Consider the following 144,179-nt stretch of genomic DNA (forward strand, 5'->3'; position numbering starts at 1 on the left):
TTTATGTGCATTATAGTTATTTATAAGATATAATAAATTAATAATGAAAATAAGCGTCAAAAATAAAATAATAGATAGACCTAATATCTATGAAGAAATTTTTAGTGGTCGTAACAAGGATTCCAGAGATATAAAGAACACTGAAATCCCACTTATAGCAAAGGAGTTATGACCTGTCGAAGTTTCACGACAAAACCAGCACAGATTACGATAAAATACTTTTTAGCCTTAGGAATCTAAATGAAAGTCGTAGTATACGTTACACTGAGAGTGTGCATAAAAATAACGCCCAAATCTGACTTCATATGAGGAAGTTATGATTTTTCTAAGATTTGACATAGCAGTATCCTGCCCGGAATTCGAATATTAGATCGACCGATTTTTAGCTGACACAACCTGTTGAGAGAAAAACTTTGAAGAACACTTGAACAAACTTTAGTACAAGATAATAAGTTGTGGAATAAGTTAATCTCAAGGATCTTTATAGCTTAACAATAATAAGTTAAAAATGTTAGATTGCAGAAATATAAAAGAAATATAAATGACAACAAGTTATATCAAGTAGACACCAAGTTGATTCATTACAAGGATTGCATGCAAACACAAGTTAATAAATGTGATCAAATTAAATTGAAGAGGACCTCGGACTATCAGTTAAGATAGAATAGAGATGAATGATCTTTGTATTTCGATAATAGTTCTGGAAGAGATAAGATTGGTTTTGATACATGAAGAGGGAGTCTCTATTTATAGAGTCCCAAAAAGCTGCATTGGAAATAAACAAATACCATTCTACTAACTTTAGTGACCATCCAAGTTTCACTAGACAAAACAAGCAAACACGTTAAGTCAGTAAAGTAACATGAAAGTCTTCATTCATCATTCATCTCTACGGTAGTTGTTGCGGTTGCAGTTCACAAAAGATCTTGTCCAACTTTGATAGTTAACTTCTTATACGGTAGCAGCGGCAATCCAAACTGTGGTTCCTTAGCTAAAGAGGGTCACTTTTTGTATCAAAAATTTCCCTAATGTGACCTCTTAGCTATGTTTCTTCACTTGTTCAACTTGAGGAACCAGATGAGAATCTACCAATATTTTCTAACTTTGAACAACCATTGGATTCTCCTTGATATTTCAAATTTGACTTCATTCGTAGTGTGCTTTGATTTTTGTACTGAAGCCAAAGTGATGTCTAGTTGTTTCTTGGTGATTCAATGGATTGCGGTCACCGTAATGACGTATTTAGGACCACCTTGAGCTCTTTTGTATACAATCCCTAGCTTCGGGAAGTTAGTTGCACCGAGTGACATGTCTTGGATTCCGTCAGTGAGGCTTGGCATAGGTTCGAATTTAGGAAAATCAAACTTCTTGGCAAGAACTGGATGAATTTATGCATCAATCTTTCCAAAATCGCAAAATAATGCCATGAGGAAATCACAAGCTCTTTCATAAGCAACTTTCATCTTCGGATGCTTTTCAGCTTTGAACTGAAATACCCGAGCTATTAAGAATATTATTTTAGGTTCATACTCACAAAGTCTGCTTGGATTCGGACATATTCATCTCTTCTTCTGGTTAGGGTGTATTTATATAACTCAGCCTTCACGAATTTTCTTACTTTGTAGTTTTTGAACCCGTCTGGTCTATCATTAGACTAGATTTTCTCGAACTCTAAACCATGCTTAGGATGAAAGAGGTTCAGACGTCCAAACTCCATAGGGAGTCTCTTGTCATCTGGATGGCTTGGATCAAAAGATTGGAAGACTGGAAAAAAAAACTTGGAGTTTGGGGAGATGGGAATGTCCCAGTAACCATCTAAGGTAGGTTCAGCGTAATTTAGAATTAGCTTGTAATCATCGTCCAGTAACCTGCTGGTAGGGTTTACCCAAGAATTGACAAAGGATTCATACATCATTATATCGAGCCCATGAGCTCTCCAAATCTGTTCAGCAAACGTTTCTACCCTCCAGTCACCTTCTCTTTGAGTTATGGCCAGATAGTCATCAGATTGTTCAGATGGCATTTCAAGTGCTAAGATTTTGAAATGCGGGGGAGCTTGTTGCGGAGAGTCTTGAGAGATTGACTTTTGAGGAGATTTTTGTGGAGACTTCAGTGAAGACCGTGGAGTTGGTTGTTTGTTGAGTTTTGCGGTAGGAGGATGTTGAATTCATGGAGGAGTTTGTTATTGATGAACTGAGGGAGTCTTGGATTGTGAAGGGTCTTGTTCTCGTTCTCTTTCACTTCCCCCTTTTTGAGGAAGCAAGCACCTGTTGCTCCTCAAACCATTGCTTTAACCCATCAATTTTTTGAAAAGTCTCATTGAGTTGGGTCTTCATCTGGTCACAAACTTGTTAATTGTTTGGAATCTTCGTGTTGAAAAGTAGTTGATAAATTTCCTTTGTAAGACAGAGGATTTCATCAACACTCGAGTTGGCAGTGAATGATTGCCTTGACCCATTGATTGTGTTTTATAGAACCACAAGCCCTAATTCTTATGTGGTATGGGTCTGTTCAAAAAGTTTCTTGGAATGACTTTCTTGTTTTTCAAGAGTTTGATTGAAGTCATTCTTCAGTTCAGCTACCTCCTTGATGATTTTTTTAGCTGTTGACACAAACTCCTTGTGATATGTGGTTCTGCAGTTATCAAGATCCCTGATTCCTTTTTCAATTCTCAAAAGGATTCTTTAAGCACTCATCCTTTCTCTTGTCTCCAAAACTTCAATTCTCAAAGGGACTGGGTGTAGGAGTTTTAGTGTTCTACGGTGCTTGGGTGGTTACAGCTTCAAGAGTATGATCGAACTTAGCTTGTAAGCTGAGAAATTCTTTTCTAGATACTACAATATTCTTCTTCTTTTGCTTTAGCTTCGAGGTGGAGTGTTGAGATCCACTCGATTATTCATTGTCAAGCACCATTATGAAGTCATCTGAAGGAAGGGGTTGTTGAACATCATCATAGTTATCATCGTCAAGCCCGAACATAGGTGATGAGCTTATTTCAATTGTGGTTCCATCTTCATTTGAATCATAAGCTTCTTCATTTGGAGGAGGCTTTGAAGGACCAGCAACATCCTCCATGTTGTGAACTTGTTGAACCGTTTCTTCCATTGTAGTCATCCATTGTTGGATTGCAAAGATATCGTGGATCGTTTTGGCATTGTTGATAATCGAATCCCAGTATTTTGCCACAAGTTGAATGGCTTCCTCCTTCTGATGTTGTTTTTGCACTTGTTGAGCTTTTCGAGCTTGCACTGCCCTCTTGAATGCCTCAAACTTCCTCATTCCAGACTCAGTAGTTGGACGATAGCGAGTCTAAGAGTCATTCGTTGCGTAACCATCAAATCATTAATTCTCCCAGGTGTCCCTCGGGTTCATGGTTCCTTGCATATTTATGCTCCCCGTGCCTAAGCCACTTGTAAGTAATGATGTTAGAATAGGATTTCCAGAGCTTCCTCGCCTCCTTGACCAAGAATCAAGTTTGGCCTCCACTTGGTTCTGGCAAGGGCTAAAAAAAGAAATGCTTTGCGGTGCAATTGGTGTATTAAGTGTTTGTGTGACTCGAAGCAAAATGGAGTTCAACTCCTTAGGATCAAATATGTGCAATCTTGATGCTCTAGAGACCATAGGGCAACTCGAAACAATTGGATCCACTTGGGTTCCAACTGGGGGCATGTCTCCATTGTGAGATGAAACAGATACACTTGTTGTACCTGAGTGGTGAGATTGGGTCATAGAGGGTGAGTCTGTGGTGACTTGAACAGCTACTGGAGTCTGTTGAGAGCCTCTGGTATGAGCCATGGTACACATTTGGCTATAACTAGGGTTCAACTTCAGTTTCTTCCTCCTAAAAACATCTTGGGAAGCTGAAGATTCATCATGAGTTTCATCAAGAATATTGACTCGGATGTCATGAATCGGAGCTGAAGGAATAGGCTCTGTGGTTAGAACTTTTTTTTGAGGGAGTGACTCCCTTTTTCATGATGTTCTTGGGAGTTTTTCTTTTGAAAACAAGAGATTTGACACTTTTGGGTTTCGGTTGAGGATCTTGGTCTGCGGTAGTCTAGGGATCCTGTGTTGCAGTGGGCAGACTGGGTCTAGGCGGGGAAGAGTGATATGAGTCAATATCACTAGTAGCCGTGATATGGTCATCCACCTCTACCGTAGTGAGTCCAATGGACTCTAAGATATACATGGACCATCTACGAATAGGATCAAAAATAGTTTGATCTTTGAAAGCAGTATACGTTTTGAGATCGTAGGCTGTAAATAGGTAGGTGTCGTTGCCCATGCGAAGGTTAACCTCCTTGTGAAGATCGAAAATGCACAAAGACTAAGACTGAGCAAAGGTAAGCTCTGTCATACCCTCTTTTGGAGCATATTTGGAGATGTATTGTAGGAAATCATCCCACAGTATCTTCCCATAATTGATTGGATTGTCGGTGTAGATACTCCAGATGATCTCTAATATCTTGATTCACATATTATCAGTCCCTATAGCCTTCCTGGTAGACTCCTAATCACCAAATGGCACACAAATTGTCAGACATATGGTAATTGTCTCTTCTTGAATTCACCGACACCTTTGAGCTTCTTTCGGTACCCCATTTGATAAAGGGTAGACAACATATCATTTGAGCTTGGGGAGTAAAAACCCGTTGATGGAAGAACCCTAATAATGATTGCATTGAGAAACTTTTCCTTTGTCAACACCACCAGAGAATCATCTACAAAATTAAGATGAACTTCTTAGAGATTGTGGCTAGGACGGAACGCCAAAAACACACATTCGAAAGCAAAGACAAAGGAACACCCTCTGTGAATGAATCGAAAGCGCCAAATAGTGTGTGAGAAGGGAGGAACTTGATCATTAGTGTTACAGGTTTGTTGTAAGACAGATGATCTTTGAAGATTGCTCTGGAATTTCTTGAAGTGATAGATGGTGTTTGATCCTTGATGGTGGATTCGGAACCTGTGGGATGCGTTGAGCCGGATGCTTTTGATTTTTTTCTTCGAGATACCATGCTTCACCATTGTTACAGAAAATATTTAAGAACTTTCAGAAGAAGGTTTTAGCAAGAAGATGAAGTTCGTCGAGAGAGTTCAGATAGCGTATAGGATATCTTGGGAAGAATTGGGGATTTTTATACCTACAGATTTCAAAAGTTATTGATATCACTTTAATTGCAGTTGTTAAAGTTAAAAACCCTTGGGTGTTACCATTATCAGCTAGAATTACAAAAAATCAAAATTAAATTATTCCAGGAAAAGATGAACATTTAATACGTTGCATGACCATGATCACACGCCAACTGATCGTGGGGTGAGGGGTGGTTTATAGGTTGTGAAAAATGGGGAAGTGGAAACAGATTCAACAAACACCTATGTGACATGACTGGTTATGGAAAAACAATTCATTTGTTTTTTATCCGAAAAAAGAAGATGACTAAGGAGAGTTATTTAAAAAGGATTGAAATATCATGTGCGAGAAAATGGATGTTTGAAGATTGTTTTTATTAAATTCCATTAAGTAGCACACAATATTATTTAAGGTGTTTATGAAGTGATGACAACAGGCTCATTCAATTCAACTGCGGTAGAATGCAAAGTGATTGTGGTAGCAGTAGCTAAAAACAAACTTGATCATGAAGGTTAGAAATAAAAGAAATAAAGACTCGAAGAATATATTTATCATATGTGATTTCAATATACAAAGTGTACTAAAAAATAAATATGAACAATATATTATTCTATTGAGAAGAACCGCGGTGAAGGAAGTTCTTCAAGAGTTTTTTTTTTGAAAAGAAAAGAAGCAGTTCATTCACCCTTGGAGATCTGAAGCGGTCTGTGGTACTTATCCTTTCAAATAGAACTGCGGGTCTGAGTTCATCATTCCTAGCATTTCCAAAAATCCATTTAACTTTGTAGCATCGAGTGCCTTAGTAAAAACATCAGCTATTTCTTCGTGATTAGGCACAAAAATGAGTTCGATATTACCTTTGAGGATGTGGTCTTTGTTGAAGTCGTACCGTAGTTCAATGTGCTTCGTCTTCTAGTGATGAATAGGATTATGAGAAATCACTATTTCACTCTCTGAATCACGGTAGATGGGCACCCGCAGCATCCTGTAGCCGTAGTCCATAAGTTGAGTCTTCATCCAAAGGAGTTGGGAACAACAGTTGGCTACGGCCACATATTCCGCCTCTGCGGTAGACAAAGAAACACAGTTTTGTTTCCATGAAGACCAGCTAAATAATCTTCCTCCTAAGAACTGACATCCACCCGAAGTGCTTTTACGATCTAATTTGCACCCAACATGATCTGCAACTGTGAACGCTTGAAGACTAAAGTCATTGCTTGAAGGGTACCAAATACCCATGGCTTTGCTCCCTTTTAGATATCTGAATACTTGTTTAACTGCGCTCAAGTGTGATATTTTAGGATCAGCCTGGTACCTAGCACATAAACCCATTGCAAATACAATATTTGGTCAGCTGGCAGTGAGGTACATCAATGATCCAATCATTCCTCGGTATGTTTTGTGATCAACTGACTCTCCGGTAGGGTCAGTTAAGATTTTCTTTCCAAAGGCCAACGGGACCTTAGTTGAGGATCAATTGTCCATCGAAAATTTCTTCAACAACTCAGTGGTATATTTTTCTTGATTAATGAATATCCCTTGAGGGATCTATTTAGCCTGAATTCCTAGAAAGAAGTTGATCTCTCTATTCATGCTCATTTGAAACTTGCTTATCATGAGCCTTGCAAGATCATCCATCATACCCTGATCCGTTGATCCGAAAATGATATCATCCACATATATTTAAACAAGCATCAAGTGATTATCATTTGCTTGTCTATATAGCGTGGGATCAATCACACCTCTTTTGTATCCTGAGGTGACAACAAAATCAATGAGAGTCTCATACCACGCTCGAGGTGCCTGCTTAAGACCGTATACTACTTTCTCCAGCTTGTAGCAGTGATTTGGAAATTATAGACTTTCAAAGCCTAGAGGTTGTTCTAGGTAAACTTTCTCTATCATTTCTCCATTCAGAAATGCACTTTTTACATCCATTTGATGAACTTTGATGTTTTTGTTAGCAACATAAGCCAAGAAGATGTGTATGGCTTCCATTATTTCTACAAGGGCATATGTTTCATCGTAGTCAACACCCTCAAGTTGACTATACCCCTCGGCGACTAATCGAACCACACCGGATTCATCTAACTTGCTCTTATACACCCATCTTGTACCGACAATTGTGTGACCTTTTAGTTTCAATACCAATTTCCAAAATTTATTTTGTTCAAAATCGGCCAGCTCCTCTTACATTGCAATGATCCAATTCGGCTCCATAAGCGCTTCTTTTGTTGTTCTAGGCTCGACCGAAGACATGAATGCTGCATAGTTACAATGGTTATTTAAATCATTAGAAGATCGAGTTTGAATACCTGAGGATGGGTTGCTGATGATTTGACCAGGTGGGTGATCTCTTGTCCAAACATGTAGTTGGGATTGCTGATGGTTTGTGACTGCGGTTGAGGTAATGTCCTCTTCTTATGAGGACTCTACGGTAGGAGAAGGTAGTTCCCCCTCGATTTGAGGAAAGTCGGTAGATGAGTCTTGATTTGTTGAAATGGGTTGCGAAGTAGGTAATGGAAGTTCCCCCTGGATTGAAGAAGGGAGTTAAACCTGAACCTGGAGTGTGGATGGTTCCACCTAAATTGATGAGTGATGAACAATCCTTGGATCATTTTTTGTATCAATGTTTTCAATTTCTTCTTCAAAGTCTTCAGAAATGGTATATTGATTGGTCGGTCTACGGTTGGGCACTGGAGCAATGTCTTTAAGTATTGGAACCTCATCGGTTGTTACTTCCAAAGAAAATGGTCTTTCCCCCTCAACCAAAGAGGTGGAAGTATTGAATGATGTTCCTTTAGACAAAATAGGTCCAAATACTACTGCATGTTGTTGTTGTGCTACCGGAGACACCAAAATTTCTGAAAGGTGTGCTGTTTCTACAGGATCAAAAAGGTTATCATAGTTAACTTCAACTATGTTCAATGGACCCAAGGAGATGGGGATATCAGTTTCCATAATGTACTTTGTTTTCGTGGAAGGAGCAGTGATGCGAACGTAATAGTCAACAAACTTAACATCAAAGCTTTCGACTATCAGTCTGGTACGCAGTATGAGAACCCTGTACGCAACCTTGTTGGTGGAGTAACCCAGGAATATGCCTTCATCAGACTTTGGTGCAAATTTGTTAAGATTATCCTTGTTGTTGATCACAAAGCATCTGTAGCCAAAAAATATGAAACACGCAGATGTTGGGTTTGATGTTGTTGAGACCTTCATAGGGAGTTTTGTTGAGGCGTTTGCAAATGATGCTTCTATTTTAAACAAAACATGCAGTTTCCACTACTTCCGCCCAGAAGTAGAGAGGAGGGTTGGAAAGTTCAACATCGATCTAGCTACTTCGACCAATGTGCGACTTCTTCGCTCTACTACTCCATTTTGTTGTGGTGTGTAGGGTGCCAAGAAGTTCTGACTAATGCCCTTTGAAACCAAAAAGCTATTTAATATATGATTAGTGAATTCAGTCTCGTTATCACTTCTTATCCTTATGACTGGTAGCCTGATTTGGAGCTCTATTTCCTTGATGAAGTTGATCATGATCTACGGTGTGTCTAATTTGAGTCTCAAGAAAAAGAACCAAGTGAAGCGAGTAAAGTCATCAACTATAGCCAGAATATATTTCTTGTGATGAAGATTGGCTATAGTAGATGGACCGTAGAGATCAATGTGAAGTAGCTCTAAGGGTTCAACGATTGAAGAATCTACTATCAAAGGATGGTTACCCTTTATTTGTTTTCCACATTCACAGACTGGACATCTATCATTGTTGTACTTCAGGATTGGTAAACCTTGGACTAACTCTTTAGTTACCAGGATGTTGATATATTTGAAGTTGAGGTGAGATAGTTTGTAGTGTCATATCCAACTTACTTCGGATACTGATTTGGACAGAAAACACAACTACGGTTTGCCAATGACCAAAGAGACATCCAGTGGGTACATTTTCCCTTCAGCTTTGGACTTGATCAAGCATGTGTTCCTATCACTCGTCATGATATAGCAGTATTCATTGTCGAACTCAACTTGATGCCCAACTTTGCATTACTGACCCACACTAATCAGATTAAGATTTAGTCCCTCTACATAAGCAAATCTTTGAATAGAGAAGCTTCATGTAGTCAATACTCCATAACCCTTGATAATTCCATTTGCATTGTTTCCAAAGGTAACGGGACCACCATTACAGATTGGCCTAAAATCGCGATGGTATCCCAACCTTCTAGTCATGTGCAAGGAGCAGGTACTATCGATTAACCATTCTTCTTCTTGTTCCTCCTTGCACAATTCCTACAAAATTAGAGGGTTAGTTTGGGCACCCAAATAATTTTGGAGCCTTGGGTAACGTGTGACACTTTCCTAACAGATGTATACACATGAGATTTATGAACATATGTTTCTTTTCTTGTTTCAGTCCAAGTCCAAGACGTTTTACTCTTTTTGGAAAGTCACAAGTTGGGATATGACATAACTCTCTAAGTGGATAAAAACCAAACATAAGATTCTTCTCATTTAACCAAAAACCATATTTTATCAAAGGTTTGGAAGGTGAAGTTTCTTTCTTGTGTTCGGTCCTTGAATGGTGTTTTACTGGAGTATTCTTAGGATTTGAAAAAGATTTGTCATGTAACGTAAACTTAGGCTTTGACTTGGTGACTGACTAATGTGATTTTGAAAGATTTGGAGTTGGCAAAATACCCTTAAAATTTGGATCTATTAAGGTATTTTGTGAAAATGACTTTACCTTATTTTGATGTTTTGCAGAAATGTTTTGAAAGGGTTTTGTTACTGATTGATCCTTTTTGCATGCTCCATCAACTGTAGTAGTTTTTGAAAAAAAAATTGTAGTAACGGGTTTTTTGAAGTTCTTTTTGTTTCAAGCTTTGACTGTATTTTTGAAAATTTTGTTCTTGTAATCAGCTTCCCACTTTTTACGTCGGGATCTGATGTCCTTTTGTAAAGCTAATTTTGCTTGAACTTTTGGTGAGACCATATCAGTGACATTCAACTGAGGTTTTTTGGAATTTTGAGGTAAAATTTGAGGACTTGACTCATCAGAACTTAACATCTCATGATTTTGAGAGCATTCGCCAAATTCAAAATTATTGATTAGTAATTCACGCAAGATAGTCTCAAGAGTGGTTGTGCAATGGACTGGGGTATGCGGTAGGGAAGATTGAACTACCACAGAGTAACTCAAGGGTGACTTTTCATTGGGACATGTTTTGGAAGATAAGGATGGACTATTTTCAACTACTCTAGGTCCTTCTGAAACAATTTCTTCATCCACGTCAGAACTTCATTGAGAGCCAGAACAAATTGTGCCAACAATGGGTATGGCTTCATCTAAAATACCTATGGATTCAGGAAGAATTTCCTTTATGACACAATTGTTACCGAGTTCACGAAATCTACCAAAGTGACACTGGATGTCTTCAGGATATGTCTTACTGTTGACTGGAAATTGAAAAGGTCTATTAGTTGGGACATATGGAGGATCAACATTGAATCGGGGAGAGGATGTCACATTTTTTGAGTACCCATTGAACCATCCCCAATTATAAGTGTTGTCTACGGTCCTATTGTTAACAAGATTCTCAATAGCTTCACTTTCATTAAAGAGTTTTTCAATTAAAAGATTTAAAAATACAATCTCTTTTTGGGCTAGATCCTGTTGATTTAAAGCAATATCTAACTGAGTTTCAATTAACATCCTAGAATCTTTTTCTAACAATAAGTCTTTTTCTAGCATGGCAACCTTAAGCCTTTTGTCTTCTAGTCTTCCTCTCACATGGTACATCTCTTGGGAAGCTATATTCTTTTCATTTAAGGATTTGTTGTCGTATGAAAGGACGACAACACAAGTTTCATTAATTCTTTCCAAGTACGATTCACAATCATGCATGCTGTAATTATTATACTGAATCATAAATTTTACCTGTTTAACGATGCTAAGCGTTCCATCTTTTTCCATGTAGCAATAACTCTTCTTCATGCTTGTTGATCCATCTTCTTCACTAGTTGCCACCATTAGGGATGAAAGTGGGTCCAAACCCGGACCGGATGGACCCGGTCCCGAAAAACCCGGAACCGGTTAATGGGATTTTGAAGAACCAGAAACCGGACCGGTATGTAGGAATCGGTTCAGGTTCGGTTCCGGGTATGGTACCGGGTAAAATGGGTCTAGAACCGGAAAACCCGGAAACATCAAAGTGGGTAGCTTGGAACCGGATAAAATGGGTTTAAAACCGGAAACCCAAAAAAACCGAATTTTTTGGTTATTACTTACTACTTAGTGCGTTGAACTTTGAAAATTTTCATATTGATATTCCGACTTTGGGGGACTGTAACTTATTGAATATGAAACCAAAATTAACAAAATTATAGTCTAAAATCATGTCTATACTCTAAAATACATTCTGGAAAAAACTCATGTCAATCCGACTTTAAATGAATGAGATATGCATGTGTTAACATTTTCACAAAATACAAACAACAAAAACAAATAGCTAAAAAGTTGAAAATTTTCAATTTTGATATCCTGAATTCGGAGGATTGTAATCATTAAATATTAAACCAAAAATGACAAAATTATAGTCTAAACTCATGTACAAACTGTAAACTACAAGTTGGAAAAACCACATGTCAATCCGACTTCAAACGAATTAGATATGCATGTTTTAAAACTTTCACCGAATACAGAAAAGCTAAAATACTAAAAACTTTCAGCTTTGATATCTCGACTTTAGGGGACTATAAGTCAATGAATATAAAACTAAAAATGGCAAATTTATAGTCTAAAATCTTGTACAAACTCTAAACTACAAGTTGGAAAAAAACCGCATGTCAATCGGAGTTGAAACAAATGAGATATTCATCTTTTCCGGTTCCAAACACCGGTTCTGGTTTTTAGACCCGATTTACCCAGACCCGATGGCCCCAAACCCAGATTACCCGAAACCCAGATAAAGCCAATTTTTAAACCCGTAACCGGAACCGGTTTTATATATTCCGGTTCTAACGGTTCTGGTTCCGGTCCGGTTTTCCGGTTCTAAATCTCATCCCTAGCCACCATGCAGATTTTCCATTTCTTCTTGTTGTTGTCTATTTCTTCATTTTCATCACCCAAGGACCAAACTTGATGATCCATTTTGACTTGAGCAACATAAGCTCTTGCTTTTTCTTTTTCCTCCATTTCTTGAGCCATTCGGAGATAAAATGCCTTGTCTTTCTCCACATTTGCTTTTCAGTCTTTGGCAAAGTGATTTTCCTTGTGGTGCTTATGGAAAATAACAACTCCATCTTTGTCTTTAGTAGAGGTACCGAAGTCTGAAGGTTTGTTGTTCTGCGGTGACTCCTTTTGAGAAGTGTTCTGTGCTTGTGAAGGATGGTGAGGGTTTCCCGTATATCATGGATGGTTATTCTGTGGGTTGAAGTTGCGATTGAAAGGTGGTTTGGTGAACTGTTGGTTTTTACAAAAGGATGGTGGTGGGAGTCTATTGAACTATTGGATGACCAAGGAAATGGCATTTTGAAACTCTTCTTCGTCGTCAAGTTTTGCATCAGCTTCATACGTCTGCGGTGGGTTGTCATATGAGTGTTGGTATGATGACTATGCGGTATATGTGTATTGAGGAGCTTTGAACTGTAGGGTTTGAGCCATCAAATCAAGTGGTCCTCCTAGATCTGCACAATCCTTTAACACGGTTGATTCTTGTGCTTGGAGTTCACCATAAGTTTGAACAGTGAGAGAGTGTGGATCTTTCTTTCTCCTTGGACTATCATTTTTGCTATGGTCTAATGTCTACCCAAACCATGTAGTAATTGTATATTTGTCTTGTGATTGCTTCAAACTGTACAAGCATTTGATAGCTTTGTGATGATGAGGTTAAACCTTTTGAATGAGTCTTCATGACTTTCACTGGGAAGAGCTTTAAAGTTGTCGAACTCACTGAGTGCAGTGGTGAGTTTCTTGTCTTGAGCTTGTTCAAACCCTTGGTAAAGATTTTTTAGTACATCCCAAATCTACTTGGTAGATTTGAAGTTGATGATGATGTCGAAGTTGTTTGGAGCAACACCACACGAGATTTCATAGAAGGCTATGGCATCTTTCTCCATTTTTTCAAGATCATCATTCGTTGATCAATTCATAGCTGCTTGAGCTCCACTAAGTCGTGCATGGGCACCATCTGCTTGAACGGGAGTGAGAACAGGGACATCAGGTCCTTTTTCCACAGATCTCCACACATCTCTTTCGAGCCCCTTAAGATACCTTTCCATTCTTTGAGACCAATGGTGGTATTCACTTGCCACAAGTATCGAAGCTTTGTTAGAGCCACCAACACTATTAGAAACGTTCAATGATAAAGCTTGTGCCATATTTCCATGTTTTTTTTTTGTTTTTTTTAAGAATGAGCTTCAGTGGTATAGAAGTCTTTCCAAAATCAGAGTTTTTTTTGGAAAGCGACCACTATGGCTCTGATGCCAACTGTTGATAGAAAAACTTTGAAGAGCACTTGAACAAACGCTAGTACAAATAATAAGTTACGGAGTAAGTTGATCTCAAGGATCTTTTTAGCTCAACAAAAATAAGTTAGAAATATTAGATTGCGGAAATATAAATGACAGCAAGTTATATTAAGTAGACACCAAGTTGATTCATAACAAGGATTGCATGCAAACACAAGTTAATAAATGTGATCAACTTAAAGTGAAGAGGAACTTGTATTATCAGTTAAGATAGAATAGATATGAATGGTCTTTGTATTTCGATAATAGTTCTGGAAGAGAAAAGAGTGGTTTTGATACATGAATACGTAGTCTCTATTTACAGAGTCCTGAAAAGTTACATTGGAAATAAACAAGTACTATTCTACTGACTTCAGTAACCATGCAAGGTTCACTGGACAAAACAAAGTAAACACACTAAGTTAGTAAAGTAACATGAAAATCTTCATTCATCATTCATCTCTGTGGTAGTTGTTGCGGTTGCGGTTCACAAAAGATCTTCTCCAACTTCGGTAGTCAACTTCTTCTACGATAGCAGTTGCAATCCATACTGCGGTTCCTTAGCTAAAGAATGTGACTTTTTGAATTGTTGAGAGAAAAACTTTGAAGAACACTTGAACAAATGTTAGTATAAGATAATAATTTGCAGAATAATTTAATATCAAGGATCTTGTTAGCTCCACAATAATAAGTTAGAAATGTTAGATTGTGCAAATTTTAAAGTAAATATAAATGACAGCAAGTTATATCAAGTAGACACCAATTTCATTCATAACATGGATTGCATGCAAGCACAAGTTAATAAATGTGATAAACTAAAAGTGAAGAGGAACTCAGATTATCAGATAAGATAGAATAGAGATTAATGATCTTTGTATTTCGATAATAGTTCTAGAAGAGAAAAGAGTGGTTTTGATACATGAAAAGAGAGTCTCTATTTATAGAGTCCCGAAAAGTTACACTGGAATAAATAAATATTATTCTACTGACTTCAGTGACCATCCAAGGTTCACTGGACAAAACAAATCAAACATGAAAAGTCAGTAAAGTAACATGAAAGTCTTCATTAATCACTCATCTTTGCAGTAGTTGTTGCAGTTGCGGTTCACAAAAGATCTTCTCCAACTTCGATAGTCAACTTCTTCTATGGTAGCAGCAGCAATCCAGACTGTGGTTCCTTAGCTAAAGAGGGTCACTTTTTGTATCAACACAACCTAAACAAGAATTGAATATCTTGTTAATAGGAGCTCAACAATAAAAAGACAGACAAAAATGGACGTCTTGAGAAAAAGTTATGAATTTTTAATGGACTTTACCTGTCCTGGCCTGTTAATATATAACTTTAAAAATAAAGTCAAAATTAGCCGACGGATATAAAGAACATCAAAAACGGAGCTCGTATGCGAAAGTTACGAAATTTAGAAGTTGGAAGAGACTGTTGCGAGGGTACATGTGTACACCTCGTGTACACAACATGTACACACCGCGCTCTCGCATACTTGGCTCAGAAGTGTCCACGTCACCCCATCTGAAATTCGCCATCTGTCCCTCGTACATGCAGCGTACCCTCGTACGCCCTGCGTATCGAAGTACGCCCAATGTAGAACGAGGTTGGCGCCTATAAATAGCCTGCGAGGGCTGCCACCAAAACTCACACCTTAACCCATTTGTCTCTCTCTCTCTCTCTCTCTCTCTCTAAGTTCTCTCTAAACCTCCCCCAAGCTCTGGTACTTCCCGAGTGCAAAGAGGCGAGTCCCAGAGCGCCAGAAGGCTCCAAAAAGAAGAGTTTTTCGACTTGAAAATTCTACCCCCACAAAGTCTGGTTCCTAGCCACCCTCTTATGAGTAAGTTATGCTTACCCTACTATAAGTATAGCTTATGTTTAAGTTTATTATCATTATTATGAACTTATAAACTATATATATATATATATATATATATATATATATATATATATATATATATATATATAATGTTATTATAATATCTTTTAATTACTCGCGGTACGGGGAATCTGGTTTGAAGGGTCGCATAGGGTTGTTGGATTTCAGAAGTGCTATAATGCCAAAATGGTCCTGCCCTCCGATGTTTCATGTCTAGCCCATGTTTGTACATAGTGGTTGAAAAGTAATGATTAATGCTTATAAAATAATAACGCTCGTAATTAGTCGCAATAAATATTAGACTAAAATCTAGTGGTAATAATACTAGGTTTCGTCGAAGGAAAATAGAATTGTTAGAAGCGAAGCGCTGCTCGAGTTGGGAATCATCACTTTAACAAGTGAGTGCACAGTTACTTTCATCTTACACATAGATCTGAAGTATTTAATATAAACTATGTGCTATGTGTGCATATTATTTGTGTTCCTGATATATATATATATATATATATATATATATATATATATATATATATATATATGCTGGATGAACGATTTATACATGTTTTAAATGATTTAAACAATATATGTATTTTATATCTACGAATATGTTGGGTAGAACATGAGTAGTTGAAATAGCTGATGTATGATGAAATAAAATGATGAGAGGCCTCGATGTTTACAATGATCCAGTCATCTAGCGGAGGATAGATGACGACCATGGACTATTCTAGACAATCTAGTGGAACGCTAGCAGGCTCGCAACCTGTAGGTGTTTGTGAACGATGTGTTCATCGGTATACTGCATTCCCTTCATGATTGCCTTGAGGGAATATATTGGTGAGGAACCCCCTTAGTAGTAGTATCCATCTCGATGAAAATCCTTAGGCTAGTTCCCTTACTTTAGTTGCTTTAGGGATAGAAATTGAGGATAACGAGAATGGGTAATTGGGTTGGTTGATTTGATGAAATTAATAAACTTAATTATTGTGGGTTGAAAACCCTATGTGCTCACCAGGCTCCCAAGCCTAACCCACTCAGTTTCTTGTATACAAGTAGTGGCAAGAGAGCATAAGAGTGGTGATCTGAAGAGAGATTAATGGATTATAGGCCACTAGAATAAGTAGATATTGTAAGGCCTGTGTTTTTTCTGTTTATGCTTTTGATCTGTATAGACAATGACATCCCGAGGTTTTTAATATAATGAAAATACATTTCTTCAAAAATGCTTTGATAAAGTCCTTATCATATTTTTGGGAACAAATACCGCAACATTTTTCTTCAAAAGGTACTCTAATTTTTTAATAAAGCATAATCAAAATCGGTCTTTTCTAGCCGTGAAAATGGGAATGTCACAATGGCAAACGCTTAAGAGAAGTGTTAGAAGTTCTGAAGAAAGAGAAGTTGTATGTAAAATTCTCCAAGTGTGATTTTTTGATTCCGGAAGTCCAATTCTTGGGTCATGTGGTTAACCAAGAAGGAATAATGATTGACCCAACAAAGATCAAATTTGTAATGAAGTGGGAACAACCAAAAATTCCCACTAAGATTCATAGCTTTCTAGGATTAATTGGATATTACAGAAGGTTTATCCAAGGCTTTTCTTCAATAACTACTCCCTTAACAGCTTTGACCCATAAAGGGGCAACATATACGTGGAGCGAGGAGCACGAAGAAGCTTTCGAGAAGTTAAAGAAGAATTTGTGTGAAGCACCGATTCTTTCTTTACCTGACGGAATTGAAGAATTCGCAGTATATAGTGATGCGTTTGAAGTTGGGTTAGGTTGTGTTCTGACCCAGAGAGAAAAAGTAATTGCATATGCATCTCAACAACTAAAGGAGCACGAGAAGAACCACCCCACTCATGATCTAGAGTTGGCAGTGGTAATATTTGCATTAAAGATATGGAGGCATTATCTTTATGCCACGAAGTGTAAGCTTTACATTGATCATAAGAGTCTCTAGCATCTCCATGATTAAATGAAATTGAATATAAGACAGTGACACTGCTTGGAGTTACTTAAGGATTATGATTATGAGATACTTTACCACCCTGGTAAAGCGAATGTCATAGCATATGCTTTGAGTAGGAAGATAAATTTGGAAAGAAAGAAGACAAGAGCATTGAGAATAGAGATTGACTCAAAAATTGTAAAAATCATCAGGAAAGCTCAGGAGGAAGCTTTGGAAGGAGATAAACGAAAGGAAGAACATTTAGGCAAAACGTTGGAATTTGGTACGAACAATCAAAGGTTGAAGGTATTCCAAAACATGATTTGGGTACCTAAGGGAGGAGGAATGAGATATCTTCTCATGGAAGAACCCCACAAGACCATGTACTCAATTCATCCTGGAAGTACCAAGATGTATAGGGATCTAAAACATTACTATTGGTGGCCGACGATGAAGCTTGATGTTGCAAAGTATGTGACGGACTGTGTGACTTGTGTAAGAGTTAAAGTGCAGCACCATAATCCTTATGGGAATTTGGAACTTTTACCAGTTCCCATGGGTAAATGGGAAGACATCACCATGGATTTTTTGACTAAGTTGTCTAGGACGAATAAAGTTCACGATATGATTTGGCTAATCATAGATCGATTGATAAAGAGTGCATATTTCATAGCAGCCAATGAGAAGTAGCCTATGGATAAGCTTGTAGATGTCTATGTAAAGGAGATAGTAAGACTTCACGGTGTTCCTTTAACAGTTGTGTCAGATCGTGACAGTCATTTCACTTCTAGGTTTTGGAAAAGCCTACAATAAGAAATGGGTACGAAGTTGCGTTTGAGTACATCCTACCAGCCACAGACTGATGGTCATAGTGAAAGGACGATTCAAACACTAAGAAATGCTAAGAGCATGTACCCTTAAATTCCAAGGTAACTGGAATAAAAACATATACCCCTAGTAGAATTTTCCTATGACAATAGTTATCATTCAAGCATTAAGATAGCACCTTATAAATCCTTGTACGGATAGAAGTGTGGAACACCATCTTGTTGGCTTGAAGCTAGAGAAAAGCAGTTTATGGGACTAGAGATAGTCCATCAGACTGCTGAGAAGCTAAAGGTGATTATAGAAAGGATGTTAGCAGCTCAAGATCGTCATAAGAGCTATACCGATAAGAAGCAACGACCAATGACATTCAAAGTTGGAGATTTGGTGTTGCTTAAAGTCTCGTCATGGAACGGACTTATAAGATTTTGTAAGAGAGGGAAGCTAAGTCCAAGGTTTATTGGACCATTTAAAATTCTTCGGAGAGTTGGAAATCAAGCTTACAAGTTGGAACTGCTAGCAGAGCTTGCTGGAATTCATAACACCTTCCAATTGTGTTATTTGAGGAAGTTCCCAATATAATTCCACTCTTATAGTTAAGGATTGATGAGACTAAGAGGCTGATTGAAGATCCTGAGGAGATTGCTGACCATAAGACAAAGAAGTTATGGTGGAAGATGGTTAAATTAGTGCTAGCATGATGGAAACATTCGGATGGGCCGAATTTCACATGGGAGAGTGAGGACGACATGAAGAGTCGTTATCCTCATATGTTTGATGATTCCGGGATGAAATCATCCTAAGGGGGGAGAGAATTGTAACGCCTTCTTTTCCAACTAGACATTAATAAAGATTATGAATTGGATGGGGTCAATAATTATAATCTTTTCAGATTAATAAAAGAGGGTTATTTTATTATTACATGGTATTTGCATGTATATACATACATACATACATATATATATATATATATACATTGTGTCTTTATAGCTACATAATAAATTAGGGATAAAATTTCTGTCTAAATCGATTAAAGATTAGGACGAATACCCTATGAGTGAGACGAAGTAATCATAATAAGGATTCTAGAGGTATAAGGAGCACTCAAAAAAGATTTATAATGGATGAGTTATGACCCATTGAAATTTTACGTTCAAACCGGCACGACTACGATATCGTAAATAGCAAATCAAAGTTAGGATGATTATTAGCATTAGTAATTAAAAAAAATTGTAGTAGTCAAACCGAGAGCGTATATATAGAGAACGCCCTAATCTTACTTCGTAAGAGGAACTTATGATTTTTAGAAGTTTCGACGTAGCGGTATACGACTTAGAAAACGAAGTAAAAATCAGTTCATTGTTAGTAAAAGCAATGTAAACGAGGGTTGAAGATCTCGTCCATATGGTCCATCGATATAAATACAGTCGGGAACGGATATCGTATGAGGAATTTATGAATTTTTAAAGGACTTTAGGATAAACTTGTTACCCGAAACCACACCGATAGCCAAAGCACCTAACCGACTAGCACCAGCGGAGATAAAGGAGCTTATGATGTAGCTTTAGGAGTTGTTGAAGAAAGGTTTCATTAAACCTAGTTCTTCATCCTAGGGAGCTCCGTTGTTATTCGTAAAGAAGAAAGACGGAAGCATGAGGACGTTGATTGACTACACAGAGTTGAATAAGGCAAAGGTAAAGAATAAGTACCCTTTGCCTAGGATAGATGACCTACTTGATCAGTTGCAGGGTGCGAGCTATTTCTCGAAGGTTGATCTTAGGTCAGGATAACATCAGCTGAAGGTGAGAGAGCGGGATATAGAGAAGACTGCTTTTAAAACGAGATATGGACACTATGCGTTGTTTGGTTATGTCGTTTGGACTGACCAACAATCCAACAACATTTATGGATTTGATGAATAGTGTTTGTAAACCTTTCCTCGACAAATTTTTAATAGTACTCATTGATGATATTCTCGTATATTCCATGTTCCACTAGGATCATGGAAAACACTGAAGAGATGTGCTAAAAGTTCTGAAGAAAGAGGAGTTGTATGCAAAGTTCTCCAAGTGTGATTTTTAGATTCGGGAAGTCCAATTCTTGTGTCATGTGGTTAACCAAGAAGGAATAATGGTTGACCTAGAAAAGAACAAAGTTGTAATGAAGTGGAAATGACTAGAAAATCTCAGTGAGATTCATAGCTTTCTAGGATTAGTTGGATATTACAGAAGGTTTATCCAAGGATTTTCTTCGATAGTTGCTCCCTTAACAGATTTGACCCATAAAGGAGCTACATATGATGCATCTGGAGGTGGGTTAGGTTGTGTTCTGACCCAAGAGAGAAAAAGTAATTGCATATGCATCTCGGTAACTAAAGGAGCACAAAAAGAACTACCCCACTCTTAATCTAGAGTTGGCAGCGATAGTATTTGCATTGAAGATATGGAGGCATTATCTTTATGGCACAAACTGTGAGATTTACACTGATCATAAGAGTCTCTAGTATCTATTTGATCAAAAGGAATTGAATATGTGATAGCAATGTTGGTTGGAGTTACTCAAGGAATATGACTGTGAGATACTTTACCACCCTAGTAAAGAGAACGTCATAGCTAATGCTTTGAGTAGGTTGGTAAATTTGGAAAGAAAGAAGCCAAGAGCGTTGAGAATAGAGATTGTCTCAAAATTTATAGAAAACATCAGGAAAGCTCAGGATGAAGCTTTGGAAGGAGATAACCGAAAGGAAGAACAATTAGGCAAAACATTGGAATTCAATACGAATAGTCAAGGGTTAAAGGTAATCCAAAACAGGATTTGGGTAACTAAGGGATGAGGAATGAGAGATCTTCTCATGGAAGATGCCCACAAGACCATGTACTTGATTCATCCTGGCAGTACCAAGATGTATAACGATTTGAAACCTTACTATTGGTGGCTAACGATGAAGCTCGATGTTGCAAAGGATGTGACTAACTGTGTGACTTGCACAAGAGTTAGAGTGCAACACAAGAAACCTTATAGGAATCAGGAGCCTTTACCAGTTCCTACGGGAAAATGGGAAGACGTCACCATGGATTTTATGACTAAGTTGCCTAGGATGAAGAAATGTCATTATATGATTTAGGTAATCATAGATCAATTGACAAAGATTGCATATTTCATAGTAGCCAATGATAAGTGGCCTATGGATAAGCTTGCAGATGTCTATGTGAAGGAGATAGTAAGACATCATGGTGTTCCTTTAACAATTGTGTCGGATCGTGACAGTCATTTCACTTCTAGGTTTTGGAAAATCCTACAAGAAGAAATGTGTACGAAGTTGTGTTTGAGTATAGCCTACCATCCACAGACTAATGGTCGGAGTGAAAGGACGATTTAAAAACTAGAAGATATGCTAAGAGAATGTACCCTAGAATTTCAAGATAATTAGGATGAACATCTACCCCTACTAGAGTTTTCCTATAACACTAGTTACCATTAAAGCATTAAGATGGCACCTTATAAAGCCTTGTATGGACAGAAGTGTCGTATGTCGTCTTGTTGGCTTGAAGCTGGAGAAAAGCAATTTATAGGACCAGAGATAGACCATCAGACTGTTGAGAAGCTAAAGGTGATTAGAGAAAGGATGTTAGCAGCTCAAGATTGTAAGAATAGCTATACTGATAAGAAGCAATGACCAATAAAATTCGAAGATGGAGATTTGGTGTTACTTAAAGTCTCTCCATGGAAGGGACTTATAAGATTCAGTAAGAGAGGGAAGTTAAGTCCAAGGTTTATCATACCATTTAAAGTGCTTCGGAGAGTTGGAAATCAAGCTTACAAGTTGGAATTGCCAGCAGAGCTGGATGGAATTCACAACACCTCCCATGTGTGTTATTTGAGGAAGTTATCGTGAGACATTCCCGATATAATTACACTCTCAGAGTTAAGGATTGATGAGACTAAGAAGAAGATTGAAGATCCCAAGGAGATTGGTGACCATAAGACATAGAAGTTACAGCAGAAGATGGTAAAATTAGTGCTAGTACGATGGAAACATTCGGATGGGTCGAATCTTACCTAAGAGATAGAGGACGACATGAAGAGTCGTTATCCTCATATGTTTGATGATTCCAGGAAAAAATCATCCTTAGAGGGAGAGAATTGTAATGTCCGTGTTTCCTAATCGACATTAATAAAGATGATGAAGTGGTTAGTGTCAATAATTATAATCTTTTGATATTAATAAAAGAGGGTTATTTCATTATTGCGTGGTATTTGTATGTGTGTGTGTGTGTGTGTGTATATATATATATATAATGTGTGTTTATAACTACGTAACAAATTAGTAATAAAATCCGCATCTAAATAGATTAAAGATTAGGACGAATAGCCTATGAGTGAGACAAAGTAGTCGTAATAAGGATTTTGCAGGTATATTGAGCGCTTAAAACGGACTTATAATAGATGAGTTATGACCCATTGAAGTTTCACGTTCAAACTAGCAAGGCTACGGTATCGTAAATAGCAAATCAGAGTTAGGAAGATTATTAGCCTTAGTAATCTAAAGGAAAGTAGTAGTAGTAGTAGTAGTAGCAGCAGCAGCAGTAGTAGTAGTAGTAGTAGTAGTAGTAGTAGTAGTAGTAGTAGTAGTAGTCAAAATGAGAGCGTATATATAGAAAATGCCCCAGTCTGACTTCGTAAGAGGAAGTTAGGATTTTTAGGAGTTTCAGTGTAGTAGTATAAGGCTCAGAAGCCGAAGAAGAGATCGGTAGATTGTTAGGAAAAACAATCTAAACGAGGGTTAAAGATCTTTTCCATATGGTTATGTCGATATAAAGACAGTCGAGAACAAATACCATATGAGGAAGTTATGAATACAGACTTTAACAGTCTAAGCCTGTTAAAAATATAACTTTAAAAATAAAGTCAAATTTAGCCGGCGGAGCCTAAATGAAAGTTGTAGATCTCGTCGAGAGTTTTCTGGGGATATAAAGAACGTCGAAATGGAGCTCATATGAAGAATATACGATTTTTTGAATTTTTCCGAGAAGCGTCATGCACAGGTGGGTTGCACGGCTCGCGCCTTCTAGAAGGTGGGGCGTGTACCACCATATTTGTGACACATTGAAGAAAATGGGAGGAACGACATCTCAAATGTGCACAGCACGCACACTAGGCGCAGCGCGTAATTGTGCTATAAATAGGCTTCGGATGATCATTAGTTTCCTCACTCCCTATCCTCCTTTTTCTCGAAATTCTCTCGATTTTAGCCCATTTCGCTTAGTTTTAGCCTTCGGTGAAGCCTTGTAATCCATGAAGAAGTATTAGCTAGTGAGTAAAAGCTCTGCCATTTCAATTTCCAAACTTATGTCAGGAAGAACCTCTGTAAGTTAAGCTACACTCTAGTATTTTCTATGTAACTTATATTTATAGTCATAGGTCATCATTATAAACCTATATATAAGATTTATCAATAATTCATCTTACACATAGATATAAAGTATTTAAGATAATTACATGTTATATGTGTCTATTATCTATGTTCCTGATATCTATCGTAGATGAACGATTTATACATGTTTTACTCGGTTTTAAATTGTATATGTATTTTATGACCTATCAATATGTTGGGTAAAGATGGGTAGATATATAAAATGACATAGATGATGAGAGATGAAAGGTGATATAGATGATGAGATATGAAAGATTATATAGATGATTAGAGGCCTTGACTTTAAAGATGATCTAGTTGTCTAGCGGAATATAGATAACGACCACAGACTATTCTAGACATCCCAGTGGAAAGCTAGCAGGCTCACAACCAGTAGTTGTTTTTGAACTAAGTGTTCAACAGGTGTAATCCATCCCCCCCCCTCTATGGTTTCCTTACTGACATATATTGATATGGACACCCCTAAGCATTGTTGTCTATCTCGAAGATGATCCTTAGGATAGGTCCCTTGAAATTAGATGTTAGGTATAGAGAGTGAGGATAGCGGGAAGGAGTAATCAGGTTGTTGATTTGATAATAATAAATAAAAATTTAATTATTGTGTGTTTAAAACCCTATGTGCTCACCAGGCCCCCAAGTCTGACCCACTCAATTCCTTATATTACAAGTAGTGGCACAAGAGCACAAGTGTGATTATATGATGAGAGATTTATGGACGCCTATAGGCCGGTAGTTTAGATAAACTAGCGTAAGGAATGTATTATTTCTTTTATGCTTATATACTATGTCGACAATGATGTCCTAAGGTTTTTAATATAAATAAAATATGTTTCTTCGAAAATGTTTTGATAATATCATTATCATGTTTTTGGGAACAAATTCTGCAATATTATTCTTGTAAGGATACTTTGATTTCAAAATAAGCATAAATAAATCGGTCTTTTCTGGCCCTGAAATTGGGGATTTCACATTGTACACATCACATCTTCTTCTAAAAACCAAGCTCGAGTTAGAGATCCACGTTCACGATCCTAAGCCAACAATCAAAAAAGAAGATGACAAGAGACCGAGCCCGTGTCTCCAACCCAACCGTTTTATTAAAAAAATTGAAAACAATTTGTGAAAATTCTTGGCTCCTAGTTTGAGTTTGGATTCACACAAGTATTCCTCCAAACCCCTCAAACCATGGCTATGATATCGACTTGTAACGTCCCATTTTCACAAGCAAAAAAATCAATTTTAAATTAGGTAAAATCACCATTTACATAAAACCCAAGTTACGAAATCCCATTTGTTCCAAAATATAGTTGTTTGAAAATCAGAGTAATATAAATAATGTCAAATCTCCATTGTTGTTGATGAGTGTTTACAATCACTCCTTCGCCTTCTCACGATCATCAATGGTACCTGAAAAACATTTAATCCACAACTATAAGCCAAAGATGAAAGAGTTACCCAAAAAAAAGAACACTCCACAATACATATACAATGCATGCACACATGAGCCTTCAGTCTGTCTGTCCCGCCTCGCAAGGCCAACAACATGCCTGGACCACTCTCATGAGCCTACAGTCTGACTGGACTGCCTCACTAGGCCTATAGTACACCTATACCGCTCTCCTGATCCTACAGTCTTATTGGACCGCCTTGCAAGGCCTATAGTCACTTGGACCACTCTCGCTCAACATATCGTTGATCCATATGTGGCCTACAACACACCGCTAGCCCGCCCGGATATCTTGGCCTACAACACAAAGCAGGACCACCTCAACCCACCACCCAAAATATTGACATTTGTAACAGACAAGCAATAAATTAACCATATAGACACATGCAACTATATACACTAGTTTACCTGTCTAACAGCTCATTACCACATACTATGCCTCATACAGTACACTACGCTACTACCGGTAGATCTCCAAGGAATGCATAGCTATATGTAACCAGAGGTGAGATAGACATTCGAACATGTGATCTTATTCTAGAGCCACAACCAAACAAGGAACATGAAAAAAAAAATCCTAGATCAAGAGTTCTCAGGTTAACCTACGTGACTACCTGCAACCCCTAGGGCACTCCACTAGACGATTAACAAACTATTAGTACTCTAACTAGCGTACCACTACTCATATACCCTAATATACAAGGATATATGATGTAACATATAGTATAATGAGGACGCTCACCAAAAATGCAGACTCGGAAACACAACAACGCCCTCACTCCCTGCATTGATCACCCCCACGAACTGACTGGCACCAAACACAGATAAATCCCTAATCAATAACCCAAGTCCTTTAAGTTTGACCCAAATCAAACTGGTCATAAGTCAATGGTCAACGATTAACAAAAGTCAACGGTCGACCAAGTCAATGCTCACCACGACGTGGGGACCTCTTGGCCACATGGTAGGAATACTAGGAAAAGATAGTCATGAAGCAGAGAACCACCATGTTGTGGCAAGCCCATTGCCACGTCGTGGGAACTGACAGATTGTCATAGTCTTCATTAAGTGCTTAATCCTTACAATCTAAGCCTAAAACTTCAAATCTATATCTTTTCAATGCTAGATCTATAACCCTAAGTCCAATAGGTCCTTAATAGGGCCAAAACTTGTGTATGGGACCAAGAATCATCCAAACTACCCAAAAATGACATCAAACTCGAATCGAGAAGAAGATGTGTCAATATGAGAAGTTTATACCCTAAATAGCTTAGAAAACTGAAGCAGAATGATGGATCTAAACCAACTCCTTGTTTCCTTGTGAACTTCCTTCTTTTCAATCTTGACCAAAAATCCATGGAATAAGCTTCAAATCAAGAGAACGAGCTTTCTAATCATAACAGAGACTAGGATTTCATTGATGAGGGGTTGGAGGCTGAAGAGGATGCCCTAATCCTTGAGATTAGGTGCTTAAATATGGAGAAAACCCTAAAAATCTTGGGATTAGGTTACATTAGTTGCCACTTCATATGGCCTTCCTCTTGCCACGTCGTGGTGACCATCCAAACGTTCATTCCTGCATTAGACATGCCACGTTGTGATGCTCCATTCACCACGTCGTGGCACTAGATTTTTCGCAAAAATCTTACATCTGACCCCTCTAAGCCGTCATCTGGTCCATTTTGGAAAACAGGTGTTAAAGTATCCCTTATAATTTCCAAATTTGTGGAAACCAATTTAAGTATTTTAAGGTTGGTTTACCTAATATGAATGAAAAATACCGCCCTTTAAGAAAAGCATATCATTTCTTTTACATATTTAAGTTTAAAATGACATTATATTATCTAAAAATAAAGTAAATTTCCAGGATAATTGTCGTATATCTTCAGACATTGTAATGGGGAACATTTGCATATTATACAATGCTACTTTTCTATGCTCCTTGGTCGCAAAAGGGGGTAATGGGTTTTACAGTTTTACCATTCGTTCTTTCGTACGTTGAAAATCACAAATCATTTCTAACGCAGTCATATCAACAATACCACATTGCTCGTCGACAAGGCGTAGCAGATTATATTCTTTTGGTAACGCATCCTCATAACTCGACTCATTGGATATCCAGGACTATGATTAAAAAATATATACAAAGGTATTATAAAAGTCAATTGGTTCAAAGATAAAACCAAACAATATAAAACGTACCCATAGCAAAATTTATAAAATGGCAACTACTCTAAAATAACAGGTTTTTCAAAATTTGATATGGTTTCATCGTTCGAAGTTCTATCTATTTTCAATTTAAGCTTTAACATCCTCTTAGATTTCTTTCTTACTTTTATGGATGCATTTGGTGGTTTATTGTGTGATTTTTTTTTTCTATTTTTCACATCAGGTTTTTTTATCTGCAAAAACAATCCATCCAAAAATTAATTTTAAATTATAGTATAATAAAACACGAATGTTTATAACAATATATTTTAATTAAATGTCACCTTTATCGGGACAATTTATGAAAACTCTTGTAGATGATATACAATTTTTTCGTCTGTAAAACCCATTTTTTAGCAGCATCTACGCAAATTGATTAGTTGCATCTACGACAACATTGGTTTTGATTTCAGACTAATTTGTACGTATTTGTTTAATGCAAATCAATATTAGTTCTTAATTATCACAAAATAGAAATAAAAATTGTAGACACACATTCCTCATTCCGAACACTTATTCCTTATTTCAGAATAATATTCACCACGTAATCTACTAACAGATTTTTAAGCTACTTATGTATATCGAGTGCTACTAATAGATTTTTAAGCTACTTATGTGATCAAAATGACTAAAATGAACAATATATCTACATGCACTATGCCATTCCGGATACGTTCTACCAATTTCAGACATGTTCTATGCATTCCGGAGTACATTGAATCGAATAAAAACTCAAATGCAAGTACATAAATCAACAGAACTAACCTAATTTGATGAATCGATTATATCAAATGCAAAAGAAAAAAAAAATACTTCGATCTTTTGGTTGCTAAAAACTCGGAATGAGAACAATCTGAAACGATATCTCCAATATGTGAATGTGTTGGCCTCATATTTATATAATCAGACTACAGTATTGGAGTTGGTCGGTTTATACCTCCTATGGAATGTCCACTCCAAAAAAAAGTGGTTAGTTTTAAAATAAATAAATAAATAAATAAAATTGACTATTTATATAAACCCCTTTCACTTTTAGTCAAATTATTCGATGTCCCTTTATTTTATAGTAGAGTAAATTAATGAAATCGTCCTTATGGTTGATTGGATCAAGGGATTTAGAGATGCCTTAAATGCATGCATTCCCAAGATAATTAACCGAAAATTCTACATTCCCAATGTTACCGACTACAGAATTGTAGAAATTGAGGTGATGGGGGGTCGAGGCAGATTGGGGTTTTAATGGTCGGAATATGGATGATATACTGTATGCCCTATCTTGACATAAATGGGATGATGTACTGTATACCCTGTCTTGACATAAATTGCAGATATTTTCTTGTAATCACCAGGAAAAAAGTCAAAAAGATTGCTATTTAATTTTTATTTCAAACTTAATGATACAATATTGTCGGTGTCAGTTATGTTACAATTAATGCATTCGTTAAGATTTAACATGGTTGATTGGTTGTGAAACTCCTTATCAAGAAGATTTAGAATAGTATTCTGACCAACTTCATATTTTATGGCTTTATGCCATGAATGCATGATAATCCCACCCCATTTGCATACAATACAAGTTAGTGCATGTTCAATATTTTAAAGAGCATTTGCATACAATATAGTTTATAGTTTATTGTTAAACAAAACACAACTAATGTAATGAAAACCAAGTTTTCACAAAAAAAAAAAAAAAATGATTTTGGCATTGTTTTTTTTCATCCAAAATGTGATATCACCAAATAATGTAATGTCATGTCTCGTTATCAAAATTGATGTATCAATTAACCTGGTTGACCGGTTAATTGATTTGAATGTTCAATTTGAAAAAACAAACAAACAAAAAAGAAACATTATCAAAATTCAATTTTTATATAAATTTAGTGATTTTGTGAAATTTGTTCTTTAATAAATGTCTCAAATATCCCATTAATAATAATAACTTATTGTCCCAACATGAATACATGATAATTATAGTAGTTGACTGGCAAAATTCTTTAAAATAAGATTCAAGGTTTAAATCGCTTAAAATATTATTAATTTTTTTATGATTTATCATTGGCATGATACACTTTAACATACATATTTTTATTGTACAAGGCAAACTAATATCACAAGTGAATAGTGATTGTAACAATATGAAACATAATGTGCCACTCCTTTTGATCACAAAATAAATAAATAAATAATTGCAAAGTTTAATGTGACTTGTAGTACAATTAACATTTTAATTGTTAATTATGAAAATGTTTCATTTCCTTACAATATTAAGTGCCCCATACGAGTTAAAATCATTATTATGGAAATACGAAAATTTTAAGCTCGCTCGCAAGATAGATATCCCAACTATTTACTTGAACTTGGTGCCCCTCAAAGTTATCTATTTTATTTGAAGAGCGTGTATGGATTGCATTCCTTCTGCTACCACCCTCATTCACTGTGGTGTCTCTATTCCTTCTACTTCATGCAATCTCTGTCACAATGGCATTGACTCTAGTGATCACATTCTTGTTAGGTGACCTTACGCACTTGAGTTCATGTGGTGGATTTTTAGATGGTGTGACTGCTCAAAACTTCAATTCGGTTAAGGAGGTCATTGATTTTGTTGCAAATTGGGGATATTGTCCAAAGAAAATGAAACTCCTTATTGTGATTATTTATGGTGCCCTTTGTAATGTCTGGAAAGCAAGAAACGATAGGCTCTTTAAACAACGCGTTCTCCATCCCTTACGAAGATGGTGGATCACATAATCACCATGGTGTTTAATTGGGTTAAGTGTTTGGATAATTTTGGCTATGTAACTGGTCTGATCGTATCTGCTGCCCGTTTAAAATTGTGTAATCTTTTGTTTGTTTGACTTACCTTGCCTTTTTCTCTTTGGCAGGGGGCTCGTTTATCTTCTTTATAAAACCACGGTTTCAAAAATAAAATAAAATAAAAATCTTATATAATGAAAACTTTTAGTAAACGGTATGTAAATAATGTAAATGAAGTCACTTGTCTTGTAATTACAATAAATTTTAATGGCATTTAAGAACAACATATTTTCATAAATGTTTCATGATATAGAACACATTTTTAAGTACAACATAGGTGACCTTCGAGAATATCGTACATGAATTTTTTTATTTTTACTTTTTGTTAAAAAAGCACTATAATCTCTTAGAACGTAAGGTTTGAACTTTGAACGATACAGCCGTTGTCCATAGAAAATTCTTTTCTTGCCACCTATAGGCTATAGGGCGGTTTTTTTTTTCTTTTTTTGTTCCTTTCACAAGAGTAATAGTTGCTTCTTGATGATAAGTCATATACAAAAGTTAATAGTTTCAAGACGTATATGACTATATAAAATATGCGTCGACAATTTACATGCATGTCATGTATAATTATTGTATAAAGTTTATCACGTCTTAAAAAGTACAATTACACTTGGACTTAAATCTTGTTACTAAAAATGGAGAAACACCCAACTTCATTATACAGCTTCTTGGAATAGCAAGCCAACATTGGTGCTTTTTTTAGCAACACACAGACACTTCCACACTATATATATGCATGCCCAACACTTAATCTTAAAAACCACATTCAAATCTAACTTTGGTTTTTTAAAACCTTCACCATGACACTTAGTATGAAATCGGTTCAACCATTCGCACCCATGGCTAAGCCACCACCCGAACCACTATGTCAAAGGCGGTCTACACTGTCCATGAAGACAGCTCAACCAACACGCGTCACTCGAGCTCCAAGTAAATGGGTTATTGACTCGGAAGGTCATCAGACGCAACCACCACTGAGTCGACTCGGTAAGAGATGGAAAGAGTATCACGGGTCGAAAAACTGGGAGGGATTATTGGACCCACTTGATGACGGTTTACGTGACGAGATTATACGGTATGGGAGTTTTATCGAGGCGGCATACAAATGTTTCGATTCCAACCCTCCTTCACCAAGTTACTCTACACGCCATGTCACCGACTCAAAAGTTGACGATAGTGGATACCGTGTGACGAAAAACTTATACGCCACGTCATCGATTCCAATGCCATCTTGGGTAAGAGGGATTGGAGAGCGGTCTAGTTGGATCGGTTATGTCGCAGTTTGCGAGGACCAGAATGAGATCACTAGACTCGGTAGACGAGACATAGTGATCTCATTGCGTGGGACTGGGACCTGTCTAGAGTGGCTCGAGAATCTGCGAGCCACTCTGACTCGTTGTCCGTTCAACAATAAGTTGTCGAACGGACAACACGACACTCCGATGGTGGAAAGCGGAGTTTTAAGTTTATACACGTCGAGCACGTCGGTATGCCAAAGTTTACAGCAATCAGTAACAGACGAAATTTTAAGAATAGTTGATACGTACGGTGACGAGCCGTTAAGTGTCACCATCACAGGACATTCTTTAGGTGCTTCTTTAGCTATTTTAGCGGCTTACGATATTAAAAATACAATCAAACACGCGTTACATCTCTCGGTTATCTCGTTTGGTGGGCCCCGGGTTGGGAACCGGAGTTTCCGGCATAATCTAGAACTACAAGGGACAAAGATTCTACGGATTGTGAATTCGGATGACCTTATTACGAGAGTACCAGGTTTTTTCGTGGAAGACCATGATGACGTGGCGAAAAAACAGAAACCTCGCATGGAACATTTGCCAAGTTGGATACAGAAATGTGTAAATGATAAACGATGGGTTTATGCTAACATTGGACATGAGCTACGACTAAGCAGTCGCGCATCATTAAAGTTGAACAGTATTGATGTTGCCACGTGTCATGATTTAAAGACATATCTACATCTAGTAAATGGATTTGTGAGCTCATCTTGCCCTTTTAGGGCAAGTGCAAGAATGATGCTCAATAAAGCTTCTACTGTTCCTCCCACATAACAGTTTTTAAATAAAATCATTTTTTATTTTTTTATTTGAAAAAGATTCTTTGGGAATGTGACATTTTATAACATTACCCTTGCATAAGTTTGACTCACTTAGTCTCATACTTACGTTTCATTTCCAATCATGGGAATTAATTAGTATTCTGTGCAAGATTTAGTCAACTGTCAAGTAAATGGTGTATATTTAAATACATACACATTTTGCTCATTTTAGTCATCTTACATCTAATTGATAGTGTTAAATGCAAGAAATAGCAATGCATTTTCATTTATTTGTTTATTATAATTTATAAAATCATATCTTCATCATTTCCTATTTCAGTATTGTACTTGAAAAAACGACCTAATTATAGCAATCATCCAAATACAATGATATTTTTACTGCTATAATAGAGCCAGGTATTTTATAGTACAATTTCTTAATAAGGAAAAATTGCAAATACAATGCTATAATTGGGTGACTTTATCAAAGTACAAAGTCTTAATAAGAAAAAAAAAATGAAACTAAATTGTTGTGATAATAATAAAATATAAGTAAGATGCTATAATAAACAAATAAATAAAAGTACATTGCCATATCTTGCATTTATCATTATTTCATATTGTTTAAAAACATTTATACTTGAGAAAACTGGTTTAGCCAAACCAGAACATGTTCGAATTCAAGTGTAATCAAATAATTTAACTAACATTGACCCAAAGAATTGACAAATCATTCTTTTGTGTTGAATTCTACTCTTAAATCATCACTTCTTTTTACCAGTTATACCTGCAACCACCTGCAATGATTTTACAACTATCATTTAAAATCAAAAGCTAAAAATGAAAGTCATTATAAAACCAATTTTTAGTACTCACATCGTTTAAAGCAGGTTGACGAACTTGCTTGGAAGATTCAAATGAATCCAGCATAGGCTTCACCACGGCTGGAAGGAATAGACCTGAAAGTTCACAATTCACAAAGGTTTCACTTATGGTGTGGTTTCCACTTTCCAGGTAATCTACAAAGGTAACACATTTTGAAACTAAAAACCTAAGAATATAGGTATCAATTCTAATTTCCAAAATCAAATGTGAAAATTATCTTTCAGGGCAGAGGTGATACGAATCAACATGCTTTCCGTTTTTTTAACAATGCAAGGTTACTAGATCGATATCAGATATCAGATCATAGAAACAGGATGGTGAAACAGATGAATCGTGCACTGCAATATATCGCTGGAATTACATCCAAATTGAATTTGATCGAGAAAAGGAACATAAATTAGGGTTCAATAAAAAGAAGAGGAAAGGTACCAACGCCACCGAGGAGACATGAAGCAGCAACAATTGGCTCTTGAGCAACGAACATCTTTAGTTTATCCATCACTGCCATATCGCTTCCTCCTCTTTGCTCGATCTCTGTGAAAATTTCTCGCTTTCTCTGTGTTCGTTGGCACTGTTGTTTTTTTTTTTGTTCGTGCGCAATCAGAATCGGGTGGGGTCGGAAGTTGAATGGAATATAATATTTTTGTTACGTTGATATTCAATATATTGCCACATAATTAATTATTAAAGAATTAAAATAAATAGCTTACTTTTCGTATTTACCAATTTTTTCATATACTTAAAAAAATGCGACATTTCTCAAGAATTATAAGTTTAGTATCTTAAATATACGAGCAGTTCAGACTACATATAAGATATTAATGCATGCATGAACTGAATAATTTTATCAATGGTCACAAAGTCATATAGGCATATCCCTAAGCACTGATACACTTCATTCTTAAATAATTTAATGTAAATTTATATTAAAAAATCAAGTGTACAATCGTATATCAAACATGCATTTAATCAACATAAAAGAAGATGAACCTAGAGTAGAGTCAATCCATTGGATTCATCAGAGTTTACAACATCATAATATCGTTGTCTATTCTCCCTCAGTGTCGTAGTCCAACATCGGTGAGAGTCCAACATCGGTGAGACAAACATAGGGGAAGAATAATACATAGTACCAAGATCAATACCAATAGGAAAAATCGATCAATAAAAAAAGGTAAAACAAACCAACTCAAAGGATAGTACCTCAATTTCCGATTCAAATGGGGACGACACTGGAGATGGTATTGGACCACGCAATCAATGGTGATTGCTCCGACGGGAAGCATGTCAATAACTTTCTTTTTCTACTTTCGGCACAGACGAAGAAACGGGAAGATAAAAAGAGAATAGAAGAAAGAGAACAGACAGAAAATCAATGATGATGGTAAATTGTTCTAACCTTGGTTCCTAGATTTGGAGCATGGTGTGTGGTCTTCCTCTCCATTCCGATTGACGGAGATAAACTGAGACTTTGTTGTTGGTATTGAACTGTGAGAAGAGTGAGAAGGCGAGAGTAAATCGGAAAATGTGACATCCCTACTTTCACGGGTCAAAAAGACATTTTCTTTATGCTTATTTTAAAACAAAGTATTCTTTATAAGACGGAATTTGTCACATAAAAAGTTTTCTCGAAAAACTGTTTTCATTGATTATTAAAAATTTGTGAGGTCATAACTTATACAAGAACTATATGCATAAAGATAATCATCACACCCCTTACAGCATCTTTTGTACTAATGGCCTACATCTCATTGAATCTCTCATTAGATCCAAACATCACTATCCAAGTACCTTGGTATTGCTTCCTGTGATACAAAGAAACTAAGTAGGTCGGGCTTGAGAGTCTGGTGAGCACATAGGGTTTTCAACCCATAATAATATAATTGATTTGTTTTTATTATATATTTTGCATCAAACAAATAACCCAGTTACTCATTCTCATTATTCTCACTCCTTGATCCTAAATTGATGACTTCAAGGGATCTATCCTAAAGGACCTATGAGTGAACAATACTTCCTCGGGGATTCCTTAGTAATATGTGTTAATAAGACAACCATGGGGTGAACAAAGTACCCTCATGAATGGTTCATCCATGCCTACAAGTCGTAGTCATGTTCGTATGCAACTCCTTAACATCTACAGGTTGGAGACCTGCCCATGTACAGTTTAGTAACACCTATAGATCGTAGACCTATTCGCATACGATTCATTAATGCCTACATGTTGTAAGCCTGTCCGCACACAATTTATTAACACTTACAAGTTATGTACCTGCCCATGTATGGCTTATAAACATCTACAGGTTGCAAGTATGTCCATGTTTGACCATACTTGTCTAGAATAGTCTATGGTCATCATCGATACCCTACTAGGTGGCTATAATGCTAGTACAATAGTACTATGAAATGCATGAACTCTCATTATCATTTTCATCTCTTAACATCCTTCACTACCCAATATATTATAAGTATGAAAATACATATATGGTTAAATAAAATCATCTCATATAGTTTCATCTAACACATAAGGTCATAATCACAGATAATGGGCACATATAGCACTTAATTATCTAAATAATTCATATCTATACGTAAGATGAAAGTAATTATGCACCTACTTCTTAAAGTGGATGAATCTAAATTTGGCCAGTGCTTTGCCTAACACCTTAGCTTTTCCTTTGATGTGACCTAGGTATGATTATCACTAAGTCTTACTCTTATATTCCTTATGACTAATGATAGTCTAGATTCCTCAACAATCCCAATGTCTACTGAGCTATAGCTGATAAGGAGCAACCAGGTAAGATCATATCGAAGGTAGGGTCTGTTTGGTATACAAAGTATACTGTTTGAAAACCTTACTTTAAACACCTCACTAATCTAGCCTGGACATCAACCCTATAAGTAGATCAATCAGTATTTTGACATGGAATCAATGATAAATCTTATACATAGATTTATAAGAAAGAATATGAATATAAATATAAGTTACACTGACAACAACATAAGTACGACTTAACTTACATAGATTTCCCTGAAAAAAGTCTGGAAATTACATTGGCATAACTCACACCCGATAACTTCTAATTGTTGGGCTCTCAGAGACCTTCGATCTAGTCAGAATATCCTAAATACTAGAAAATTTTCGGACCAAAGGAGTAGAAATTCAAGACAGAGAGGGGGTGGGATTGGATAGTATGAGGACTAAAATGGAGCTAAAGGGGCTTATATAGGCGTAATTTTTTATTGGCGCATCGCGCCCTAGATTTGGTCAGCTTCCCTGCTCACGACATGTGGCATGCTTCTACTGGTTCTACGTCGGCGACTTCTAAAAGTGTGCCCCGCGCCTCGGGCGCGCATGCGATTTTCTAAATTTTTGAAAATTCATATTTTCTTCATACGAGCTATGTTTTCGACGTTCTTTACATCCACGCATAGCTATCGACGAGTACTGCAACTTTCATTTAGACTGTGTAGGCCATTTCTCACTTTATTTTTTAATTTATATTTTTTAGATGTTTGGACTGTTAAAGTTTGTACAAAAATCATAACTCTTTCATACAAATCCCGTTCTTGACTGTCTTTTGTCGTCATAATCCTATTTACTATATCTTCAATTCTCGTTTAGACTGTTTTGCAAAACAATCAACCGATCTCTATGATAACGATTGCAACATCCTGATTTTCAAACCAAAATTTTCATTTTTATTTATCAGGGTATTATTAAATTGTACGGAAACATGATTGTGAATGCACATGTGTACAGTTGAACCTTGCCGTTCTAACGAACTAATGGAGTGCCTGAAAAACATTTGTAACAACTGGTTAAGCATGAGGCTTAGTGAGTTCCCCAAAATACCGTATAAAACAATACATATACATGCATATATCGAGTATCAAGACTCACAATCACTTAAGTTGATGTTGCCATTTTCTAGGCTCACAATCTCTTAAGTTTCTATTGTCATGACCTCGCCTTTTAAGTATCTAGGCTCACAATCGCTTAAGTTGTTATTGCCCTTTTCTAGGCTCACAATCGCTTAAGTTGCTATAGCCCTTTTCTAGGCTCATAATCTCTTAAATTGCTATTGTCATCAACTCACCCCTTTGCCTTCAGCATAAATTTGGTATGCTACCTCAACTCTCCAAATAACATATCAATACATATATAGCAAACAGATCAACAGTCTAAAAACAAGCAACTAACTAAACTAATCTAATTGCCTAATAACATATTGCAACCACCTCCAACTAACTTAAGCATAATCACATTTGGCCCAAAGATACTATACTACCAGCCTATCCTACAATTTCTTATATCCAAACATACATGGATATATATTGCAGTACACATGATAGTGAGGTAACTCACTAGACAATTGCTTAGATGATTGACGGATATCCCTCCAACATGAAGGGTGACGTGCCAAACAAGTATTAACATATAATACTTTAACTTATTAGTTTTTATGACGATCTGGTAATGAAAACTAGTTCCTTCACTAATCCCAATGAATACTGAAATTTATATCAAATAAGGATCAACCGGGTTGGACAGTCAAGAGGAAGGATCATTACGGCATATAGTCTTTCTGAACTCCAACAACCAAGCCAACGTGACCATTCTGGACACCTCTCCCGTAAGTCGATCAATCAACATTATAACTGGAATTACTAATAACTCTTATTTATAAATAAATCCATAACAATGTCTATGAATATAAATATAAGTTACACTAAATCGTAGCTTAACTTACAGGGATCCTAGCGGAAACCAAAAATTATGCGGGAAGAACCTTGATCTAAAAAGCTTTGTATCTCAGCCGCTCCAGGGCCTCGCTAAAGTAGTCGGAAACTAGAAAGTAAAGGGACTGAGAATACGAGAGAGTTCCAGAGAGGTTTTGGAGGAAAAGAGATGTGAGAAATGAATGAAAATTGTCGCCTATTTATAGCTGATTTTGGGGTTCACGTCGTGCACATGCTTGGGTTCGTGCCATGCAATTGGGCGGGGGTGCTAACATGGCTCCATGCAGAAAATGACACATGGAAAAATCTAGCTGGTGTGTTAGTGCATGCCATGCATCTAGTCTGTGCGGGTGGTTGCGCTTAAAGATTTCTGATTTCATAGAAATTTCATATCTTCTCCGTATGAGCTCTATTTTCGATGGGTTTTATATCCACGCATAAATATCGATGAGATCTACAACTTTCATTTAGACTCCGTCAGCTAATTCTTACTTTATTTTTAAAAGCTATATTCTTAACAGGTTAGACTGTTAAATCTCATATAAAAATCATAACTCTCTCATATGAATTCCATTCTTGACTGTATTTATATCAACAGAATCGTATGGACGAGATCTTCAAGTCTCGTTTAGAGTATTTTTCCTAACAATCAACCGATCTGTATTTCGTTTTCTATGCCATGCATTGATTCACTGAAACTTCTAAAAATCATAACTTCCTCTTATGAAGTAAGATTTTGACGTTCTCTATACACACACTCTTAGTTTTGTGATTGGTACGACTTTTGTTAGGATTATTCATCCTAAATAGTCCTCTATCACAACCGTTTATTTACATGATTGGTCGATCATACTGTAAAGCGAAAATGGGGTTTTACAACTCTCCCCCATTTATATAGATTTAGTCCCCGAAATCCTACTCCTAGTGCACCTTAATATAATTCATATACTATCATATTGGGGTTTCATGAGATCAACTCATGATCAAGCCGATGTTGCTGCATCGAATTCGTCCCTCCATACTTATTTGGCCGTAAAACTCCCTTTTCTACATTAGGTGTACTCCCAAACTCCTCGTGAAGTTTTCAAGAACCGGGAGCTCGTAGATTTGGACTTTCTAGAATCTATACCCTACGACCAACGGTCTCCTTCAGATGTGAAATATTAGTTTGTTCTTTTAATCAGGAACATAGTCGACTCGATACAAGACGATTAATTAAAGAAATTTATCTATGACATCCTAACGGAATGTAATTTTCGTAATATACCTTAAAAAGGCTTACATTATATTGATAAAATACACACGAATTTAGATTACAAATGGTATTCCAACCTAGTTCAGGTGTTCCATCATCCTGAATCTTAACCAAAACTTAGTACAACGAGTTTTGTGAGTTGAAAAGTCTGGAACCAATATTCTAATATTGGCAACAGACTCATAACAAGGCTTGATTATAAACACTAGGTCTCTTGTTATCCCTCTCACAAGGCTCTAACTACGTTATTTATATCAAGGTACAACTGTTGTTTGAGCAATTCTTTTACGATACGTCGTGACGCTTATCTAACTATTGGGATTTTGATGCCAGATTGCTTTTGTTATCATCCCCCCGGTCCTGAAGAATCACGACCAACCACTTCGGTGGTCTTAAAGACTCACAACCATTATCTGACTATCCTAGTCATCATCCTTTCTTGATATCTGCTTATTACCATTGATCTTTGTTTTCTAAATTTTTGTAAGATCCCATTTTCTCAATTAGATTTGTGCGGAAATATAATATCAAGAAGATAACATGTATGAATAATGATGAACAAAATATGTGTGTAAACTATCATGAATAGATAGAGAGAAACAACATATTACATGAAGAACACTCATGGATGCGGAGAGACCCCATCCAAACTCTCTCTAGTCTAAAGTCTACATATGTGCACTCTTACATAAATGACCACTCACCTCCACTTTATATACTAGTGGATGGAATATGCTTTCCATAAAAGGGAATATTCAAACATAATAAATCACTCATCATTGTAGAGAATTTTCATGCTCTAACAATCTCCCCATAAATGCTCAGAAATGGTGAGGGCAATAAGCAGTGATAAAAGGCAGAACATCCGACAGGCATGTTTTGGTGCTGAAGTGTCTCAGAAAAGTTGAAGTTTTTGTGATCTTGGAATCTGGAATTAGAATCTCTGGCATTAAAGAACATACATAGGAACCAACTCTAAATAAAAATATGAAATCCCAATCTTCGAAACTGATCAGTCCCCAACAATCGATCATGTTCACAATTTCCCCCTCGACTGTAGAACTGAAGATCTCAATATCGGATCACACAACATCTTCAACATTCCGAACTCAAGTGATAATGCACCAAATAATCTCAGAAAAATAACCTGCTGAAAATGTGAAGCATCACAAAGTAAAGTCTGAATAATAAATAATATGAGTTTGAAAACAGGATCTAGCAATGCCAAAATTTTGATTGGAAGATCAAAATAAGTGTTATGTCACATCACCAAGATAATCTTCGTCTTCAAAATATCGCAAATCCCAACTTGAAATCATGAAGGGTGTGTTAGGAAAAATTAGTTGGTAGCAGATAGCTTGTAGTGGGTAGCTTGTAGCTTGTAGCTTGTAGCATTTTGTTAAATGCTACATGAAGTAGCATTTAGATTTAGATCATTTTGTTTAAACTAAATGCTATAAGTTTGTCGTGTCAAACAAGGCTTTCTGTTCAAAATGGAGCGGTTTGACAAATGATAGAAGCTAGAAGCTCCCAAACTCTACGTGTCGAACACGCCCGAAATCTGGATGCAAACACAAATGAGAAATCCAATAGATTCATGTAACAAGTCAAAGTAATGAATATCAAATAAATCTGAATCCGCAACTGAAGTCTTGCCCAAGATTTCCACCGAGGATTTTTCAACTCATAAAATGAAAATCACACTTCAATCAGCACAACTACTACCATATAGATATTAGGCCAATACCAATTAGATACCTCCATTACTAACCGATCTTCTTCCCTAGATGTCTTCAAGAATCTAAACTCTAAAAGTCACAACAAATGCTTAAATGCTCATGATTTTCCCCCTATTTTTGATCAACAATGCAATAATGATAAAAAAAAATAATCATGAAATCAGGCAAGATAATATGTCGGATATGATGGAGAATACCCGTAAAATAAGGATAGTATTTTCTGTTCATGGGTAGACTTGATGATGTATTTCCGAACTGAACAAATAATGTAGAATATATGTGATAAAATTTTCTACTGAAGAACCATAATGTTAAACCGAAGTGATGTTGATAACCAAAATGCAAACCTGAACTCCTAAAGCACAACCAATGACTCTTCAATCAAAGTTGAAAATTGAAATGAACCGGTCTAAACCTATAATTGGTATGAATGATGGTCTGAGACCATATGTAACCAATCTGAAGGAAGTAAAAGTGCAAAACTCGAAAAGATCCAAACATCAAAAGTCATTACTGGTCAGACAAGTTTCTGAATGATAATTTGTAGATCCAAATCTATGAAGCATATAAATCGTAGGTTGAAAAATCAAATGCTCAAATGCCCAAGACATCCTTAGAGCTTCTTTCCATGACATTATATCTGCCAACAACTTCCACCAACTTAAAACTCCGGTCTTTAGTTCTTTGACTGCAAAGACAGTTTTCTACTTGTTGTTGCAGTTTCAGCTTTCAAATACCATCTCCATTTCGGAGATCTAGTCTATAATCTCTACTCGTTTTGCGCTTCCAGAAAGACTTGGTGTTTTGGTACCCAAGAAGTTCTTATACATACGCCCATCCCTATTAATCCCTCTATCCGGTTCGTTCCTCCTTACCACTCGGGGTTCAACTTGACTCACAGTACGGTTGTAATTTCCTTCATCTGACTGTTCAATGTTCAGATCAGGTTGCACAAATGGTACAATAGGCTCATCCCTATTAAGCAAAATTTGTCTCATCTCTTCCCCGAATCATTGCATGGACTCCTTCCATCATGATTGCTCTGGTGCAGCTACTACCTCCGGTGCACGCTCAGTCACTCATGGCTCAGGCTGCAGGATTCCATTAGCGTTTCCTAATCTGCTGCAAGTTCTCACCATGATGATCTATACACCAAATCAGGTGAATTAAGACCTTTATTTACGATAGACGTTTAAATCCTCTTTATCTCTCCAAAAAGTTACATGTTATATATAATATCGTAGATAAACGTTTAGAAATCTGAACACATAAAGTTTCCATATCCGGTCGGCATTAGACCATAGATCCGAGAAAATAATAGCATCATAAGGCATATAATACATTTTATATAAATCATTTAGCACATAAAAACAATTTAGGCATCTTTTCTAAAATATGCTAGTGCTCGTGTCTATATATTTCCTAAATATAGCAGACACTCATCTCACTATCATCGCTTAACATTCTAAGTTTAATTCTAGAAATCCTACAAATTTCTAGTTCGCTTAAACTAATGCTCTGATACCAATTGTGACATCCCCAATTTCACGGCCAGAAAAGACTGATTTGTTTATGCTTTATTTAAAATCGGAGTATGCTTTTGAAGAATAAGATTGCGGAATTTGTTCCAAAAAATATGATAAAGATGTTATCAAAGCATTTCCGAAGAAAAGTATTTTAATTATATTAAAAAAAAACATTGGGATGTCATCGTCAATACAGTACATAAGCATAAATGGAAAACAACATAGGCCTTACAACATCTATTATTCTACTGGCCAATAATCCATAATTCTCTCATCTGTTCATCACACCGGTGCTCTTGTGCCACTACTTGTAATACAAGAAACTGAGTGGTCCAAGCTTGGGATCTTGGTGAGTACATAGGGTTTTCAACCCAAAATAATTAAGTTCTTTAATTTCATCAAATCATTCAACCCGATTACCCGTTTATGTTATCCTTATTTTCTGTCCCTAAAGCATCTAATTTAAGGGACCTAGCCTAAGCATTATATTCAAGATTGACAATAGTGTTGTGGGGATACCTCAGCAATATATGTCAGTAAGGCAACCATGAGGGGGGTGAAGTACACCTGGTGAACACATAGTTCAAAAATACCTACAAGTTGCGAGCTTGCCAATGTTCCACAGGACCGTCTAGAATAATATGTGGTCGTCATGTATACTGTGCTAGATGACTAGATCAACTTTAACATCAAGTCATCTCATCATTTATTTCATCTTACATCATCTATATCATCTACCAATCTTTACCCAACATAATTATATGTATAAACTACATATACATTTTAAATCAAATAAAACATGTATAAATCGTTCATCCAACATAGATATCAGGAACATAGATAATAGAAACATATAGCATGTAATTTATATTAAATATTTCATATCTATGTATAAGATGAAAGTAACTATGCACTCACTTGTTAAAGTGACGACTCAAAATTCGGGCAGCACTTCGCTTCTAAGAATTATCTTTCCTTTGACGAAACCCAGTATTATTATCACTAAGTTTTAGTATAATATTTATTGTGACTAATTATAAAGTCTAGATTCATTGTTAACTCAAAATTTACTTTCATGATCTATCAAGTAAGGATCAGCCAGGTAGGACAGTTGGGAGTCACGACCATTTCGGCGTATAGTCTTTCTGAAATCCAACAACCAAGCCAACATGACCATTTTAAACACCTCTCCTATAAGTAGATCAATCAGTATAACGACTTGGAATCACTTATAAATCTTGTTTATAGGTTCATAATAATGATAATGAATTTAAACATAAGTTACAAGGTTTCTAGCGAAAACTTAGAACTCCATGGTCAGAACTTCATCGTTGAATCTTTTTCTAAAAAGATTCATGTAGCGCTTCAGTGTTCACCTTACTGTACTAAAACTACAGAAAAAGAAGTCGAATCACAAGGGACCAAAATGCTCGGGGATAAGAAGATAAAGACTCTTGAATCAAGCGAATGGTGTAAGAAATATGAGAGGTAGAGCCTCTTATTTATAGTAATTAAATTTTCAAAAACCACCCTCTGTAGTTACTTAAATGACTTTATAGTTATTTAAACCACTAAACACCTACTATTTTAAATAGATTTAACGATATCTGTACTAAACTAATGTCGAAAGTACTTAACACTAGTCTTATAACGATCGCATCATCGATACATTTCTAATGATATATACATATGTATAAGTATATATGATATATACTTTATTTTAATACATAAATATGCTATTATAAATTATAACTCGTTCATACGAACTCCGTTTTTGATGTTCTTTATATCCACGCATAGCTATCGACGAGATCTAAAACTTTCTTTTAGACTCCATCGGCTATTTTTGACTTTATTTTTCGTCCATATTTTTAGAAAATTAAATGATTTTGATAAAAATCATAACTCTCTCGTACAGACTCTGTTTTTAGCATTATTTTTCTCAAATTTCATGTTTTAAGGAGTACTACGATTTTCTTTTTGGTGACATTATCTAAAAGTCAACTATTCTCTTCGTAGCTTTTTACATCATACATTCATTGTGCGCGGTTTATATCTTATAAAAATTATATCTAATTCATACGGATTTGGATTTCGACGAAATTTATATTTTCGGGATCGGGACGATGTGTTCTCTCTCTCTCTCTCTCTCTCTCTCTCTCTATATATATATATATATATATATATATATATATATATATATATATATATATATATATATATATGTGTGTGTGTTTTGGCGTACTTATTTTTACAACTTACAGGCGATTCAACTGCTTTTTTCTATTTTTTTTATATTATAATAATCATGAAACATATAATATTCACATAATTCTTATTTATTACATCAAATAGGTTACAATTGTTGAACCTAACTATTACATCATCATAATAATGCTTAGCCAGAAACGCAGACGTTACAATTCTCTCCCCCTTAGGATGATTGATTCCGTCTCAGAATCATGCATCAACAAACAAATGTGGATAGCGACTCATCATGTCACTCTCTGTCTCCCAGGTGAGGTTCGGCCCATTCGAATGTTTCCATTTCACTAGCACTAATTCGACCATCTTGTGTTGCAATTTCTTCATCTGACGGTCAACAATCATTTCAGGTTCTTTGATTTAACTTCTTATCTTCATCAATCCTTAACTCTAAAAGTGGAATTATATCGGGAACTTCTCATATAAACTTCCTCAAATAATACACATATAAAGTGTTATGAATACCATCCAATTCTTCTGGCAGTTACAGCTTGTAAGATTGGTTCCCAATCCTCTAAAGAAGCTTGAATGGCCTAATAAATATTGGACGCAACTGTCCTCTCTTTCGAAATCATATAAGTCCCTTCCACGGTGAAAGTATGAGCAACACCAAATCTCCAACTTCGAAATCATTGGTCTTTGCTTCTTGTAAGCATAGCTTTTTTGGCGATCTTGAGCTGCTAACATCCTTTCTCTAATCACTTTTAGCTTTTCAGTAGTCTGATGGACTATTTTGGGACCCATAAACGGCTTTTCTCCAGCCTCAATCCAACAAGACAGCGTACGACACTTCTTTCCATACAAGGCTTTATAAGGTGTCATCTGAATGATTGAATGGTAACTATTATTATAGGAAAACTTGACCATGGGTAAATTTTCATCCCAGTTACCTTGAAATTCTAGGGTACATACTCTTAACATATCTTCTGGTGTTTTAATTGTCCTTTCACTCTGACCATCAGTCTGTGGATGGTAGGTTGTACTTAAACACAACTTCGTACCCATTTCCTCTTGTAGACTCTTCCAAATCCTGATGTGAAACGACTATCATGATTCAACGCAATCGTTAAGGGAACACCATGAAGTCTTACTATTTCTTTCACGTAGGCATTTGCAAGAAATATGTGTTCCTTTTATTAACCTATGCAACTGATAGGAAACGTCTTCTCCTTCATGGCCGCCACCACCCACCCCTCTTCCCTCCTCCATTCTCACCACCCACTTGTATCTCTAATTCTCCCATTTCTACCTTCCCACCGGAAACTTCATCAAGACAAACACAAACATGCATCGATTTCTACAAACCGGTTAAGAAAGGGGTTGGGGAAACCGATTCCGACATACTAACGTTGGTCACAACACCTGAAATCGATTCCGATATATTGTCTTCGACCACCACCACACTTGTTTGTTGGATTAGTGTCTAAGTCCATAACTATTTTGGTATGTACTTGACCCGATGGTGCATGGTCCTTTTGGGTTGCCTTCACCAAAGCAACTTGATAGGATGAATTATGGAGAGAAAGGATTAAATATAATTTATTAATATATTATGGGAATAATATATTAAAGGAGAAATCATATTGTTTAATTAATATTAGTCAAGAATTAATAAGAATTAAGTTTGTGACTAAAAGAGATTAATTAAACTTAAGGGACTGGAATTGTAATTATAAGATAATTACAATTTGGGCTATGGATTGCCTTATATTAAGGAGTGGACGAATTCTATGGGGAAACCCATTAGAAATCGTCCAAGGCCTTTAAGGAAAGGAGTCCATGGGTTGCTTAGGGCTTAAGCATCCAAATTAGGGTTTCCTTGTTAGATAACCCTAATAGTCTCACTATATATAGAACCCTTATGCCCCAAAAACGTGGACAAGCTTTCTTCTAGGGTTTCCACACGTTTTGGGCAGCCTCCTTCTCTCCTCCTCTTCATCCTCTAGCTCTTGGTGTTTGTGAACCATTAGAGGAGTGACATTTGTGACTCTAAGCTTTCTAAAGTCAATACAAGAAGGATTTGAGATTGTTATTGCTACATAACAATCAAGGTATGATCTAAACCCTAATTATATGTTATATTGATTATCATATGCTAGATCTAGGGTTTATAGTCTTGGATGAATTGCATGTACAATAGAGAAACCTAGATCCAAGCATTAGGGTTTGTATGAGCAGATAGGATGTTCTTATAGCTAAAACCCATCACTATTAAGATCTCGAACTTGATAGCCTCCTTATCGTCTCTTCATGTGCTCATCAACAACCTATTTCTTCTTCTTCCCTCATCATTGGATTTGAAACAAAATTTTTCATCATTGAAATCAAAATACTAATATACATATGAAACCAAATCAATGGACATGAGTGAAAAACCCTTCTTCACCTGTGAGTTTAGTTTTTCTAGTTTCGTGATTGGGTATTTCATATATTCTGCGATTACAGTTTTGCTAGAGTTGTGTGGGTGAATCACCTTGTTCTTTTGGGTTTCCTTGGTATTCTTACATTTAGGTTGTTTGAATAGAGAATTAGCTATCAAATGTAGAAGATTCTGATGGAATTTGACTAATAGGCGATACTCTGCTTCTCATACATAAGTACATAGAAAGTGAATTAAATTGGTTATCTCATGAAGTTGTGTTTGCTCATCAAAAGTCAAATATTGGTATTTTCTTAGTTCACAGTGAAAGATAAGGTTGGTATTAAAGACGATACTTTGTTTCACACACATGAAATTCAAGTAGTAGGGTCGGTATTTTGGTTTTTTCGTCAAATCATTTTTAAGAAGTGTGTCGCTAAAATCAAATTCACTACAACCTATTTCGATGAATCGATGAACCCTTTCACCTTCAAAATACAAGTTAAAGCCTAGTTTGAGGATGGACCGATACAGATGGATTTGGAGTTTCATTCGCCGGAAATAGCCAAGGCGGTGTTGGTCAAGAAAGGAGGAGACGATGTGAGATTAACAGCAGGTCGGAGGTTGAGAAATAGGGGATGTCTTATGCATTTTATCCGACGATTCAGTGTATAAAGGGAAAGGATTGTTGATTTTTTCTTTTTTTAAAAATTTAAGACGATTACTAAATAACAATAAAATTAAAACAGATATATATAAGGGCATAATAGTCTTTTTATATCAATCAGGTACCGACAACGTAACAAAATTAAACTATAAGGATGGTCCAAGTTAGAAAAAATAAGTTAGGGACCAAACAAGCAAATTACCCTAAACCACAGGAACCATTCGTGTAATTTTCTCTTAAAAAAATATAACAAAATCAAAGTTATGTTCGACATAGTATTATGTAACACTCGTTTCCTATAAGGGATCATTAGATGGTATAAGGGAGTCAAATGCATCGTTTTTGGTGGAAAAACCATGTGTCATGGCGTGGCGCATAGAGTGCCACGACATGGCATGCAAGATGGAGAATGTGTGTTTTGGGTAGGCCTCACGATGTGGCAATGAAATAGCCACAGTGTGGCGAGCGTTGCAGCCCATGCCCATGGATTTTTAGGGTTTTCTCCATATTTACGCACCTTAACTTCAAGTTAGGGCATTCTTTTCAACTTCCGATCTCTCCATTTAAAAAACCCTAGCCCCTTCAAGTGTTCTTCTTGTTCTTGGCCATTTGAAGTGTAACGACGTCAATTTGAAAACAAGTTTTCAAATTTAAATTATCAACATCACATATAAAAATTCCCAAAATCTCAAGTGTCGTTTTCATAACATATTTCAAAATAGTTTTCAAAAATAATTATCAAAATCCAGGATCCACATTCATGACTACTTTCTCTTGTGTGTATGTGTACAATCGAGTTGTCACCTTCTCTCAATCCTAATAAAAACCTGAAACACATAACACATAACACGGTAAGCACGAAGCTTAGTGAGTTCCCCAAAATACCACATACAACATACTAGTCACTCGAGGCTATAACTCAATGATGCCTTCCTGCCAATGTGTCTCAGTGGACCTTCCGGCTCCACAGCTCTTGTAGACCTTCCGGTCCTACCATGATTTGCCTTCCGACCCATAACTCTGTTTGCCTTCCGGCCATAGCTCTGATTGCCTTCCGGCCTCATATGTCGTTGGACCATGCGGTCCGGTCTGAATAACTCATAGCATAATATCACATAGACAAGATGCATAACTCAAACAAGCACATAAGACCTTCCGATCACACATAAATACCACTCTAGGTAACGTATAGTGAGGAGACTCACCTCGGATGATAAACAACCCCTATAAACGATGCTGCTACGCACCGGCCACTAACTCTGTGCCAAACCCACAATTATCTCAATTAGAACTAAGTTCAAACTCTCACTCATTGGGTCTAGAGGTTGATCAATAACCAGCCCATCAATGTCCTAAACCCATTGGGCCCACCAAGGCTCAATAATAAATGGGCCCTCGCAAGGCCCAATTCTCAAACTAAATGGCAGACCCAACATTAGATACACTCCCCCAAGCCCACTAAAGGCCCACTTTGCTAAACTAGGCCAACTCCTTCCAATGGGCTTCACCCCAAGCCCAAATATATCCTTGGCCCATAACTTCAGACTATTGATAGCCCAATATCCCAAGGCATGGCCCAAAACACAAAGTCCAACACAGACGAGTTACGTGGGGCGTACACCTATGTACGCTAAGCGTACTGACTCGCTGGGAAGTACGTTGGGCGTACCTGCACATTCGCTCAGCGTAACCTTCCTGATAATCCCTTTTTCCATTAAGTGATTATTTCTTCATTTCAGAGGCTACAAATTCAGATCCAGGTCCTTATCATCCTCTTAATCCTTAAAGTCATAATCTTGGTGACTTGCAATCCACCAAATAAGCTCAAACTCAAAAGGCAACATCATACTTTTATAACAAGGGCTAGACATCATGCATGAATACAAATGGGGCATCAAGATGGCAACTTTACTACATAAGGGATCCTTTTAGCCCTAAGGGGGGCAACCCTAAGCTCAAAAACGAGATTCCAACATAAAGGTCCAAACTTGGGACCAAAACAACTCCAAAACTTCACTACACAAGATCTATGCATTCTTGAGAAAAGTTATGAACTTTATACCTCAGAAGAGCTCCAAATGATGAAGGTATTCTAGATCTATGAGCTCCAAGCTCCCAATTTCTGCCTTGCCAACTTCTTCTTTTGAAAACCCAAGCTTACATCACCAAGATAAACCTCTTGAAGACCAAATCACTCAAGGTTGAAAATATGGGACGTTCCAGGGCTTCTCTGAGGTTAGGGAACAAACATGGAGGCTAGGATTTGCTCTATAATGTTCTATAAATAGTAACACACCCTAAATTTAGGGTTTCTGGACTCTGGACGTACGTTGGGCGTACCTCCTGTACGTTAGGCGTATGCCAAAGAGCACCCGCGACCATTTCCCTTATACGTTGGGCGTAAGTGCGTAACCCAGCCTTACGTTGGGCGTATCCACACGCTTCCGTTTCACATGCATGGCCTTCCATGCCAACTTTTCTCCTTAAGGGACCATTTATGTCAAAAACCTCCAAGTGTCATATCTTCCTCATCTGATATTTGTTTTCGGCGAACTTTATATCCACGAAAAGGTAACGAGAAGCTATACACTTCTATCAACTTTATATATCCCAGAGCTCACCCGACCTTGGATCCAAAATTTATGAAAAGCCCAAACCAACACCTGCTGATACCCTTGGGACCTAAAGCACAACCCGAACCCTTTTCTCACACAATACACCCTATCCATATCCAAGAAGGCCTAAACATTTCTCTTTCAAAATCTTGAAACCTTCTCATATTCAGATTACGGCCCATGAGCCTTAAATCACAAAACAACCCTTCTGCATCATGCTCTGACTAGTGAGTACTACGGCTCCCCGTAGCATCACAACATCCCTTCACTGAATAATGAGTACTACGGCTCCCCGTAGCATCACCACAACCTCTCACTAAATAGTGAGTACTATGGCTCCCCGTAGCATCACCACAACCATTCACTAAATAGTGAGTACTACGGTTCCCCGTAGCATCACCACAACCTCTCACTAACTCATTGAGACTGCAGCTCTCGCAGTCTTACCGCACATGCTCTTACCACTTCACAATCCCATCCTCGGGTCGACGCCTCACTGCGATCATTAACTCATGCCCTGCAGACCAACCATAGATAGGTGTAAACACGTACCTAAATTATGCATTGCTATTTCTTACGACATCCACCATAACAAAACACCTTTCCCTGCTGCAATCCACATTCTCGAATAATCTCGCTTGATGTCAATTGGCCGAGGGGCTCCCACTGGAACCATAGATACTTGATACACCACTTGCCATTTCAAACTCAAAACTCAAAATAATCTGAGATTTAGGATAGTATACTCGGATACCCCGGTGCACCATTATCACACCTCGCAATGTCATGCCTCTACCACTGATCTCATTCCCGTGGCATCATACTCAGATACCGTGTTGCTTCCTCGGAATCTCACAACCGATCCTCCTTTTGTGCAACTTGTAACCCCGGAATACTCCATTTCCCAATTTGAAACACAGAGAAATCGCCAACGACTCAGAATACGAAGTTGACCCTCCGACACTTGTTCCGCTATTGCTCAAAAATCAAGCAAGATAACGCATGCCGACCCAAAAATTGGTTGCCCAACCATCTCTTACCTTTCCAAAGAGCATCAAATACTCCATTCATCAAACCAAAATTTCTCAACTGTCGAAGTATCCCTACAAACCAACAACCCCGAAAAATTCTTATCTACCACAAGGCCTCTGCCCAATGGCCACCTGTCGTGCAGACACTCATCCCTTCGTGAACGCAACATGCATTAACTCCCTCGGCAACTCACCTTGACCACCAATAACCCTGGTCTCATGAATCTATAGTGCATGTCTCTATATCCATCTCCTTAACCGTTCTTGATCAAGTCTCTGAACCTCTCAAATAAAATACCCGGTTCTCCCACACTTAGGGTTCGAACTGTCACCAATTGGCACATCAATAATCTATTCCATAGACTGTTTCCACCAGGAACATCACACTTACTCTTGGAAGGTACTACTCAATGCTCGATGGTCTCCCCGATAGAGACCCCGCAACTCCATGTATCCCGAATTTCAGATGACATCCTCAGAAACTTCTCATTATGATTGCCCCTAAGCATACAGAATCTCATTTCATCCCATTACTGGACATCTCATTTGTCTAGTAGTAACCCTGACTCATAATCTGACAATGTTGAGCTATCATGCCCCTCATCCTCAACTCCTCAACCAATGTTCCATCACGCGATTTATCATAAGAGAGGAGTCCTCATTACCACATTTGATACCCATCATAGGCAATAAGAGCCACCGCCCCAATATAGTCCTCTTGATCTTCTGACGCTGCAGCTGGCACATGCCCTACTATACTCAAATTGAGTGCACCCTGGTCCTTGACTATCTCAGTCCCCACTGACAGCCTGCTCATGCTATATCATTTCCTTGCGGCAGACATACTGCCCAGAATCTCTGGGGGAAGATTGCCATCAATGCTAACCTGCAAGGTTTACCCCCAGGCTCAAAACCGAAATCTCAACACCTCTTATGTTTCCCACAGGAAACAGAAATAGCCCAACTCAGGTCGCAATCCTCCATAAACTCCGTCTCTACTCATCCTTGTGTCTTGCCACTTCATCTGACATATCACTAAAAATACCTTGGAATTATCTCAACTTCCCTCACAAGGGATGCTTCGTTGGAACTTGTTCCACATGGCCCCTCTGACCTCATACTTTATCGCACCCGATCTTGGTATAACCAACACAACAGAATAACTAGTAGAACCAGTAACACTAACCACCACGGTCATGGTACTCGAACCATGTGGCCACATCTCAGTCTTCTATAAACTATGGTGCTCGAACCATGTTGTCTCTTCTTAATTTGCTACAAAGCATGGTACTCAAACCATGGCTTCCCAATCAATCTGCTACTTAGCATGGTACTCGAACCATGACATCACCCCTCAATCTGCTACTAATCATGGTACTCGTACCATGACATTCCCTCCCAGCCTGCTACTTAGAATCTCCAGAATACTCCCTGTGTCAAGTATGGGTCCTCTGCTTTCAGTAGTACGGGCCCATACTACCTGCCACATCTACCCATACTTTCCACACTGACCATCCCAAATTTTCTAAGTAGCTGCTCAACCTTCTCATTTGTCCATCCCGTTACATGTGTTCGCTCCCCAGTGAAATGCTCTACCCTGTCAGCGCACTTATCTGACCATGGTCACCCCCTAGGCTCTTCCTAGGTGCTCACACTTCTCCGCCATCAGCTTCTGAAGAACTCCTAATGAGGCAAGCCATCTACCTCCTGAATATCGTCATATTCACTTAGTAGTTGACTCCCATCACCGAGAGTTCCACAAATCACGAATCAAGCAGCATCCGGGCATCGACTACTCTCTATCAACACGTATAACCACTCTAGGTTACAACTCCACTTGCTATACTCGTACTCAAAAGATATCACCGAGCTCAAGAAACTCCACCCCTCGCGGGTATCTGACTATTTTCTTAGTAGGCTCCTCAAATGATCATCTAGGTATCTCTCCTAGATTACTCCTCTACTCAGATCCCTCACTATAAAGGATTCCTACTGGATACTCATACTCTGCACATACTCAAAAGCAAATCACAGATAGCAATAACTCCTAAGCTAAGGTATCACAAATCAGGCCACTCTAGTCCTAAAATATGAAGTACCTAGCCTACTCTCTAGCATGCATAACATATCACATAACAATCACAACACACAACGTAAGAGTATTTTGGGAAATCACCGTTCGGGCGCTGGCTGATTGTACACACTGCTCTTTTCCGCTTTCTCTTGAAATATTTTACTCGTTTCCAGAAAAATCATTTCTTTTGAAAACTTTCCTCAAATCCTCAGTTTGAGTCCAGACATACCCGAAGATGTATCCAAATCCCTCAAACCAAGGCTCTGATACCAACTTGTAATGACGTACTTTTCAAAACATATTTTCAAATTTAAATTATCAACATCACATATAAAAATTCCCAAAATCTCAAGTGTCGTTGTCATAACATATTTCAAAATAGTTTTCAAAAATAATTATCAAAATGGGGGATCCACATTCATGACTCCTTTCTCTTGTGTGTGTGTGTGTGTACAATCGAGCCGTCGCCTTCCCGCAATCATGATAAAAACCTAAACCACATAACACATAATACGGTAAGCACGAAGCTTAGTGAGTTCCCCAAAATACCACATACAACATACTAGCCACTCGAGGCTATAACTCAATGATGCCTTCCGGCCAATGTGTCTCAGTGGACCTTCCAGCTCCACGGCTCTGGTAGACCTTCCGTTCCTACCATGATTTGCCTTCGGGCCCATAACTCTGTTTGCCTTCCAGCCATAACTCTGATTGCCTTCCGGCCTCATGTATCGTTGGATCTTCCGGTCCGGTCTGAATAACTCATAGCATAATATCACATAGACAAGATTCATAACTCAAACAAGCACATAAGACCTTCCGGTCACACATAAATACCACTCTAGGTAACGTATAGTGAGAAGACTCACCTCGGATGATGAACAACCCCTATAAACATTGCGGCTACGTACCGACCACTAACTCTATGCCAAACCCACAATTATCTCAATTAGAACTAAGTTCAAACTCTCACTCATTGGGTCTAGAGGTTGATCAATAACCAACCCATCAATGTCCTAAACCCATTGGCCCCACAAAGGCCCAATAATAAATGGGCCCTCGCAAGGCCCAATTCTCAAACTAAATGGCAGGCCCAACATTAGATACACTCCTCAAGCCCACTAAAGGCCCACTTTACTAAATTGGGCCCACTTCCTCCAATGGGCCTCACCCTAAGCCCAAATATATCCTTGGCCCATAACTTCAGACTATTGATAGCCCAACAACCCAAGGCATGGCCCAAAACACAAAGTCCAACACAGACGAGTTACGTGGGGGCGTACACCTATGTACGCTAAGCGTAACGACTCACTGGGAAGTACACTGGGCGTACTTGCACGTACGCTCAGTGTAACCTTTTGATACGCCCTTTTTCCATTAAGTGCTTATTACTTCATTTCAGAGGCTACAAATTCAGATCCAGGTCCTTATCATCCTCTTAATCCTTAAAGTCATAATCTTGGTGACTTGCAATCCACCAAATAAGCTCAAACTCAAAAGGCAACATCATACTTTCATAACAAGGGCTAGACATCATGCATGAATACAAATGGTCCTTTTAGCCCTGAGAGGGGCAAACCTAAGCTCAAAAACGAGATTCCAACATAAAGGTCCAAACTTGGGACCAAAACAACTCCAAAACTTCACTACACAAGATCTATGCATTCTTGAGTAATGTTATGAACTTTATACCTCAGAAGAGCTCCAAATGATGATGGTATTCTAGATCTATGAGCTCCAAGCTCCCAATTTCTGCCTTGCCAACTTCTTCTTTTGAAAACCCAAGCTTACATCACCAAGATAAACCTCTTGAAGACCAAATCACTCAAGGTTGAAAATATGAGACGTTCCAGGGCTTCTCTGAGGTTAAGGAACAAACATGGAGGCTAGGGTTTGCTCTATAATGTTCTATAAATAGTGGCACACCCTAAATTTAGGGTTTCTGAACTCTGGACGTACGTTGGGCGTACCTCCTGTACGTTGGGCGTATGCCAAGGAGCACCCACGACCATTTCCCTTATATGTTGGGCGTAACCCAGCCTTATGTTGGGCGTATCCACACGCTTCCATTTCACATGCATGGCCTTCCATGCCATCTTTTCTCCTTAAGGGACCATTTATGTCAAAAACCTCCAAGTGGCATATCTTCCTCATCTGATATCCGTTTTCGGCGAACTTTATATCCACGAAAAGGTAACGAGAAGCTCTACACTTCTATCAACTTTATATATCCCAGAGCCCACCCGACCTCGGATCCAATTTTTATGAAAAGCGCAAACCAACACCTGCTGATACCCTTGGGACCTAAAGCACAACCCGAACCCTTTTCTCACACAATACACCCTATCCATATCTAAGAAGGCCTAAACATTTCTCTTTCAAAATCTCAAAATCTTCTCATATTCAGATTACGACCCACGAGCCTTAAATCACAAAACAATTTGGAACAGGATGTTACATGATGTCTCATTTCTCATATTTTGGTATGGAGCTTGAAGACCGTGTTTCTTGAAAAGTGTTTTGGTGAAGAGACCAAGTGTAGATCTAGCAAAAAGAACTTCATTTCTTGACCATTATGAGTAAAAAACTTTCATCTTCATCTTTAGTTTGCTAGATCTTGTAGTTCGATCATGCATGTCTCTTTTTGGTTCTTGTGAGCTTGTGTTTTGGATTTGAGTGAACTCTAGAACCCATTGAGCTTATTTTATCATCTTATAATCTTGTTGGATTGGAAAAGTTTGCATCTTGATCTTGCTCTTGAAGCCATGCATGTTTTAAGGAAGGTTTCATGCTATTAAGGACTTAGGGTTGTAGATCTAGGTTTCAGATGGAGTCCTAATGGATAAAGTTCCAACTTTATCCATGAAGCCAGTAAAAAACTAGATCTAAAATTATAGCCCATTATATGAAGGAATTTAGCACTTAATGGAGATTTTGGCATTCTGCCAAAACCCATGACATGGCCTGGGGTTTGCCACGATGTGACAGTGCTTGAAATCGCGACTATTTTGTCTTGGAATTACCACCATGCGGTCAAGGATAGCCCACGATGTGGCAATGTCCTGCATGTTAGTTATTTGACCTTACGTTCCTAAAATTGGATAAGTAGGACCCATGAAGTGGCGTAGTCTTTATGGTCCTTTGACTGTTGACTTTTGACCAGTTTGACTTGGGGTCAAACTTGGAGTTTTTAGGTTGTTATTTGAGGATTCATTTCTTTTGTTGATTAATCGGCTCGCGATATTAATCAGTGCAAGGTGTGAGGGTGTTGATGTGTTTCTTCGGTTCATCAGTCCAGGTGAGTTCTCACTATGACACGTATCTCATTACATATCCTTTGCATGGTAGGACAGATAACTGTTAAAGTACAAGTATGTTAGTGGTATAGGGAAGGTCCTTGTTATGCCTTGCATTTTAGAGCACTCGGTGATTTTGTATGCTAGACTGGTAGGGTTTTGACTATTGATCGTATGATTATGTTGGTGGTATGTTTGTTAGGATAACTAGGGAAGGCTAGTTGCCAAGGGTATTTACTATGTTAGTTATACATGTGCTTATGTTATATGCTTATGTGGTAGTGATAGTTTGGTTCATATGTAGTCTAAGTTGGATAGCCTGAGAACTCATAGTCTAATGCTTTATTGTGATGTTCTTGTCTGATTGTCTCTCTAACTCTTGGCTACATATGATTTATGTCTTGTATGGAAGACTAGGAGGTGGCTCCTAGCAATGGAGGTTGGGTGGGGTCCGTTTATGATAGGCGGGGGCCGTTATGTTTAATTTGGGCGGGCCCCTTATGTATGGTTGTGTGGAGACCGTTATATAAGTTGGGGTGGGCCCGTGAACTCTTGGGTTGGGCCCATTACATATGATACATGTATATGGTTAGGAGATTTGGTTGTTCGGCGCTAGAGGCGAGATCATGTAAGGATGCATTATATGTATAATGGAATATGTGATATATGGGAAACTTACTAAACTTTATACTTACAGTTGTGGATTAAATATTACGCAAGTCGTTCATGAGAAGAGCTCGACGGGACTATATACACGCACCAAAGATATTTTTTCATAGTTTTGCAAACCTAACTCTAATAATGTATGGTTTCAAACAAACAGATGTTACTTGGTGGATTTGAAACAAAGGTTTTAACTGACTATTATATTTTAAATTAAAAAATCTCGTAATTTGTCGCAATTTTTGGAACATTACGTATTATGGGTGAATTTGAAATATTTTTAAAAAAATAATTTAAGAAGCTTTTTGAAAACTAGCTTATACTTTTTGTTTTGCCTACAAAATCAAAAGCTAAGATGCTAACAAATATACTTAGGGTACGTTTGGTTGGACGTAACAGAAAAACAAAAGAATAGAATGGATCAAGTAATGGAATGGATAAGATAATGGAATGATACATTACCATTTCATTGTCACGTTTGGTTACACTTAAGGAATGGAATGAGTCATTCACTCATATTGTTTGGTATGTACACAAAGAGAAAGGAATGGAATAAAGTACTTAACAATGACAAAAATACCCCTACAACATAAAATTCATAGAATTTAATATTTTAGCATTATCTAGTAAAAAATTATAGTTTCTATTGTAATAAAGATATATTAACTGCACAAACAACGAAAACTATAACACATACATAAAATGGTTTATACAAATATGAAAATTTATTTATTATAAAAACTCTAAAAAAACTTAACTCGTCAAAACATATCAATGTCTACCCAACTTTATCAAAAAAAAATTATTTGACCATAATGTTCATAACTTAAAAAACTGCAACTTCACAAAAAAGAAAATCCATATAAATAACGTCAAACATTGTCGTCAAGCAAGTCTTTTATCCATTCCAATTTGTCTTCATCCTCAACAGTAAAAAAAATATTACCATCAAATCATCATTTTTTAAAAGCTTACGAACAGCCTTGTTACAGTCGCGAACAGTTAAACCAACGACTTTTTTCATCTCAGCATTAAGGTTTTTACGTAGGTCTTCTCTATCCCTCTCGATTCCAAAAACTGCATTAAAGATATTTGTTGCATTATCAATCTTTGAACCAATAATATCTGCCGAATCTTTTGGACTATTCATTAAAGGATCCTAAATATTGCTTCTTCTTCTCTTTCGTTGTGTACTTGATTCTTCACTAGTAGGAGCATATGTAGGACTATTCAGTTAAGCATCAACATCTATATCCTCTAATCCATCTCTTGTTCCTTGCATGTAATAAACGTTTTCTTCTTGTTTGTTATTTATCTAAGATACAATATCAGCGGCTGTTTGAGCATCTCTTCCATTTGCACAATCCTTTCCAAATACAAGACAAAGGTCCCAATAGTGAGGAAATTTATTGCCTCTCCATTTTGATGCATTCTTATGTACCTAGAAAATAAACATCTGAAGTTAAATAAATTATAAATTATGCTTAAAAAATATTTAAAACAAAATAATATCTGGTATTCAATTAAAAACATTACCTGAGCATAAGCTTGCCAAACAGATTGAAGAGCTTCAATCATATTATTTTGGTCATCCCATCCAAAACAACTTGTGTTGTTCCATGACATCATATCATGTACAGCAGACCAATCGCTCTTCAATGTTTTTATGTGTGATTCTATATGTAGCTTTGCTTTTATTCCTGAGTCAAGAAGTGAGACCGCGAGTCGAGTTTCCACTGCACCAAAGAACCTAGGCTTAAAACCATTTTCTGCTTTAAAGTGAGAACCTGAATTGAGTATATCCACCATAGTTTCAATAAGTTTTGCATCTTTTATCTCATTCCACTTCCTTTTATTCTTTCCAGGACCCCTTTCACCATGGGTTTGTGACTCCATACCTTAAACACGTAACAAAAATGATATATAAAGAAGTAAAAAAAACAAAAATATTAGATATATAAGAAACCATGATCAAACAAAACATAACTGAAACCATAAATTCCAACAAAATCTATCAAAATGTAATTAAAAGAATAACATAAATCAGTTATGCCTAAATCTCCATGAATTAAACATTGAGGTAGCCATGTTTTCTCTAAAACTTGTCCATTCATTTGATTTTCCAATTGTTGTTATATGCTCGACTTGTGATCCAAGATCTGCATCGTCGTCATCATTGTTTGTGTCAATAACTTCATCATCGTTAAGTGGATCATAAGGCAATTCTTTTCGTATGAAGTTATGTAGAAGGCAACAAGCAAGAATTATCTTAGTTTGTGTCCGAATGGGATAGAATGATGGACTTCTAAGTATAGCCCATCTTTTTTTTAATACTCCAAAGCAACGTTCTATGACATTCCTTGTCGCTGAGTGTTTCATGTTAAAATATTCTTTAGTCTTTTCTGGTCGATGTCCATTCAGCCAAGTATTCAAATGATATCTTTGACCTCTAAATGGTGCAAGGAAGCCTTCACCATTAGTATATCCGACATCAACAAGATAATAGTTACCTTTAGCTACTTGTAACCCATTTTCTCGAAGCATTGCACTACGTAGTATTCTACCATCAGCAGCAGATCCTTCCCAGCTTGGTAATACGTAAATGAATTGCATATCAGGAGTGCAAGCAGCAAGGACATTTGTTGTTATTTCTACTTTTCGATTCCTATATCTTGGTTTGTCTTTCTCTGGTACATGTACAATTATATGTGTCCCATCTATTGCTCCTAAACATCTCTACAACCAAAATTAATTATGTATGACAGTTACTACACTAACTATTAATAATATACAAATATAAACTTGAATCTAGCAAATAAAATACCTTGAACCATTTCCATCTTTCATCTGTTGAAGTTTCTGATACAGGCTCAGGTTTCTTAAACAATTCTTTTTCCAATCCAATTATAGCATTCACTACATTATTAAAATGTTTACTAATTGTCTCTCCTGATCTACGAAATTGGAACTTTGCCACACGGTTTTTCACATGGTGAGCCAAAATATACAAAAATCTAGCCACTTGTTCGTCGATTTGGAGATACCTAAATGCTTGTAACTTCCCAACAATCTCAACCATGTGACACAACTTAGTAAACGCAGCCCTATTCATTCTTAGTTGTTGGAGACAAGTCTCATCACTTTCATACACTAATCTTTGCATATATTCTTCTTTTTGTGGGTGTAGCATCTTGTAGCGATGTCTACTTTGACACATATAAATACATATGGAAATAATTGGACTCACTACATGAAAATACCAATTTACTAAACTTATTATCTCAATCCACAATGTACTAAATGCAGCAAGTTTCTTTGTTCTTTTCTGTGTATTTATTTTAAGGCGAGTCATAACTGTAATAGGAGTAGATTCTTTTATCATAAAAAACAAACGTTTGATTTACAAAGAAGTTGACAGGATACCACAGATGTAAAGAGTTACAGGAAATAAAGTTACAAATGAAACTATCCAATATTAGTTTACAAATTAGATTGTCGTTTTAGGCCACTTTGATGTCATGAGGCGGTTCCTGATATGTACTATAAATGTGGCATATTGGATGAAACTCAATTGGTAATTAGTCAAAATATTGTGCAGGTTAACACAAGAAATGGTATAGGTTACTAATTTGATGTTCAATAAGGGTTGCAATTATCAAATGGTTTGTCTTTAAGGACCTCCAAACACAAAAATATCATCAATAACATGATATTTTTCTAAGAAACAATACAATAAACTAAAATTTCATTTTGCTGGAAACAAATATAAATCTAAAAAACAATTGCCCTGTTAAATTTACATGATACTATCCAAATAACAACAAGAGATGAACAGGAAATGATAAATGAATTCGATGGAAAAAATGTAAACTAAAATTTCACACCCCGAATATGGGGTTACCATCCAATACTTTGAAGTGGGTTATGATCAACAATTGCAAAATATTATATTTGACAATGGGAGTATGAGGAGAATAAGATTATGAAAGTTGAAAGCACCAATGATCAATTATGATCTAATACACGATAGATTGTTTAAAATCACAACTTTTTCTAAATTAACCAACTTCACTTGTTTTTTAGAGCACAAATAAAAAAAAGGCACAACAAGAAAACACACAAAATTCAATTTTGATTAATTGATACATAAAACTACTTCATCTATACATAAAATTGAATGCCAATAAAACCTATCGAGTACAGACATTCCGGTTAACAAAATTAAAAAAAAAAAAAAACAGACGCTAACCTTCAAAGTTAGTTTCTTGAGAGTAGCTTCAACAAACGCATTTGCAAAAAAAAAAAAAAAAAAAAAAAAAAAAAAAAAAAAGATACAAGTAAAGTTAATCGACACCTTCCTATAGAACAAGCGTATTGTTGTTGATGAACTAATGGCTGATTTGGTGTGATAAATTAAACTGATAGAAGATTTTGATAGTGTAGATTATGTATATTGATTTTGAGCGATCGTTTCTTCCAATCTTGATGGAGATTGAGGGCAAAACTGGAAGATATTATGATAGGAGGGAATGGAATATTAAAAAAAAAAAAAAAAAAAAAAAAAAAAAAAAAAAAAAAACATGAATACCCCAAGGAATGAAAACACTGAGTCTTGAGGAAATGGGATTGCTTTCGGAATAAAACTTTCTTTTCCTTATACCTATGAACATGTTTTTTTTTTCATTAACCCATAATACCACGTTTCATTCCTTCCCTTATTATTGCCTACGAAACACCCCCTTAAGATGTTTCAATTTTGTGTGAAAATATAAATAACAAAAATTACATGAGGATGTACAAAATCAAAATTATGTCAAGTTGCAGACATTTATGGTAAAAATAAATCAACTTTATTAAAGTTAATGTCAACAAAACATTTTCCATTACTAAAAATTAAAAAAATAGACGCAAATCAAAATCAAGTTATATATGTTAGATTACCAAACTACCACCATGCTAGAATACTAAGAATGTGTTTGGCATACTAATACTGCTCAAAAAATCTAATTGTTAGCTAAAAAAAATAACTGATAAATAAAAAACTAACTTGTTTGATAAAACAAACTGAAATATATAAAAATTACATAAAAGACATTAATAAGCTACATTAAATTGCAAACATATAAACTACTTTTTAACTTGTCAAACACATCAACAAAAAATACTCATAAAATAAACTATCTTATCAGTTAGCTATGGCTTAACAACGTTGCTGAGTAGGCTATAAACAAACCGAACAAACATGAATAAAAGTCTGTTTATGTTTGTTCATTTAAGTTAACCGAACAAATGAATGAACACGACCAGATAAACGAATTAGATTTCTTCATGGTTCGTTTAACAAATTACATTGTTTATATTTTTTCGTTTATGTTCGTAAACAAATTAAACGAACATAAATAAAAACATAATTAAACATATATGAACATAAAAAACATTGAATATAACAATATAATCAAATACGATTAAATATCTATATATGAACAAACTTAAATAATCAACAAAAACATTGAATATAACAATATAATCAAATACGATTAAATATCTATATATGAACAAACTTAAATAATCAACATAAACAAAAGTTCGTGAACGAAACTATTGTTCATGTTCGTTCATTTATTAAATAAAATAACCGCCGTACGGTTAATAAATTGATAAAATAACCGCCGTACGGTTCATAAATTGTTTGCCGTACGTTCAGTTCATTTACAGCCTATTGCTGAGAATAAAAGCAGTACAGAATCATGAAAATCACAAATTACATTTTCTTTTGGTTTTAGCCTTATTTCATTTTCTTAGTTTGGATCTGGAGGTATATATCTATTTCATCTATACCAAGAAGGATTATCTATTTCAAACAAAACCAGAGCTAAATTCAAGATATAAAATTCAAAGAAAAAACCTTCAAAAGATTTCATCTCTGAAGACAGATAATAAAAGAAAAAATTGGACAAAATTCTTAACGAGTACCCAGTAAAACAGTGCTAAAACACCACAATAAAACAGATAAAGTTTTTTTCTCTTTTAACTAAAACATAATATTGAAAAAAGCTTCTAATCAAACAAGCTAAATCCCATATCATCATCACTCTCTTCCTTTGGCTCTTCCTGTGTACATTGAATCAAAGAAAACATGAATACTACATTACATAAAAACAAAAAAAATATTTAAAGAAACACTATAAAAATTCGCAATTTACCTTCTTTTCTTCTGCAACAGGTGCAGCTGCTGCTGCACCTCCAGCAGCAGGAGCAGCTACCGCTGGTGCACCACCACCGCCGCCGCCGCCACCAGCACCAACATTTGAAATGAGGTCCAAAATATTTTGCTTCTCTGCAAGCTTAGCAAACAAAGCTGGCCAGTAGGATTCAGCATGGACATTAGCTGCCTTCAAAAGGGTGGTGATCTTCTCAGCCTGCAATCAAAAATTAACGTCAATTAATCTGCGCATTTCACTGTTTCAAACAAACAAGAGAAAGTACAAAACTACAGGAACGAAGTCACAAATCAAAATGTAAGCACGACTAAGAAAATTTAGTAAATAATATTACATCTTTGGAGCAATGAATCATGAAAATAGACAAAAAGAAGGAAAAGCGATAACAATCATACATATCTACATAACTTGAAGCAGTAGAAATTACTAACCGTGACAGGAATGTTATCATCGCAAAGAATCAAAGAGGCGTAAGTGCAACCAAGCTCTCCGATCGACATCTTTGTCTGTGAAGAAAACAAAACAAAACCAAATTCTTATGAACAAACCAATACACCGATTAAAAACGGTAATCCAAATCACAGAGGCAACGAGAACACATCACGATTCATCAAGATAAAAGATGTTGACCTAAAAACCAACAAATTAAGAAGAAAGGCAACGCACCTGAAGTGAAGATCGAGTTTTCTCTGCAGCGTGTAAACCTTAGGGAGTTGAGAAATCTGCCGTCTGTGGTCTGTTGAGTTGATTGTAAAGGAAAACCCTAGTGGACTAGGGTTGTTGTAAAGGAAGAACGGGCCAGGTTACCAGGCCCACGTATATGCAACCGGATGATTGTATTTTCCGTAAGCCCATTTAATTAAAGTGGGCTAATATTCATAGAATCATCAAGTCTCACTAACCCATGGGTTCAAGAAAGAACCCTCTTATCGTCAAGTGTCCGGTAAAAACCCATCTACCGACAGCGAAATGGTATTATTTTGTTAAAAAGATTCGTCAAATATGATAGGTTATTACTCGGTATTTTATTATTTTTTGGGGTTTCTCATAGAGTATTTCAACACCAAATTTATGATATTAAGGTTATATTTGACGTACTAACTGAAAATCTAAATGTTGTATAAAAAACTAGTTGTTATCTGAAAAGTTAACTTATAAAAAATGACTTTTAATAAAATTATCTAAAAGATATAAAATTACATTAAATGACACTTCAGAAAATGTGTTATATATATATATATATATATATATATATATATATATATATATATATATATATATATATATATATATATATATATATATATGAAAATAAAAAATAAAAAATAAATAAAAAAAAAACCTCCTAAAAAGTTGGTCTACATAATTGTTTATAAAGCTAGCTTATAAGCTATTTTTTGGTTTGCCAAACACGACATAACAAAACTCGAAAAATAAGTTGGTTTATCAACTAGTTGTGACACGCAAAACACAACATAAAAGAAAGAGTTTCCTTGAAAAATATGATGCAGTTACTTCTTGAATGAACTCAGTAGATGGGTGGGAGTGGGGTGGGGTTAAGATGGAGACAACGGGGATGGCATATAGAAGGGGTAGTGAGAATACGTAAATGACAGAAGAAAAAAAACAAATTTGTTTTTTCGAACAAATATCTGGTATGAGATGTTTATGTTTGTTTGATGTTGTATTTTGAAGAAAAAAATTGATAAAGAAAAATCTTAGGTTCTTAAGCATATTTGAGTTCTCATTTAATATTAATTTTGTATATTTTGAATTAATAAATAATCTGAATATATTAATTTATTTTATAAAATTAACATTAAAATCCGTAAGTGAAATTTCGATTATACTTGCATTGAATTTTAAGGATTTTTAAATTAATATGGTTACGGTAACACTTTCCTCGCAGATTTCTTTTTTCGAGAGGTCGATGTGGGACATGTGACGCATTCACTTTGTTCCCGTAACGAATCCAAAAAAAAAAAAAGACTAGAAGCAGCTCCAAACTGGAGGGTCCAAAACCAACATAAATTATATTGGTTCTTGTGCTAGTTCTGAATTTGATAGTTCCAAATAAGTTTTGATTCCAAAGATGTAAGCTGTGTTTGGCGCATCACAGTAGCTAATTTTTCGAGCTTTTTAAAGTTGTTATGTTTGGCAAGAAAAAAAATAACTTAAAAGTTAGCTTTTTAAAAAGCTATTTAGACTAGTTTTTTATGAGCTTTTTTTAAAATTTTCTAAATATACCCTTTAATTAATTATAAAAATACATTCTTTCAAATGTCCTTTCATGCTATTTCATATTTTTCAGTTAATTTTTTAGCTAGTTTTCCAAAAAAAAACTATTTGCTAGTTTTTCAGCTATCAGCTAGTTTTTCGGCTAACAGCTAAATTTTCAGCTAGTACGCCAAACATAGTCGTCGTCTCAATCCGCACCTCTATTTAATTTTGTCTTCTACTTGAATATGTGATATGAAATACAAAAAATTCAATGGATTGAATCTTTTGATTGTGTTTGTTTAAAGGTGGTATAATTGAAGATTAATTGTATAAATCGAGAACCATGAAATGTTGGTTAAAAATTTGCATCTCTACGATGAGAGCTTAAATTTTAACCGAGTGGGAGCCTAATTGAGTTATAGAATTCCATATAAAAAGTTTATGGTTTAAAACTTGATACATCTAAAATACTATTAATGTTTCATGATTTATATTTTATGTGGGTATGGACCGGTTAATGTGAGCTATAATGTTTAATAAAGTTATGTTAATCAATCATTACCGAATTTGCTTATAACTTTTAAGTAATGATCTACAAACTTTAAACGAGTGGCAAATGCTACTTTGTTTGAAGGTGAGTCATTTGACCCACTTAAAATTAAAAAATTCCCAACAAGTTATATATAAAATATATTTAAGACATGTCTTAAATATTTTGAATGACCTATGTTAATGTGTTTGACAAAAAAGAAAAAAAATATATAAATTATATACAATAGAAGACATATTATATTTTGTGGCATTAAGAGTCAAACATTCACTCTAAGAAGAAAATGGTGAAGGGGGATTGTCATTGTAAATAGATATTTTCTCTTTTATATTTCTATACCATAAGCTTGTCAATTTTCGTTTAGACAAACTTACTTAAAGTATTAGTTCGTTTTAATAAAAAAAAAATAAGAAACGATTGATTAGTCCTTTAAAAAACTAATTTTTATACGTGCAGAACTAGTCTGGTTGGATATAATTTTCTCTTAAACCGACCTGGTTGAACTCAGTTAGTGAATCATATAGTTTTTTTGTTCTAGACTCGTAATTGCTTTAAACAATACCAAAATTTTAATTTTAGACCCTAAACAAATTTAATTATGGTTTCTTGATAAGATAATAGCCACGTTATGACTTCTTTTAGTTTAACTAACAATTATCATGGCCCCTTGCCCCTCTTATTTTCTTTCAATGTGGTTCCGTGTGGTTCCAATGATTATGTGCATTGTGAGGGTGGTCCACTCTTCTTCAATGCCCTCGGTCCTTCCATTGGTTGTGCATGAATAGGAATTTATTGAAAAATCACATCATATCATATATCATATGGTTGTAGCAATTGTGGTGATGGATATCTTTTGTGGGCCTTTCCCTTTCACCTATCAAAGTTTCAAATCTAGAGATATGTATTATTTTTGCATCACGCCATAAAAGGCGGTATATTATTTTAAAATTAAAAACTTCAGTTTTGATCATTTTGGAGAAAAGGGTGAGTTAAGACTAATAATAGTGTTAGTTACAACTTACGACTTACAACTAGAGATGCTCAAATTTTATGGTTGGCTGGGTCTTTAGCTTATATTACCTGTGTCTTTTTGTAAATGGGCATGAGCCTTTTGGGCTTGAGTAAGAAAATTAGTAATCAAGCCTTCTAAGTGTCTAACATGTTATGTAGCATAGACTTTTATAATCTATATTTCTAAAAGAGATTATTTAAAAGGTGTCCGTTTGGGACCAGCAAAACATGTCAATCGTTGATTAATCGTATCCAGGTCTATCATATTCAAATTACATTTTAAAATTACAAGTCGATATACAAATTATATAGCGAGACCTGTTGAGTATCCATGTGCCCATCTAAGTTCAATGTTTGGTTTCAAACCCTAGTGTCATATACTTAAATTCCACACTCCTTTTTGCCCTTGAGGAAAATAGCATATTCCATGGTTCCCACCAAACATAGGTTGTCCCAAGCCAAGTCGGCTACCCTAGTATGTAGATATTTGAATGAGCATTTGCCTCACCTTTGCACCATTTAATTAACATACATGAGGGTTTTTGGAGGTTCGTAAAGCATAAGAGTTCGTATTGTGAAGTTGAATCATCTAATCATCTCTAACATACCGCTCATTCTTTGCACCAAGATCATGCAAGGATGCAATAACGTTAGAGGGAGGCTACTTTGTCTCTTAACTATGTGGGAATATGCATACCTAGTGCAGTAAAGCTCGTTCAAGTATTTGGAATCAGGTGTGTACCGATGTGTTTTCTTGAAAATCGATCAAAATTGGTCTAACTCGGTCAAATCAAACAAACTCAGGAATTTAACAAAAAAAAGACTATAATTGTTAAAGTAATTAATTTAACATATATCATATATTTAGTTATTTATTAAATCTTTTGTTGTTGAATTTTAACTTTATTCAATTTAAGACAAATTTAATGAAAAGTAAAAAAAAATGTTAAGGATTAAATAATTACTCTAATATATCTCTCTCATATCCCTATCTCTCTTGGCCAATCGCATCTCAATCACAACCTAAACCCCAGTACATCTTGTCTTTCACACATAGTTTATTCTTTATAATGGCAAGGACGAAAGATACATCTAAAAACTACAAGTACACTATGAGTAGTAATTAGATAAATTACGATGTGTACCTATATAAACTCATTGCTTAAGCGTTAGCGTTTAATATTAATGAAGTATGGCACCTATGGCAAGGCCGAACCGAGCATGTTGAGGCCAAGTCGGGCATGTTAAGGTTGAGTCAAATATGTTAAGATCGAACTGAGGATAAAAGGCTGAAGACTGGGGATCCGATGTAGCATACGGGATTACTTGTCGAGTTGGGGACGTTGTGGCCGAAGCCCGTGAACGATTAAGAATGTTGTAAATGAACGATTAAAGATATCAAGATCAAGGAAACGTGGAAAATGATACATGACAGCCTGTACCCAACGGATGAGGCGAATTTCGGGTATTCATAATGGCAAGACTGGTTGCACTTCCCATGTATCACTTTTGTACCCTTGGCCTAAGAGAGCATTAATGGCGATAAGATGGGGGCCTGCTCAGCCTGTCTTCATCCCCATTTCCCTAGGTACTTAGGTATAAAAGTGATCCGACACCAACATCCCATAAGTACATAATCTAAGTCATTTCTCAAATACAATATCGAATTTCCCTATCTTGTTGTCTAACTTTGGCATCGAAGCGTTCTCTCGGGTCTAAGGCCCAACAGACATATAATGGTTTGTTTACCTCTCAGGTTTGGACTTCAGGGGATCGGACATCATCATGTCCATCATTCGGACTAAGTAAATATGAGAAACAACAAGTGTCGCCATCCGCCGGACTCTGCAACAAATTGTCGTAACCGGCAACACCGTTGATAATCCGAGTTTCGAAGCAAGCCCAATTCCAAGAATGCAAGATTCTGGAACGCAACCAGAAACACCCCAGATTGTTATTATTGTCAAGAATGCTAGCACGTTAGGTACCTTGAAGGACCGCGATAAAGAAAATAGTGAAATGGAAGAATTCCAAGCCTTCAAACGATACAAAGCCATGAAGAAACGATGCGAAGAAAAGGAAAAATAGGAAATGTAGAAATGTGAAAACGATTAGGACTACGTCTCTGTACGGTCGGATCAGTCTAGTGGTTCGACCCAGGAGCTTAATCGGGATAAAGATGAGGACAGAATGGAGGAAAATAAGCAAAAGAAGTTAACCTCGCAAAGAATGAAACACACACATGAGTACCACAAAGATTTTGGAGGACTGAACTTCAGGTCTCTATTTACTGATGAAATAAACAATACTCCAATCCTTATTCGTTTAAAAGGCCCTAGGGTAAATTCATACGACGGTATTGGGAATCCAGATGATCATGTGTCAAACTTCCAATGGACTGTCAAAATGATTCTGATGGACCCTAAGTTATGGAGTATGTATTTCGTAGGAACCATCGATGGATAAACAAGATACCGGTTGGTCAGTCTTCTTCCTAAGAGTATTGGGAGCTTTGAGGAACTTTACATAAAATTTTGCAACAACTTCATTCAACAATGAAGGTTCCAACAGCAGGATCATGCAATATTTTCTTGCATGTAAAGAGAAGGGGAATCAAACAAATCCTATTTTAAAAGTTTCAACGAAATAAGTCACAAAATGACAACTAGGGATGACCCCATGATCATAGCAGCGTTCATTTACGACCTGCTGGAGGGAGAGCTGTTTAAGAAGTTGGTTGGTAAAGAATGGGGCAACATAGAAGAGATGATAAGAAAGATAAATAGATTCTTTGGGCAAGAAGACGGGAGCGCCGAAAAGGTTTGAATGGAACGAGGAGGTTCTATGGCAGTAGACCGAAGAACCAAGTTCTTCCCGGCCCAAGCAACTCATTATGGAAGACAACAAAACAATTACTAAACCACCACGAATTTCCCAAAAATTTTAAACTTTTAAAACATACTTAAAACCACCATTGTTTACAAATTGTTTCCAAAATAAGTTCAACGTCAGAGAAATCCCAAAATCGTTAAGTAAAAACATGAGAAGGTGCACGATCACGCCTTCACCTTCCCGCGATCCTCGGAATTACCACAAACATAATCCAAAATTGTAAGCCCAAATCTTAGTGAGTTTCCCCCAAAATACCATCACACAGTAAAACCAGAACAATACAATAAACAACATGCATATAGAGCCTTCAGCCTGACTGGAACGCCCTATTAGCCTTCAGTCTAACTGGTACGCTCTCCACGCCTTCAGTTTGAGGTACGCCACCTTCGACCTTCAGTCTATCCTGGACGCCCTGGGTCTATTGAACTTCAGCACAAAGCAGGACCGTTCAACCCAACCACACATAACATAACAACAGATATCATATCAAGTACTAGCTAGCATGCACGGTCAATCAAACAGATCTAACGAATCACTAAGCATATCATTATTCTATAATCGGAATACAGATCTAACAGATCCCTACACATAACATCAGACAATAACCAGGGTAACAATCCAATGGGCTGGCCTTGGTGCCTTCGACCCAGTAAGTATAGTGAGGAAAACTCACCTCACAAGTAGTGTTGACTGATAAGATCCAACTCCCAAATCTCAGCTCCTGACTCAAATGCCTACAACCACCATGTGACCAATTCCATCAAACTATGAAATACCCAAAATGCCCTCAAAAGTCAAAGTTGGTCAACCATGGTCAAATTCAAAGTCAATAGTCAAGGTCATTAATCCATGTTGAACCAACTCGTTGAGTGCACCTACCAACTCGTCGAGTTCCTACAGTATTCAGAGAATTGGTAAAACCCTAGCCAACTCGTCGAGTTGGCTGGAAAACTCGCCGAGTTTTCCTAGCTTAACACATTCAGTCCTTTTCATCAATTCTAATGCCTTAAAATGTAGATCTGATACCCAAGAGTTGGAAAACCATGTAAAGTTGTTAACTTTATGTCCATGCATGTGACAAAGAAGCTCCAAAACTTAAGGAAGGCTTAATAAGGGACCTAAAGCATGAAGGAGACTTAGAACTTGATAAAGCTTGAAACTTTAAGTCCAATGAGGCCACAAAATGTCCATATATGAAGTGATAACTTCATGAAATACTCAACCCATGAACAATCCCAAAAAATGAGCCAAATATGACAATAAACTTCCAAGGAAGAGATCTAAGCAATAGATAAGCAAGTTGTCGACTTTTTACCTCAAAAGAACTGTGATACTCAAAGAGTTTCTGGATCTGAAGACTTCCCTTCAATTTAGACACTTCCAACCTCAAGGTCCTTCAAAAGAACACCAAAAGGACCAACTCTTAAAGCTCACACACTCAACTTGGGAGAGGATGCACGAAACTTAGGGTTTATGGACAGAGGAGGCAAATAGGGAGGCCATTCATGGGACTTAAGGCCTTTAAATAGGGTGCATCGCCCTAAAAATTAGGGTTTCATAATCAGTCGCTAACTCGTCGAGTTTGCCTCTCCAACTCGTCGAGTTGGTCCAAAAAGATGCGCGGCCCAAGGCCTTTCAACACGTCGATTTGAGGCCATCAAATCAACGAGTTCCAAGGGAATCATGTCTTTTGAATAAAATTCTCATACCTGGAAATCGGGATGTTACAATTATCGACGAGACCAATGGTGACGTAGCAAGTACACAACATATGGACAAGAAGCATACGACGTGAAACCCCCTCAGGATCAAAAAAGAGAAGCGATGTGTCGAAACACTAAGGTGTTGTTTGTTTTTTTGAAGCCAAAATGTTTGCAGTCTGCGGACCACATCTGCAAGCCTCTGCGGCATAAGAGGTGGACCAAATGTCTGCAGTTTGTAATAAGAAGACTGTTTGTTTTTAACGTCTGCAGCTGTTGAAATAAATTGATTTTTCAAATTTAATTTCATCTCATAAACATTAAAAATGTATTTTCAGCAAAAAAAAAGATCTTCACAAAATGGGGTCTGAAGACCTTTGAAGACAGTGGTCCATGTCTGTGCCAGGAAGACCTCGTGCATACGTTTTTTTGATCTGCGCACTTCCAAAAAACAAACACTCTACGAGGACATATGTTTGCGCGTTGTCTGCGCGGCGCAGACAAAAGTGGTTGCGCAGATCTTCACAAAAAAACAAACAGCCCCTAAGAGGTATTCCTGAGTTCCTAATCATTATTATGACTTTCATAGAAGATTGGGCATGCCACGATGGACTATGAGTGTCTAAAAAGGGAAAAAAAGAAAGACAAAACAATCGGTCGAAAGAAAAGAAAACCGGAAAGAAAGAGAATGCAGTGTATGATGTTGAGGTGTTGATTTGCAATCAAGTAGTAGGGCCATGCCAATCAAAAAGAGAAGATTGATGAATTTGGAAATCTCTCATAACTATCATGTCCCACCTGGCCACAATGGGACTGAGTCACTTATAATCAACGCATCAGTAGGAAGGACGTTGTACTGTACATGCATTGTTTGGAACAACTACCAAAAGAAGTGAGGAGTTACATACAACCAACGTCATTGGTAGTGGTTTTTTCGAGCCAAGTAGTGTGGTTGGAGGGGAAACATTCCCTTCTATTTACACTTTTGGATTACGAAAGTATATTGTCCAACACCATATTGGTGGATTTCATCATAATAAAATCCCATTCCCCTTATAATATGATCCTCGGCAGAGCGAGACTTTGGCAATTACAAGTGGTGCCTTCTACGCTGCACGACCTACTTAAATTTCCATCGGATCATAGAATCATCACTCTGAGAAGCATACCTTTACGGACAGTCAAACGAATTTATGCTGCTGAACATGGGGATGCTCGACACATGTTATGACAAAAGAAGTGTTTTGAAGGAAGAAGAGAGAATCATAGTTTATCCAAAGTACAACGATCAAACAATAAGGATTGGCTCGACTTTACCAAACAATTTGAAAGAAGGAATAAAGGCAATCATGCAAGCTTACGTTGATGTATTCGCCTGGAGACATGAAGATATGCCGAGTATTCTGAGAAGAATAATAAAACACAGGTTAAATGTTAACCAATGGTTTGTGCATGTGAAGCAAATGAAAAAAATGATGGAAAAAGAGCCAAACAGGATAGTTGATGTGTGTAAACTCACTTAGTTTTAAACCTACTTTTAATTATAAAATGAACACATAAAGGCAGTGGACCTATCAATTGTGGTATAGCTAAATAAGTAAGGTATCGAACACAGGGAACGGTAAATTAAAACTAAAGATTAATTTTATCTAAATTAATTAATAAGTAGGGGTTTTCCTTAGTTTTACAAGACTAGAAACTTACTAATTATCACTTAATCTAAAATCTAGAAAAGCAAAGAATTAACTAGATTCAATAATGGGAAGGACTTCTGTTTAGTTCAACTCAATTGATCCTATGGTTGATATTATGGTAATAGTGCAATGGATTAACTCTTTTGTTGGCTACCGACTCAAGTGATTAGCTTCGCGTTTGCTACACTAACCCTTAGTGAACAAACTAACTCAAACAGTGATCAGTTGTCTAATTTAACTAAATTCACTAGATTAATTATTCGGGTTAATTTAGACTTGCAATAGTTAACTAATTTGGTCCTTTAGTTAACTTCTTGTTGATGGTCATCACACAAGCTCACACATGAATTTACCTAATTTTCTTATTAATTCTAGTTTCATGTTCATTAATCCTAGACATATGATAAAGTGGTCACATAAACATATGAGGTTAACAACTAAGAGATGTTCATACTATTTAATTACCTTCCTATTAACAGAAAATTAATTATCATTCATACACAAGGTTCTTTAGCAAGCTGAAACTAACAGAAATCACTAACATTGAATTAATCCTACCAATAATCAAACCATAGTCTCAATTTTGTATCCCCAAACAGAAGTTTAAGAGTTTTAGCTCATGATTGAGGTACTCAACAGCAAATAACCGAATTCTAATTGTCTAGCCATAATGGAAAACAAAAGATTAAGTAGAATGCTGAGAATTTGCCTCAAATCACCTTCGGAATTGGATTCTGGGTTTGTATCTTCGTTCTCTAGGGTTCTTCTGGCTCTTCAATCGCAACTATTCTCTCCAGAAGGGTTCCAGAATTGAAAATGTCGATCTGAGAAGTTATCTTTATAGATGCGAAACGACTCGTCGAGTCCATTGCCGACTCGCCGAGTCCATCTCTTAATCCCCGTATGCGATAAGTCTCTGAGTCTTTATCTTCTCGAATCTTCGATCGGACTCGCCGAGTAGTCGACCCTACTCGCCGAGTAGGTGTTGTTTTTGATGTTTTTCTTCTTTGTTCAATTCTCGAGCTCCCAATCGCTTCTCTTGCTTTCGAGCTTCACTTTTGGACTGAAAACATAATTCAAACACTTTTAAGTATCTTTTGTCCATGATATGCGATAATTTAGCTAATAAATGATAAAAAAAATCTATACTTAATATGAGCTAAATATGCAAATATCAAAATACCCCACACTTGACTTTTGCTTGCCCCCAAGCAAAACTGAATTTTAGCACATTAGAATCACATATGACAACTCCAATCTAACCCAGCCATTATGCCAAGACCGCAACACATACATTTGTGTCTAAAAGTTTCCTAAATACCCCCATACTCCAAATACTCACAATCCTCATAAACATTCGCCCACTTATCCCGAACAATGCTCATTTTATGCATCCCTCCGAATCCATCCGTAGAAAACCTCCTATCCTCAAGGTATTTTTAGTTGAGCAACCCAAGCATACATATTCTAGAATTACAATTTATGATACCACTATGGAGCTCTTTTGAATTCTTCACTTTCTTGATAATTTGATCTTTGATTTCTTGTTAATTCACCACCTTGTTGTTTGATTTTTGGTATCTTCAAGTTTTTGAATTTCTTGGAATTTGGATCTTTTGATCTTCACTTTAGTTGCTCCAAAATTCTTCAAACTTTTCTTGCATTTCTCTCTTTTTTTTTACATGTACCTCACTTTTTTTCACTCAAAACCCTACATGCTTAAGTAGGGGCGCTCAACTTCAACCTTTATTGGCTAACGATAATAATTTTCCTGGATACATTTCTGGTACACGATGCTAAACATATTGCATCCTTCGGGCTGAGCGAGGTCGTGTTTTTGTCTCATGATTTCACTGGAATAAGGAAGCCACAAATGCACTAGAACGTATATAGGCTCAACTAAACATTTGGGTCTTCATGCAATCATCAACATAACTCTAACATGAAATCCTAATTACTTTTTACCAAAATTTCCGAAATTAATCCCTAAGTCACATTTTTGGTATGCAAATTTTTTTTTAAAATTAGACCTAAATTAGGATATTAAGATTTTATATTTACTAAAATGACATCAACCCCCTACCCCACACTTAATTTATGCAATGTCCCCATTGCATATTATGCATGAAAAATAACAATAAAATAAAGAGGGAATTGGAACAAACTCCCCTGGAATAGTAGTTGCGAGGTTGAACTTCTTCATTCTTCAACTCCATCTTCAATTGACTTTAGACATGAAAATGGCTCATCCACGTCTTGGGCATCAAATCACATGTAGGCAGCTCCAAATAGGCAGGAAAAATAGTGTAAACTCTTCAAGAATCGATAGGGAAGAATAAATGGTCAAGTGGTATATTCAACATCATCGAATCAGCAGTCTTGTTGGTATAAAATTGAGTGACTCGTCGAGTCATATAAACGACTCGTCGAGTATAGTCGCGGACAGCTTTGAAAATGTGAAAGTATAAAGAGACTCATCGAGTCAGTTAAGTGCACTCGGCGAGTAGACCGCTGGGTGGAAAAATTTACATTCTGCATTTGTTCCAGCTTTTGATAAATCTTCAAAACTTCTCATAACTTCTAGACTTATCCACTCGTGTTCCTCAGGACCGGACTCGACACCTTAACTCTAAACTCCGCCCTTTATTGACTCTTTTCCACTCTTTATATTTTTCTTTCTCTCTCAAACTCCAGACCCTTTATGCAAGCATTCCTAATCCAAAATCTGAAAGTCATCAAGGCAAATTAAACATCAAATAAAAGTCTTAACTAAAAATTCAAACACACCAAACAAAACAAAAATAAATTGAAAATTGTTCCATAAAACAAAAAAAACTAATCATCTTCCTCCTCATCATGATCATGCGCAGCTCCACTTCCACTAGCTCCACTCCTCCTTGCATTAATCACCTCATCCCAAGATGGAATGCATGGGAAGTTACCCCCATCAATATGCGGAATATGGAAGTGGTCAAAAAGCCGAATGTTGGACTCGTTGCTAAAATTGAGACTCCTCGTCATTTGATCTTGCATTCTCCTCATCTCAACATTATACCATTCCATTGGCACTTGATCATTATCCACCGGAATTACCGGCGGTTCCTCCTCCACGTCTCGCTCTCGTCTCGACCTAACCCTCCTTCCCGGTGCCTCGGGACCAACCACCAGGTCATCATGCGGGATAGCATAATGACCACCTCCATAATCCTCAATAATTCTCGCCCTCCGAAAAAGAATGGGATTAAAGGGAGGGGCGGGAATCAGTGTCATTAAATTCCATGCACCGCGGGTCATCAACCAAAATGAGTTGGCTAGCTGGGTGACGAACATGCCACCATTAATTTTGGAGGTTTTGCAATCCTTGACCGCACCCTCCGATAAATAAGAAGCCAAACACCACGGAATGTTGCAAAAGGTGTCGGGTGTGATGATGCTCCAAAGATAAAATACATCAAGGTTGGACACCTTGTCGTCATCCTTCCTTTGTTTGATGGTGGTGGAGATAAGACAGTGAATGAGACGGTGTGTGGGTGACCTAATACTTCCTTCTTGGGCCGACTTCGAAATGTATAACTTGTTGGCGATTGTGTTCCACCAACCCGTACTCGTAACACCATCGGGGAACACCTTATGAGAGTGTTCCAAAAAGGCGCGAAATATAGCGGTCGTAACCAATGGTCGGTCGTAAATCCCCAACCGACATGCAAGATCAAGGACGGAGCATTGATGGAACTCGCCCCCAAGGCAAAAACTGAAACTCGCGGGGTGGTAGCAATCGTCTCCTCCACGGAAAGACACCATGGAGAAAAATTCGCAGCAAAGTTCCTGGTACACCGGCTCTTGAATTCTAAAAACCCGACTCCATCCATCACAAATCATTGTCTCCCCCTCGTATGTAAATTCCTTCAAAAGATAAGGGGCCAACTCCTCCTCATACCGGATAGTCTGCAACCAATCCCAATCAACCCTGTTGGGTACATAAATCTCCTTCTTCCTGACCTCAGCCAACTTCTTCTTCCATCTTCTCATTGTTGAAGCCGATTCAATTCGAGGAAAATTCAACCAAGGAAAATCTCCTTGGTGTCCACTTGAGCTTTGTCCTCTGTGAAACATTGTCCCTGCAAAACAAAGAACACACAACCCAGAAAACATAGAAAATCATCAAAACAGATTACAGTTGGGTCCCCGACTGGACACGTCGAGTCCATGAATGACTCGGCGAGTCGTATGAATTGCGCGAGTCAGTCGACGAGTCGTTCAAAATCTGACCATAAAACCTGGAATTTTTCTCAAGGGTTTTGTCCATGGATGTTTCTAAGATGTATTAAAGGAGAAATAACCATCCAAAACAACATAATTAATACTAAATCAAAACCCTAAAAATTCACTAAACTTCAAAATCGGGTATTCTATGAAATTGACGCCCTAGATCATCTAAAAATCATGGCTTTAACATAATTATGAAATAAATTAAGTACCTTTGGTGATAAAAATCGAAAATCTTGAAGAAAGAGTGAAGACTTTGATGAGTGCTTGAGAGAGAAAGCAAATGGGGGCGCACGGCGAGTGATGGGGGAAAATGATCTCATTAGGGTTAAAAACCCTAGTTACCGGTTGTAAAAATTCATTTTAAATTAATTTTTTTCTATAAATAAAACCGACTCGTCGAGTCAGGGTCAGACTCAGCGAGTCTGGTCGCGAATTTATACTTACCTGGAATCTGAATAGACTCGTCGAGTCAGGGTCAGACTCGGCGAGTCACTTGCAAACAATTCAGAAAATCATATCATTCTGTCATTAAAAACTCATTCCACCCCACACTTAGTCCATACGCACTCTCAAGCAGTCATGTCTGATGATTTGGAAGATGAATAAAATCCTAAAAATGAAAATGAAACTAAAATGAAAAAGATGAAAGAAAGCAAACTCTAATAACGGGTTGCCTCCCGCCAAACGCTTCTTTTTAAGGAGTCGTTAGCTGGACTCCTTCCCTTCTACGTTTCTTCATTTTCCTGCATCGGGAATGCACGCCTAATCTTTTGTGGTTTGTACTTCGTCTTGTAAGCGTGTATCTTCTTCTTGTAAGCCCGTCTTAATTCTTCTCTCTTCTTCCTTATAGCATCATCCTCAGCTGCATGAAATTCCCCTTTCCTCACCTTCTTCTTCTTTACCCCATTCTCTCGCACCCTCTTTTGCACTTCCTTTTCCTTAAATTGAATTACTTCATGGTTGGTGAAAACTCGTGCTCTAGGTTTGGTGGTACGTGACTCAAGGAATGGGTTCTCAGCATCATCTCTCCTAACCCTTACATTTTCCTCTTCTTCAAAGCTTTCCTCCTCTTCAAGTAGATTATCTTCATCTTCTTGCATTATTGCATCAAGGCATGCTACATAAACGTGTTGAAAATCACCATCCATTCCTCCTTCTACTGCCTGATCTTCTAAAGAATTAGGGAAAATCTTCTTGTCCAGAACATGCAGAGAGCTGGTAACAAGTAGATCTAAATTGTACAAGATGTTGAGATTTTCGATTGGACTCGTCGAGTCAGGGAAAGTGACTCGGCGAGTCGGATCGTATTCCTCACTTTCCACTGTGTTTTCCGAATCGGTTCCTTTCATCACTTCTCGATCTCCTCCAAGTCTTTGTCAACATCTTCATTACCTCCAGAGGATAGCAAAAACTTACTTGGATCTTCTTCTTGCAAAAGTGCAAGTTCTTTTTGAAGTATTTCATCATCCAAATCAATGAATGAGATTTCTTCTTTTCTTCCTTCTTCTTGCTTGATCCCTGGTAAAGCTTTAAACACCGCTGACTCGTCTCCTACCCTCACCATTAGTGTGGACTCGCATACATCTATCAATGCGCATGCGGTGTTCAAAAATGATCTCCCCAAAATAATTGGAATTCCGGGATCTTCTTCCATATCAAGTACCACAAAGTCCACGGGAAAAATAAATTTGTCGACCTTAATGAGGAGATCTTCACAAACACCTCTTGGTTGAATAGTCGTCTTGTCCGCCAAATGGATCTTCTAATTAATAGGCCTTGGCTCCGGTAAATTCAGCTTCTTGAAGAAAGAGAAGGGCATTAAGTTGATACTTGCACCCGAATCGGTCAACGCTTGAGTGGCAAGTACATTTCCAAATTGGCAAGGAATTATGATGCTCCCCGGATCGCCCTTCTTTTCTGGTAGCTCACTCAATACTATCTTCCCGACTTCAGCTAAATCTTTTCTAGCAGCAAAAAGACCCTCTAGCAAGTTAAAATACTTGGGCGTTTGAAGCATTGTTTCTACAAATGGAACGTTGACTTGAAGGGCTCGAACATGCTCCATAAAATCTATGTATGCTCTAACCTTTTCATCAGACATGGCTCTGATTGGGAATGGCAAAGGGGGATTATAGGGCTTTGAGGGAATAACAGTTTTGTCATCAGCGCATGGACTCGTCGAGTCCATTAGAGGGGCTCGGCGAGTCTGGTCGGGTTTAGCTGGAGCCGACTCTTCTGCCTTTTCTGTATTCACCTTGGAGATCTTCTGTGCAGGTGTGAAAATTTCTTCATAGCTGGAAGTCACAGCGTTCACATTCTCCATTCTTGGATTATTCTCAGCGTTACTTGGAAGTTGACATGATCTTCTCTCGTTCACTTGATGTGCAAGTTGTCCTAGCTGTTTCTCAATATTGAGAATAGATGCCTGCTGATTCCTTAGCATATTTCTGGTCTCTTGTATTGCAGCATCATGATCATTATGTCTTTTCTCGTACGCGACTATAAATCTAGTGAACATCTCTTCTAAATCGACTTTCTTTTCCATTACCGATTCTTCCTTTTGATAAAATCCCCTCTCTTTTTGCATGTATTTCTCCTCCTTAGCCTTCTTGTATTCTTCATACGGGAGCCATTCCTTCTTTGGTTTCCGCCAATTCTCATCGTATCGATCGCCGCTTGAGTAGAACACTTGAGCTTTCTGGTTTCCATTTTCATCCAAGTCACAATCCTCCGTGAGATGAGGCCCTTTACAGTTCTCGCATCCAACTCGATAGCATGGATTGTTTGATCCATTTTGTCATTCTTCTATCTAAACTATCGAGCTTATCCATCATCGCCGCCATGCCATCATTGGCCGAGTTCACTACCCCCCGACTTACTTCATTTCTTGGATTTTGGTATTCTCTAGAATGCTTAGAGAATTCTTCTATTAATTCCTTGATTACCGGGGGTGCCTTATTTGTGACTGGGCCTTGCGAGTCGAGCAATTGTCGTGTGGTGACATTGACTCCATCATAAAAGATGGAGACCTCTTGTTGGCTATTAAGGTCATGGTGTGGGCAATTTCTAAGAAGACCTTTATACCTTTGCCAAGCCTCGTAAAGGGATTCTCCGGGTTGTTGCTTGAAGTTGGCAATGGTTTTCTTCAGCCTGGCTATTTTGGAAGGCGGGCAAAAGTGGTCTATGAATTCTTCTTTCATCTTAGCCCATGTGGTGACCGACCCGGGAGGAAGTGACTTGAGCCAATCCTTTGCAGCACCCTTGAATGTGACTGGAAGCATGCGAAGTAGCTGGGTCTCGCGTGGCACATTTGGTACATTGAAGTAGTCAGCCACATCATTTACTTCATCCAAGTGCTTATAGGCGTCTTTGTGGTCTTTTCCATAGAAGGGAATCTCCTTGAGTTGAGCGAGGATATGACCCTTTAGCTCGAAAGTAGTGGTAGCGGGAATTGCGGGTTGCACAAGTCCCGGGCCAGTGTCATCGCGCATCCTTTTTTTCCATTCCCCCATGGGGACTTCATCGATGTTAGCCATAGTGATAGCTAAATCGTCTTCAAAATCGGATTTGTGCTCGTATGTAGGTTCTTCTTCTTCCTCGGTCTCGTACTCGGTGTCTTCTTTAATTGGGTCTTCGACTCTCAAAGAGGCACTGGATGCTCCTGATTTGCTGCTCCTCTTCTTGCTGAAAACGGACTTGAGGTTCTTTAGTGGCGAATTCTTTGAAGAAGCGGATTCTCCAACGACTTTTCCTTTGCTCCTCCTTAATGCGGATTTCGGGTCTTCGAGAGGAGGGACCAGAGGTGTATCAGATCCTCGGGTCATGAAACAACTGTAAACAAAACAAAAAAAATAAAACGCGTAAAAAAGAACAAAAAATTAATTAAAAACTAAAACTATGAACAACGATGAACTCGCCGAGTCGGCACGAGTGCACTCGGTGAGTTGAAGGCAAAAACAGAAAAATTTTCTAATTACTTTTTTTAAAACGGCTTTTTATTAAAACTTATCCTAATTACTAGATTACCTAAGAATTAAATCTGTGCAAGATAAATCTCACACAAAGGATCGATAAAAATAGAATTTAATGCTAATTTAGAACCGTTCCCCGACAACGACGCCAAAAACTTGATGTGTGTAAACTCACTTAGTTTTAAACCTACTTTTAATTATAAAATGAACACACAAAGGCAGTGGACCTATCAATTGTGGTATAGCTAAATAAGTAGGGTATCGAACACAGGGAACGGTAAATTAAAACTAAAGACTAATTTTATCTAAATTAAATAATAAGTAGGGGTTTTCTGTAGTTTTACAAGACTAGAAACTTACTAATTATCACTTAATCTAAAAGCTAGAAAAGCAAAGAATTAACTAGATTTAATAATGAGAAGGACTTCTGTTTAGTTCAACTTAATTGATCCTATGGTTGATATTATGGTAATAGTGCAATGGATTAACTCTTTTGTTGGCTACCGACTCAAGTGATTAGCTTCGCGTTCGCTACACTAACCCGTAGTGAACAAACTAACTCAAACAGTGATCAGTTGTCTAATTTAATTAAATTCACTAGATTAATTATTCGGGTTAATTTAGACTTGCAATAGTTAACTAATTTGGTCCTTTAGTTAACTTCTTGTTGATGGTCATCACACAAGCTCACACATAAATTTACCTAATTTTCTTATTAATTCTAGTTTCATGTTCATTAATCCTAGGCATATGATAAAGTGGTCACATAAACATATGAGGTTAACAACTAAGAGATGTTCATACTATTTAATTACCTTCCTATTAACAGAAAATTAATTATCATTTACACATAAGGTTCTTTAGCAACCTGAAACTAACAGAATTCACCAACATTGAATTAATCCTACCAATAATCAAACCATAGTCTCAATTTTGTATCCCCAAACAGAAGTTTAAGAGTTTTAGCTCATGATTGAGGTACTCAACAACAAATAACCAAATTCTAATTGTCTAGCCATAATGGAAAACAAAAGATTAAGTAGAATGATGAGAATTTGCCTCAAATCACCTTCGGAATTGGATTATGGGTTGTATCTTCGTTCTCTAGGGTTCTTCTGGCTCTTCAATCGCAGCTATTCTCTCCAGAAGGGTTCCAGAATTAATAATGTCGATCTGAGAAGTTATCTTTATAGATGCGAAACGACTCGCCGAGTCCATCTCTTAATCCCCGTATGCGATAAGTCTCTGAGTCTTTATCTTCTTGAATCTTCGATCGGACTCGCCGAGTAGTCGATCCTACTCGCTGAGTAGGTGTTGTTTTTGGTGTTTTTCTTCTTTGTTTAATTCCCGAGCTCCCAATCGCTTCTCCTGCTTCCTTTTGCTTCCGAGCTTCACTTTTGGACTGAAAACATAATTCAAACACTTTTAAGTATCTTTTGTCTATGATATGCGATAATTTAGCTAATAAATGATAAAAAAAATCTATACTTAATATGAGTTAAATATGCAAATATCAATAGTCAACAAAGAGGTTGCATATTTGATTTAGGTAGGGGTGGTGCGGGAAATGCAATTGCCAAAATGGATCGTCAATCCTGTGCAAGTAAAAAATGGGGATGGAATAATGATAATGTGTGTAGACTTTACTGTCACACCCCCGAACTAGACGGCGGAAACGTCCGAGGGCTTGCATGACTCAAATTGAATATCATCACAATGAATATACATGAAACATAACATAAACTTCACCATGCATTAATACATTACAACTGACATTGTTCACGTCAAGTACATTGTCTAAATATTATATATTCATATCATAAATTGTTTGAAAATTTTCAAAAGCATAACACCCTAACATACTTGGTATTACTCCTCAACTTACCTGTTACCTGATAATACAAGTTATTTTGGAAAGCGTCAACATATGGAATGTTGGTGAGTTCATAAGCAGGGTTGTTTTGAAAATGTTTTGTATAGTTTATAAAACCCAGAAAATCCAATATTTTTTGAAAAGAAATTTATTTATACCAAAGTGTGAAGATCCATAGTTTTGTACGTGAGTGATTTCAAAGCGTGTATAAATGAGAAGTTTTGCATGATAGTTATTGAAAAGTACAAGTGAATGATGTTGATCTCCTCAAAAAACCTGATGTTTTCCGATAACATAATATAATATAATTGTTTCGAATTGTTATACCATAACAACGAATGATTATGTTTTTCCTTGATTACTCGTATAGTATTGGATTTATTTATGTGAGTCGTTATAACCATGCATGATAATGACTAGTTCGTCTGTCTTGGCATTCTAACGAACGCCAAAATTGATCTTAAGATTTTGTTAGGGGTGAGCGCGGTGCGGTTCGGTGCGGTTATTAGCTAAAACCTCACCAATAACCGCAAATGCGGTTAATCCATTTTCAAAACCGCTTGGTGCGGATATTTTTGCGGTGTGGATTTATTTTTTTGTGTTGCGGTTATTAACTGTATGGATTTGGTGTGGTAATTTTGTGTGGTTTTTAACCACAGTTTAGAGCTCAAACGGTTTTAAGAGTTCAAACATATTATTTGTAATAAAAAAAATCATAAGGTATAAGAAAATAAACGTAAATCACAAACAACTAATATCTTAAAAACGTCAAATCAATAGTAATTAACAATAAATATCTTAAAATTGTCTAATTTCACCGTTTTTCAAAGGTAAACATAACAAAAAACCAACACTTTTGTCTTCTAGTATTTATCCATCTTTCATCCATGAAACTTGTCTTATTTTTAATATTTGATATATTAATAATTAAAAAAATGTATAAAATATATGTTGTGCGGTGCGGTTTTTTTGCGGTTTTTGAAAAGTAATAACCGCACCGCACCGCAAGTTTGCAATTTTTGGAAAACAGAAAACCTCACCATCGGTTTTTATTGCGGTTGCGGTTTTTGCGGTTAATTTTAGTTGTGGTGTGGTTTTTGCTCACCCCTAGACTTTGTAACCCTAGACTGACCGAGTCTAACTGTAGCGAACATCTGAGGTGTGGGGGAGTCACCCACGTATAGATTTATACACAAACTCTCGCTCTCCCTCTAGGAGACTTTGATTATAACTACAGACTACAAATGACCCATAAAGGTGCCGCCCGTTATTACTCACTGAATTCAAATTGAATTTGATTACCATTGATTAACGACTTGTATTTGTTTACTGGATTGAAGGTAATCCTAACAAACGAGGAGAAGAGGATTACAAGGTCATGCTAATCCCGTGTATTATTTAAGGCTTGTGGGTATACGAAGGACACATTGGCCCATTTTGCATTTGATTTATTTGGACCTTACTAGCAATGCTAATGGGCCACTGAGGCCCAATAGCACGTGAAAGCCATTGATGGTCCCTTAAGCATGTAATTGGGTCACATGTAACACTAGTCAAAATAGGTCAATAGACAATCACATGTTATTATGCCAATCATGTAATGTGATTATGTTAACCTAGTAATATGGTAAGAGTGTTATGTAGTTCATGATAAATTCTAATACAAATATGAACTTTCTTTATGATACAACTCAAAGTATACGTCCATACGATTCCAAAAATATAGAGAACGCCTGAATCTGACTTCGCATGAAGAAGTTATGATAAACCGAACACTATAAATCTCTATAATAAGAGGAATTTAAAATAGACTTAGAATTAGCTATTTAATTTTAAAAGAGAGTTGTAGTACTCGTAAATACATACGCGTGCATATAAAGAACGTAAAAAACGGAGTTTGTATGCAAAAGTTATGGCCTTCCGAAGATTCAGCTTTCAAAAACCCTAATCTAACTAAATTCACGACGTGAGCTTTATGACACTCACGACGTGAGGAGTCATTTATCCATATCTCGGAATCTAGAAGATGTGACGAGGCTGCGAGGGGATAGAATCCAAACTCACAACGTGAACAAAGAGTTTTTCACGATGTGAGGAGTCACATGGCCACCTTCCGAAGCTAGGGACGCAAATGGCAAGTCTACGGGGTGATCATGCAAAACTCACGACGTGAGCCTTATGACACTCACGACGTCAGAGTCCAAAATTCATACTATAAATAGCAGGTCCGACTTCAGCCATTCTTACACCAAAATTTCTTCCCTTTCTCTCCTTTGCTGAGGCCATCTTGCATCCCGAGCCCCAACTGTGACAACCCGATATTTCAACTCAATGTAATGACCTAAAAAGTCAAGTATTATAACCACTTTTGATATAATGAAATTACATTCGAAAATAAAATGTTGAAAAGTCTCTAATTGATTACCTACTATGTTAGATATCATTAAACCGTGATCGTACATAAAAAGAACGTCCAAATATGACTTCGTATAAGGAAGTTATGATTTTTCCAAGTTCGACCTAGCGACAGACAGCTAAAAACTCGAAACAGAGATCGAGCGACTTTTGGCCGGAATGACCTAAATGAGAATCGAAGGTCTCGACATTGGTTTTTCAACGGTAAAAAGTCTGGCAAAAACAGACGTTGGATAATGAAGTTATGGATTTCTAACGAAATTTTCTTACCGCGACCTTTTAAAAATAAATAATAAAAATAATTTCAAAATTTGCCGACGGAGTCTAAACGAAAGTTGTAGAGCGTAGTCTCACCTATGTGTGGATATAAAGAACGTCGAAAACAAAGTTCGTATGAAGAAGATATGATTTTTTGAAGTTTATTAAATAATAAAAATATAAATTTTAAATCAAAATTGCGGTATTATCCGAAGGAGGAGTCACCAGGCCAATCCGAGTTATGCCCAGCGTACACTCGTACGCCCAGCGTACTTGAGGACTAGGCCTCGGATCGTCCACGTCGCCCCTATGCGAGGCTATGCCCCGTCCCATCCGAAGCTCCGAGGCAGTCGAGGATGCGGTCACGCATGACGCACGCGTACGCCCAGCGTAACCACGTACGCCCAGCGTACCGAGGCGGTTCCCAGCCCCTATAAAAGGGATGCGAGGGTTCCGAAGAAAGCACCCAATTCCTCTCATCTTTCTTGCGTTTTTGCCTCGTTTTCCGTGCATGTGATATCGTGAAGCCCTGGTTTCCTTGCTCAAGTCCCGAAGGTCGTTTGTGCTCCCGAGATTCCCGAGAATCCCGAGAAAATCCGCTTTCTCGAGTCGAAGTTCTGCTCGGTTTTCATCTCGCCTTCTCCGACCTTTCAAGTGAGTTCATACCCCTATAATCCACACTTTTAAATGTTTTATAAATGTTTTTTATGCTTTTAAGGAGGGAATACAAGTAAAACACATGATTATTATCGTGTGTTATATAAAGTTTCATTATACACTTTTTATCAATGGAATCATATGTGATTTATAACTATTATAGGGAAACTTTCGTATGCAAAATATATCACGATAACATCTTGTCTTTTGAAATGAAAAATGTTGTTATATATATATATATATATATATATATATATATATATATATATATATATATATATATATATATATATAATCAAACACTCTACTTGTACTGTATGTATATGTGTCCATTTTGGCACTACAAAAGTTATACTTTCATAACAAGTGAGCTTTTCACTAGGGTTTACTATACAAACGAGACACACTTTTAGAAAACTATAATAGGTATAGTTTTAGGGGAACATCACGAACTTTTACATACTAGAAACACTATTTCAAGGAGTTACTTTCATATACAAGAACAAACGAACATTTTCATATGTAAATATGTTTTATACTAAGTTTTGTGAGACATTAAACTTCACGTACGTTCGAGTACACATTTCAAGTCTTGTATTATATACCAGAATCCCTTGGAGGGGGAGCATGGTGTTTGTGTATAGATCTATACGGGATTGACAACCCTGCACCCTGACTGTTAGCTACAGTACACCATTTGGGGTGACAAACGTCAGAACATTCCAACGCCTGAAGAACGTTGTGTATAGGCAAGAACGTTGTGTATAGGCAATTCCAGTCAATAGCATCGTTATAAAACTCACATCGAGTATTAAAAACACATTGCTTTACGGGGTTTTTCAGACGTCTTGGCAACTTTACACGTACATAAATTAACTACTTTAGGCATGAAAAACATTATTGTGTTGCAGTTTTGGAACTTCTAAACTGCCACCCACATACGGAAAAACAGAAATTTTCTAGAAACAAACATTGGTCTTGATAGAAGGCTACATTTATATCAGTAGAAAATATGAGATTTTCTAGGAAGAAACAAACAAAAACAAACCATTTCATTTTAGTTCATACAAATATTTTCATTTAATACTTATGAAACTCACCATCTTAAATGCTGATCTACTCTTTCAAAACTACTTGTATGTCCCAGGGATTCAGTAATAACAGGTAACAAACAGCTTTTGAAGAAGGGACGCAGCGTCGCCAGTTTAAATTCATATTTTGGCATCATATTGTAATTGGTTTTGAACATGTAGCTTTTAACAATGTAAACTTTCAATTATATATATGATGGTTATATTGCTTTCTTTACTATGTATTCAATTGTTACGGTATTACATGAAGTCATCCGCCCTCGAACGTTCCCGCCGTTCCGGTTTGGGGGTGTGACACCGACGATCTCGCACGCTGACCGTTTTGCTTAGATAACATAAAATCACGCTACTAGGGTGAGTTTCACGGCCCCACTTTCTAATATTTCGGGGGGAAAACGCATGCTAGTTATTGTATATATGTTATTATTATGTCTATATGATAGTATATAATTATGATAATCGAGATATGATTGTTCTAAATATAAAATTTTGAATACATACAACTATTATTAACTTATCAGTATGTTAATTTACTAATGTAGATCTTGAGTTATACTTAGGATTCTACATATATGTTGTGTGTGATATAATACCGAAGTGATATTCGAAAGTTCTAAATGTTAAGTTATATAGTATGCTGCAATTAATAGTTTTATGTCTAGATAAAACTAGATATGTTATATGTTGTCAAGATAAAACTATATATGTTATATGTTGCTATTAATAGTTTTATGTCAAGATAAAACTAGATATGTTATATGTTGTTATTATTAGTTTTATGTCAAAATAAAACTAGATATGTTATATGTTGTTATTATTAGTTTTATGTCAAGATAAAACTGGATATGCTGTTATTGTTAGTTTTATGTCAAGATAAAACTAGAAACGTTATATGTTGTTATTATTGGTTTTAGGTCCAGATAAAACCTGGTTTTTACTTCAAGATATAACTGTTATACTGCCTAAATATTATGAAGTTAGGAATAATGTTTAAAAGCATAGTCTAGTAACTTAAGGTTTTAGACATAAAGATGCTTTTGTTGTTAGAGCTATAGGAAGCCGTCAAAGTCTACATGAGTAATTGTATTCATCAACTAAGATTGGGGATCTTAGGGGAAATCCTCTGAACTGTAACCGTTAATCCCGTGTGAGCGAGGAAGTCGTGTATAATTAGTATACGGGCTGACCACCCCACTTGTGACTGTTAGCTACAATCAACCAAAAACAAGTGATGAACTATCATTTTATTTGTTTTTATTTTGGCGTCGATGAAGCGTACGGTGTTGTTTCTCATGTTAAATCATGAGTGTAATTGTTATCATGGTAAATCATGAGTGTATTGTTCTATCAGAGGTATTATGTCATAGCAGCGGTTATAGGCTCATGGTAGCAAATTGTAGAAACATTATACTTTGTCGTATACAAGTATTAATGTTAAGTATAAGTTTTCCCCTACTTATACTTTAAGATTAAGAAATTTTTAGGTATAACACTTAAATGATAAGTATACTATTATACCTAATGTTGGAGAGTCAAAATGATACTTTTAAAACTATACTTTTGAATGTGTAAAAATGTATTATTTTATGGAGTCAAAACTTGTGGACTCACCAACTTTATGTTGACGTATTTTAAAATGCATGTGTTTTCAGGAACTTGAAAAGCTGGTATGTATTCGAACAGGAGAAGTTTTACTAGTATCTTTCTGTTCATTAAAAATTATGTCATAGTCGGATATTATGTAATAAATCTTAGGAAAACAATAATGTAACTTTCAATCATAAATAAAGGTATGCAATTTATTTAAGTATTGTTCAATGTATGTTATATAACTGTGATACGAAAAATGACGTTACACTACCCAGTGTTTCCGCCGACGGCCGGGGTGTGACATCATAAGAGGCCCAATAAACATTTATTTTTATCGTTGGGCTCAAAAGTTATGTTAATGGGTCACGAAGGCCCAATAAGAATGATTAGAGACTTTCAAGCCCAAAGATTGGAATATTTACTTGTTTTAGGTATAGTATAATTGTTGGAAAGTTTGATTGAACGATTGTTAATTTCGTATCGGCACAAGACCGGTCGGTTGTTTATAACGATACTTGGAATTATATGTATATTCATCTTTCTATTTTTCATAAGTTGTAGTTTGGTATTTTTGACCCAAATATCTTATTAATAAAATAATTGACTCAAAATATTGGTTTGACCTTTTCTGCCATTCTTTAATAAAAATGACGATTTTAGTCCCTTATTTAAAAAAAAAGACACTTTAAGCCCTTAAACCATTTTCTTGACATTTTTGACCCATAGACTTGTTTTAGTAATGTTTTTAGCTCAAAATTTACTCTTTGGCAGTTTCAGTCCCTTCAGTAAAGAGTTTTTCAGTTAAAGTCCAAACTTTTTGCAACTTTTACAATTTTGGCCCAAATTTCGAAGTTCTTACATTTTTTATCCTTTTTTTAGAAAAAATCATTTTAACCCCTGTAACAGTTTTGTTTACCCTTTTTACCCCCTTTTTTGAGAAGTTTACCATTTCAATCCCTTGAAAATTATATTTTTTGCAATTTTTGGCTTTATGGGCCAAAAAGCCCAAAAATTGGCCCATTAAGCTACAAATTACATTTTTCGCCCTTTAAAGAGTATAATATTCATAAAAAAATTTATTTTTACTTTTTTGACTCTTTTAGTTCTTACGAAAACCGTGAATTACAACTTTCAACTCAACTTTTGTTTATTTAACAAATTAAGCCCAAAAATGAGTTTTATGTTGCAATATGTTTATTATCACCTTAGAGGGTAGTTTTTCTTGACTTGTTTAGTGTAATATATCTTAGATCCTGTTTATCTTCCTTCTTGAGCCATAGATCTCGAGATTTCTTTCATTTTTGTTACATATTTACCACATAAATACATGAAATCACACATAACATACACATACACATAGATCTACACATTATACTTGTATCCCCCCCCCCATAAAAATTGTGAAAACCGAAAAGGGAGGGGTATGAACTCACCTTTGCTTGTTGTTTTCTATTTGAAGAAGAAAAGGAAGAGTTTGATGTTATTTTTCGGCCTTAGCAAGCTTACTTGGGTTGATTTCGAACTTAAGAAGCTTCTAAGGAGTAGATCATGAAAATTGTGTAAGTTAGGAAGAAGTTTTGATGAAGTAAAGAGACTAGGTTATGGATCTAAACAATAACTTACCAATGATGATGATTATTATGGAATAACTTTCTTGAAAAGCCCTAACTCTCGAAAATTTTAAAGGAGAAGTGAAGAAGTTGTTGTGAGTTCTTGAGAGAAGCTTAAGTGAATTGTGTGTGTGTTTTGCCTTTTGGCCAAGAAATACAAAGAAGAGAAGGAGAAGAGAGAGAGGTGAAAGGATGGATGCATGGAAGTATGTGATGGTGCATGGAGATCCATAATGTAATAAGGAGGTGGCTAACCCTCCTTATCTCTTTAATTTTCATTTTTTTTTGTTTTGCACTTGGGCCGAGAAAAGGGAGAAGAAAAGAATAGTTTGGGCCTTTGTGTTCTTGAGTCCATATTATGGGCCCATTTTGATGATTTCGGCCCATTAGGTCTTTGGAGATGGTTCATGGCCCAATATTAATCAAAGTATGAGTTTTATGGACCATTAGGGCTAATTAGATTTGTTATGGCCCAATAAGGCCCATTAAAGATAACTCGTCCATTCTAGGCTTATGAGGCCCAAAATGTTAAGTTTGATGCAAATGGGTCCAATTAGGGTCAAATTAAGAGTTCTAAGCCCAAAATAGTCAAATTGGAAGCTTATTGGTCCATTAGGCCCAATAAGAAAATCCTAGTCCAAAATGGACTTAAACCGGGATTTTTAGGGTTTCTAACTTTTGTTGACTAATTGAATGTTTCTATAGGGTATTTGATGGAATTTTGTTGTAATTGAATAAACACCATACATGTTTTCAAGTTTTAGCTACAATGTCAGTCTTTGTTAAGTGTTTACAACGTATTAGAATTCCTAGTTGTGACATTTACCAATTTAAACAAGGCATGCTCGAAAGATAGTTACACCTACCTGAGATAGAGAAAAAAATGGAATCGTTAGGAGGGTATCGATGGAAAACTTTCTTCAACGCATAAAAGGGGTATTGCCAAATCCAGATGGCCGAAGACGACGAGGAAAAAACGCCATTTCACACGGAGAAAGGAACTTTTTGTTATACAAAAATGCCCTTCAGACTAAGGAACGTAGGGGAAACTGTAACGCCCGCAGATTCGGGCTAGTCAATTTAAAGACAATAAGCATTAAAAATGACTTTTTGATAGAAGAATTTTTAGAATAAATAATATTAACCAAAGTATAGTATATGTCACAAAGATTCCATACATATAAAGAACGCTGAAATTTGACTTATAACGAAGAAGTTATGACCCGACGAAGTTTTGCGACAAAATCGGCACGACGTCATGTATCGTAAAAAGTGAATTATTGATAAACTACTTTTAAGCCTTAGAAATCTAAACTAAATTCATAGTATATGTTAAACCGAGAACGTACATAAAAAGAACGTCCAAATCTAACTTCATATGAGGAAGTTATGATTTTTCTAAGATTTAGCATAGCAGTACACAACCCAGAAATCGAATTTTAGATCGATCGAATTTTAGCCGATAAAACCTAAATGGGAATTGAAGATCTCATTAATAGGAACTCAACGATATAAAGACAGACAAAAATGGACGTCGGATGACAAAGTTATGAATTTTTAACAGACTTTATCTATCTAAGCATGTTAAACTACAACTTTAAAAATAAAGTCAAAATTAGCTGACAGAGTCTAAACGAAAGTTGTAGATCACGTTTCCACCTATGTGTGGATAGAAAGAACATCGAAAACAGAGCTCATATGCGAAAGTTATGGGATTTATAAGTTAATGGGAATAGGATGCGAGGGTGACACGTGGTGGAATCAGGACCCTCGCTTTCTCTCCATAGATTCGCATCAAATCTTGACACCTACCCCTCATACGCGCAGTGTAGGGCTTCGGACACCTCACGTACTGATTACATCCAATATAATCCAAAGTTACGCCCAGCGTACTCCAAGGATGCAACCTATAAATAGAGGCGAGGATCACCCCAAAAACTCACACCTTTCCCATTATTTCTCTCTCAGTTACCTTTCTTGTCCCATCCCATTACCTATAACTTCCCAAGTGCTAGAGGCAAGTCTCAGAGCGCCAGAAGGCTCCGAGAAGAAGAGCTTTCGGCTCAGAAGTTCTGCCCCTGCAGAGCCCGACTCCTAGCTAAACTCCGTTGTGAGTGAGTTATGCTTACCCTACTTTAAGTATAGCTTATGTTTAAGTTCATTATCGTTATTATGAACCTATAAATAATATATGTTCTAAGTATAATAAATTATACAAAGTGTTATTATAATACCATTTAACTACTCGCGGTACGGGGAATCTGGTTTGAAGGGCCGCAGACGGTTGTTGGATATCAGAACAACTTAAATGCCAAAATGGTCCTGCCCTTTGGTGTTTCATGTCTGGCCCTTGTCTGTACATAGTAGTTGAAAGTATTGTTTAACACTTCTAAAACAATATCGCTCATAGACCTTGAGTTAAATATTCGCAATAAATATTAGACTAAAATCTAGTGATAATGATACTAGTTTTCGTCGAAGAAAATAAAATTGTTAGAAGCGAAGCGCTGCTCGAGTTTGGAGTCACCACTTTAACAAGTGAGTGCATAGTTACTTTCATCTTACACATAGATATGGAGTATTTAATATTAATACATGTTATACATGCTTATTATCTATGTTCCTTATATTTATGCTAGATGAACGATTTATACATGTTTACATGATTTAAACTTTATATGTATTTTTATACTTATAAATATGTATTGGGTAGTGACGGGGGATGAGAGATAGGTGATGATATGTAACGTCCCAAAATTCAAGACTAAAAATTTCTTTTGATAAAACATTACTTAAAGTAAAATCATCAATCCAGAACATAATCAGAGTATTAATTTCCAAAACACATGTTCATTATCAGAGTAAAACATTCCCAGACTGTCTAGTCTATGGTGTGTGCCATGCGATCACCCCGAGCTCTTCCCTCCGCTACCGGAAGTACCTGAAACCAAAACTGAAAACCATAAGCACGAAGCTTATTGAGTTCCCCACCCTACCACATACCATGCATAACCACATTCTGCACATACTGGGCCACGCCCGCTAACCTAGGCATCGCCCCCTACCTCGGGCCTCGCACGCTACAACGGCCCCGCCGCTCCAGGCCACGCCTGGCTTCGAGCGCTGCTCGGACACAGATCTGCTGCTAATGAGATGTGGAACACCATCCACACTCTGCTATAAGTGAGACACGGGTCCTCGCCCACACTCACTCTTTCCCTAACATGGGCCTCGCCCCCTGATCTGCTGCTAATGAGATGTGGAACACCATCCACACTCTGCTATTGGTGAGATACGGGCCCAACCCACACTCACTCTTTCCCTAACTTGGGCCTCGCCCCTGATCTGCTGCTAATGAGATGTGGAACACCATCCACACTCTGCTATTGGTGAGACACGGGTCCTCGTCCACACTCCCTCCCTACCAGGCACATACAAGTATCACACAGACAACAAGTATAAACTATCATATAAACCATTCCTTGGGCACCCGCCCGCTATCATTGGACCTCGTCCTGAATATCATACTAGCATACTGTGCCTAGGGCTAACCCCCGGGTCTTCTACTCATAACTACATGGGTCGGCATTATAGCCGTAGACCCATTCACACAAAAGGGAAACTCACCTGCACTTGCCGAACTTGCTGATAATCCCTCTAGCCGCTGCCCGGCAACTCTTTGAACTCCTGCTCCACCAGCTCCCCGAGCTACCAATATCAATGAAATACTTAGTCTAACTGATCCCCAAAAGTCAACTAAGTCAACTCTGGTCAACGCCAAAGTCTTGGTCAAGGTCAACCTTCCAGGTCAACCCTACTCGCCGAGTCAACCTACTGACTCGCCGAGTTCATATGCCCAGAGTCCTTCCATTCGTGACTCGACTCGCTGAGTCAGTCCATGACTCGTCGAGTCTACCGATTTCTGAGTCATGACCTGTCCGACTTTCCGAGTCTCCACTCAACTCACTGATTCGAGTCTCAACTCGAAGGGTTTGGGGTTTCGCGACTTGACTCGCCGAGTCCAAGAACAGACTCGCAGAGACCAAGGCAATCTTCAACCGACTCGACGAGTTGTTCATCCTACTCGTCGAGTTCCTCCTAATCTTCATGCTACTCGTCGAGTCCACTCAAAGGACTCGCCGAGTCCATTCAGATCTTCATACATGCAGAGGGATTTTGAGTCATGCATGGACTCTAAACTGTAGATCTACCCTTCCCAAGCCTATTCTTCACGTAAAGTTGCAAACTTTACGTGTAGAGAAGGAGATCTATACTAAATACACCATGAACTAGGGTTTAAGGCAAGGAGGCTCTATAATCAACTCAAGGGCAGTTACTTTATGCTTCACAAGGCCAAAATATGCTTAGATCCGAAGTAGCAACTTCAGATCTGGCTTCTAACTCAAATGGATAACTAATCATGGCTAAAAAGCCCCAAAACTCCCAACTAGAATAGATCTAAATGAAGGAAACGACTTAGTACCTTCAATAACTCAGAAAGGTTCCCCAAACTCCAGATCTAAGGTCAATCCTTGAAGCTTCAATGATTCCCCTCTTTCTTCTTCCTTCAAATCACCCAAAAATGGCTTGGAAGCTTGAATGAGCAACAATGGGGCTTAGGGTTCGGTGTTCTCGGTGAGAGAGGTAGTAAAGGAACCCTAGGGGAGAGAATGAGACGTTTAAATAGGCTCCAAGTCTCGGATTTAGGGTTTTCCTCGTTCAGACAAGACTTGCCGAGTCTCCTTGGCCGACTCGCCGAGTCGGTCACTTACTCCTTGACCCGGATCCCGCTCGGACTCGCCGAGTTCCTCCTTGGACTGGACGAGTCGTCCCTTAAAACTAGCGTTTTCTTTCCTTTCTTGGCCTTCCTGACTTTGGGTGTTACAACTCTCTCCCACTTAAACTAAACTTCGTCCTCGAAGTTTGCTATGGCCCACTGCCTGCGATCTGCCTCCAATACCCTACTAATTATTCCAACACCAGCTGCCTACCTTCGCTGGTCTTCTGCCCGGTCATTCTGACTAACATCAATCCTTGCGGATAATAATCTCGGGTCAACCCTGACTCTGAACATTCTGGAAACACAACTTACTCAACCGACAATCCTTCTGGTACTCTCCAAATACTGTACTGACCCCATATGGGTTCACCCCTTCTTTCCTTGTGCGATTTCCTTGCCTTCCTAAGGCAATGCTCCATAACCAACTATTTCCTCTGCCACTGTGAAGATCCTATCTTCACCAAATCCATCACTCCCGCTACCTCCAGTACGGGTTATTATCGCCAGTTCCATTGGGCAATTCTTTCTACTATAATTTGGTGTCGAGCACCCCACGATCAACTAACTGAATTCCACCATACACTGCATACCCGCACTGCTACTGACTGAAAATTCTGCTATTCCTCATCTATCTTGTGGATGAACTGAGACCACCCTGGTCCTTACCAATCTATCAATATATGGATTACCGGCTCCCACCGGCCGCCGGTCCCAACACAGCTACTAGTCGCTCCCAGCGACTTTCGAAGAAACTTCGACCACCTATAACTGCTCAATCTATTCTGCCATTTAGGCACTACAATCCTGGGATCCTCGATCCCCTATCTTGACACTAAGGTCCCTACCATGTCCCACCTGTGCTGCTAAAATTCACGGGCCTCGCCCACGGGTCCCACCCGCCTCTATCCTTCTAGTCCCACTTGTCTAACCACTCTCGCTCGAGCCTTTCCCATGGGTCTCACCCAACCATACTACTGAGCGACCCTGCTCTCAGGTCTCACCTACACTGCTAATCTCATACAGGCCTCGCCCACGGGTCTCACCCAACTATATCCTGGAGCGACCTCTCCCAAGGTCTCACCTCTCTAGGGCTATACAGGCAACTCCCTATCATTCTCATCCACTACCCATTCCTGATCCCTATCTGATCATTAGGAGATAAGGGCCTCGCCCTAACTCCGCCAACGAAGCTACTATGGAATTCTACGGCTTACCCGTAGTCTTACATCACCTTCTATCACTGACTGCTAGTGAATGCTACGGCTGCCTCGTAGTCTGACAACACTTTCCACCACTGACTGCTAGTGAATGCTACGGCTGCCCCATAGTCTTACAACACTTTCCACCACTGACTGCTAGTGAATGCTACAGCCGCCCCGTAGTCTTACAACACTTTCTACCACTGACTGCTAATACGAAAGCACCCTATGCTATCAGTTCTCAAGATCCTCCTTATGACTCACTCGAGTCCTACAGGCGATCCTTGTAACACCCAAAGTTTTGAAGGCCATGAAAGGAAAGAAAACCCTAAGTTTAGGGGTCGACTCGGTGAGTCCAAGGAGGGACTCGGCGAGTCCGAGCGGGATCTGGGTCGAGGTGTAAGTGACCAACTCGGCGAGTCGGCCAAGTGGACTCGGCGAGTCTGGTCTGTGCAAGGAAAGCCCTAAATTCAGGACTTGGAGCCTATTTAAGCACCTCATTCTCTTCCCTAGGGTTCCTTTACTGCCTCTTTCACCCAGAACATTAAACCCTAGCCGCCATATCCTCTATTTGAGCCATTTGTTGCCTTAGAAGGTGCATTAAAGCTTGGAGAAGGAAGAAGGAACTTGGAGGAGCAAGAAGCGACAATAGATCTGGGATTGTGAGTTCATTCTGAGCATTTTGAGGTAATAAACTAGTTCCTGGACCTTTTTTGCACCTAGATCTATGTGTGGATGTTGGGGCTTTTTAGCCATAATGTTATTATTTTGAGTTAGAAGCCAGATCTGAAGTTGCTACTTCAGATCTAAGCATACTATGGTCTTGAGAAGCATAAAGTAGTAGCCCTTGAGTCGATTATGGAGCTTTCTTGCCTTAACCCTAGTTTATGGTGTATTTTGCTTAGATCTCCTTCTCTACACGTAAAGTTTGCAACTTTACGTGAGGAATAGGCTTGGGAAGGGTAGATCTACATATTTGAGTCCCTGCATGACTCAAAAGTCCTCTGCATGTATGAAGGACCGGATGGACTCGGCGAGTCCTTTGAGTGGACTCGGCGAGTAGCTTGAAGATGAGGAGGAACTCGACGAGTGGGATGAACAACTCGTCGAGTCGGATGAAGTTGGGCATGAACTCGGCGAGTTGGATGAAGATTGCCTTGTACTCGGCGAGTCTGTTCTTGGAATCGGCGAGTCAGGTCGCGAAACCCCAAACCCTTCGAGTTTAGACTTGAATCAGTGAGTCGATTAGAGACTCGGTGAGTTGGACAGGTCAGGACTCGAAAATCGGTAGACTCGGCGAGTCATGGACTGACTCGACGAGTAGAGTCGCGAGTGGAAGGACTCTGAACTTATGAACTCGGCGAGTCAGTAGGGTGACTCAACGAGTAGGGTTGACCTGGAAGGTTGACTTTGACCAGGACTTTGACTTTGACCAGAGTTGACTTGGTAGTCTTTCGGGGGTCAGTTAGACTCAGTGTTGCATTGTTATTGGTAGCTCGGGGAGCGGGTGGAGCCGGAGTTCAGAGAGTTGCCGGACAACGGCTAGTGGGATCATCAGCAATTTCAGCCAGTGCAGGTGAGTTTCCCTTTGTATGAATGGGTCTACGGCCACAATGCCGGGCCATGTAGTTATGAGTAGAAGACCCGGGGGTTAGCCCTAGGCACAGTATGCTAGTATGATATACGGGACGAGGTCCAATGATAGAGGGCGGGTGCCCAAGGAATGGTTTATGTGATAGTTTATACTTGTTGTCTATATGATACCTGTATGTGCCTGGTAGGGAGGTGAGTGTGGGCGAGGTCCCGTATCTCACCAATAGCAGAGTGTGGATGGTGTTCCGCATCTCAGTAGCAGCAGATCAGGGGCGAGGCCCAGGTTAGGGAAGGAGTGAGGGTGGGTTGGGCCCGTACCTCACTATTAGCAGGAGTATGGATGGGGTTCCATGACTCATCAGTAGCAGGAAAGGGGCGGGGCCCAGAGATAGGCGAGGCCTTAGGACAAGATCCGTTAGTATGTGTTGAGCTTATGTGATGTGATGTGATATGTTTATGTGCTATTATATGTTAGTGGGCGAGGCCCTGTGACAGGCGAGGCCTGAGTGAAACAGATCTGTATCCGGGCGGGGCTCGAAGCCAGGCGGGGCCTGGAGCGGCGGGGCCGTTGTAGCAGGCGAGGCCCGAGGTAGGGGGCGAGGCCCAAGATAGCGGGCGTGGCCCAGTATGTGCAGTATGTGGTTATTCATGGTATGTGGTAGGGTGGGGAACTCACTAAGCTTCGTGCTTACGGTTTTCAGTTTTGGTTTCAGGTACTTCCGGTAGCGGATGATGGAGCTTGGGGTGATCGCATGGCACACACCATAGATTAGTCAGCCTGGGAATGTTTTACTCTGATAATGAACATGTGTTTTGACAACTATTACTTTGATTATGCTTTGAATCGATGATTTTACTTTAAGTAATATTTTATTTAAAAAAAAATTTAGTCTTGAATTTTGGGACGTTACAATCCTCCAACCTGAATGTCCAACCAGATACTCACCATCACCACTCCACGCACTGGCTGAGGGGGAGTTTCTCAAACTCCCAACCCTGAACTCCTCAATCCATCAAACGCTGAACTACTTCTTTTTCCTTCTCGGAGGTCGTGCACTCATTCTGGGTCTACGTGCTTCTACCTTTGCACACTCGGAGGATTCTCCCCGACTTTGATCCTGCTTACCCCTTGCTGCTCAATACTCAAAAAGAAATCCCAATCCTTGCTACCTTTCCATAATCAATCTGCTGAGAAACCCAAGCTCACCATAGCTAGGGATCTAACCAATCCATCTCTAAAACTATACCACTCCGAACTAGCGAGACGTACCCAATCCCTCCCAAGCATGCTACAGTTACTGCATCCTATGTAACCTTCTCCAATAGAGCACATCCCCTAACTACCATAAAAATATCCAAGGTATGCAGATGGCATATAACATAATCACAAGCAAGTCACACCATAATACAATACTCATACCAAAATTGACGCAGAACCATAACAATATAATCATGCACAAATAAAAGAGCAGAAAATGGAAGTCGCATACCTGCAACGTCCGGCGCTGCTCGCGTCTCCAAGGTAGTCATCTGAAAAGCCCTGCCTCCTACCGCAGGCGCCTCTGCTCAACCCTGACGGCCGTCTGTGATCCTCAAAGTTGTAGGGGCAGGTGTCATCACCCGTCCCGCCGAAAGCAAAGTGGGGCACTGGGCCTTCTTGTGGCCCCGCTGATTGCAGTGAAAACATATCAAGTCGGATCCCTGAGTGGTGGTAACAGTACAATCCCTGCTAAAATGACCAGTCTGACCGCACTTGAAGCAGCCAGACTCACCGCCGCTACCACTCTTGCACGCGCCCCCGTGCGCCCTGCCACACTTCCCGCACCTGCCGCGGTACTGATAATCCCTCGGTCCCGAATTCGATCCCTTGGGCCTTTTTCCCGAACCCGCGGCTACCTGAACTTCATCCGGCTTCCTTTTCCGGATCTGCTCCAAATCAATTTCCCTTTCTCTGGCCCGATAAATCATATATTCCAGCGTCTTACAGCCGGACCTGCTCAAGAACTCCCTGATGGCAGCCCTCAACATCTCGTGATATCGGGCCTTCTTCATCGCCTCATCCGTGACATACTGCGGTACAAGAAAAGCCCTCTCCCTGAACTTGGCGGTGATCTCCGCCACAGTCTCAGTGGTCTGCGTCAAATCCTGAAACTCCCGTGCCAACTGCTGCACCTTAATAATTGGCGAAAATTCCCCCCTGAACCTGGCAGAGAAATCGCTCCAAGTCATCGTGTCTAACGCGGCATCATCCCCCAAAGCATGACCAATCTCCTCCCACCAATCCCTCACTCTGTCCTTATAAAGACAGGAAGCGAGTCTGACCTTGTCCCCCTCAAGACACCGGCTCGTACGGAATGCATTGGCAATATCAGCCAACCATCTGCTGATAGCGATGGGGTCCCTAGCTCCATGATAATCTGGTGTCCCGTAAGCCCTGAATTCTCGAAATGTCAAGGTACGCGCTCCCATCAAAGCCATCATCTCCGTACGAAAGGCTCCCAGCCTCTCATCCAAAATCTCCAATATACCCTCCTTGACCGTGCCAAAGATCACGAGAGTCTGATCTAGAATACTGTGCGTAACCTCAGCTGATATCAACTGCCTCATTCGCTCCTCGAGCTGCTCGGTTCCTGAACCCGAGCCTGATCCCTCCCCGGCACCTGATCCGCCCGCTGGTCTCTCTCGCTATGTCACCATGTTGAAAATATAATACATCCTCTATCAGAATACGTATCACTACTGCGAGACCAAACACACCCTACCAGGTTCCCGGTCTTGTCTCGTCCTTTCCCGAATCGAGTACGGATCCTCTGCTTTCAGTAGTACGGTCCCATAATACCTTCCACATCTATCCGTACTTTCCTCAGAAATTGCTTCGACTCCACCAGGTCCCTTTTTCTACTACTACTGCTCCCAACACGATCTCATCCTAGGCTTACCCTAGGGAACCTCCGACTCAATTCAAACCAGTCCTCAGCTGCTGAAGGCCTCCTTGTGATGCCAATTAGCCATCACCTGAATACCATCACATGTGACGAGGCTCAGATAATCCTTCGAGTAAAAGACTCGTCCCTACAACGGTTGGACTCAGACAAGAGCTGCGCAATAGGCCCAAATCCAGTACTCTGAGATTATTCAACCCTGATCACATGTGACGTGACGTATTCACCTAATGGCTAACTCCCATCACTCAGAATCCCACAATGCACAAAGCAAGAAACATTCAGACAAGGGAAAATCTAACTATAACATACTCAATCAATCATATCCACATAGCAAGAATTTGAACTAGCATGCAACACAAACTCATAACTCAGGCATAACCTAAACAGGCTATCCTACTACTGTCTAATCAGCACTATCATGCAGCTCGAAGCACATATAAAAGGCACATAAGGCATCCTCCCTAGATCCTTAGTCCTAATCTAGCATGTTGTTCTACTAACTGATAATCATAACATAAACTTGTATTGGTATTTTGGGGTACTTACTTGAGCTCGGCTGATTGCATGCACCACACCCCTTTTCTTTCTTCAAAGTTCTTTTCTTTCTGAGTTCTTTTTGCTTTTCTAAAACTTTTTCATTTCTAAAAACTTCCTTTTTACAAAACTGTCTTTTCATTTTGAAAATTTTTTATCCGACCCCCTTAGTTTGAGTTCTGGCACACCCGAGAGTATGCCCGAATCCCTCAAACCAAGGCTCTGAAACCAACTTGTAACGTCCCAAAATTCAAGACTAAAAATTTCTTTTGATAAAACAATACTTAAAGTAAAATCATCAATCCAAAACATAATCAGAGTATTAATTTCCAAAACACATGTTCGTTATCAGATTAAAACATTCCCAGGCTGTCTAGTCTATGGTGTGTGCCATGCGATCACCTCGAGCTCTTCCCTCCGCTACCGGAAGTACTTGAAACCAAAACTGAAAACCATAAGCACGAAGCTTAGTGAGTTCCCCACCATACCACATACCATGCATAACCACATTCTGCACATACTGGGCCATGCCCGCTAACCTGGGCCTCGCCCCCTACCTCGGGCCTCACCCGCTACAACGGCCCTGCCGCTCTAGGCCCCGCCTGGCTTCGAGCCCCGCTCGGACACAGATCTGTTTTGCTTAGGCCTCGCCTGTCACAGGGCCTCGCCCACTAACATGTAATAGCACATAAACATATCCCAACACATAAGCTAACACATATTACGTATCCTATCCTAAGGCCTCGCCTCTCCTGGGCCTCGCCCTTGTTCTGCTACTGATGAGTCATGAAACCCCGTCCATGTGCTTACTGATAGTGAGATACGGGCCCAGCCCACACTCACTCTTTCCCTAACTTGGGCCTCACCCCTGATCTACTGCTAATGAGATGTGGAACACCATCGACACTCTGCTATTGGTGAGACACGGTTCCTCGCCCACACTCGCCTCCCTACCAGGTACATACAAGTATCACACAGACAACAAGTATAAACTATCACATAAACCATTCCTTGGGCACCCGCCCGCTATCATTGGACCTTGTCCTGAATATCATACTAGCATACTGTGCCTAGGGCTAACCCCCGGGTCTTCTACTCATAACTACATGGGCCGGCATTGTGGCCGTAGACCCATTCACACAAAAGGGAAACTCACCTGCACTTGCCGAACTTGCTGATAATCCCTCTAGCCGCTGCCCGGCAACTCTCTGAACTCCTGCTCCACCAGCTCCCCGATCTACCAATATCAATGAAATACTTAGTCTAACTGATCCCCAAAAGTCAACTAAGTCAACTCTGGTCAACGCCAAAGTCCTGGTCGAGGTCAACCCTACTCGCCGAGTCAACCTACTGACTCGTCGAGTTCATATGCCCAGAGTCCTTCCATTCACGACTCGACTCGCCGAGTCAGTCCATGACTCGCCGAGTCTACCAATTTCCGAGTCCTGACATGTCCGACTCACCGAGTCTCCACTCGACTCACTGATTCGAGTCTCAACTCGAAGGGTTTGGGGTTTCTCGACCTGACTCGCCAAGTCCAAGAACAGACTCGCCGAGACCAAGGCAATCTTCAACTGACTCGACGAGCTGTTCATCCCACTCGTTGAGTGCCTCCTAATCTTCATGCTACTCGTCGAGTCCACTCAAAGGACTCGTCGAGTCCATTCAGATCTTCATACATGCAGAGGGCTTGTGAGTCATGCATGGACTCCAAACTGTAGATCTACCCTTCCCAAGCCTATTCTTCACGTAAAGTTGCAAACTTTACATGTAGAGAACGAGAGCTAGACTAAATACACCATGAACTAGGGTTTAAGGCAAGGAGGCTCTATAATCAACTCAAGGGCAGTTACTTTATGCTTCATAAGGCCAAAATATGCTTAGATCCGAAGTAGCAACTTCAGATCTGGTTTCTAATTCAAATGGATAACTAATCATGGCTAAAAAGCCCCAAAACTCCCAACTAGAATAGATCTAAATGAAGGAAATGACTTAGTACCTTCAATAACTCAGAAAGGTTCCACAAACTCCAGATCTAAGGCCAATCCTTGAAGCTTCAATGATTCCCCTCTTTCTTCTTCCTTCAAATCACCCAAAAATGGCTTGGAAGCTTGAATGAGCAACAATGGGGATTAGGGTTCGGTGTTCTGGGTGAGAGAGGCAGTAAAGGAACCCTAGGGGAGAGAATGAGACGTTTAAATAGGCTCCAAGTCCTGGATTTAGGGTTTTCCTCGTTCAGACCAAACTCGCCGAGTCTCCTTGGCCGACTCGCCAAGTCGGTCACTTACTCCTTGACCCGGATCCCACTCGGACTCGCCGAGTTCCTCCTTGGACTCGACGATTCGTCCCTTAAAATTAGGGTTTTCTTTCCTTTCTTGGCCTTCCTGACTTTGGGTGTTACATGATAACTAGGAGATGATAGATATGCGATGATGAATAGGTGATGTGAGATAAGAGATTTGTAAGAGATGTCATAACCTTGACCTGCAATGTTGCAATGTAGTCATCTACCAGAGTATAGATGGCAACCACTGACTAATCAAAACAAGTCACGTGGAAACACTGGTAGGTTCATAACCTGTAGGTGATGAATTATGAGTTCAGGTGATGTTATAACTACGTATTCATGCGATGATACTCTCACCCTTACTGGACACGTATTGGGGGAGTAATCCCTGAATCAATATTGTTTATGTGATGTAGGCAATGATACTTGAGAAAAGTCCTTAGGAACAAACATATAAGGAAATGCGATGATGAGAGGTAAAAGGTGGGAAACCTTCATCGAGAACAAGTAGGGGAGAGTTAAGTGGATGTTCAGATTGAGGTTGTGTTGGTAGGGGTTCAGAAAACTCTCGAACTTAAGTCGGCATCATCATTGTTATTCATGTTAGCCTGTGGGATTCGAATGTGTGACCCGAACTCCTGATCAGTTGTAGGATTTGGCTCAGGACGCGTGGCATTATGTCGGTTTGAGTATGGCAAGACCTTGAAGTGGTAACCATGGTGGTTTGGAGGTGTTGTAAGACTGCGATGAGATCGTAGCAATCACAAGCTCAAGATAGACTATTTTTAGAAATGGTCGAGTGTGATGGGGAATCAGTTCATGCCTTAGGCACATCGGTCAGGTTTGTTGAAGAGTAATCTCTGTTTTGGGTTGAGGACCATTGGGGTCCGGGTTGGAGTCGGGCCTGTATAGCTTTAGATGAGTAGGACCCATGGTTGAGGCCCGTGTGATGATGATAGATCAGGTGGGTCCTGGTAGAGACCGTTGGGTCAAAGTATCAGATATTGAGTTGTAGGAACATGTTGGGGATCAATGTGTGGCGTAGAGGGGTTTTTAGGCTGGGTAGCCTTGCTGTTTGGACTCTTAAGAACCTGGTGGATGGACCAGGTGCGAGTCTGGTAGTCTTAGAAATGGTTTGGGGGTAATTATTTTTCGGTCGGGTGACGGTTCATCGGGAATCGGAAGGTTGTGGTGTGAATTGCAAGTGCAGATTCATGAATCTCAGGTTGTAAATGGAGTATTGAATTGATTTTAGGTATGATCTCGAGTAGAGTATCACACGTTTTTTGTGCAGGACTTTGTTTTAGTGGAATAAGAATTGGGGTATCTAAATGCCAAGGGCATCAATCATAGGGTTCAACGGTAATCAATGTGTTTAGTTTTGATAGCAATCGAGTCGTTGTGTTGTGTCTTGGGTTGGTTCTGGCTGCGATAGGGCCACATCATGTTTGGAATCAGAAGAAGGTAGGTTATTAGAGTCCGGGTATGTTATGTGACTACAGTTGGTCTCGTGGCATTCTTTTAGCAGTGGATTTGGTGTTAGGCTATCATTCTGAAGTCGAGTGGGGCGACTGTGCGGGTGTCTTTTGACTCAACAATCAGGTAGGAATCTGGTGTTTCAGATAGTTGGCAGACAAGTTGGGACTAGGGAGGTATGGGTCGCTTTTGGAAAGCATCTGGGGGCATCGTGATGTTTCGAGCAATATTAGTGATTCGAATTTCGTGTATGTAAAGTAGCTTGTTGTTCGGGAAACGCTAAGTCGCTTGCAGTAGATTAAATAATCTAAGAGTGGTTGATTTGACTCTGTTGTGCGACTCTCGTCTGAGTCTAACCGTTGCAAGGATGAATCTTCTACTCGGAGGATTATCTGAGGCTTCTGTTAATCATAGGTGTTCTATATCTGGTTATGGTCAATGACCTTATTCGGTTGGTAACATCAAGATAATCAGGATTGAAAGTGTTTTAGTCTTAGCTTGGTATTCTACATGGATTCGATTCAGTGATGATTCAATATGGGCGGTCTGTCAGGGAGTCAGACCAATTCGAGAAGGTCATTTTATGTACAAAATTTCAGGTGTGTTCCTCAAGTGTTTGTTTTGTTATGATTTTTAGTAAGGGGCTATTTCGGTGACAAAATCTAATTTAAGTGTAAATGATCGGCAATTGTACATGATCAGTGATTTTGTTCCTTTAAGAATCAAGATAATATGGGTTGGAAGTATTTTGTTCAGTCTGGGCTTCTTATGGAACTGGTTTGATAGTGAATCAGAGTGGGCAGACTGTCAGGAAGTCATATCAATTTCAGGTTCCGAGTTTTAGGGAAGGTAGAGGTGGTTTTTCTGCAAGGATTTAAGGTTCGTTCTTCTTCAGGTTTGGTGAGTTCTGCTAGGGTTGGTTTCAGTTGCCTTAGGAAGGAAGCAGTATTCACAGGTTGTGGTAGTGTTGCTCAAATTGTTTGGCATGTTGAGAAAAGTAAGTACGGATTAAGAGGACAGAATCTAATTTAAGTGGGGGAGAGTTGTAACATCCGAAATCTTGAAGAGATATTGTTGAGAATAAATTTATTTCAAGGTGAACTCGACGAGTTAGAGAAACCAACTCGACGTGTTTAAGATGGAAGAATCGCGGGGATTAAATGAACCAACTCGGCGAATTGGCAGCTGGGAAGGAAACCCTAATTTTTAGGGTCTTGCACCCTATTTAAAGGCCTTAAGTCCTTTTTTTGGCCTCCTTATCAGCCTCCATTGTTATCAAAACCCTAAAATGAGTTGTAGCATTCATTGTCAAGTTTTTGAGCCTTGGAAGGAAGTTTGGTGTCCATTTTGTGCATTGTGAAGGAGTTAGCAGATCTTGAAGTTTCTAGCTTGGAGAAGGAAGTTTTGGATCCAGAATCCCTCCATTTCTTTCAGTCACTTTAAGTTATCAAGTTCATACCATGATTTCTAGATGATTAGATTTCCTCATTTTGGGTTTTGTTGTGTTTTGGCCTCTTTTTGGGGATGATGATGGAGTGAAGTCATTTAAGGGGTTTGTGCTTTTAGATCTGAGTTGGTTTTGGTATCCTTGAGCTTAAAAGTGCAAACTTTATGAGGATTTTGGTGTCATACATGCATTAAGTCAATTATTAAGTCCATTTTAAGCTTAAGAGCTTCATTTAGACATGCATGAACGTAAAGTTGGCAAGTTTATGTGGTTTTCCAGCTCTAGGAAGTCAGATGTATGTTTTGGGGCCATGCCCTTATAGATTAAGTGCTTAGTGTATTAAGATGTGGGTTTCTAGTGAACTCGGCGAGTTGGCTCGGTTTTTCCCCGACTTTGTATATTGATAGAGGAACTCGGCGAGTTGATGGACAACTCGGCGAGTTGGGTCAACTCAGGCCGTTGACCTGGACTTTTAACCCTATCTTTGACCAAGTTATTTTAAGGGGTACTTGTGGTAATCAAAATTGTAACTAAGGGAATTATGGGCTTAGGATAAGGCCCATATGGGGTTGGGCTCAATTTGGAAAATTGGGCCATTAGTAGGCCTTTGTGGATCTTTTGGATTTAGGCCTCAGTTGTGATGCATGTTAGGTCAGGGGTAAAATGGTCATTTTACCGCAAATATGGATGGTGGGCCTTAGATTGGAACCCAATTGCTAATTGGGTGTTATTTTGACTTGATAGCTCGGAGGTGTTGTCAGGACAACAGCTAGGGATTTCTTTCAATAAGCTTCTTCAATTAAGGTGAGTCTTCTCACTATTTCCATGGGTCGAAGGCACCAATGCCGACCCATTATGTGTTATGTGGTATGCTAGTTGTTTCTGTGATACTTGCATGGAAGACCCCAGGGGGAGCCCGTGACAATTGGATGTCAGACCATGAGGGGAAAGCCCATGGCATTCCAGGTGAAGACCATGGGGGAACCCATGACATAATAGATAAAGACCATGGGGGAAGCCCATGACATATATATGTATGTGTGTGATAATATGTGATTATATGTGGTATGGTATTTTGGGAAAATCACTAAACTTTGTGCTTGCGGTTTTCACTTTATGTTTCAGTACTCCGGTTTTCAAATGGAAGAGTTCAGGATGATTGCAGAGCATACACCATATGTTTCCGCATATTGTGAATTACTCTGGTTAGTTGATGTTCGCTAAATATTGGTTACTCTGGTTTTATGAAAATAATAGGTATTGACGGTTTATTTATTTAAAAACAAAAAAAATTTGTGTCGTGGTTTTGGGTCGTTACATGTCTCTCTCATGGTTTTCCAATTTAGGGTTTAAAACAAAGTGAGGGATACCAGGTTGGTGGGGATGTTTATTCTTTTATGTTCTTTTCTATTTTTTTTTAATTATGATAAAAAAGTAACAAAAAAATTAAAAAAGAAATAATTAAGTATAGTCATTTAAGGTCAGGTAGGGACTCAACATGAAAGAAAACCAAATTATAAGGATGGTCCGGATTAAAAAAATAAATTAAGGAGCAAAGGTATAAATTACCAGAAAAAGCATTCTTTTAATTTACTTTTACATTTATCATAAACTAACTCCAAATAATACATTTATCATAGATTAACCGGAAAATATTTTTGTTTCTCAAGTATTTAATACTTTGTCTCTATAAGAAGTAGTTGAGCCCAAGATCCAAGAATCGATTTAAGTTGCTAACAAACCACATTGGATATATTATATTACTATCCACCCCACCGTGTATATTGAATCTTATTTACTTAAAATTATATATATATATATATATATATATATATATATATATATATATATATATATATATATATATATATATATATATATATATATATATATATATATAACTTAATTTGACAAGTTAATTGATAAAGAACTAAACATTGCTCAATTTTTAAAGTATTTTGTAATAATTATAATAATAATTTGAAATAAACTTATTTTAACCAAATACAAAGTTTCTAATATCATACAATTGTAATGGTAGAAGCCATAATGAATATGGTGATCTTAAAAACTCCTAAATCTTAAATAAATTATCTCGTTATTTCAATCAATCTTCAATCTAATACTATTGTATTTTTAAGATTATAAAATTTTATATCATTATTTGTAGTTATTAAATTATATTATTTATTATTATATATTTATAAAATTTATAAAATAGTTGTTTTTATTATTGTTATTATTATTGTTATTATTATTTATATAATTACTAAGATGATAATATCATGACTATGAATTATCAAAAACGTCGAGTTTTAGATATTGTCATAAAGTTTTCGTTGGAACCTTTAAAATAAAGGAAACCATAGGTTTCATAAGTCACCTACGATGTACAATCTGTTAATGCATAAATTGTGCATTATCATGTTGTACACCGTAGGCGGTTTACAAAACCTACAGTTTCCGTTAACTTTTTTGGGTAAATGTCACTGTAGCCCTATGAAGTTTCATGATTTGGTTTAAATGGTCCCTTTTGTTTTTCTTGGCATTTAAGGGGAACAAAATGTAGTTTTACCGACTCTTCAAACCATTCTATAGAAAAAGAAGGGGTAAGCCAGTTAACCCCATCCTACTTAGCATTTTTTTAAGACACATCATGTTAATTATTGACACGTCGAAAGATTCATTTTCACATCAATAAATGAGGTTTTGACCTAGTTAACCCTTTTGTAAATAAGTCATTCACCCATCACTATCTTCTTCCCCTTTCTTCTTCTACCGTTTCTTTCCTAATCGATACCATGGCCGTGTATATGAAGATAGATCTTCATTTTGCTGGCATTTTTACTAGGTATCCTGCAATAAGTTACTTAGATGGAGCCGAACAATGCTTTGAAGATGTCGATTTTGCAGGAATGGATGTTAAAGAATTTCTACTATTCATTCAAAGATTCGCGAACGAGGAATGTGTGAATGTGTATTTTTACATGCCAGATAGAGTTTCCTGAAGGATTGAGGATAATAGCCATCGAGAAAGACTACCAAGAGTTCATTCAAGTTGGGTACGACAGCGGATGTGTAATCCAAGTTTACATGGATCATCTTGGTTCTAATGTCCATCAATGGATACTGGATGACGAAGTTGAAGTTTGCAGTCCTGAAGATAAGATGTCGGGTATACGGGAATAACGAGGACTTGCATAGCCTGGGACCTTTTCAGAACGAGATTGATGACTTTCAAGATAATGTACATAATGATCTTGATTTCACTCCTATGAATAAGGCCATAGATGGTGTTTTTTTGAGCAAGCTATGCCCCAAAGTGCAGTCAATCCCATCAAGTCCTCCTGATGAGGAGGCATATTTTCGTATGGATGGCAATGACACAAATGTTGAGGAAGTGACAACCTATAATGAAAATGTTAACTGGAAAAAACAAAACATGTGTTAGGTATGAGATTTGAAAGTCCAGAACAGTTAAAACATATGTTATGTAATTATGTTGTGGCAAATGGGTATCAGTTGTGTTACAAGAAAAATGACAGTAGGAGACTTTTAGTGAAATGTTGTTCTGGCCAATGTAAGTTTAGACTTTGGGCATCATGGATGAGTGAAGAACAATCTTTCCAGATTAAGTCACTTATAGATGAGCACAATTGTGCAAGAAAATTCAAATTGGGATCAATTGTTAGCTATGCTTGGATAGGCAGTTATTTTATATCTGAGTTCTTAAATAAGAAAAAATGAGTGTTAGGATGCTTAAAGAAGAGGTCAAACAAACTTTTGGAATAGATGTGAGTATGGGACAGTGTAGAAGAGCAAAGAAACATCCCATTGAGCTTATTGAAGGAACACTTGTTGAGCACTATGCAAAACTTTGGTCTTATGGAGAGGATATAAGAAGATCAAACCCTTGATCAACTGTGAAGATTGGTGTCAATAGTATGCCTGATGGGAAGATTTATTTCAGTAACATGTACGTATGTTTTGAGGGACTAAAGCAAGGATAGAGAGGTAGTTGTAGAAGAGTAATAAATATGGATGGGTGTTTCTTCAAAGGCTTATGTACAGGAGAGTTAATATGTGCAGTTGGTAGGGATGCTAATAATCACATATTTCCAATTGCATGGGTAGTTGTTTGTGTGGAAAACAAGGAGAATTGGAAATGATTTTTGGAGAATTTAAGGGATGATCTAGGATTGGAAAATGGTTTTGGTGTTACTTTGATGTCAGATCAACATAAGGTATGTTAACTACCATATCCTTTAATTTTAGTCTAATTGTTGTTGTTTGTTTTAATAATTTTACTTTTTGGTGTAGGGTTTGTTGGAAGATGTGATAGAAATTTTGCCTACTGTAGAACATAGGCAGTGTGCAAGGCATATATTAGCCAACTTTAGGAAAAGATTTATAGGAGTGCATTATGAGAAGATGTTTTGGAGGGCATGCAAGGCATCCACTAAGCCTTTGTTTAATGCAGAAATGAAGGAAATCCAAATTTTGAACCCTGCAGCCTTTTGAATACCTTATGGAGAAGAACCCTAAATCATGGTGCAGAGCTTTCTTTCAGGAGGGTAGGTGTCACACCCCAAAACCGATAACGGCGGAATACGTTTCGGGGTGGAGGACGTCATGTACAATATCATCACAATTGCATAATAGTAAAAGCAAGAAACAACAACCATTTCATTTACATAGTGCGTTTAAATACAAGCGTGTATTGTAAAGTTTTAAATAGACACCAAAATCATAACAAAAATAAGAGATGAAATCTTGTATGCTCCATCTTCTCCAAAATGTTGCACCTGTACCTGTCTATCTTTGACCTGAGGATACAAGTTATTTTGAAAACGAGCATCAACATAAAGCTGGTGAGTTCATAAGAATTTAGTGTGGTTGATGTATAAAATGTTTTGAAACTTATAGTATGAAACACTGTAATTTATGATTATAAGTAGTAGAAAACCCTAGAAAATCCTATATTTTCCAGAAAGTACACTGTAAGTGAAGTCCTTTACGTTGCATGTAAGATTTATCCTTGAAAACCTTTAGATGTAAAAGTATAGTAGTAATTCTCCGGTATGTAATGTGGATAAGGAAAAGTTATGCCTGTTGTCAGTAGTAGTGGTGCATACTTCCATTAGTAATTTATATTTACTTACTTCGGGATGTTAGTTTAGACTTAAGTCTTAGTATATTATGATGGATAAAGAGGGTAACCCCTCAGGTGACCAGACTGATGTAGTAGTAGAGAACCCGATGACCTTCCCGGTCATGCGTAGTATAGTGAAGTAGTGCCACCCCTGAGCCTAGCTGGCTCAAACTGTAGCTAGCAGTTGGGATGTAAAAGTCTCTTTCCCGTATAGATCTATACGTGTAGTGATGCCTTCCGTCTGGAAAGCCCTGGTCAAATAGTGTAAGCGTAGTAGAATGTCTTATAGAGAGATAGTGTGTTATACTCTGGATTCATGTGTTCTTTGGGATTATAGTATAGTAATCTTTTGTATAGCTCTTAGAGTGTTCTCTTATACGTGTATTAACTTGTCGGAATAGCCGTTATTGTGAGTATAGCAGTAATAGAGGTAACAAGTAGTGGTCCTAGCTATACTTATTATAGCTAACTAGAGTGTATGGTTTCCGGCCTTTGAATAACAAAGGTAGTGTATGGTATGAAGACTTTCATATCTAATACTAATATATATGATATATAACTAAGAAATCAATGACAGTCGGACGGATAACAAATACCCTAAGACCACATCAAACAAGAACAGGAAATAAGGCGAGTTATCGGTCCTAAGTCCTTCAAGTCTTACTTATATAAATATATTAGTGTAGGTACATTTTTATAAGAAAAGTAACTTAAACACAGTTTGAAAATAATTTAATAACAATTTAACAAGAGAAATGGATTTAGATATTGAAAATAGTTTTGTTCTCAAAGCAGTTGTAAGAATGTAAAATTCTTTTATAAAGCATAGTGATAAATCACATGTGATTTGTACTATGAATTGTAAATCACATGTGATTGATTTCCATATATTGTACATTTGACTTGTATCCCCCCCCCCTAAAACATGTAAAAACAGTTGGAAAGGTTCATTAAGGGGTATGAACTCATCGTTTACTGTAGGGTTCAAGTTTACGATTCGTATAAGTGCTGAGTGTCAACGGATGTTCTGAACGCAAGTAGCCCCTATTAATCATACGGTGATACATATATAAGTTAGGGCTAAGGTGTTTTCATGACTAAACATGAGAGGAAATCCTTTCTAAGGTCATGGAATCACTAAGACTAAGTGTCCCATGTTCTATACCCAATGATCTATGCAAGTTTAAGGCCAAATATGAGTATTAGGGTGTGTGTATGGCCATAAAGGTGAGTGTGCGGCTGGGGTATGCGGCCAGACTTGTGAGTGAGGCTGCACACTAGAGTGTACGGCCGTACAAGGTGTGTGTGCGGCCGTACATAAGGGTGTGCGGCCGTTCACTCCTTGTTCGAGTCCCATGTGTCGATTATGTGGCCTTACTCTCAATTTGGATGGTATTATGAGTGTGTGTGGCCACCTGATGAAGGTGTTGATGGGTTTTAGGCATAAGAACAATCCTATGTGCTCATACAAACCCTAATGCTTGGATCTAGGTTTCTCTATTGTACATGATTTGAATCCAAGACTAATAAACTTAGATCTAACATATTATAAACTGAATTAGGGTTTATAGAATTACCTTTGATTGTTATATAGCTATAACAATCAATTCCTTGCTTGGATTGGCCTTAGAAAGCTTAGTGCCTCAAGTGCTGCACCTCTAATGGAGTCACAAACACCATATACAACTTGGATGAAAAGGAAAAGAAATGAGGCTGCCCAAAAACGACTAGAAACCCTAGAGAATAAGTTCCACACGTTTTTGGGGCCTAAGGGGTCCTTTATATACTTGTGTGGGCTGCTAGGGTTTCAGTCAAAACCCTAATGGACAGCTTAAACTCTAAGCAGCCCATGGAACCTTCTGGATAAGACCATGGACGAAAATATGATGGGCTCCCATCATAATTTCGTTCACCCCTTGTTCCTTTAGCATTCCTTAGCCCAATAACTCAATTATCCAATAATTGCAGTCCAGTCCCCTAAATTTAATTAATCTCTTTTAGCCACAAAATTAATTATCAATTAATTCTTGACTAATATTAATTAAACAATATGATTTCTCCTTTAATATATTATTCTCATAATATATTAATAAATCATATTTAAACCTCTCTCTCCTTAACTCATCCTACATATTGCTATGGTGAAGGCAACCCAAAAGGACCATGCTCATAATCAGGTCAAGTACATACCAAAATAGTTATGGACTTAGACACTAATCCAACAGTCTCCCACTTGGATAAGTCTAATAACTATTTTCCGTATGACTTCAGAACCTGATCAGCAATCGTAGCTTTCAAAAGCCGCTGTTAACTCTGATCTTATCAGATAGCGTGTCCTCTAGATAAGGGATTATATATTCCTCCATTATCAAGATATCGTATAGACATAAGACATGAATTTCAATCATTCTCTCTATACTGTTTCCCGACTTCCGATTTATGACGACTGACAACAGACTACAATTGAACACATCAACTTAGTCCCGGCTTGGCCAAGCGCTTAGGTGTCATCACTAAATCATCGAGAGGCCCACATATATCGCTTTTATCTCACTTTGAGTAAAAGGAATGGATAAACTTTGACTCATATGCTTGCTTGCATTTACTGATCGAATCATACACAACAATAAGTTTTATAACACCAAGTTACTGGTGCGTTTACTTATTATCAATGTGCAACCGACCAACAAATAACAACTCACATGTCTCGGTTTCAAGAATATACAATATTATCGTCTCACTAATCACTTGTGATAAAACCATGAAGTGATCCAAGTGAGCGTGGGTTTAATCCAATACTCTAATCTTATCAAAGCATCATGAACTCTGCAGCAAACTTGTGTGCTATGTCTTGACACTTCAAAAAATCTACAAACAGATTCATGACAGTCTTTATTCATACCTACTCCCAACGTATGACCGACTGTGGATGTTTGAATAACCTAGTTATTCTGGAAGTCAAAACATGCAAATTGAAACATAACAATAATACTTAATCATATATGGCCTCAACCTACTGAGAGTAAATAAAACACTTCTATTTAACCACCATATTGATTACTCATTATTATCGTTTAATGTTTCGGATAATCAACTCATTACTTGAATTACAACAACAATTGTCCCATGCTCTAAGCATGCACACTTTGTTTCCTATGGTCCATGCTTTGTGAAATAGATCAATTGAAAAACCTTTTCAATGATGCTCATTTCACAATTTCCAATCCTTATCATTAGTGTAAGAACTCAAGGTTCTTTGCTACTATTAGAATATGCTAGATTCTAACATCTTATGCAACGATCCTTTCGTAAAGTCATAGCACAAAAGTCACCAAGACTTGGCTAATGAAATTATGAAGTACTCTATCGGACATTGTTACAAGACAATTCCATAGACGAGAAGTCTCACATTCAAAGTACATTCATTTGAACATCCTTCCTGCATAAAAGTTTCTAATCTAGGCATAGAATCTCAATATCCAACTCCCAATATGGAAACATTTCCACATTTGCCATATGACAACTCATTCTTAATAGAATCTTATCTATTCATAATAATGTCGATATGCTCCATCCAATACCATACTTCCAACTACTCACAAGCGACCAATCCTCAGCGGATTTTGGATCGTCCTTTGATAGTTGTTTAATAATTTTAGTCAAAATCCATTATAGTCCTTTTTCCCTCTTAATGTGCTAGACATTTGAAAAATTTTAGAATGGTAAAATATTATAACATTTGTAATCGATCCTATACCCGAAGCGTATGGGACACGATGCATAATGTCTTACATAAAGATGTGATACTTTACCAATCTTTTGCCATAATATTTTATGTGTCATGTTCTCACAATTCGAACTATGAAGAGGGATGCCGTAATCATAATCGAATTTTAAGAACACACAATATATCCTTTGACTGAAAATATTAAAATTTCTCAATCTAAGCTTTAGATATTGAAACGAAGTATAATATTCTCTCCCTTAATTATATTAAAACAACTTTTCAACCCATGCAACTTTGCAAATTGAATCTTTGTTTTTCTATAATTAATATTGCTAACTTGCAATACTCGCCATAATAATCATACAAGCATAACACTTATGCTCCCACTATCATGATGATTATTATCATATAAGCATAACACTTATGCTCCCACTAGCTTTGACATGTATTCAGAAAACAAATGAACTTTCAGAAAACAACTATTGAATTTCTGAAATTCATATTTCTAATACCAGATGCTTCGATAAGCCTTTATCTAGGCTTCTTAGCCTTATACACCTTTGTCTTAGATAGCTCATATGTGTGTTTAAACAATTCAGAACTTATGTTACTAAGTTCCAAATGTTGAAACTAATTGCCAAATCTCATAATTCGAACTATGGAAAGGGATGCCGTAACCATAATCGAATTTTGAGAATACAATTTTCACAATCGCTATCTTCTTAAAATCTCTTTTAGTGAAAGCATTTCCTCACAGTCATTTTCATGAAGGAGGGAATCTTATGACACTTAGATTTTATGGTGTATGAGTTCCTATCCATGTGAATTTGCCAAAACCAAGGTTTGCGACAAATCCAAACTCATATGGACTGAACTTTCTTAATCTTGATTTCTTGCCTTATGGTAACACGAGTGCCCACCATGTCTTCCAAGTAGTTTAGTAACTTGTCCTTACATATCAATGTACTTTCCATCGACTAAGGCTCTAGTATGCATTCAAATGAGAACTCATAGAACTCACATACGCAATTAACTCAATTGGAATGGCACAGAAACAAGATCATGTCAGCACGATAGGTTGTAAACCTCAAGTCGTGGGCTAGTGATGATCGATAAGGTATATTCTTGATTTGTTCTTGAAACCTTTCAAGACCATTAAGACTCCCACTGACTCCTTGACATATAAGATTCTCTTGTCAAGAAACATTTCTTGACAAAGCAAATATTCAAGAGTTAGTGTAGTTCTTATCAAGACAAAACACTTCACAAATTGGTCCTAGTTGGTCTTTGTCTTATCCAAGACATCACAACGTACCAATTTCTAATGTGCAAGAATAAGAAAACTTTTCCAAATTCCACATTTGATGAGTGTTATAAACTTACTTAAGACTTGTCACTCAATGTCACAATCTTGGAGTATGACTCTAAGACTTGATATTGGAATGAAGTATGATTGATTTCTTGATTTAACCATTTCTACAATTCTCGATTCCTCTTCTTAGACATGCAATTGCACTAAGACTCACTTAGAGGATCAATTGAGATATGGTTCTTAATCATTAAGACTTCATCATAAAACACAATAAAAGGTACTCTCCCTTCTTCTTAGAATGGAGAAACTTTTATCTTTCTGCCTACTTGATTCTTCTTTATTCGTTCTACTATTCATCGAAACTCTTTCAATCAACTTAGAATTATACTTAATCTTATAATTATAATCATATTTACTTAAACTTTAGTAAATCATAACGAATATCTTTGTCACTCTTGTGGTGGACTTGATCAACGCACAACCTTGTGTACTTGATCTCCTTGTCCTTCAATTGACACTTTGTCAAAGAATTAGTCTAAGTTTCCCAAATGTGAAAGTTTTTCATTCATCATACAATACACATTGCATGATTCCAAGTTTCTGTCCAATTGAAACTTGGGCGATGAGAAACTTTCCCTATTTGGTAAACTTTTGACATTTCCACAAATAACATAATCAAGAATCAAATCCATTATTGCTAATAATAGAAACATTCAAACATCAATTTTTCATACATGCCATTGCAAGGATAAATAAATAAGATAAAATCAAAATTCATTTTATTGCGGAAAAATTTTGTCCTTACAATGCAATTCAATTGAAAAACTATGTTATTACATATTTCTTAACAATCTATTCTAACTTCAAGTAGTAGCTCAAGAATCCATTCTTCAAGTAATGCGATCGAAATCCATTTCTTCATGATTAGATTCAGCTCACTTCTTCTCTCTAGCTTCCTCTCTTTTCTTCGATCCTACAAAACATCAAAATGTAATCTTATCACATCATGTATTAAGAATCTAGAATAGGAACTCAAAAGAGTTAGATAATGGATTTTACCTGAAGCAGAGTCATACGTCTTGACTCTCCCATCTCTTAGATCTCTCAGGTAGTTAGGGCAGCTTCGTCTCCAATGCCCCTTCTCTTGGCAATAAAAGCAAATGGACTCCTTTGGCATAGCACATCAGACAATCACAGACTTACTTCTTTCTGCACTTCCAATGTTGCCAGTGTCCATTGAAGTTTGGGAGTTTGATTCACCAGACAAGTTTGCTTGACCAGCACGCCAAATCATTGCTGATTCAGCAGCTATAAGCAAATAGGTGAGATTAATGAGGGTCACGTCGTGATCCATCATATAGTACTCTCTAACGAACTCACTATATGATTCAGGAAGTGACTGAAGAACCCAGTCAGCAGCCAACTCGCTTGAAATCTCGACACCCAACACGCTTAACCTATCAATGTGTGACTTCATCTCTAAGACGTGTGCACACACAGGTTTCCCATCTTCGTGTTTACTTGCCAAAAAGGTTTGAGTGAGCTTGAACTTTTCAAGCCTTTGAACTTGTGGGTCAGGGAGAATGATTGGAGGAGGTGGAGGAAGTGAAGCATGACTCTCATTTCCTTGATCGTATCTCGGAACGTCATCTTCATTTGGAAAACTTGTTCCAAAGTATTTGGGAAGACCATTGTAAGATTCATACATCTACAAAACGGGAGAAAATTCAAGTTATGTTGATTAGAATTCTTGATGTAACACCCAAATGAAACATCAAGCTAGGATCCAACACAATACTCTACAACCTAGAAGAGGGATGCCGTAATCTAGTTGCAGAATATTTGAAGGTAGGTAAATGACGATTTACCAATTTCCACCATGAAAAACGAAAAGGAAGATTAAGTTTTAAATGAATTGAAACTCCTAGATCTTTTGAGATTCATTGAACTTTTCAATGGCATGTTTAATCTCGATTATGCCCTACTATTTGTGCCTGGGATGCCGAGGATCACAAACAAGGTAATAATAACCATACGAATCACGTGGTGCACCAAATGCTACTATCACCTAATCAATGTGCCGATTAGCCACACACGCTCCATTGATCTATGAAAAACATCGAGTCACCCTTCGCTACCAATGTCATCCCCAAATTAGTGTGCCGGTTAACCACACACGCTCCACTAACGTTTGACAGGGGTACGAAGTGTAATTCTATGGATTAGCATACAATTTCACATTTTTCCTAAAGTAACTATGATTTGGGAATTTGAAAAAGCATTTAGTTACTTTGTACTTCATTATACTTATAATGGAAGGTTTCTGTCCTATCCTACCCGTTCGGATAACGACCCTCCATTAGTCAAGAGTGCGGTGGGTAAGAGTGGATACCCATTCAATCTCCATTTTATAGGCAATTTCCTTAAACACCCCTTATAGACCAGCTTCGTGAATGAGGCCTACTAACGGTAAGACTGACTGGTTACTCATACATATATAATATTAGACTTTTAATGTTATATATAGTATAGGGTGTATTTTACACTTTTAAAATACTAGGTGGTTTAATTTAGTGAATTATACTTTTAATTTAATTAAATGTAAACCAAAACTTTATGGGTTTATTAAATCACTTTTAATTATACACTTTAATTAATTAATAAAACCATAAGGGTGTGATTTGAACTTTTCAAATTACTAGGGTTTTAGAATTTAACATTTCAAAATTAAACTTTTAATCAAATTTAAAATTCCAAAACTTGAGGGCAAGTTTTGAAACATTTCAAAACATTAGGGTTTAACTTATTTAAATTTCATAAACAAAAACTTTTAAGTTCAAATTTAAACTATAAAACCTAAAGGGTGCAATTGAAACTTTTTCACATCACAAAGGATCAAATAACAAATAATATAAGTTAAACAATTAATTTATTCATTATCTATATTTGACCTAATCTTATTTTAGTCATTAGATAATTACCAAATAACTTTAAATAATCCATATTTATCACATAAACAACCAATATTTAAAAGATTTGAAATTATCTATTGTTTTGGCAATGATAATCATTAATTTAAGATAAAAATCGGATTTTAACTTCAAAAAACGAATTAAGCATCAAATCCAAGTCAAAACAGCAGCCAAAACCCGAAAATCCCTCTGTCTGACCCCTGGACTCGCCGAGTCAGACAGACTCGCCGAGTTCATCCACTGACTCGCCGAGTCAGGTCGGGCAGAGGCCAAAAATTCGTTTTTCATCAAATAAAGCAGTTAAGCATCACATACAACTGAAACCAATCAAGGCTCTGATACCACTGATGGGTTTTAGGCATAAGAACAATCCTATGTGCTCATACAAACCCTAATGCTTGGATCTAGGTTTCTCTATTGTACATGATTTGAATCCAAGACTAATAAACTTAGATCTAACATATTATAAACTGAATTAGGGTTTATAGAATTACCTTTGATTGTTATATAGCTATAACAATCAATTCCTTGCTTGGATTGGCCTTAGAAAGCTTAGTGCCTCAAGTGCTGCACCTCTAATGGAGTTACAAACACCATATACAACTTGGATGAAGAAGAGAAGAAAGGAGGCTGCCCAAAAACGACTAGAAACCCTAGAGAATCAGTTCCACACGTTTTTGGGGCCTAAGGGGTCCTTTATATACTTGTGTGGGCTGCTAGGGTTTCAGTCAAAACCCTAATGGACAGCTTAAACTCTAAGCAGCCCATGGAACCTTCTGGATAAGACCATGGACGAAAATATGATGGGCTCCCATCATAATTTCGTTCACCCCTTGTTCCTTTAGCATTCCTTAGCCCAATAACTCAATTATCCAATAATTGCAGTCCAGTCCCCTAAATTTAATTAATCTCTTTTAGCCACAAAATTAATTATCAATTAATTCTTGACTAATATTAATTAAACAATATGATTTCTCCTTTAATATATTATTCTCATAATATATTAATAAATCATATTTAAACCTCTCTCTCCTTAACTCATCCTACATATTGCTATGGTGAAGGCAACCCAAAAGGACCATGCTCATAATCGGGTCAAGTACATACCAAAATAGTTATGGACTTAGACACTAATCCAACAGGTGTGCGGCTGCACTCCTTCATAGGATGAAAAACATGAAGAACATTATGAGTTTGAGGCTTGGATTCAAGTGTTTCACCTCTATGACAAGTAAAATGATGGTGTTCTTCACGTTTTGGGAGTCTTCTAGGTGTTCTTGGGTGGTTTTCTAGAGAGTGAAAGGATGCAGCCAAAAGTCAATGGAAGGGGGGTCCTCTACTTTATATAGGGTTGAGTGTGAGGCTGGAGGGGTTTGCTGCTGGGTGTGCGGTTGGCTTGGCCGCACACACTAGTGTGCGGCCACACACACCTCTCTTGATGTGTTTGGCTGGATTTTCTGATGCAACACCCTTCCTAACCCTTCCTAAGGTCCATATCTATGATATATTAAGCCTAACACACTAGCGCGGACTCAATATACTATTAAAAGATGCAAAATGCAAGTGAATTATAGATATATGGATCGAGTGCTCAGTGTAAAAGTATCAGGTTGTCACATCCTCCCCTCGTTAGGGGAATTTCGTCCCGAAATTATAGTTCAAGCAACTAAGCTATTACATATTAACTAAGCAAAAAGATGAGGATATTTATTTTTCATTTTATCCTCGCGCTCCCAAGTGAACTCTGGTCCTCGCTTGGCATTCCAGCGAACCTTTACAATTGGGATGCGACTTTGCTTCGTTCGCTTGACTTCTCGATCCATAATTTGCATAGGTTCTTCCACGAAGTTGAGACACTCATTGATTTCAATCTCGTCAAGTGGAATTACAAGAGTCTCGTCGGATAGGCACTTTTTCAAATTCGAGACGTGGAAGGTAGGATGTATGTTACTAAGCTCATGGGGTAGGTTGAGTTTGTAAGCTACGAGGCCGATTCTAGCGAGTATCTCAAAAGGTCCTATGTACCTTGGATTCAACTTTCCATGCTTTCCAAAGTGTATCGTGCCCTTCTAGGGTGAGACTTTCAAAAGGACATGGTCTCCCACCTGGAATTCCAGAGGTTTTCTTCGTTTCTCTGCGTAGCTTTTCTGTCGATCCCTGGCGGCTTTTAATCGCTCGCGAATCTGCACAATCTTTTCGGTCGTCTCTCTGATAATCTCCGGACCCGTGAGAGCACTGTCAGGAACTCGTCCTTTAGCTAACTGAGTGTCACCCACCTCAGCCCAATACAGAGGGGATCTGCACTTCCGGCCGTAGAAGGCTTCAAATGGAGCTGGCTTGATGCTCGTGTGGTAACTGTTATTGTAAGAAAACTCTACAAGAGGTAGATGGGTGTCCCATGCCTTACCAAAGTTGATCACACAGGCTCGCAGCATGTCCTCCAGCGTTTGGATAGTCCTTTCACTTTGTCCGTCTGTCTGCAGATGGTAAGTTGTACTCATGTCCAACCTCGTCCCTAATGCGCTTTGCAGCGATTGCCAAAATCTCGAAGTAAACCTACTATCTCTATCAGAGATAATAGATATAGGGACGCTATGCAGCCGTACTATTTCCTTAATGTATGTTCTTGTGAGTTTCTCCATCTTGTCTGTTTCTTTAATGGGTAGGAAGTGTGCGGACTTGGTCAATCTGTCGACGATGACCCAAATGGTATCCAGCCCACCAGTCGTCTTGGGTAGCTTAGTTATGAAATCCATAGTGATCTGCTCCCACTTCCACTTCGGTATCTCTGGTTGTTGGAGGAGACCTGATGGCTTCTGGTATTCAACATTAACCTTTGCGCAAGTAAGGCATTTACTCACGAAGGTAGCAATCTCTGCTTTCATGCTAGGCCACCAGTATAGCTTTTTGAGATCCAGATACATCTTATCTGAACCTGGGTGAACGGAGTATCGAGTGTTGTGTGCTTCCTTCATGACCAAGTTTCTGAAACCACCATGACGCGGCGTCCAGATTCGGTCCATGAGATAATAGGCTCCGTCACTCTTGACCTCCAAGTTCTTATCCATTCCACGCAGGGATTCTCCCGCCACATTCTCAAGTTTTAAGGCTTCGAGCTGAGCCTCCTTAATCTGTGCGAATAGATGCGAATGGATAGTCATTTTTAATGACGTGATTCTTCGACCGGAGTACTCTTTTCTACTCATGGCGTCTGCTACTATATTGGCTTTTCCCGGGTGATAGCGAATTTCGCAGTCGTAATCGTTGAGTACCTCAACCCACCGTCGTTGTCTCACGTTGAGCTCCTTCTGGATCAGTATGTGCTGGAGGCTTTTATGATCAGTGTATATTATGCTCTTCGTTCCATACAAGTAATGTCTCCAGATCTTTAGAGTGAATACGACCGCTCCTAACTCGAGGTCGTGCGTGGTTTAGTTGATCTCATGTGACTTCAGCTGTCTTGAGGCATAGGCGATGACCTTGCCTCATTGCATCAAGACACATCCGAGCCCTTGGTTCGAAGCATCGCAGTATACCACAAAATCCTCTGTTCCTTCGGGAAGGGATAATACAGGTGCGGTGCATAGAGGTCGCTTCTGGGTCTGGAATGCCTTCTCTTGTTTCTCTTCCCAGTCAAATGTTACGCCCTTCTGTGTCAACGTAGTGAGAGGTTTCGCAATCCGAGAGAAGTTCTGAATAAATCTGCGGTTGTAGCCAGCGAGGCCTAGGAATTGACGAATTTCTGTAGGCGTCTTTGGTGCTGACCAGTTCTCGATAGCTTTGATCTTGGATGGGTCCACATGGATTCCTTCTTCACTAACCACGTGTACTAAGAATTCAACTCTTCGGATCCAAAATTCGCACTTAGAGAACTTTGCATATAACTTCTCTGATCGCAGGGTTTCTAGGACTCGTCGTAGATGATTCCTGTGTTCTTCCTCACCCCGAGAGTAGACGAGTATATCATCAATAAAGACGATGACGAACTGATCTAAGTATGGACGACACACCCTATTCATCAAGTCTATGAACACCGCAGGTGCGTTAGTCAGTCCAAAGGGAATCACTATGAACTCATAGTGCCTGTAACAAGTTCTGAAGGTTGTCTTCGGAACATCCTCTTCAAGCACTCGTAACTGGTAATACCCGGACCTAAGATCAATCTTGGAAAAGTAACTCGCCCCTTGCAGTTGGTCGAACAGGTCGTCTATACGAGGAAGAGGGTAGCGGTTTTTGACCGTGAGTTTGTTGAGCTCCCTATAATCGATGCACATACGGAACGATCCGTCTTTCTTCTTCACGAACAGGACCGGAGCTCCCCAGGGTGAGAAGCTCGGTCTTATAAAGCCCTTGCTGATTAGCTCGTTAAGTTGACTGGATAGTTCTTGCATCTCGGCAGGCGCTAAACGATAGGGCGACTTAGCTACGGGGGTAGCTCCTGGGACTAGGTCGATTCTGAACTCAACCTGACGTTTGGGAGGTATACCTGGAAGGTCTTCCGGAAAGACGTCAGGGAAATCGCATACAACAGGGATGTCTTTTGGATCTTCCGCTTTCTGGCTTGTGTCGACGACGTGTGCAAGAAAGGCGCGATATTCCTTACGCAAGTATTTCTGTGCTTGAATACTTGAGATGATACGAAGGCTCGTACCCGATTTATCTCCATAGATCAATAGAGTTTCGTGATTCTGTGGATTTAGGCGGATGGCTTTGTCGAAACATAGAATATCGGTGCGATGAAGACTCAACCAGTCCATGCCAACAATGGCATCAAAACTCTTGATTGAGACCGGTATTAGATCGATTGGAAATGAATGATTGTCTAACGTGAGGGTACAACCTATGTAAATTTCGTTAGAGCTTTCGGTCTTTCCGTTAGCCATTTCTACGACGAATGTTTCTTCTAGTGGTTGCGGGATTGTTTAAGTAAGTGTTTAAAATTTTGGTTTATGAAGCTTCTTTCTGCACCACTATTGAATAAGACACAGGCATAAGAGTTGTTGAGAAGGAACGTACCCGTGACTACTGCGGGATCCGCTACTGCTTCATTGCGGCCAATAGCGAGTAGTCTTCCTGTTCCTCCCACATTTCCAGCTTTCGGACAGTTCTTCTTGAAATGGCCCGCTTCACCGCAGCCATAACAGGTCTGGGTCACTCCCGAACTAGGGACTTGCGAGATAGGTTTGGGTGGGGCTTTGCAAAATTGAACAGTATGGCCCTTCCGGCCGCAGTTGGTGCATTGCAATTCACGGCAGGGGCCGTTATGATGGAAGGGGCACTTGGGACACTTGGGTAGGTTCCCCACATAAGCTTTCGCCGGTGTAGGAGTAGCACGAGTGGTGGCAGCATGGACAACCATGATCTGTTGGTTTTTGGAAGAAGATTGAGTTCTTTTATCCTTCTTCCAATCCCCACGTTTCCTCTTGTTGTCGGATGATTTGGGTGGTGCAGTAGCAGTTGTAGTTGCTGTTGCTGGAGTGGGAGAAACTTCATGATTGATTAAACTCTGGGCCAATTCCTTGGCGCTGTCAAAAGTCATAGGGCGTGAGGCTAGAACGTTTCCTCGATACGGGGGCATTAAACCCCAGATGTATCGTTCAATCTTCTTGCTCTCCAAAGGGATCATGTTGGGACACATAACCGCTAAGTCGCAGAACCTAGTTATGTAAGTTGTTATGTCGGTCCCTTTCATCTTGAGGTTCCAGAGTTCCTCCTCAAGTTTCTGAATTTTGCCCCTAGGGCAGTACTCCCTTCTCATGAGGTCTTTCAGTGTGTCCCAGCCCATGGCGTTGGCTGTTATCAAAGAGAGTGCACTGACATGGCCGTTCCACCATGTCAGGGCCCTATTAGTGAGGGTGGCAGTAGCGAACTTTATTTTTCTCTCCTCGGGGCATGAGCACATTTCAAAGACAGCCTCAGTTCTTTCGAACCACTGAGACAATGCTAGAATTCCTCCGGTCCCATCGAAGAAAGTAGGTTTGCAGTTCATGAAGTCCTTATAAGTACATCCCTGCACTCTTTGATGGACCTCACCAAATCTAGAGTTGCCACCGCTCGCATCACCAGAGTTCATTTGAGCCATGGCTGCCCTCACAGCTGCGGTCACAGCTGTTTGAAACAGTACTGGATCGAACTGCGGAGGAGGAGGTGGTGGAGGAGGGGTTTGAGTTGCTGGTCTGCCCTTGCTTGGACACTTGCGTGGAGGCATCTTTCACTGGAAATTTATAGATATGATAGCAATAGTAAGAGTCTATTTCTAATATGAATAGAGTGTTTTATGGACTAATTCAACATAATCCAAAGATCAGAAAGAGAGTTATAGCAATAGAGTAGTTAACTGCCAATTTACTGGTATTAATGATGTAATACAAGTTCGGGAAAAGTGACCTAACAGTAGGTCTTACATCAAACCAAAAGGAAAATGTTGGCAGTCTAGAGGCCTAATTAGAGTACTTTCAAAGCTAGGAATGTTTACAGACAAGTGCTCTATAGAGCACAGAAAGGAAAGGCTAATCCTTAAACAAAAAAGTGAGATGATTAGACATCTTCTACGGGCGACGGACACTCGTTGGGCGAACCCTCAGATCAGCTAGTTGACGCATAATTTCCTGAAGATGTCGCTCATGAGCCCTTTGACGTGCTCGGAGTTCCCTAACTTCGGCTCGGGATGCAGCTAGTTGTTGCTGCAGAGCCTCGTTGGTCCTCTTTGTCCTATCCATAGCTTCTTCAATTTGGCGGATGCGAACAATGTTGAGATTCGAGTTGGCATCCACTTCTACGACGCGGCCTATGGCTGTTTGACCCTGCTCGACATTCCTGGCGATCCTTTGGATCATGATGAGCAGAACTCGGTCCGCTGATCCTCCCTCTCTTATGTTGTAGAAACTTCAGTCCCCATCGTAAGGTAAAGGCTGACCCTGCTCCTCGCTCCATCGGTTCAAGGTTATTGCCCACATGGGAGTGGGACCCTGAAATGCCGGACGGGGGTTGGGATTTGGAGCTTCAGGGGGTAGGTTGTTAACTTCTGAGAAGCCTTCAGCATGATGATCATCCAAAGGGATCGGGTGATCATCTTCTGACTCCTCATCGATCCAACCTCCATTACCCTGGTTTGGATAATACGGATCACCGGGATGGTGGAAGCCAGCCATGTTATCTATGCGAGAAAGGGGGATTAGGAGGGTTAATAGACGTACTAATCTAGGATACTTATAAGATGAATCATTATTAGTTGGCCCAATACTTGCGTAGTGCATACCAATTACATGCAACCGAAGCAAGATAGTCCACGATGTACAATCTGTTAATGCATAAATTGTGCATTATCATGTTGTACACCGTAGGCGGCTTACAAAACCTACAGTTTCCGTTAACTTTTTTGGGTAAATGTCACTGTAGCCCTATGAAGTTTCATGATTTGGTTTAAATGGTCCCTTTTGTTTTTTTTGGCATTTAAGGGGAACAAAATGTAGTTTTACCGACTCTTCAAACCATTCTATAGAAAAAGAAGGGGTAAGCCAGTTAACCCCATCCTACTCAGCATTTTTTTAAGACACATCATGTTAATTATTGACACGTCGAAAGATTCATTGTCACATCAATAAATGAGGTTTTGACCTAGTTAACCCTTTTGTAAATAAGTCATACACCCATCACTATCTTCTTCCCCTTTCTTCTTCTACCGTTTCTCTCCTAATCGATACCATGGCCATGTATATGAAGATAGATCTTCATTTTGCTGGCATTTTTACTAGGTATCCTGCAATAAGTTACTTAGATGGAGCCGAGCAATGCTTTGAAGATGTCGATTTTGCAGGAATGGATGTTAAAGAATTTCTACTATTCATTCAAATATTCGCGAACGAGGAATGTGTGAATCTGTATTTTTGCATGCCAGATATAGAGTTTCCTAAAGGATTGAGGATAATAGCCATCGAGAAAGACTACCAAGAGTTCATTCAAGTTGGGTAAGACAGCGGATGTGTAATCCAAGTTTACATGGATCATCTTGGTTCTAATGTCCATCAATGGATACTGGATGACGAAGTTGAAGTTTGCAGTCCTGAAGATAAGATGTCGGGTATACGGGAATAACGAGGACTTGCATAGCCTAGGACCTTTTCAGAACGAGATTGATGACTTTCAAGATAATGTACATAATGATCTTGATTCCACTCCTATGAATAAGGCCATAAATGGTGTTTTTTTGAGCAAGCTATGCCCCAAAGTGCAGTCAATCCCATCAAGTCCTCCTGATGAGGAGGCATATTTTCGTATGGATGGCAATGACACAAATGTTGAGGAAGTGACAACCTATAATGAAAATGTTAACTGGAAAAAACAAAACATGTGTTAGGTATGAGATTTGAAAGTCCAAAACAGTTAAAACATATGTTATGTAATTATGTTGTGGCAAATGGGTATCAGTTGTGTTATAAGAAAAATGACAGTAAGAGACTTTTAGTGAAATGTTGTTCTGGTCAGTGTAAGTTTAGACTTTGGGCATCATGGATGAGTGAAGAACAATCTTTCCAGATTAAGTCACTAATAGATGAGCACAATTGTGCAAGAAAATTCAAATTGGGATCAATTGTTAGCTATGCTTGGATAGGCAGTTATTTTATATCTGAGTTCTTAAATAAGAAAAAATGAGTGTTAGGATGCTTAAAGAAGAGGTCAAACAAACTTTTGGAATAGATGTGAGTATGGGACAGTGTAGAAGAGCAAAGAAACATCCTATTGAGCTTATTGAAGGAACACTTGTTGAGCACTATGCAAAACTTTGGTCTTATGGAGAGGATATAAGAAGATCAAACCCTTGATCAACTGTGAAGATTGGTGTCAATAGTATGCCTGATGGGAAGATTTATTTCAGTAACATGTACGTATGTTTTGAGGGACTAAAGCAAGGATAGAGAGGTAGTTGTAGAAGAGTAATAAATATGGATGGGTGTTTCTTCAAAGGCTTATGTACAAGAGAGTTAATATGTGCAGTTGGTAGGGATGCTAATAATCACATATTTCCAATTGCATGGGTAGTTGTTTGTTTGGAAAACAAGGAGAATTGGAAATGATTTTTGGAGAATTTAAGGGATGATCTACGATTGGAAAATGGTTTTGGTGTTACTTTGATGTCAGATCAACATAAGGTATGTTAACTACCATATCCTTTAATTTTAGTCTAATTGTTGTTGTTTGTTTTAATAATTTTACTTTTTGGTGTAGGGTTTGTTGGAAGATGTGATAGAAATTTTGCCTACTGCAGAACATAGGCAGTGTGCAAGGCATATATTAGCCAACTTTAGGAAAAGATTTATAGGAGTGCATTATGAGAAGATGTTTTGGAGGGCATGCAAGGCATCCACTAAGCCTTTGTTTAATGCAGAAATGAAGGAAATCCAAATTTTGAACCCTGCAGCCTTTGAATACCTTATGGAGAAGAACCCTAAGTCATGGTGCAGAGCGTTCTTTCAGGAGGGTAGGTGTCACACCCCAAAACCGATAACGGCGGAATACGTTTCGGGGTGGAGGACGTCATGTACAATATCATCACAATTGCATAATAGTAAAAGCAAGAAACAACAACCATTTCATTTACATAGTGCGTTTAAATACAAGCGTGTATTGTAAAGTTTTAAATAGACACCAAAATCATAACAAAAATAAGAGATGAAATCTTGTATGCTCCATCTTCTCCAAAATGTTGCACCTGTACCTGTCTATCTTTGACCTGAGGATACAAGTTATTTTGAAAACGACCATCAGCATAAAGCTGGTGACTTCATAAGAATTTAGTGTGGTTGATGTATAAAATGTTTTGAAACTTATAGTATGAAACACTGTAATTTATGATTATAAGTAGTAGAAAACCCTATAAAATCCTATATTTTCCAAAAAGTACACTGTAAGTGAAGTCCTTTACGTTGCATGTAAGATTTATCCTTGAAAACTTGTAGATGTAAAAGTATAGTAGTAATTCTCCAGTATGTAATGTGGATAAGGAAAAGTTATGCCTGTTGTCAGTAGTAGTGGTGCATACTTCCATTAGTAATTTATATTTACTTACTTTGGGATGTTAGTTTAGACTTAAGTCTTAGTATATTATGATGGATAAAGAGGGTAACCCCTCAGGTGACCAGACTGATGTAGTAGTAAAGAACCTGATGACCTTCCCGGTCATGCGTAGTGTAGTGAAGTAGTGCCACCTCTGAGCCTAGCCGACTCAAACTGTAGCTAGCAGTTGGGATGTAATAGTGTCTTTCCTGTAACTTAAACACAGTTTGAAAATAATTTAATAACAATTTAACAAGAGAAATGGATTTAGATATTGAAAATAGTTTTGTTCTCAAAGCAGTTGTAAGAATGTAAAATTCTTTTATAAAGCATAGTGATAAATCACATGTGATTTGTACTATGAATTGTAAATCACATGTGATTGATTTCCATATATTGTACATTTGACTTGTATCCCCCCCCCCCCCTCCCTAAAACATGTAAAAACAGTCGGAAAGGTTCATTAAGGGGTATGAACTCACCGTTTACTGCAGGGTTCAAGTTTGCGATTCGTATAAGTGTTGAGTGTCAACGGATGTTCTGAACGCAAGTAGCCCCTATTAATCATACGGTGACACATATATAAGTTAGGGCTAAGGTGTTTTCATGACTAAACATGAGGGGAAATCCTTTCTAAGGTCATGGAATCACTAAGACTAACTGTCCCATGTTCTATACCCAATGATCTATGCAAGTTTAAGGCCAAATATGAGTATTAGGGTGTGTGTATGGCCATAAAGGTGAGTGTGCGGCTGGGGTATGTGGCCAGACTTGTGAGTGAGGTTGCACACTAGAGTGTGCGGCCGTACAAGGTGTGTGTGCGGCCGTACACAAGGGTGTGCGGCCGTACACTCCTTGTTCGAGTCCCATGTGTTGATTATGTGGCCTTACTCTCACTTTGGAGGGTATTATGAGTGTGTGCGGCCACCTGATGAAGGTGTGCGGCCGCACTCCTTCATAGGATGAAAAACATGAAGAACATTATGATTTTGAGGCTTGGATTCAAGTGTTTCACCTCTAGTACAAGTAAAATGATGGTGTTCTTCACGTTTTGGGAGTCTTCTAGGTGTTCTTGGGTGGTTTTCTAGAGAGAGAAAGTATAGAGAGAGAAAGGATGCAGCCAAAAGTGAATGGAAGGGTGGTCCTCTACTTTATATAGGGTTGAGTGTGAGGCTGGAGGGGTTTGCTGCTGGTTGTGCGGTTGGCTTGGCCACACACACTAGTGTGCGGCCGCACACACCTCTCTTGATGTGTTTGGCTGGATTTTGTGATGCAACACCCTTCCTAACCCTCCCTAAGGTCCATATCTATGATATATTAAGCGTAAAACACTAGCGCGGACTCAATATACTATTAAAAGATGCTAAATTCAAGTGAATTATAGATATATGGATCGATTGCTCAGTGTAAAAGTATAAGGTTGTCACAGTTGGATGTGTGATGCAGTAGAAAATGGACTATCTAAAAGTTTTAACAATGTCATAAGAGAGGCAAGGAAAAAACCAATTATCACAATGCTTGAGGAAATTAGATTGTATGTTATGGAAAGGCAGCTTAATTTGAGCATGAAAGGTAGTGCATGGCCTGAGTTTAAACCATGTCCTGCAATTACAACATTACTTAATAAACTTAAAAAAGCTCAAAGGTAAATATTTAATATCTTTAGTTTGATTATTATAAACATAAACTAACTTCCATCCAATGTGTTTAGATACTGGCTGGTTCTACCAACTGGTTTAAACCAGTTTGAGACAAGAAACTTGGCTGAGACTTACGTGGTGGATTTAGACAAGAAGACCTGCTCGTGTAGAGTGTGGCAATTGAATGGCTATGGTTGTGTGCATTCAGTTGCAACCATTTCCTTTCTTAACAGGGATGTTGGAAGTTATGTGGATCCAATGTACTTTGGAGCATTTTACAGGAACACTTACAAATATCCAATGAAGGGGATGAACGGGAGCAATATGTGGCCATGTACTAACTATAGTCCACCACTACCACCTTTGAGGAGAAGATTGCCAGGTAGACCTAAAGTAAATAGAAGAAAGGACCCTATTGAAAAGGCTACAAGGCACATGGTCTCAAAGGTTGGAAAGAGAATTTTATGCAGTGTGTGTAAAGAGGTTGGACATAACAAGGTTACATGTCCTAAAGTTGACAAGCCCAAAAAACTTAAGGTCAAAAGGAAAAAGAAAGACAATGGTGGAAGTAATGGAGGTGAAGGAGGTAGTGGAACAAAAAAAATGAAGGCAGTAATCCAGGTGAAGGAGGAAGTGGAACAAAAACCAATGAAGGGGGTAACAAATGTGAAGGATGTATTGGAAAACAACCTAAAGGAAAAGACACTACAAGGAAAAGGAAGTATTCTGAAAGGATTATAAAAAAGAAGTTGGGTAAAAGGGTTGAAGGAAAGAATGGAGAAGGAAATACTAGTTCTAATCCACTAGATATGGAATAAGGATAATGTGTTTGTTTTGTGTTTAAGTTGTTGGATGTTCTTGGATTTAGTTATGGATGTTTGTTGGATGTGCTTGGATTTACATATGGATGTTTGATGCTTGTTTATTTTGTATCTGTATTTTGTTACCTATATGTTTGTGGTTATGTTATTTGAGATCCGATATGCATGTTCATATTATGTAATGAACGTGTATGGTTGTGTTAATAAGTTTCTGTATTATTGTATATTTATGTGGTCCCAATTGTGGTCCACTAAACTAATCTGCGAATATAGTATGTCTATGCATATTAAAGATAAAGTAGGCCAAAAACTACGTTTTCATTACAACTTTTTTTGGTTCACAGAACCACATTTATCGAAATTATTAAAAATCATCAATAAATTACCATTCTTAACCAATTACAACTTGTACACTATTATGACAAAGAAAATAACTCAACTAACAAATAAACTAAATTTAAGCTTCCAAACATCGGACTGAAGCTTCTTATTTGACCTAAGAAAAGTTGCAATCATCATAGCCTCACCAGTTGTGCTCGTTGTATGAACTTCATCTACCCAACAAATAAACCCATTTCGGGGATCCTGAGATTAGATATTTATGAGAAACAAATGATTTACGCATCAAATAGTTTTAAAATCTAGGGCGACAGTAAAACAAAAATTAAAATCAGTTTTTACCTTTTTGGGGCAAGCGTAAAAGGCTCGACCTGGTTTGCCCCGAGTTATTGACATTCGTATTATAGCATCATACCCACAGGAACGTGCCACTGGTTTGAAGCTTCCTTCCATCTTCATACCTTCAATTTGGACCGAGAGAAAGCCAACCAAGAAATAACAAAGAGTAAATGGTAACAAATCTATGTGAGTGGTATATATTGGTGAGTACAATGTCAAATGACGAAAATACCCCCAACTATCTCATTAACTAAGGCGACAATTCTAGGGTTACTGTTATAAACCTAGTTTATTTTAATGTTAAACTAATATATTGCTTAGTCAACGATTACATATTGATTTATACAAAATGCCTGCTAACACATGACTTCATCTTCCACTTCAAACGATTACACCAAAAAGACACTAATCCACATAAACCCTAATAGACAATATTGCAGATTAACACAAAAAACACAGACAAAGGGCGAGTCAACAAACAACATCAGAAGCACGATTACATTAGAGTGTGCATTTTGTCCACCAGAAAACCAAGCGTCACCACCACCAGTCCCACCAGCACAACTGTGACAACCGTCAATTTATGGTCAAGTCAAAGTCAACTAAAGTCAACAAGTCAAACCGGTCGACTCAATTAACCCTTGTGTACTAGGGCTTACATTAGGTAATCACTATACAACTCGCTATTCTAATGAGAAATCATAAACTGAAAAGTTCGTATATCTAGATTTCCTTAACCTAAAACTGTGGTAAGTAATGAACCAAACCGATAAAACAATGTTACATACTCATCGGGAGTGTGTAAGATCCTTAAACATGACTTAACGGGGCTTACGGACCTTGTGTTGCGGAGCCAAGCACTCAAAAATGTCACAAAAGAAGCCTTTCCCAATCTCTTTCACTCTATCTCTCTCTATATGAAATCTCTCCCAAATCTCTCTAAGTATGTGAAATCTCTCCTAAATCTCTCTAAGTATGAGAAATCTCTCCAAGTATGTGAAATCTCTCCCAAATCTCTCCAAGTATGTGAAATCTCTCCCAAATCTCTCTAAGTATGAGAAATCTCTCCAAGTATGTGAAATCTCTCCCAAATCTCTCTCAAAATCTCTCTCAACTTTTTATAATCACTTGGGGCATCCCGACCCTCGAGTTAGACGAAAACAGCTCGAAAACAGAAGTCTATGTGAAAAACAGCCTTAAAGAGCCGAACCCTCTTAAGCAGCCGAACCCTCTTAGGAACCGAACTTGTCAGAAGCAAAGGTGTCAGAAGCGAAGGTGCCAGAAGCGAACTACACCATCTCGGACCGAAGCTCAGCAGACCAACCGAACCTCGGACCTTTGGTCCCTCCCCCTCGCACCTTCGGTCCCCTTCCCTACTCTCGGTTCCTTCCTTCCCTTCTCTCGATTCTCACTCCCTTAGAGCCGAACCTCGTAGGTTCGGTCCATATTGTCGGTTTTTGACCCAAACTTTGTTTTAAGCTCGTTTTTCGAGATTTTAACACGGGATTTTCACCCAAACTCGTATTTTAACATAATAAACCCTAAATATACATATTTTAATCACATTCTGAGGAAAATTATTGCCTAAGGATAAAATCTATTTGGTGAGATATTTAGGTGGAGTGTTGACTTATCCTTTGGACAAGGACACAAGCAACCTCCCCATACCTTCATAGTACAACCCCCAGTCACTATTCACCCATGCCTAGTTAATCATTGTCCTTTTTACACTCTTTTTCAGCCATAATCTTGAACAAAAGCTAAAGAGATCCTTATCTCTCCTCCCACCTTATTCACCCTTTCTTAAGGAGAACACACACATTCTCTCTCACTCCCTCTCACCAAGAATTCGAGATTCAAGGCTGATCTTGAGCTCTTCACACACCTTGGTAAGTAAATCTCTTCCCACACTTGATTTCCTTACACTTCTTCACTCAAATCATGAGTTCCTTACGCAAATATCGCCATAATTGTTGTTAGATCTTCGAATCTTCAAGCATCTCCCAAGTGTTCTTGAGTTGAACACTTCTTATCTTCATCATCCATCTACTAAAATCACACAAGGTGAGTTCATACCCCCTATCTTTTCATGTTTTCATAAATTTTAAAGGGGGGAATACAAGTTAAAACACCAAGAACACAACTAAACTTTTCCAACAACTTTCATCCAGAAAGTTCAACTCCATTCACGGACTATTTTGGTCAACTTAAACATTTTAGTTTTCAAAACTGTATTAGATGAAAATAGTTCAGGTTTATACCTTTTAAATGACTACTTGCACATCTCCATACGATTTTTCTACGATTTATGGTGATTTTTACAAAACAGCCTATCATTTCAAAAACAAATCCGGACCAGTCTGTGAATATGGATATTTTAACACAAGTTAAAGACTTCCAAAAATCATAATAAAAATTATGAATAAACTAGACACATTTTATGAACTTTCAAAATTTATGGATTCAGTTTTCGACTTCGTATGATTTTTCTATGATTTTTCTAAAACAGTGCAGAAAGGTTAAAAACGAGTTAACAACTTATAACTTTCATAACATTTTGTATTATGTTGAGCAAAGTGTATAACAATAAGTACTAAATAGTAAATATTGAATGTGTTCTCTTGTTCGTTTATCATCATAAACTGAAATTTAGTCATTCATGATAAGATTCTTCATTCATTTAGAACACATATAATAAGCTATAATAAGCATATTTTATGGATTCATAGCACTAATGTATTTTCATAAAAAAATTATTTTACATTCCAAACGTTTTGGATAAACTATAATAGGTATAGTTTATGTATCATTTACATTTCAAACTTATTTACCAAAGGTTTTCGGTTCAGTTCACGTAAATCTATTAATGAATAAATTTGTGAGTCATTCCCTTCATGTTACCTTCATGGTAACAAAGTCCAAAGTCATGTAAATTGTAATCAAAGTCTCTTGTAGGGAGAGCGTGATAATTGTGTATAGATCTATATTGGGTCTGACAAGCCCGCACCTTAGCTGCTTGCAACAGCTAGACCGGCAGGTCTGAGGTGACAAATGTCATTTAACGTGAGACGCCTGAAGAACGTCATATTACGAGGCCGCCTGAGTCTTAGCATGCTTATAATAGCTCACATGTGGTATTAACAAATCATAAGATTTACGGGTTCTACTTTTATATTAGCGAGTTATGTCGATTTAACTCACATGAATTACTTTAAGTATGGAAAAATATTTGTACACTTTTATATCAAAAAGGTTTTATGCCGATTTAAAATCACTTTTATATCTTTAAGTATGGAAAATACTTGTTTACTTTCGGTCCTGGGATTTAGGACTACCTAACTCTTATAAGGAAAATATTGGATTTTCTTTGGAAACATATTTATGTTAAAACTACATTCATCTAGAATTGTTAGGCTTCGGCTATAATTGCGAAGTGTATATGTTAGAGTTATATAAGAATCTATTCATAATCAACTTAGAATTGGTAGGCTCGCCTTTCTTCCTGTTCCTTGTTTGGTTGTGGATTTATGACAAACCCATTATATTCGACGGTTTATTTAATTTAAATCTTATATAACTTATATACACTGAGTGATTATAGAAGGAATCTACGGGTCTTTCTAGGGTTCATTATCGCATAACATAAAAGCATTCATTTCACACTGGATAAAGAAAATATTGGATTTTCTGGAAACATACTTTGTCGTTTTTACAAGGAAAATGGTTTCTTTCTCAAACAAAACTCTTATGAACTCACCAACGTAATTGTTGACACTTTTTCAAAACTACTTGTATTCTCAGGAAATCAGTTAAACAGGAAAACCAACAACATTTTGAGGATGAGACGTTAAATCGTCAAACAGTTCATTTTGTCATCATAATGTAATTGATTTGAAATATGTAAACATATACTTTGGTGTAACTTTTTCAATTATATTTATGATGATTGTATTTACTTTGAGCACTATTATACTCGTTGTTATGATACTATACATGAAGTCCTCCACCCCTGAACGTTTCCGCCATCCTTGGTTTGGGGGTGTGACAACAACTGTCATAACTTGCATCTTCTTATCTTGACGGTCTAATCGGCACTGCACGGCAAGCATTTCGACCCTTGATATCACAGAACCGCGCCCCATTTCCTCCTTAATGCGATCCATCTCCACCTGTGTTTCTGTCATTCTCCCCTCACAATCGCAAAAAATTGTGTGTATGTCACTGAAGTTCATCCGGTCTCGAGAATTTAACGAGATCGAATCTGGTGACGGTGGTGGGGTAGCCATCTCGTGATTCTCGTGAAAGGGATTGTCTCCTTCTTATCGGTAATTGTTTGGCCGAAAATGGGTATAATGTATTAGGGTTTGCTTTATTAAACCCTCCCTTTTATATATATATTGGGACCACAATGACCCTTAGGGACTAAGCAACCGATTCGACTCAACTCGGTGACGTGTAGGGCGAGTCGACTCCGAATGAACTCATTACATGACTTGGAGTGTGACTAGGCTAAGAAACCTGTAATAACAGGTCGTTGGACTACTTTAGTCGGTAAAACTACATTTTGTTCCCCTTAAATGCCAAAAAAAAAACAAAATAAAAGGGACCATTTAAACCAAATCATGAAACTTCATAGGGCTACAGTGACATTTACCCAACTTTTTTTTTTCCATATTTTTTTTTTATTATTTTTGTTTCAAACTTGTATAGTGATATAGTTATACGTAAAGGTATGTATTTTGGATTGATTTCGTAGTTCGAAAAAAGAATTGAAAGACAAGAACAAAACAATAGTTATTCATAGGAAACAATAGTTTTTAGAAGGAAACAGTAGTTTTTATCACATACGGTTTGGGAAACCATAACTAATAGAGAGCATACCGTAGGTGATTTTTTCACCGACGGTTTCATATGTGCAAATGATTTTTTTTTATATTAAAGCCTCAAGCCGTAGACCATGTACTAAATAGCAGACGATTTTAAAAACCTACGATTTTCTTAGCTATTTTTGGTTATCTGCAAAAATTTGGCCTAAATGAGAAGTAATTAAGAAATTTGGTTATCATTGTTTTATGTTTAAAATAATATGGATATTTTAAATATAGGTTATCATAATCTGTTTATATTGTAAAAGATTTTAACCTACAAAGGGAAGATTATATATTTGAACATCTTACCTAAACTAGCTTATTATTCAAAACATATAACTGATTAGTTGGTTAAACAATTAAAAGATCGTAACTTATTATTTAAAAATTAAAAGAACAATATTTTTTTATTGTTATTGAAAAATTAAGGAATATTAATGTTAATATAATTAAAAATAATAATTACATCTAGCCTTGAATTTAGTTAATAGATTTAAATAATTTGACTGATTAGATGTGAAAATTGTTTTTTTTTATCAAAAAAACAGAAAACTATTTAGTTTGGAACTTATATATATATATATATATATATATATATATATATATATATATATATATATATATATATATATATATATATATATATATATATATATATATAGCACCATATGATATATTTAGAGTATCTTTGGTCTTACTTTATTTTTGTCATTACATTCTATTTATTGAATTTAAAATAGAGTAAATACTCTAATTAAACTCTATTTTACACCCTATAAAAATGAATAATCACATTTTAAATTTAAAGTGTAAAATATATCATCTCCCCATCCATTTTATTTTTACATTTTATTTTTAGAATGTAAAATAGAGTTTGGAGCGAGATTGAAGATGAATCACTACAAACTTTATTTTAAATTTTAAAAATAAAATATAAAAATAAAATATGAATAGATATACTCTTAAATCTTAATGAGAATGTTAATTCATGGGTATTCGTTCACCTAAATAAAATGTGGTTGGAAATACTATTAAACTTTAAAAAAAATTGGATGGCAAATTAATTGGTTAGCAAGTTTGTATCCTCTTTAGTTAGAATCTACTTGTCCATATTCGAACTTGAGATTTTGACTCCAAAAGATATTACCCTCGCCAGGCTAGCCTAGCCCTCTTTGGGTATTAAACTCTAAAGTTTATTTTACACTTTGTCTAATCATGTCCGTGATTAAATTTCATCAAATTTACCCACCTGCCATGTATATGGTTCACGTTTTTTTTTTTTTTTTTTTTTTTTTTTTTTTTTTTTTTTTTTTTTTTTTTTTTTTTTTTTTCATAGAGACTCATCTAACTTTTACTTTATGTTTTAAAAGACCAATATTGTTTTTTTTGGTCTTTATGGACCCTCAAACTCGAAAATTACTTGTCTCTTATACCCTTTACCCTAAAATTTACACACAATTGCCGGTTATTCATTAAGTTAATGCATAGGTGGACAATGTTGTCCACGTAGATACACAGTTGGCAAGTGACGGATCAGCTTCATTAATATGCTATTTAGAGTGCCCTAAACGAAGACAAGATATTCAAGATCATTTCCAGTTTATAACATTTACTTTTCAGGTCACGAATCCTTAAGAATCAATTAGCTTCTCCTTGATGGCATACTTATTTGGATCATCATCTGATAACCACACTGTTCTCGCTACTAGGAATCGTGACAACGACCTATACGCTTGTCGTCATCCAAAGTTAAGCGTAGAAAGGATGTCGATGTCAGATAAGAATCTAGCTCGTAGATTTCGCAACTGCGTTGACTCTTTGGTAAGCAGCGTCTTCTTTAAATCTGTTGTCAAGATTGTGGAATTAGGGTTTAGCAAAAAATGGGGGTAATTTTTGGTTTAGGGTTTACGGTTCTCGATTAAGTGGATAGTGGAACGAGCTTCTGGTGTGTGTGCCTGAATATTTCGTTGGTATGTTTGTTTGTACGTGGAGATGGCAGCTGAGAAGTGTAAATACTTCACATGGATCGATGATGAGCTAACACCACACTACAAGTATGCTTTCAACAATCTCAAGTATGAGCTGCAAGACTAGAGAGAAGGGTAGCTTTGCTGGAGAACCTGAATGTTGAAGCCATTGCTGCTAAAGAAATTGTTGATGGTGAGCTAGTGTAACGCCCGAGTTTCGGGGCTAAGCATTTTTAGACGATGTAATATTCTAGGTCAATCATTGTAACTCTTTTTAATGTAATAAAGATGAAATATTTTAATTCTATGTGAATTATGTGTATTTATGTGCTTATTACTTTATTATATATATATATATATATATATATATATATATATATATATATATATATATAAAATAAAGAATAAAAATAAGCGTCAAAACTAAAGTGTGAGATAAGTCCGATATCTTTACATAAAGTTGTAGTGGCCGAAACAAGGATTCCGGGGATATAAAGAACGCCAAAATTCGAGTTATAATGAAGAAGTTATGGCTTGCCGAAGTTTTACGGCAAAACTGGCACGGCACCGGGAGACGTAAATAGTGAATTTACGATGGAGGACTTTTTAGCCTTAGTGATCTAAATGAAAATCGTATAATATGTTAAAACGAGAAAATCCATAAAAAGAACGCCCAAATCTGACTTTATATGAAGAAGTTATGATTTTTCTAAGATTCGGCTTAGCAGTGCACGGCTCGAAACTCGAATTTAGTTCGAGCGGTTTTTGGATTACGCGACCTAAATGAGAGTTGAAGATCCCATTAATAGGAACTCAACGGTAAAAAGATAGACGAAAACGGAGTCCGTATAAAGGAGTTACGAATTCTTCGCGGTCATTTAGCAGTCTAATCTCCTCCTACTGTTAAATTTAAGATCGGTCGAGAATTAGCCGACGGAGTCTAAATGAAAGTTGTATAACTTGTTTTTACCTACGCGTGGATATAAAGAAAAATAAAAACGGAGCTCATATGCGAGAGTTATGATTTTTCTAAGTCGGGAGGCTGATACGCGATATTGGGTGACGTGGCACCACCAGAATTGGACACGTGGCACCACCAGAAGGCCACCACATGCCCCAACTCGGCGAGTACATCAGGATTTCACACTATAAATAGATGTGCCGGGTTCCATTCATTCTCACACCTTTCCTCTTCCACTTTCTCTCTCTAAACTCTCTCTCTAGCTCCCCTTAAGCCCCCTAAAGCCTAGGTAAACCCCTTAGCACCCAAAGGTAGCCCCGAGGCTCCCGGTGTAACGACCCAATTTTCACGTCCAAAAATTTCGTTATAAAACATTACATAAAAGCATCAATAGTTAAAACATTGTTTGATTAAACCATTTCACATCGAAAACCAAGTTGAAAACCACAACATTCGATAAATCAAATATCAGAGTATCAATCCCAGAATAAACTCGTAACTGCGGAAACAAGAGAGTGTGTGTGTGTGTGACATGCTGCTACCGCGCCGGCTCCTTTCCCCTAGCTAAGGAGGTTCCTGAAACCAAAACTGAAAACCGTAAGCACAAAGCTCAGTGAGTTCCCCCAACCTACCACATACCATGCAAACACATAACACAATTACTGCCAGGCTATTCTGGGGTGCCTGACTACCCGGTACGGCCATTCTGGGGCGCCGACTACCCGTGCGGCCATTCTGGGGTGCCGTCCTACCCGTGTCAAGCCATTCTGGGGTGCTGACTACCCTTCGATCCTAACAACCGATCCTCGGGGACTAGTCCCCTCCCACTACCTCTATCGCATATAACATAACAAGCCAGTATGCAAACATATCATCACGTACTGTCAGACATTTCTGGGGTGTCTGAACTACCCTCCGGCCCTATCAACCGATCTCTACCTCTATCTCATATAACATATCATGCTAGCATATAACATATCAGGTAGTAGCAAACCTAGATGATATCACAAAGACAATCATCTAACATACGACTCCTACTGGTGGGCTGGCATTGTGGCCGTAGACCCACCGCTACTGGAAGGTAACTCACCTCGAAGTAGCTGCTGATCTGATCGGGAACTGACTGTCTATTGCTGTTGCTGCTGCTCCGAAAACCCTCCGGCTGCAATTCCCACCACATACTCAATCAAACACTGCTAACTGTCCTTTGGGTAAAATGACCATTTTACCCCTGATCATGCCCTAATTCAAAGTTAGAGTCAACTTTCAATTGACCCGACTCGCCGAGTTGGCTTTCCAACTCGCCGAGTCCCTACCCAAACGATTGTCCTGAATCTCGTTTCTACTCGTCGAGTTAGGCGACGACTCGACGAGTTCTCCTTCTAAACTGATATTCAAGTCCTTCATCCTACTCGCCGAGTTGTATGAACAATTCGTCGAGTTCATCTTCATCCGATGAACACTTATGGTAAGACTAGCCGAGTTGTATGAACAGCTCGCCAACTCCATCTTCATCCGAAGAACACTTATGCTGCGACTCGCCGAGTTGTATGAACAACTCGCTGAGTCTGTTCTTGATCTAAGGAGATTGCCTTGAACTCGCCGAGTCAGGGCATTGACTCGCCGAGTTCCTCCATAGATGAGTTCAGCTTCCGACTCACTGAGTCACACCCCGTGACTCACTGCTCACTCGACACTACGAAAAGGGACAAACTCGGAGACTCGCGAACAGACTCGCCGAGTCACATGAACGACTCGTCGAGTTGTTGCCATGCACCCACTAAATACATAGATTTGCTCGATTCCAGTCCATGCCATTCACAGATCTGGACTCCTAGAACACGAATCACACGTAAAGTTTCCAACTTTACGTGTAGATATTCACCAATACGGATTTTAGGGTTCAAAATGTACTTAAAATGGTAGATCCAAGGTTATCAAGCAATGAGGGTCCATAAAGGCTATAGATCCGAGCCCTTAGAGCCCAAACATGCCTAGATCCGAAGTCCCTCAACACTATAAGCTCATTACACAAAGGTCAAGACTAGAAGAAGCCTTGAAATGGCTATCACAAGCTCTCAATGAGATAATGGCACAAAGATTCTGGATCTTCTTCCTCTCCTCTTGATCTACCTTCTTCTTCTCTCCAAAACTTCAAAGAAATGCACCAAAATCACCCAAATTACCAAAAGAGGAGTTAGAGCTTCGAGAGGGAGTGTTCTGGACGCAAATGGGGGCGGATATGAGGTACAAAACATCGTTTAAATAGGGTGCAACCCCTGAAACTTAGGGTTTCATCCAACAGCGGTGACTCGCCGAGTCCAGAATATAGACTCGCCGAGTCGCCAACTTAAACATG

General features: G+C 37.9%; 4 protein-coding genes and 2 pseudogenes across 4 annotated transcripts; 2 read left to right on the forward strand and 4 right to left on the reverse strand.

Annotated features, from left to right (window-relative positions):
* The first annotated feature begins 31,045 nt into the window (after positions 1-31,045).
* Positions 31,046-32,278, forward strand: LOC145098446 (phospholipase A(1) DAD1, chloroplastic pseudogene; annotated as a pseudogene).
* Positions 32,279-32,839: 561 nt separating this feature from the next.
* LOC145100152 (uncharacterized) lies at positions 32,840-33,767 on the reverse strand. The gene is made up of 3 exons (XM_079037531.1): positions 33,580-33,767; positions 33,142-33,224; positions 32,840-33,062 (listed from the first exon to the last, which is right to left on the reverse strand). Exons 1-3 carry the CDS (start codon positions 33,656-33,658, stop codon positions 33,030-33,032), a joined length of 195 nt encoding a protein of 64 aa, XP_078893657.1. The 5' UTR covers positions 33,659-33,767; the 3' UTR covers positions 32,840-33,029.
* Positions 33,768-58,258: 24,491 nt separating this feature from the next.
* LOC145100153 (uncharacterized) lies at positions 58,259-59,282 on the reverse strand (annotated as a pseudogene).
* Positions 59,283-59,429: 147 nt separating this feature from the next.
* LOC145100154 (protein ANTAGONIST OF LIKE HETEROCHROMATIN PROTEIN 1-like) lies at positions 59,430-60,738 on the reverse strand. The gene is made up of 2 exons (XM_079037533.1): positions 60,211-60,738; positions 59,430-60,122 (listed from the first exon to the last, which is right to left on the reverse strand). Exons 1-2 carry the CDS (start codon positions 60,736-60,738, stop codon positions 59,430-59,432), a joined length of 1,221 nt encoding a protein of 406 aa, XP_078893659.1.
* Positions 60,739-63,270: 2,532 nt separating this feature from the next.
* Positions 63,271-64,409, reverse strand: LOC145101735 (large ribosomal subunit protein P1-like). Its single transcript, XM_079039015.1, has 4 exons — positions 64,274-64,409; positions 64,039-64,113; positions 63,590-63,805; positions 63,271-63,497 (listed from the first exon to the last, which is right to left on the reverse strand). Exons 2-4 carry the CDS (start codon positions 64,105-64,107, stop codon positions 63,444-63,446), a joined length of 339 nt encoding a protein of 112 aa, XP_078895141.1. The 5' UTR covers positions 64,108-64,113; positions 64,274-64,409; the 3' UTR covers positions 63,271-63,443.
* A 65,554-nt stretch (positions 64,410-129,963) lies between these two features.
* Positions 129,964-133,266, forward strand: LOC145098447 (uncharacterized). Its single transcript, XM_079036083.1, has 4 exons — positions 129,964-129,981; positions 130,058-130,310; positions 132,332-132,530; positions 132,597-133,266. The coding sequence occupies exons 1-4, from the start codon at positions 129,964-129,966 to the stop codon at positions 133,264-133,266; spliced, it is 1,140 nt and encodes a 379-aa protein (XP_078892209.1).
* Positions 133,267-144,179: the final 10,913 nt, after the last annotated feature.

This window comes from Lactuca serriola, chromosome 4 (genome assembly GCF_051521515.1).
Source record: "Lactuca serriola cultivar US96UC23 chromosome 4, Lser_US96UC23_V15, whole genome shotgun sequence".
NCBI lineage: Eukaryota > Viridiplantae > Streptophyta > Magnoliopsida > Asterales > Asteraceae > Lactuca > Lactuca serriola.

Bases quoted from the DNA above. Each gene is read 5' to 3' on its own strand.
- LOC145100154 (XM_079037533.1), bottom strand. From the start codon at position 60,738: ATGACTCGCCTTAAAATAAATACACAGAAAAGAACAAAGAAACTTGCT. The intron at 60,123-60,210 runs GTATTTTATTTG...TTTTGGTTGTAG, and splicing joins AAAGATGGAAATGGTTCAAG to AGATGTTTAGGAGCAATAGA.
- LOC145101735 (XM_079039015.1), bottom strand. From the start codon at position 64,107: ATGTCGATCGGAGAGCTTGGTTGCACTTACGCCTCTTTGATTCTTTGC. The intron at 63,806-64,038 runs GTTAGTAATTTC...TTTTGATTGCAG, and splicing joins ATGATAACATTCCTGTCACG to GCTGAGAAGATCACCACCCT. The intron at 63,498-63,589 runs GTAAATTGCGAA...CAATGTACACAG, and splicing joins CTGTTGCAGAAGAAAAGAAG to GAAGAGCCAAAGGAAGAGAG.
- LOC145100152 (XM_079037531.1), bottom strand. From the start codon at position 33,658: ATGGCAGTGATGGATAAACTAAAGATGTTCGTTGCTCAAGAGCCAATT. The intron at 33,225-33,579 runs GTACCTTTCCTC...GTGAACTTTCAG, and splicing joins ATGTCTCCTCGGTGGCGTTG to GTCTATTCCTTCCAGCCGTG. The intron at 33,063-33,141 runs GTGAGTACTAAA...AAATCATTGCAG, and splicing joins GTCAACCTGCTTTAAACGAT to GTGGTTGCAGGTATAACTGG.
- LOC145098447 (XM_079036083.1), top strand. The intron at 130,311-132,331 runs GTAGGTGTCACA...TGTGTGATGCAG, and splicing joins CAGAGCGTTCTTTCAGGAGG to TAGAAAATGGACTATCTAAA. The intron at 132,531-132,596 runs GTAAATATTTAA...CAATGTGTTTAG, and splicing joins AAACTTAAAAAAGCTCAAAG to ATACTGGCTGGTTCTACCAA.